The 142,181-nt window shown below is 47.8% G+C and overlaps 4 protein-coding genes across 8 annotated transcripts; 2 read left to right on the top strand and 2 right to left on the bottom strand.

The window, feature by feature from the left end:
• Positions 1-16,947: 16,947 nt before the first annotated feature.
• Positions 16,948-17,838, top strand: Bhlhe23 (basic helix-loop-helix family member e23). Its single transcript, XM_075963961.1, has one exon. The coding sequence runs from the start codon at positions 16,948-16,950 to the stop codon at positions 17,617-17,619; it is 672 nt and encodes a 223-aa protein (XP_075820076.1). The 3' UTR covers positions 17,620-17,838.
• A 27,621-nt stretch (positions 17,839-45,459) lies between these two features.
• Positions 45,460-60,001, bottom strand: Slc17a9 (solute carrier family 17 member 9). 2 transcript variants are annotated; one of them, XM_075963335.1, is made up of 13 exons: positions 59,843-60,001; positions 55,091-55,288; positions 54,601-54,740; positions 53,323-53,422; positions 51,224-51,354; positions 50,322-50,418; positions 50,059-50,155; positions 49,396-49,483; positions 48,714-48,748; positions 47,808-47,923; positions 47,180-47,235; positions 47,041-47,070; positions 45,460-46,476 (listed from the first exon to the last, which is right to left on the bottom strand). In XM_075963335.1, exons 1-13 carry the CDS (start codon positions 59,932-59,934, stop codon positions 46,313-46,315), a joined length of 1,344 nt encoding a protein of 447 aa, XP_075819450.1. In that variant the 5' UTR covers positions 59,935-60,001; the 3' UTR covers positions 45,460-46,312. The 2 variants fall into 2 exon arrangements, with proteins under 2 accessions (XP_075819450.1, XP_075819451.1); XM_075963336.1 differs by having other exon boundaries at positions 45,461-46,476; positions 55,161-55,288; positions 59,843-59,966.
• Positions 60,002-68,398: 8,397 nt separating this feature from the next.
• On the bottom strand, positions 68,399-75,698 carry Gid8 (GID complex subunit 8 homolog). Of its 2 annotated transcripts, none has more exons than XM_075963333.1 (5): positions 75,497-75,698; positions 72,148-72,277; positions 70,890-71,086; positions 70,119-70,316; positions 68,399-69,303 (listed from the first exon to the last, which is right to left on the bottom strand). In XM_075963333.1, the coding sequence occupies exons 2-5, from the start codon at positions 72,263-72,265 to the stop codon at positions 69,130-69,132; spliced, it is 687 nt and encodes a 228-aa protein (XP_075819448.1). In that variant the 5' UTR covers positions 72,266-72,277; positions 75,497-75,698; the 3' UTR covers positions 68,399-69,129. The 2 variants fall into 2 exon arrangements, with proteins under 2 accessions (XP_075819448.1, XP_075819449.1); XM_075963334.1 differs by having other exon boundaries at positions 75,206-75,503.
• A 126-nt stretch (positions 75,699-75,824) lies between these two features.
• Positions 75,825-128,461, top strand: Dido1 (death inducer-obliterator 1). Of its 3 annotated transcripts, none has more exons than XM_075963330.1 (17): positions 75,825-75,946; positions 95,183-95,368; positions 96,601-96,712; positions 97,430-98,261; positions 99,094-99,415; positions 102,056-102,268; positions 103,196-103,415; positions 111,257-111,686; positions 111,804-111,963; positions 113,048-113,164; positions 113,307-113,411; positions 114,247-114,382; positions 114,585-115,113; positions 115,490-115,643; positions 116,000-116,089; positions 116,790-116,985; positions 123,968-128,461. In XM_075963330.1, the coding sequence occupies exons 4-17, from the start codon at positions 97,432-97,434 to the stop codon at positions 127,231-127,233; spliced, it is 6,768 nt and encodes a 2,255-aa protein (XP_075819445.1). In that variant the 5' UTR covers positions 75,825-75,946; positions 95,183-95,368; positions 96,601-96,712; positions 97,430-97,431; the 3' UTR covers positions 127,234-128,461. The 3 variants fall into 3 exon arrangements, with proteins under 3 accessions (XP_075819445.1, XP_075819444.1, XP_075819446.1); XM_075963329.1 differs by lacking the exon at positions 75,825-75,946 and adding an exon at positions 84,930-85,045; XM_075963331.1 differs by lacking the exons at positions 75,825-75,946; positions 97,430-98,261 and having other exon boundaries at positions 95,255-95,368.
• The last annotated feature ends 13,720 nt before the right edge of the window (positions 128,462-142,181 follow it).

The raw sequence follows: 142,181 nt of genomic DNA, 5'->3' as shown, positions 1-142,181 counted from the left end.
AGACAGAGTCCCGCCCCCACTGACAGTCCTGAAGAGAGGGCTTTCCCCACCGTGGAACCCACGGCCTCCTCAAATCACTCCTCACTTCCCATACCAAACCACCTGGGTTTGGATGTCAAGGAAGGAAGTAGAGGTACTGGGAAGATGGTTCTGTGGGTAAACTGTTTTCTGGGCAAGCTTAAGGGCTTGAGATGAATCCCCAGCACCCACATCTACATGTGCCAGCCTAGCTGAGATGTCAGTTCAGTGGAAGAGCAATAGAGAAAGGACACCCAATCCTCTGTGCATGCATTACTCACACACCATAGACACACAACACATACATACACATACATGCACTTACTACACCATACACACATACACTACACACACCACATCACACACCACACATACACCACACTACACCACCACACACGCACACAACACACACAACACATACATGCACATACTACACCATACACACGCATTACACACACCACACATACACCACACACTCACCTCACACACATATGTACACATAAACACACCACACATACACCACACCACACCACCACACACGCACACAACACACACAACACATAACACATGCATGCACATACTACACCATACACACGCATTACACACACCACATCACACACCACACATACACCACACACTCACCTCACACACATATGTACACATAAACACACCACACACACACCACATCACACCACCACACACGCACCTCACACATATCATATGTACACATAAACACACCACACATACACCACATCACACCGCCACACTACACACACACACACACACACACACCACCACCACCACACACAAACATACTGTCTCAGGATGGTAGAGGAGTCAGAGACAAATCTACTAGGATGAAGGCCTCTACACTGTCCAGACCAAAATCTCCCAGCCTTTGAGAGCCTTGGACGTGTCCCCATCACCACAGGTCTGGAAGACTCCTTGCTCCCATGTGACTCGGGCTCAGGCTCCGTGTGCAGCAGTCGGGACCTCCCAGCCTAGTGCTGCTGCTCCTTATAGACCCTCCCAGCTAGGAAGGAAAGAGGGAGGACCACACCAGCAGCTCTCCTATCCAGGAGGGGCCAGCTCTACACACCCCTCAAGATACAAAGGAATATTCTAGAGTCCTAGCATGCGTGAAGGCCCCAGGGCTTGGCAGGGAGGGAGCAAGGCTGTGGGAACCAGGACAGCATGATTGCTTACTAGTGTGTGTCAGCACTAACACAGGCCCCTCCGTACCAGACTGCTACTATGGGAGTGAGGAGGCAACTTGCTTTGAGAGGGGTCTGAGCAGGGACAGTCCACATTCCCATCTTATACCTGCTGCACATCAGGCTGGGTACCCCCCAGATATGGATCACATCCCTGACAATATGGCTGATGATGTGGCAGGGCTGAGTGAGATGAAATGGCCGTCGCTAGCACGGAATGGAACTCAGCCAAGTGTCTAACACTGCATACTCCCTATCTCCCCTTCCTGCTAGGAATCCCTAAGGCCACAGCAGAATCTCAGGCCGGAGATTCATCCTGCTCTCAGTCCCCTGAGCTGCCCACTAGGCTCCAGAACATTCCTTCCAAAGGCCACAGAACTCAGAGAAGGTGTTTGAGCAGGAGGCTCTGTTTCCACACAGGGATGTAGAAGAACATCTCTACAGAAAGAAGAAACAGCCTCCAGGAAGCCTGAGGCCCCTGGTAGCATTTGTGGAGAGCCAGGAAGGAACGCTGCATTTGGACAGCCTGGGGGTGGGGTGCAGATTCTCCGTTGTGCACATTCACTTTAAAAATAGACACCTGCCCTATTTTTGATGGGCTTAACTTGTGCTATCTTCAAAGCCGTGAATGTAGAATCAGCACCTTCCAGCTGTCTGCGTGGGCAGAGCAGGCAATGGAATCAGCTCAGCCACTTCCCCTGAACCCAAAAATCAAAGCCCTCATGGTGATCTGCAAGCTCGGGGGTGGGGGGATTAAACTCACTAGCTGGCTGGATGACCAGCGGTGTGTTCTTCCCACAAGCCATGTGCTTTTGCCCTCAAATATTTCAGCTGGTTCCTGGAATAGGGATGCTTTTAACCTTAAAAACAGCAGAGATTTTCCTCAAGGTCATTTTGTGTTGTATTTCCATTCTCCGTGAGATGCAAAGGCTTGTTTGTGGAGTATGCAAAACAGAATAGAAAATGACACCCACTCGTCACAGGCCTGTCACACCCCCAGCTAAGAGTCCAAATTGAAAAACTGAGGCCCCACCCTGGCTCTGCAGAAGCTAGAACTACTCAGGTACATGAGGACCACGCTGGGGATCCCAGAGCATCAGAAAGAGTCACAGAACAAGCAGAACACAACCTTCACCATAGCTCTTGCTTGGCTTAAACATCCCCAGGGGCTCAACCCTGGCTCAGCCCTCTTCCCCAAAGACTGAGGGCACCAGGCCCATCCTTCTCAGAAACCCCTTCCTAGTGATGACGTCATCAAAGCCAGCCAATGAAAGGTTGCGAGGAACGGTGGGCAGCGACATCTTCCTGCCCACAGCTGGGTCCCAGCCAGAGTACAAGGTTGGCAGTGGATACAGAGTATCTAGAGATGCCTGTTTTGTGGGCATGAGTGGCTCCCTTTAGGATTCCTTTCAATGCATAGCCAGAAGCCTGAAGAACAATCCATGAAGATGTTCTAAAGGTAAGGATGTCAAGAAAATCTGAGCAGCCCCTCGAGAGGAAGGACCAGCAGAAATAGGATGAGAGGAGCCTCACAGTAGAGACCCTAGCCCAGTGGAGAAGCATGCTCACAACCAAGATCCCAGTGTTCAGCCCTTACAGGGTCACGAACAGGCAGGGGGCATTTGACTTTGCTGATGCTGCTGTGCTGCTTCTCACAGTCTTCAGAGTTTGACCTTAGATGAAACAAACAAAATAATTCTGCCTTTTAAAAGTCCCATTTACCTCCAGGGGTGGTGGTGCACGTCTTTAATCCTAGCACTCAGGAGGCAGAGGCAGGCGGATCTGTGAGTCTGAGGCCAGCCTGGTCTATAAAGAGAGTTCCAGAACAGCCGGGGCTGTTACACAGAAAAACCCTGTCTCAAAAAAAGAAAAAAAGAAAAGAAAAAAAACCAACCAAGTCCCATTTGCCAGCACAGTGAGGTTCAGTAAGGTGCTTGCAACCAAGCCTGAGAACCTGAGTTAGATCCTGGGACCCACATAGTGGAAGGAGAGAACAGGCAACTCCCCAAAGTTGTCCTCTGGCCTCCCCATGTGCACACACACAAAAAGGAAATGTAAAAGACAAAAATATTTGAAGCAGGGTCTCCTTATGTCGTTTTGACTGGTGTGGAGCTCTCTAGGTAGAGTAGGCTGGGCTCAAACCCACAGAGATCCACCTGTCTCTGCCTCCCAGGTGCTATGATTAAAAGCATGTGCTATCATACCTGCCTGGAAAATATATATCTAATCACTTTTGCCTAATTTCAAATCTAGGTGTCTGAGCAGACTAGCACTGCCCATGTATCACCACAAGGTGGCACCGCGGAGGATGAAGCCTGTCTGTCCTCACTGCCCTGTTCTCCCCTTTCCCCCAAATCTGCACAGAGGAGGCCAGGGTAGGGAGAGGGTACTAATGGGGATTCGTAGGGGGTCCCCACAAGACTCAGAGTCCTATTGGTAGTTCTAGAGGAAGTTAGGGTCCTGGAAGTGAGTCTCAGAGAAGTCTGTGTTCTTAGGAAAGGGCCAAACCAGGGGTTGGGGTCCTGGGGCTTTCCAGCAGGAATTGTGGTCCTAGTGGGGCCCAGAAGAGTTCAGAACCCTAGGAGAGGTCCTAGTCATGGTTAAGATCCTGGAAGGATGTCCTAATCAGAATTAATATCTGGTGCGGTCCCAAAGTGGACAGGGGTCCTGGGGGGGTCCCAGAAGGAATCCATGTCCTTGGAACTCCAGTAAGGGAGGCCTATAAGGGTTCTGGGTTTCAGGGGATGCTCCCAAGATAATGGGTTTCCTGGTGTTCAGAAGGCAATACATCACACACACATACACACACTATACATACACACTACATACACACTATATGCACTACACACTACACACACACACACACTACACACACTATACACACTACACACAAACACACACTCACCTCAAGTTCCCCCAGCCATGGTCTCAGATTCCACTTCTGATCAGGAGACTATAAATTGGCATTCAAAGCCTATACACTTGACTGGCAGCCCAGGAAGACCAATCGCTGAAAGAAACAGGGTTGACTGGGCATAGGATGAGGCAGCCTGGGCCCAGCCCCTCAGCGGGGTATGTGCAGATCCCATTGCAGAGGAGGCAGGAAATGGGAGGGAGGTTGGCAGGAGTTTAAGCTTCCCTGAGCCCAGAACTGTTCCTACCTCACCTCAGCCAGGTTGGATGGCAAAAAAAAAAAAAAACCAGAATGGAGAGCACTGTATGTCTTGTGCCAGCTTCTTCTAGTCCAGGGAAAAGAGCTTCCCCCAGACACCAACCCTCTGCCTAAGCAGCCAAGTGGCTGCCTCCTCTGTGAAGTCTTAGACTCACACAGTTCCATGGCTGCCCCTCACTCCAGCCACCTCCCTCCAGGCTAGCATAAGGCATTCGCAGGACATGGTCACTTGAGACTACATCAGCTTTTGTGGGCAGCTTTCTTTAGGCGGCCCTAAAGACTGGGATGAATGGGGTCTCCCCAGGAGGTAGGGAGAGCCTGGCTGCTGAGCCTGGAGTGGACAATGGTACCCAGATCGTAAGGACTAAGAAAGAATGAGACTCAGATTGGAAGTCCAGGACAAAAGAGAAAAGACATCAGGGAGGAAAAGCAGCTTCAGAGCAGACAGGACATCAGCCTGGATCTGCTGGTGGCTCTGTCACCCCGGGATGGGCAGCAGGAGGGTGAATACAGCAGGTGCAGGGGTGGAGTCAAGTGCTTACACTTCCATGTGGATTGTTAGACCCAGCTGTGCCTGGACCCTTGCTGGTTCGCAGGAGTGCAGACTCTAGCCAGGATTCCCGCAGGTGGATGCTCAGAAGAAAGGTGCCTTTTGTTCTGGCTGGTGATCAAAGTGCAGAGGAAGAAGCGTTCCTGAGAGACAGGATGGTGCCCACTCCACACATGAGCCCTGGTCTGACTCCTCCACTGCTGTGCCCTGCTTCCTTGAAGATGTGGGTTTGTGGTCAGACCTCTCCTTTGATCTGTGCGTCTGGAGGCGCTAACTCCACCCTACCCTGCGTGGCGGAGGGTCTGAGTTCCCTTGAAGAATCTCCCCTCCTGAGGAGCCCCTGACCACAGCTCAAGCTCAGTCCAGCAAACTTGCTCCCGATGAGAACCATTGATATTGATTTGTTTGAAATTGCAGCAAAAGAAAATTTTCAAAATCCTACACTATTTCTCCCTAATTTTTCTATGCATTTGCATTGAATCTCAGCCAAGTACAAAATCATCTGTGGAGCAATGTGGGAACCGCACGGGAGAATCATTAACAGATACATCTTTGCCCCAGGGCATCTCCAGGTATGTTCATCTTCCCAGACACTGCAGGAGGCTCCGACTCTGGGTGCTGCAGCCAGGGTGTGATGGCCAGGGATCGACACAGAAGCACTGGTGGGCGGGTCAATGCCGGCAGCTTCCTCTGCAGTCTCTCTCTGCGGAGCAGAGCAGTCAGTGAGCCCAGCTTGTCTCCTTCACAGATCTTGAGGGGATCTGGCTCTCTGCTGCCTGTCAGACTTATGGCTCCTGTCATACGCTTCCCTCCGCCTTCCTGCCCTCTCCTGCTCAGGCACTGGGGATGAAAATGAGGGAGGGTCAACAGAATACAGACAGGAATCAGATTTCCCTGAGCTCAGCTGCTGGAGATTTCCCCACAGATAAGAGGACACTGTGCCCACCATTCCACGCTCCACGTTCCTAGTGGACTGGCACCTGATCCCCCTCTGCTGCCAGTGAAGAACTGGCTCTGCCAGTGAGGATCTGGGTAGCTGCCTGGCAGCAGGCTGTCTTCCTCCACTGGAAAATACCCGGAAACTAAGTCACTGAGTGCCCAGCTTGGAGCTCTTTTCAGAGGTCACCCTGCCATTGTCCCAAATCCCACACCACTGGAGAGAAAAGTGAGGGAAGCCCAACCAGGCTGGCCGGTCACTTAACAAGGATGGTGAGTTTTGACAAGCACCACCCTCCTCGTCCCAGGCCAGAGCCCAGACAACAGCTTAGTTCTCACAGGGAGGTGCCCCTGCAGGGTGACGGTGATGAATCACAACATTCTGGGATGGCCCTGTCCGGGGTGAAGAGCAGACCTGGGAAGAAATGGCTCTACCCAAAGCCATGTCCAACACTTCAGAAAGGTTTCAACAAATCTGCTTCAGGTGAAGTGTTATCTAAGACAGCCTCCCCCAGAGCAGCCAGGGAGGGAAAATAACCAGAAAGGGGCTGGGGAGAGGCTTAGTAACACGCTTGATGTGCAATCTACAGACCCCGGAGGGAGGGGGCTTAGTGTCACGCCTGCAACCCTGTGTGGAAGGAGCAGAGATAGGTGGGGTCCCATGACTTGCTACATAGCCAGCCAGCCTTGCCAAATTGGTGAGTTCCAAACCAACCAGAGGTCCTATCTCAATAATAACAAAAACGTGGACTGGGCCTGAGGAATGCCACTCAAGATTGTCCTTTGGCCTCCACAGGCACACCACACACACACACACACACACACACACACACACACACACACATTGGCAGAGGCCACCTGTTTGTTCCCGGCTGCCCAGACTCAAAATAACAACTTAGAAACTATATTATTTAAATCACTGTTTGACCAGTCACTTAAGTGTATTGGTAGCTAGCTCTTATATTTAGAATTAGCCCATTTCTATTATTTTATATTTTGCCATGAGGCTCATGGCCCACACGGCTTCTCACTGACTCTGCCTTCTTTCTCCCAGCATTCAGCTTAGGTTTCCTGCCTGGCTTTACTCTGTTAAGCCACTGAAAGCAGCTTCTTTATTAACCAATAGCAATAAAACATATTCACAGCTTACATCACCTCACACATCTCACACACACACACACACACACACACACACACACACACACACACACTCAGAGCAAACCTGCCGGCCTAACACACCAACACAGTTCTGTATTCAAGGAATACATCCCCACATTTCAACAAATAAAGATGTTTTTAGGCAAACTAACTAACCAGCTAAAAGCTGAGGGAAGTCAGTTTGGGCTGAGGAAGCACTGACCCATTCAGGCAGAAGGGAAATGATTCCAGATGGAATCTACACAAAAGAATAAAGAATCAAATCCAGAAAACAGTGGGTAATACACAAGGCTGCCACATGCACTCTTGGTTTGAGACAGGGTCTCACTCTGTAGCTCTGACTAACCTGGAACTTGCTGTGTAAACCAGATCGACTTTGAACTTGAGAGATCCCCTGCCTCTGCCTCCCAAGTGCTGGGATTAAAGGCATGGGCCATCACACTCAGCCTGCCTGCATGAGTTCTGAAATTTTGAAAGAGAAGACAGGAGACACCACTCACGGTTTGCTCCTGTCTGCCTTCTGTTCTATAGGAAACGTCAACCCCACGAGGCTTCTGAGAGGACACCCAGGAGACGAGTTTAGGGGGGCCATGGCCAGACTGTTGTCACCCTACCGGCAGGCTGCCTGCCCCCACAGGTGTTGGCAAAGTCACTGCCTTCATCACAATAGCCTCGCTGGGATAGACTTTCTGGGTGTTGGTCCTGAGGGATGCCTTGACTACATCAGCTATCACGTGATCCATGTTCTGACCTTTTTTTTTCCTCTTCAATCTTAAGAGGCCCCTCTAAAGCTTCCTGAGATCTCATCCAGGGAGGGCTGCTATGCCCAAAGGATATCTGGGCAAGAGGGCCCCACTTTTCCCCTATTCTTCCCCGCGCCACCCCGTGCAACCCAGCACCAGCTGTCCTGCTGACTATGTCCCTGCCAATCCTAACAATCTGGTCCCAACAGCAAAATGACAAAGACACGTGACGACCAGGCTTTCCCTGCCCATAAACCTCACCTGTACCTGGACACAGCAGCACAAGATCAGGGACTTGCTGCCCCCTGGAGGCCAGAAAGAGAACTACTCAAGTCTGTACCACCAACCTCTCTTCAGGCTTCTAGAAGGATCAGAATCTGACTTTCTGCCTGGACAGCAGACTGTCCCCAGACAACAGATAGATGTGCAGAGCTTACCGTGACCTCAGAGATCTACAACCCCTCCCAGATAGATACCTTTTAGGGTGCTCAATGGGATTGAGTCCCCGGTGACCTCCTCAGGGCGCTCTCTACTCTTGCTTAGGCATCTAGAGGAAAGAACACAGGTGCCAAGGATGGAAACAGTTGGGTAGAGTCCTGGAATGGAGGGGGTGGAGTCTTAAGAAAGGGAAGCTTGCTTGGAGCAGGGTCATGTAGTGGGGCCAGGGCTGAGAAAGGGAGAGTCATACAGGAACTACCGCCCAGCCCACAAGACAGGAGTGGGCAAAGGCCTTGCCCAGAGACACACGAGGGACCAGTTATGTGGGATGAGACCTGGTCTGCTTTAACAGGTTGCCCTTGTCATTTGTGAAGAAAGCCACAGAAGAACCAGCTGGGCAAGTCCTGACCTCCTGCTGAGGACCTGCCTGCCTTCCCTGGATGGGAAGAAGCAGAGGGACTGCGGCTCACAGGCACAACAGGGGCTAAGACTGGAGCAAGGGCTGATGGTGTGAAAGGGAAAACCCAGAGTCCTGTGGTTCCAAAGCACCAGAGGCCAGTGAGCAGAGGAGGCTGGGGAGACAGGACAGGGTGGGCTGCTGGACACGCTAGAGACACATGTGGAAGGGATACACAAATGCTCCTAGGGCTCATAAACTGTGGCCTGGAAATGTCAGGTGAGAGGAGCCAACCTGGGCCCATCCATTCTCAAAGCACAAAGACCCCGTGGCACGCTCGTGTCAAGGGCTAGAGACCATCACCCATCACAGGCACAGAAAGAGCAACGGGAGCCCAGTTGCTTTTCTACTGGGTAGCCGTGCAGAGCTGAGAGGCGCCTCTGTCTAGGATAGCCAAGACACAGTGGAATGTCCACTGGGAACACATGGAGTCAGACACCTTGCCTGCTCCCCACCCCCCGACAAGGTAAGCAGTTGGGGCAGGCTCTGTTCTCCGTACCCTTAACCTGTACCCAGTGAGAGTTGGGTGTGTTCCGGATTAGCATCTGAGAGGCACATCTACCTGCCGAGGGGTGTCCTCTCTGAGCATGGGGCTTGTCCCTGAGGGACAGAGCTCAGGGAGGAGGTGGCACTCACCACAGGGATGGATTTTAGGCGAGGCCAGCGAACCCCTCACTTCGAGTTTGGACAATGAGCAAGTGTACTCTGGAGTAAGGTGAGCAGAAGGCATGGTTTGATAATGGTACATGTCAGAGGCTCGGGATTCCTGTGCAGCTGATCTGATTCTTCCCTGGAAGAACGCAGACATTTAGTGAGATCTGCAACATAGTTTTCAGAACTACAGCAGTCAGAGCACAGTAGAAACGCCCAGTGATCTGGGAGACAGAGCAGATGGTCGCAGCAACAGCTGCAGGCCAGAGTTCTGCAGAGCGGCCTGGATCTGTCTGCTCAGCATTGAGGGAGAAGATGAGATTGAGGCTTCAGCAGAGACCTACAAAACCAAATGAATGTTCTAGCACTAACTGCGATTTAGGAATTTCATAACACCTTGAAGGGCAAATGTGCCTGAGGACAGAATCAGCAAACTAAAGATAGGCGAGAAGAAAGCACTGTGAGTGAATTACAGATGAGACCAAGGGAAACAGGGAGGATGAGAGGAGGGGTTCGAGAAGGATCAAAGCACATACAGCCAGAACCCAGACAGACACAAGAGCATGGGGTTAGAGAAACGCATAAGAGCCAACAGTTAGGGGCTGGAGAGATAGCTCTCTCTGAATCTAGAAGATAAAAACATTAAAAAATGAACTAGCCTGGCATTGGTGGCACATGACTTTAATCTTAGCACTTGGGAGGCAGAGGCAGGCAGATTTCTGAGTTCGAGGACAGCCTGGTCTATAGAATGAGTTCCAGGACAGCCAAGAGTACACAGAAACCCTGTCTTGAAAAACAAAAACAAAACATAAAAAATGAACTAAGTTGGGCAAGGTAGCACATGTCTATAGTCCTAGCACTGAGGCAGGAATATCATGAGATCTCAGCCAGCCTAGACAACAAAGTAAAAAGGGGAAAGTGGATTTAGGAATTGGATGGAATGTCTTGATGGGATATGAATGGCTGATACACGCATTATTTGCAGCTTAAACACAAGGCACATTTCTCAAGATTGACCATGTACTGGAGGAAAGAAGTCTCAGTTCCATCCCAAAAGCCGTATCCACTAACCATGGGTTGATTGACTTAGAAATGATAGGGAGGAAGCCCACAAACACTCGTGCGCCTGTGTTTATCCAGGATTTACTCACATGCTTCAGAACTGTCTCCTCACGGTGAGGTCTGCTAAGACTTCGCTGGGGATGTGGAGACTGACTGATGGCCAAACCTGGACGCCGGCTGCGCTCAGAGAGAAGCAAGGGCTGTGGGGGGGGGGGTCTGTATCTGTCATTCTTCTCAGTTCCCTGCAAGCGAGGGTCTGGAGGGACCTCGTCCTTTGTGGCAGGGGGGTGTGTCCAAAAGGCTTCCAGGAGGTGGAGAAGTAACAGCTCTGCTCAGATCTGGAAGGCAAAAAAAGATGCTTTAAGTCAAGCCCCAGAAGCCATAATCAATGTCAACACAACCTATCCACTTCTGTCTGGTGGGTAGGGGCATGAGGGACCTTGTATGTTATTCCCATGGTGAAAGGGAGTGCTTAAACATTTTAAGTGGGGAAAAACCTGTGTAGAGGTGGTGATCAAGAAACTACATCAGGACTGGAGCAGAACCTTGGGCCTCCTCTCTCGTCACCCTAGGGAAATCACTTAGATCACATCCCTCAGCTAAACAGCGCAGAGCAGAATTCCCTAAGCCCAGCACAGAGGTAGCATCAGCAGGGTGGGCCTGGGCTGGAAGGATGAGAACATTGGGAAGGGATGGAGGGATGTGGTAGGAGAAAGAGGAGGGTGTCCTGAGGTGGGTTAGGGTGATGGCTGTGAATCACAGAATAAACCTGCTGCGAATGTCTGTGAACTGATGATGTTCTGGATACACGGCACAAATTATGTCTTCATAAACTGTTGTTTAAAACATATCTTAAATTTAATTTTATTTATGACATTGTGTGTGTGTGTGGTATGTGTGAGCGTGTGTGTGGTATGTGTGTGTGCATGTGTGGTATGTGTGAGCATGTGTGTTTGTGTGTTGTGGTATGGGTGTATGTGGTGTGTGTGTGTGGTATGTGTGAGCATGTGTGTGTGTGTGTTGTGGTATGGGTGTGTGTGGTGTGTGTGTGTGGTATGGGTGTATGTGGTGTGTGTGTGTGGTATGTGTAAGCACGGGTGTGGGGGGGTATGGGTGTGTGTGGTGTGTGTATTTGTAGTATGTGTAAGCACGGGTGTGTGTGTGTAGTGTGTGTGGTATTGTGTGTGGTGTGTGTGTGTGCGTGTGTGGTATGTGTGTGTGTGCGTGTGTGGTATGTGTGTGTGTGGTATGTGTGGTATTGTGTGTGTGGTATGTGTGGTATGTGTGTGTGTGGTGTGTGTGGTATTGTGTGGTGTATGTGTGTGTGTGTGCGCGTGTGTGGTATGTGTGGTATTGTGTGTGTGGTGTGTGTGTGTGTGTGTGCATGTGTGGTATGTGTGAGCATGGGTATGTGTTCCACAGCACCTGTACAGAGGTCAAATGACAAAATTCAGGAATCTGTTCTCTTTCATGTGGGTTCTGGGCATTGAACTCTGGTTATTAGGTTCATTAAGCCGTAACACCAATCCTAAAAACATATTTAAGCTGGTGCATGGATGGGAGGGTGTCCTTTGTGGACTAACAGGAACCTGGGCAAAAATCAGGACTTGAGGGCAAGACTTTTGCTATGATCCCTGTGGTGGTTTGAATAAGAATGGGCCCAGAGGCTTGTATGTGTATTTGAATGTGTATTTGTATTGTATGTGTATTTGAATACTTGTATGTGTATTTGAATGTGTATTTGTATTGTATGTGTATTTGAATACTTGTATGTGTATTTGAATACTTGTATGTGTATTTGAATGTGTATTTGTATTGTATGTGTATTTGAATACTTGTATGTGTATTTGAATGTGTATTTGTATTGTATGTGTATTTGAATACTTGTATGTGTATTTGAATACTTGTATGTGTATTTGAATGTGTATTTGTATTGTATGTGTATTTGAATACTTGTATGTGTATTTGAATGTGTATTTGTATTGTATGTGTATTTGAATACTTGTATGTGTATTTGAATGTGTATTTGTATTGTATGTGTATTTAAATGCTTAGTCATCAGGGAATGGCACTACTTGAGCAGGATTAGAGGTGTGGCCTTGTTGGAGGAAGTGGGTTGCTTTCTCTACCTGCTCCTTGCTGATCCAATTCTCGGCTCCTCCTCCAGCACCTCTTCTCGAGTGCCGCCATGCTGATCATGAACTAAACTTCTGAAACTGTAAGCCAGCCCAAATAAAATGGTTTGTTTTATAAGAGTTGTCGTGGTCATGGTGTCTCTTCACAGCAATAAACACTGGCTAAGACAGGCCCCCAGGGGGAGTGGGAAGTCCATGCCCAGGAAGACTTCGAGCACCTGGGAAAGCTGCATGAGTCAGAAGTTTCCCTCGTGTGAGCTGACTGAAGTGAGGGGCTACAGCCATCACCTGACATCCACACTCGTGGGTAGGGACAGCCTCACTCAAAATCCCAGGTCGATTTTAGCATCAAAGAGCAGCCAAACCACGCTGATTCTAAGCCAGGATGGGGCTGTCCTAGTTCCAGTCTCCCAGGTTATCCTAAGACCATACGTGTTGCAGAGACGAACCACATTTTACGGGAATGGAAACCTTAATTGGTTCAGACTCCCAAGTCCTCCCTGCCATGGTGAATAAAAGGTAGAAAGAGCTCTGCCTTCTCAGCCATGGTCCCACTCAGTCCCGGGATACCTACAGCACCCAGCTCCAGCAGGGGAACATTCCACTGGGGTGCTGGTAAAGTTGGTATTCCTCCCCTTCCCTCTCACAGGAGCCTGGGAAACAACCCATCTAATAAGGGCCTGAGAAGTTGCAATCTCCCTACCGTCCAGCAGGTGGCAGCGTGGCACTGCAAACCCCACCTCTCCTTGTAGCTTGCCTATTGCAAGTTGGTTCTTGTTTTATGTTTTTATTTTATTTTGTTTTGTTTGTTTTGTTTTTGAGACAGGGTCTCGTTATGTATCTCTAGTTGTCCTGGAACTCACTATGAAGACCAGGCTGGCCTCAAACTCAGCGACCCACCTGCCTCTGCCTCCGAGGTGCTGGGATTATAGTCCTGTGCCCCCACGCCCAGCAGTCTCGCCCATTACAAACAGGTGGCTGACTTCAGACCCGTTCCCTGGTTTCCTTCAGAGCTGGTGACAGGTGATATTGAATGTTCTTGACTAACTGATTGTCTCTATTCCTTTCCTGTTGCCATGACAAACACCCCAACGAAAGCAACCACACAGAAGACGGGTTTGTTTTCTCTCATAGTTTAAGTGGTGGGGAAACCAAGCTGGCAGGAGCTTGAAGCAGATGACATCATCATACCCACAGCCAGAATAAGAGAGCAACTGACTCATGCTGATGCCGCTGTCATTTTATACAGCCCAGTCTGTCTTCCCACCTCCGCTGTCACAATAAAGATCACACACATACACACACACACATACACACATACATACGCACACACATACACACATACATACACAAACATACACACATACATACGCACAAACATACATACACATACATACATACACACACATACACACATATACATGCACACATACACATGCACATACACACACACACACATACACACACACACACACACACACACACACACAGAAATCCCCAAAGTTCCACCTCCCAGGTGATCATAGATTCTGTCAAGCAGGTAATTAACATTAACTGTCTAACTGAATAACATGTCTGCCCTCCTGGCCGAGAAAGTTTAGAAATCGCAAGCCCATCCCATCACCGACCCAGGTCATAGCTTTAATGCACTCTCCCTGGCAATGCCAGTGGCAGCCATGGTTAAAGTCTCAGGCAACACTTGAAGATCCACCTTGTCCATGGCTGTGGCCCAGACTCTAGTGCACCCTGCTGACCCCCCATAACATCTCCGTGTCTTCACGACATCTGCTCAACATCACCCAAGGGCCTCACATCCACCATGTCCACAGAGACCCGTCCTCTATACACAGGTTGAGACTTGGAGCCCAGCCAAATAGTGCGCTCTCCCAGCCTCCCACAGCCCTCCTAGACTGGAGCAGACACAGGCACAGGCCCCCCTTCTCCTTCCCACCTACACAGCTATGGCCATGGGAGTGGTCTTTAAAATACTCTCCTGGACTTCTCCCTGTAGCCAACCTGTAGTTTCCTTTGTATTTTAGTAAATAAAGTTTGCCTGAAGTTCAGAGAGTTAAACAGCCGCACTGGTCAGCCTTACAGACCAGCCAGTGGTGACACACACCTTTAATCCCAGCCCTAGAGAGGGATATAAGATGGGAGGAGACAGCTCTCACTCACAGTCTTATTTTGAGGATTCTTGGAGGCAGGGTCACCATTTCATACTGAGGTACAGGTGAGAGTCAGTGGCTGCTGTTTTGCTTTTCTGACTCTCAGGTTAAATCCCAATGTCTATCTCTGGGTTTTTATTAATGGTGCCACACCAACCTCCCTGTCTTCCAAAAGGACTCCCCTGGACAGCATCAGCATCTGGTGCTGTTGCTATGTGCCTCTACTCTGGATCCCAGTGGCCCCTGCTACTCACCTTGTCGCCTTCGCCTCTTCTGATGACCTGATCATCCTATGTCCCAGTCTGTGGGCCTAACCAGATCTGGGCCCAATCACCCTGGTTCTCCACCAACTCCCACATCTCCCTGCCATCAGCGCAGGGGCGGGCTCTTAGAAAAGGTCTCACAGAGACACATCATCCTTTGGGTCTGTCCTCCACAACATAGCTGGCCACATGGCGAGCCAGCTCAGAGCAATCCAGAAGTGGTTGTCTGGCCTCTTTCTCTCTCAGACGCAGAGTAAACCCTGATGTGGCTGAAGCATAGATGCTCATCTTTCTATCTGTGTTCTTTTGGGGAGGAGCGTTAAGACGGTTTCTCTGTGTAACAGCCATGGCTGTCCTGGAACTCACAGAGATCCACCCACCTTTGCCTCCTGAATGCTGGGATTAAAGGCATGTGCCGCCATGCCTGGCTCTTCTGTGTTCTTGCAATGGCCTAGAGCCCCAGAACCTTCCGGCAAATGCATGGCTCTCGCCCATTCACTTCACAGATGTGCAGCATGTATCTGTGCATCCTTGGAGATGCTCAGCGACTGAATCATTCTCTCTTCCTGGTGAAACTCAGAACAAAGAGGATAATTGACTCTGCCAAAGTCACACAGCATGGCCTTCTGAGTGGTTCCGCCTTGTGCTGGAAGCCAGAGTGGCCCCATCTCTCACCTTAGTGAAGAGAATCCTGCTGAAACCACAGAGCCCTAGGGGGTTTCACACCTTGGGAGGCTCTGGTCAAAGCGCTAAGCCCCTCAGCCGCCTTCACATATGGGGCTTTAGTTGGCAAACATGGAGGAAGGCCAGCCAGCAGCTCCTCCTCATGTTCTGTAAGCAGAAAGGGAGCCTTGGGTACTAGCCTCCTACCTCCTGTGACATGAAAAAACGCCACCTGCTCTGCCCCTCCCAGTCTCAGGCAGTCTGAGCCTCCAGACCCAGGGCAGACTTTGGCTTCAAGGCTCACACCCCTAGAGGAAAGATGAACCAATGCCCCGCACAGCCCCTGCTTCTGAGTGGGGGCGACAATACTGGAAACCAGTTGGGGCACACGAAGCACTCAGATCTAGCCTACCTGTTGTGTGGAGAGGTGTCTGGGCTGAGATTGCGGCCTCGACAGGTGAAGGCAACCCCACTCGCTCACCAACAAGGAGTCTGGTTCCTTCTGCAGCGACCTCTGATCGGCCTTCAAATTCTAACTCCTCTTCCCAGTCAAAACTGAGAAAATCTGTCCTATTCTTCCCCCAGGACAAGACTGAGGATCCTTCACCCGAGAAGTCAAGTGAGGGAAATGAGAGGCTGTCTGTCTTGAGCAAAAGGTTTCATCTCCAATGCCGGTCCTCACCTCAAACCAGAACTTAAGGAGACTGCGGGAGCCGCATTGGGACGCACTTGGTGGTGGAGCGACAGACCTGGCTAAAGGACGGACGCCTTCAGGAAGGTGAGAACTAAACCCATAGGGCCAGACCTGTGATCACCTGCAGCAGGCTATGCCTTACCAAGTCTGTGTGTCGGCCGGCCCCGCCGGAGAGCCGGAGGAGAACCCGGCAGAGAGCTGAAACCGGTATCCCAGGACCAGAACTTTTGGGGAGGCGACCACTCTTCCCCCTCCCCGCCCCGAAGAAAACAAGAGAAGGCAATTGAGACACCAATAAGCGGGCTAGCCTCTCCCGGGTCCCAAGGCTTCCATCTTCCATCTCTGGGCTTGTAGCAGACGGAGCAGGGCTGGGAAGATGCGGACAGCAGGTCCCCTCTGATTGGACGACGCGAAGTCCCAGCCGGCACCTCAGCCGCTTAAAAACGAAGCCCGGACGAGCAGGAGCTAGAGCGGCCCCGGCCGGCCATGCGCCTTGGCGCGGAAGTGCAGAAGGGGTGGCTGGAGGCCGGAGAGGCCACGCGGAGACCCAGGGACCGACAGACAGCTGAGCAGCCAGACGTGCCCACAGGGCAGGAAGCCGCACTGAGGTAGCAGGCTCCAGAGGGTCATGGCCGAGCTCAAGTCGTTGTCCGGGGACGCGTACCTGGCACTAAGCCACGGCTACACCGCTGCCGGTCACGCCTACCCAGCGGCGCGCGGGCCAGAGACTACACGCGGCTTGGGTGCATCCGGTCCAGGTAGCGACCTCCCCGCGCCGCCTGCTTCCCGCGTCTCCACCGCGACGGTCGAGAGCAGCGGGGAGCAGAGCGGCGACGAGGACGACGCCTTCGAGAGGCGGCGGCGGCGGCGAGGGCCCGGGGTCTCTGTGGACGCACGGCGGCGGCCCCGGGAGCAGCGCTCACTACGGCTCAGCATCAACGCGCGCGAACGGCGGCGAATGCACGACCTGAACGACGCGCTGGACGGACTGCGCGCAGTCATCCCGTATGCGCACAGCCCGTCGGTGCGCAAGCTCTCCAAGATCGCTACGCTGCTGCTGGCCAAGAACTACATCCTCATGCAGGCTCAGGCCCTGGAGGAGATGCGGCGCCTGGTGGCCTACCTCAACCAAGGCCACGGGCTCGCTGCGCCTGTGGCCGCCACGCCTCTGACTCCCTTCGGCCAGGCAGCGGTCTACCCGTTCTCGGCGAGCTCGGCGCTCGGGCCCTGCCCAGACAAGTGCGCCGCCTTCTCCGGATCGCCCTCGGCGCTTTGCAAACACTGCGGCGAGAAGGCCTGACCGTGCCGAGCCCCTCCACAGCCTCCTTTCTATTTAGACTACCCCCTGTCCTCACTGGCGGGACCCTATGGGGAGAGGGCAGCCGGACCTCGGACCCTGTTTGCAGAACTGTTGGGTGTAGAACCCGAAGTCGGTCCTGGCAGAGCCAGAGGACTCTCCAGACACCGCCGCAGCTACAGAGCTCTCTCAGAGTCCGCTAGGCGTTGCCAGCGCGGTAGGGGTGAGGATGACAGGTTACCAGCTGTGCGCCAAAAGAAAGCCACGGTAGGAAACAGGTAGTGGCTGGTCCCACTTCTGACAGGTGACTCGGCCCAAGGCTCAGGAGCACAGACACTAAGCACTTCCTAGCACTAGGGATCGTCCTCTGCTCCAATCCCTTCTAGGCCGATCTGCAGGGCCTTGCTCCAACTAGGCGTGTTCCGCAGGACGGGTGTGGCTCCTCACTGGGGGACCTCTGATGGCCCCAAAACTCCGGACCGGGCTGCTGAGACAGGTTCCACCGCGGTCCTTTGCAACAGAAGTGAGGGCAGACGTAGGAACCCAGGAGATGAAATCTGCAGTATTTTCCAAGTATAAACGTGTTCTGTAACGTTCTTTCCTGCCCAGAGGCTCAGGAAACCCACTCTGGCCTCAAAGTCTGTGGACTCGTCCCTAAATATGCCCGAATCGCCAGCTCCTGCCTCCCGCGGGCTGGAAAGGGCGTCATTTCGTGCTATTTGTTCCAAGGTGGAATGCAGGTCCTCACAACTTGCACGGAGCTACTTGAGGGTCAGCCGAGGACTTCAGTCTAGGTTCAGGGTCAGTGAAGCCCCTCTGCTCCAGTTCGGGGACTTCGGCAGGAAGCCGGGCTATCGGTGAGTACCCGGCGGTGGACTGAATGGTAACTGGTCGCTCACAAAGTAGAACCGCAACCCAGAATCCTGACACTGTCTCTAGCCGGAGCCTTTAGCCGGGTGTCCGAGATGCTTGCTGGTTTTCGCTGCGTGGCCCTCGGCAGCTTCCGCCTCTGTTTACCCAATTATCTCTGCCTTTGTAAAGGTAAAGCAAATCAAGAGAGGGCTGCCGCCCTGCAAAGCGCCTGTCTATGGCGCTTAACTTCAGTTAATGCGCTTGAAAAGGCCCTTTTGTATTTGCAAAATGACCTGTGTGATTAAGTCTTATTCATAAAGACGTATGCTCAATACTGGTTTCTGCTCATTTCCATTTTTTATTTCTTAATTCTTTTCCCGTCCCCTAAACTAATCTGCTTTGCACATTTCAAAACAGACTGTTTTTCAAGTTCTCTTAAAATGAGCAGGGAAAACTGGAAACTCAAGTGTTGTTAGTTCTGGGGTCATTACCCATCATTAACTGAAAAAGTCCTCTATATCTGTTAAGACTGGGGATGGGGTGCAGAATAAAGTATTCGATTTCAGCTCACCTTACAAAAATAATATTATTAAATTTTAATATCAAATTAAGTGTCCATCTTTGACTTGATTTATAATATCTATTTTCAGGCAATTGTATCTATCAACTTGGGATCCTTCTTCTAGAGCCCCAAGAAATCTCTGAGGTTTTAAAACGAAATGCCATTAACAGATACATGGGTGCATCTGAGAAAAGTGAAGTGAGGTGGTCCACACACCAGTGATCCCTACCTGCAGGAGACTGAAGCAAGAGGGGGGAAATTTTGAGGACAGTCTTAGGGAGACCCTCTTAGAAAAAACAAAACAAAAAAGAAGCCCTTTAAAAAAAAGTAAAGGGAGAAAATCTTTCCCCTAGAATGAAGGCAACTTTTTAGGAGCTGGGAGGGGTAGTGGCTGATAAGAGTCCATAACCTCAACACTTGGGAGGTGAAAATGGGAGAGTTGTTTCAATTCAATTCAGTCTCAGCCTGAACTAGAATAAGACCTTGTCTAAACAAAGGAATAACAACCTCTCCCCCACAAAAAACCAAAACACAATTTCTAACCATTTTTATAATAAAAACATCTCCAATTACTAATCTTATATAAAAGTTCAAATTAAATCAGAACATTTTAACACTGCAGGCTGTTCTCCAAATATCAGCAAAACTTTCAGTGGGATAAATGAGTAAGGGTGGGGTGTTTCGAAGTGAGTCCGTAGCTTTCTTACAGTTGGGGCCATTCATAAAGCAATGTGGTATTAATAAAACAACTGTGGCCATTAATAAAGCATCCTGGACTTACATGGCAAGCTTCGATTCTGAGGTTACCCTGCACAGCCTCTGCACAGAACAGGAAAATTCAGCCAGCAGGGTGCCTGTTGTAAGTGTAGCTCTTTTGAAGCAGCTCATGGGGGCTCTGGTTGTTTCTTCCACGGGAGTAAAGGGTTAAGTCCATGTGGGTAGGAATCACTAAGTCCTTGGGGAAGCACTTCATTTACACCTGGGATTTGAACTAGTACTCTGCAGGGCTCGTGCCTTGTTTGTTTTATCTTGATGTGATTTGCTGTTTGCTTTGTTTTTTTGCTTGTTTGTAAGTAGGTGTGGTTCTGTTAAGGTGCAAAGCAGTGTCCCCGCCATGCCAAGTCAGCGTGCCCCACACAGGAAAGTGGGTGGTATGTGAAGCTTGCAGTTTTCCTAAGTGGCTGCATAAAACATGGGCAGAGACGGGGTAAATCGCTTTTACTGGTGATGCTTATGTCTCCACATGCAGTCATGACAGCCTTCAAGCTGCCATCTTGCTCACAGAGCTCATCTCTGTTCAACCGGAGATGTTTCCGGTACTCCATGCACATTCATGGCTCGTGGCCACAGTGGCCTTGGCACAGCTCCAGGCTGTGTAGAGAGCATTGAAATGCCCTGTGCTTCCCTTTGTCCAATAACTTCCAGGAAATGCCACCACTTTAGGAAACAGATTCTAGAGCCATGTGAACATACAAATGCTCTGTTCATTTTCTCTTTCAACACCTACTCATAAACTCTCCCTCAAGACACTGGGGTGGGACCAATGAGAAGAACCACCATCAACTGTCTGCCAAGAGAGGGGATGGGCAATGAGTCTCTGACCACGTGTCCTCCTGCTTCACTTTGACTGACCACACCCAAGCCAGAGGAGCCCACGATTAAACAAGGTTCCTAGGTCCCTACCACCTAGGGACAGGTAGTCTTGACTCAGTACCACTTTCCCCTGCTGACTCATGGGTGAAGTTAGCTTTGGTGGGTGCGGGTTGAGCACCTCAAAGACACTGACCTGGCCTATTCTGAGAAGGGTCTGGGGAAGTCCAGCTTACGGGAACTCAAAAGTATGATGTGTCCAATGGTTCCTTAGGAACCACATTGCCCAGTCAGATCCTACACCATCTTCAACCACAAACTGTCATATCCACTCCTGGACATCTGTTGATGGCCTGCTACTCTCCCCAGGGCATCCAGCTCGCCACATAGGTCAGGAGATTTAAGGGCCAGAATCTCAAGTTCAACATCACCTCTCTTCCCCTCCTTTCTTAAATCGCACACAGACAGGTCTCTCCTTAAGTTTCCATGCTTTGTGATTCCCGTAGCTGAAACACTGCAGGCACCAAGCCTGCTTGCTGAGGGTTCTCCCACCAACTCCTGGGGCTTGTGGGATATTCAGTCCCCACAGACCTCCAGGTTCCGTATACACAAAGGCCTTTGTTTCTCCTAAGTTAAGAAATACACTGGCCTGAACCACACACACACCACAGAGCCAGGCTGTGGGGGCATCCAGCCACTCTGGATACTACTGAAAGCCCAGCTCCAGCCGCAGAAAAGTGGAGGTGAGGTGACCCGAGGTGCCCCCTTTCCAGTATCCCCTCCAACTCTCTGCCACTCTCCTGGCTTCTCCTATACCCTCCTTCCAGGCAGGTGGGCCTCCAGATGCTTCATTTTGTTCATTTCATCTCCGGGCTGAATGTAACCACTCTCTCGTGCAGATTTACCCAAGTCACTAGAGAACCAAGTAAAGCATCTCCAGCCCAAATGAGAATATTAACAGGAGAGACTTTGTAACTGTGTGATCTGTGTGAAGGCATGTGCACACACGTGTAGATGCCCTCAGAGACCGGAGGGATTGGATCTTCCTGGAGTTGAAGTTACAGATGTTATGAACACCTGGTGTGGGCGCTAGGAAACAAACTTGGATCTTCTGGAGGAGCGGTCAGTGTTCTTAATCTTTAAGACATCTCTCCAGCCTTGAGAGGCACTTTTAGAAATTTTTTCACTTTTGCTTTTACACTTTTACTTACTTTGTGTGTGTTGGGGGGGGAACGGATGCACAGCACGAACATGCTCAGGAGTTGGTTGGTTCTTTCCTTCTACCACAGGGGTCCAAACCCAAGTCATCGCCTTGGTGACAGGTGCCTTTCCTGCCAGCACAGGAGGTACTTCTTCACAAAGGACAAATACTATTTTTGTAATTTTCCATAAGAAGTGAAAAGCCTCAGCCCCACCATCACTTGGGCCAGACCGTCTGCTGTGCCAACGGAAAGAACCTGTAGTGCATTGCTGAGCAGAGGCTCCTAAGCCTGGGTTAATCCGGCAGAGAATGATGACAGCAATTTTATAATGTAAATTTGTTTGTGATCTGTTTTTAGTCTTTATTCCCTTTTGAAGGGATGGAGATAGAGGGATTTGCAATGTATTAAACCATTTCTCTAACAATTGCCTCTTTGTAACCAGCCGTTCTGTTCCAACACCTCAACAACAGTCTGTTCTGAAAAACTGCCATGAATGCAAACTCACCCCCACAGGAACAGAACACACATTGCCACGAGCACAGAAAGGTTCAAACGGTTTGCTAACTGACCTTCAAAGCCAGTATTGTCCCTGCAGTAAAAGTGATCCAGGTTGGTGCTTTGCCAGCCTAAAGCTCCCCTGGGGGGTATTTACTTATGTCGTGTAGAAAAGCTGTTTTTGAGTGGCTACCGGAAAGGAGGGTGACAGTTGTGGGTTGCACACATGGAAGAGGGCCTCTGAGCAGGCCAGCATTGCTGTTTCACTATCTCTCTTCTCCACGAGTACACCTTTGTATACTTCCGGGGCTCAAGCAGCCAGAGTCTGCATTTTTGGGAGCCATGGCCATCACAATGTAATGTTGAGCTGGGTGTGACCCCAAGACTCTCAGGTTACTTGGCATGCCCACCTCACCCTGGGCTACTAGCTTAGGGGATTGGAATAGCAGCCAGCACATCAGAGAACTTCCATCTTTCTGTCGTGTTTCTATCTCCGATTCCCACTTTGTCCAAAGCAATGAACCCACAGTTCACCCTCCCAGGGCCTTTGATTTAGCCTGACAAGAGGCTGGTTTCCCTGGTTCCACGAGGACCACATTTACTGTCCTCAAGAGATCCCAGCCAGGATTTTTGGCCAAAATGCTAAGACACACATGAGATCTGTGATGCTTTTGGTAGCCACAAGGTCTCTGACATGGTATGTTTTTGATGCTCTTCTCTGCTGCCCCTGCAAGCTGACAGCATCCACGGCTGTGCCCAGCCCACTCAGCACTTCCCGCTTTCTGACTACGCACAGCACCAATGTTCTAAAACCCTGAAAACAAATGGTCTCCATGCACAGGGAAAATTCCATTTCATATAGCTCCAGCAGACCCTGAGGTATCACATGACTCTCAGTCTGCCTTGGTCTGTGCTGTGGTGCCGTGGTCTGGTGAGGGTCAGAGGCCACCCCAGAGGAGCACACCATGACCTGCCTTTCTGACTGGCATGGCGTGGATGGGAACCAGGACTCCAAAGTCTACAGACCTTCTGAGTGTGCCTTGTGTAGAGAGGAACGTGGCCCATGAACTGCATGCTAGATTCAGAGTTTAACATGTTCAAGCAGGAATGGCCCACAGTGTCAGAAATGCACCGTCAATCAGCCAGTTGGTACCAAGGGGCCTCAGCAACGGACTGCTGCAGGACTGTCGGGACAAGTACACTCCTCACACACCCCATAGAGGATGCCAGGAATTCGTAACTTCCAATATTTAGGACAAATGAGATGATGTTAATTCAGAACTTTCCAGTCTGTTCTGCCTTAGTGACTCGGGGCACCAGAAGGAGGAAAAACATCAACCAGAAGGGACAAAACCACTCCTGGTGGGCCTGCACCCAGAGCAGGGTCTGGTCCGTGTCCATTCCCAAAAAATGGCTCACCCCTCAAGTTTCCTCTCTGAACCATGCCACTGCCACCTGCAGCCAGTTTGGGAAGAAACGTGGGTCCTGTCCACATATGCCTCTCTGTGGGTAGCCCTTCCCCCAACCATCAAGTTCTCCTCGAAGTATCCCGTATGCATTTTTGGGTTCCGTGCCGTGTTTACTGCCCACAGATGAGGTGCTAATGGATCTGGTTATGGAAAGGCCTGGTTTCTCTAGAAGGCATGCACCACCACCGCCTGGCATGCCTGAGGATCAGTGTATGGATCAAGCCACTAGTCAGCCATAGAGTCAGGCAATGGTGTCACTTGTACACACCCTTAATCCCAGCACTCAGGGAGGCAGAGGTAGGTGGATCTCTGTGAGTTCAAGGCTACCCTGGATTACACTAGATTGATCCAGTCTCAAAGAGAAACCGAACCAGGTGGTGGTGCCTCCACACCTTTAACCCCAGTACTTGGGAGTCACAGGCCTTTAATCCCAACACTAGGGAGGTGGAGACAGGAAGGGATATGACTGGGCAGAGAGGAACATAAAGTGGGAGTAGAGAGGAGCTCAAGGCATTCAGTCTGAGGATTCGTGGAGACAGGATCTTGCCTTTGGGAGTCTGAGGATTCATGGAGACAGGATCTTACCTTTGTGAGTCTGAGGATTCGATAAAGGTAAAAAGTCTCTCCGGTGACTGGCTCCTTTATTTCTCTGATCTTTCAGCTTTCATCCCCTTATATCTGACTTCGGGTTTTTATTATTAAGACCAATTAGAATCTGAGCTACACCCAGGAAAGGACCATGTGGGGCCGGGTAGTTTGAAAAGATGTGGTACCTGCTCGTTAGAATTGAAGGACAGACTTCCAGCACTACAAGGAACAGGGACACCGTGTGTGATCTCATTGGAAAATGGCTACACTAACCGATGGCAGAACGGACGGACTCCAAAGACACTGCCTTTCTTAGGAATCTCGCTGCATCCTGTAGCCCTCTGAACACACCTGTAAGACGAACAGGCCCACAAAGAGGATGTTGGGCTTCAACTATTCCTACCACGCACTCTGCCCCATCACACGGGTGAATAAGTTCTGTCTGTCACTGTGAGTTCTTTCCTCAGACCCTGTCCTCAGAGACCATGCTTGAGATGGGCACTCAGGCCTCCCCCTGAATCCCACTTGGGCTCCCCCCCCCACTCTGTGGACTGACGGTGACGAGGCCTTATGCTCTGAGGGTTAAATGGGACAGTCACGTCCCCCAGGTCCCCATGCTCACTGTCTAGGCAGCTGAGAGTCACATGGCTTCTGCTTAAACATAAGTGACATAGCCTTGTGGCCCTTTGGTAAAACTCCCTGGTCAGGGACTTTTGGGTAAAACCAGGACCTGGGCTCCCACTGAAAAAATATTTGTGGCCAACAAAACAAAACATCATTGCTCTGAAAGGCCTGAAGGTGGGAGAATGCACGATTGCTCTTCAAGGGAGTAGATCAGTCTCCTGCGATAGGATTCTTTCCTTTTCTTTTCCTAAATTAATTTATTTTGTTCATATGGGTGTTTTTACAAATGATTTCAGAAGAGGGCGTTATATCCCCTGGAACCAGAGAAACAAACAATTGTGAGCCACCATGTGGGTGCTGGGAATCAAGCCTGGGTCCTCTGGAAGAGCAGTCAGTGCATTTAGTCACTAACATTTTCCAGCCCCTTCCCCTCCTCCTCTTCCTCCTCTTCCTCCTCCTGTTCCTTTCCTCCTCCTCTTCTTCCTCTCTTCCTTCTCCCCACCCCTCCTCCTCCTCCTCTTCTTCTTCTTTAGTCATGGTAAAATATGAATAACATATATCACCTAAACATTTTCTTGTGTGATAGTAGAGACAAACCTGAGTCTTGCACATGCTAAATAGGCAATTCTATCGCCGAGCTACACCCCAGCCCGATTTTAGCCAATTTTAGGTGTCTCATCCAACAACACTAAAGATGGTCACAACGTCAGGCAACCCCCAACTTTCTCCAAAACATTTTTACAGCTCACAATTTTATTTTTTTTAATATTTATTTATTTATTTATTTTTATGTATACAATAGTCTATCTGTATGTATAGATAGGCCAGAAGAGGGCACCAGACCTCATTACAGATGGTTGTGAGCCACCATGTGGTTGCTGGGAATTGAACTCAGAACCTTTGGACGAGCAGGCAATACTCTTAACCACTGAGCCATCTCTCCAGCCCCCTCACAATTTTATTTTTAAGGCACATTTATTGAGGTATTGTATCTGTACAGAAAATTGTCCCCTTCTGAGATCTACAGTTCTGTAGGTGCTGATACTACACAGTCAATACCTGTGACCATGACAAGCTATAAAATATTGCCTTTATCTACCTAACCCCCCAGCACTCTGACCCTGTGTCTCTGATCTTCCTTTGTGCAGGTGATGGCTCCAGAGTGTTGCTTCAGTTCAGCAATTAAAAGGGAGGGGCTTTGCTCAGCACAGACCAACCCAGGTTCCTTATTGAGCCTCAACCCATCACAAGGGTGAGAACCGATCTACATCTGGCATTGATAAAACAAGACAAGATTGGGAGTTTAGCCTTGACCTCAGACATGCATTGCCTGCCTGCAACTACCACGGCTGTCACCCTTAGAGGTCCACACCCCTGATTTCTATAGGTGTTTCCTCCAGGGAGCCTCTGGGTATGAGAGACGTTTGGGGATGAAGAGCCCAGTTTGAACTTAATCTTGCTGGAAAGATCCCACAGTCTATCCCAAGACATCTAAAGATGTTTCTGCTCATGGCTTCTAGCCACCAAATAGCATATACAGAGAAACCCCACCATGAAGGACCAATGCGGAAAGCCCCTTCTGAGTGAGCTTGCCTCCTGCATTCCTAGAGAGGTTTTTATGGCTCAAGCACAGCTAGGGCTGCAGATCCACTCAGCAGGTGGAGATAAAACTGGAGGGAGAGTCAGGGTCAGCCTGAGCATCTTGAGTGAGGGAAGTCTTCATGAGCTGACTAAGCAGAAATGGCAACCTAAGAGGGAGCATGTGGGCCAGGAGCTGCAGCTGAGCACTTGGCTGGAAACCTAAGCAATCACAGACCTTAACCCAGCCCTGAGGGATCTTAGGGAGAGAAAGCTCCTATGAATGGCAAGGAAGAAACCCCTGGATACATTGAAACCATCCTTAATGAGCTCCGGCGGAAGACACCACTGAACGCTGGCAGCCTCCCAGAGACAGAAGTGGGGGTGGGGGAGTTTCCAGCTCACACGTCATCTCCTGTTTTCCCTCTTGTACTCTTTTGATCAGGAGATATCTTTAATAAGTAAAATAAGTTGTCAGGGTTGAGCCACTCACTGCTCAGGTGACAGGACACGCAGGCACGCATGCCCTGGAGGGCTATTCAGGGCCACTTCCTGTATTGAGGCAGAGCACACGTGGGGATTTAAAATCCCCAGTGGTAACAGTTATGCATCCAGCCAATGGATGGCAGAGATGAAGCTGTGATTAAATTTCCTCCTGTAATGACCCTAAGTAAATCTTTGCAATTTTCATTTCGCTGAGAATTAATATAGATCGGTGCCCTTGTCGCGGACTCCCACTTTAATCCAAAATCGCTCGTTAAGAAGAGACCAGCAGACGTCGGTGGGCAAGACCTGTGGCTGAGCCCTGGATGGGAATACCAGGGCAAGCAGGCTCCAGATGGACAGAAGCAGCTGCCCTCGTTACGTGCTGGGCACTGACCTGCTTCTCTACACATTAGACATATTAAACGAGACCGAGAAATCAGGAGAAGTTGCACCGCTGGGGCCCCCAGGAAAAGCGCTCTGCTGTTTCTTCTGAAGGATGACGGACATTCCTGCTCCTTGGCTGATGAGAGTTTGCAGTCCAAGCCCAGAATGAAATAAGAACTCTTATTCCGAAACCATTAAGGATTTTAGAACGATGACAGCAGAGCCTTGAACCATGCTCAGATCCCTTACAGTTGCTAGGCCCTGGACAATGCCCAGGTCACAAAGTCATCACAGGTCCTTCAGTTGCTGCCTACAAGTACATAAACCAAGTACAGAAACATAAGGTCTCTGTGACTCAACCTCACCCACAGAAGACCCATGCCCTACCTAGTCCAATCAGGGTTGGGGTGCCACCTTGGAACATTTCTGGAAAAGGATTCCATGCAAATTTCCCTGAACTCTGCTTTTCTAGATACTTACTTTAAGACATTATAGCCATAGCCAGGCGGTGATGGCTCACACCTTTCTTCCCAGCACTTGGGAGGCAGAGGAAGGTGGATCTCTGTGAGTTCAAGGCCAGCCTGGTCTACGGAGAAACCCTGTCTCAAAAAAAATAAATAAATAAATAAATTAAAAAGACATCCTAGGCACACAGTATGGAGAGCTACCAGAAGATAGAGGCACGTTGTGAGCCACCCTAAGAATGCTAAGACTGCAGAGGGCCACCCTAAGGAACAGACTATAGTAGCCAGGCTTTCTGTAACAGGTTGAATCCCAGTAGCCAGGAGGGTGGCCTCAGCCCTCAGTGGCTTCAGGAAGCAGTGCCAGACCTGTCATAGAATGTCTTTCATGTCAGTCACCCTGCCTGTCCTGGATCCATGTCAGTGCTAGGGACCTCCATGTAATCACATGCATGCAGTGGTTTGAAAATCAGTCCCCTGGATGCTAAATCAGAGCTGGGGTCAGGAGCTTCGCTGATCCCCACGGGATGCGTTCTTAGCTCTTTCTTTGTACCATGTGGTAGTGTGGGTTGTCCCTGGCTCCTGGGAAACCTCAGTGGCCCTAGCCCCTCCCAGGGCCTTCTCTCTTTCCACTCCCTTATTGTCTGGGTAGACATCTGGTTTTGCTCAGGGTCTGGGCCCATGGCCGCTTCTGCACAGGAGAGAGAACTGTGGTCCCCATAGGTCCTTCCTGTTCTTTGGGGTCTCCTGGCTGCCAGAGATATTTCTCCCAGAAGCAAACATCTCCAGCAAGCCGAGTTGGGAGACAAAGCTGGGGAGAGGCTTCCACAGGCCGGCCTCTGCCCTCTTCATAAGCCAGGCTCAGCTCCGCCAGGCACAGCCCAGCTCATACATATTGATGATGCTCCCTCGGTGTGGAGCCAGCTCCTGGCTTCATGGACCTACTCGGACTGCTGCAAAGTGCCCTGCTCCAAGATCGATCAGGCTTTGTTGAGTATCAGGCCACACTGTGGCGACAGATGGATGCCCACTTCAAACCTCCGTGCACAGAGCCCTCACAAAGGATCCGGGGATGTTTTTAATATCACACACTTGCCTCAGGCGAGTTTTCAATCTCCGTCTAGCGGGGGCTCGGGCTTTTTATCAGGCAAACGCCTTAAGCACTTTGTCAACTTGGACATCTGGCCACTCCGTTAAAAAAATGTTCCTTTGCTGAAATATTTAGCGGTCTAGCAGGGGCCTAGCTGGAGACTCCGGCTGTCATACAGACACTCGGGCCTAGCAAAACACAGGTACTCACTAGCAACTGGGGACCCCGGACCGAATGGGGTCCACTATGATCCCCAAGCCCTGGCCTGGTAGGAGTCTGGTATTATCTACCTATCAGAATCTGTTGCATCTTGAGGCAAGGTGGATGGTCCTCTTGGACTTCTTTCTGTAGTGTTTATAGCCAAAGATCCTGGGAGACTCTGTGAGCTCAAGGGTCACAAACAGACATAGACTGAGACAAATGCTGAGCACACAACAGCAACCCTTCCTTGGTGCACTTAACTCTGCGCAGGCCTCCACAGGAACAGCACATGGGCCAATGCTTAGACAGGCAAGCCATGTCCCATTGTGGACGATCGCTCTGTCATGAAGAGCTCAGAGCTCAGACATGCTACAACACATATGAGACTTGAACTGTGGTCGGAGGAGAGCCACAAAGGCTACATATGTCTCCGGTTCTTTCTTTTCTATGTAGAGCAGACAATAGTGAACCCACAGGGACCAAGAATGGCCACCGGGGGCCACCAGGACCTACTGTGTTAAGGGGGGGATGAGGGTGACTGGTTCTGAGTAGTGAATATTCTGTGAAAAAGATGTGGAGACAAGTGTGCTAGTTGCACAATTACAACGTATTTGGTGCAGCTGAAATGAGCCTTAACAACACTCTTGTGATTTGGCTTGTTTTATTACTATATTACACACACACACACAAACACACATAATAAATAAAGTAAAAAAAAAAAACTCAAACAAAAAAAAAAAACAGCTGGATAAATGCCTTTAATCCCAGCAATCAGGTGTCAGAGGCAGGTGGATTTCTGTGAGTTCAAGACCAGCCTGGTTTTATATACATAGTGAGTTATGTGACAACCAGAGCTATGGAGAGAGACCCTGTTTCTAAAATCCAAACAGCAGGGGCTGGAAAGATGGCCTGGTGTCAAGAGCACTTGCTTTTCTTACAGAGGACCAGGGTTCAGTTGTCAGCATCCACAGCTCACAATGATCCATGGTTCCAGTTGAAGGTGATCTGACATCCTCTTCGTGGTGCACGTATACATATGTAAATAAACATGCATACATACAAAATGAAATCTTTTGTTAAAAAAAAAAGTAGGAGGCAGTAAAGACGAGGAAGAAAGAATGCAATTATAATGTCTTCTCAGAAAAAAAAAATCCAAAAAGTTTTGCAATTTTTTAAGTAATTTCAGAGTAAAGAGGGTGAGATATTGGCTATAGCAGCTGCAACCTGCTGGAGGGCAAAGGTCACACACTGGTTTGTGTCCCACAGTGACCAAACTCTGGTAGAATCAAGAGGCTCACCAGGCAAAGGAACAGGGTGTGAGAGGGGCTGAGGCACAGTGGCGCATGGGAGAGGAGAGGAAGACATTTTAGCGGGACACAGGAAGCTGAGGGAGGGCGGGGAAGGAGCCCTGGCCAGGGTGGAGGTCAGGAGAGAGGCAGTGAGGACATGGACTCAGGTCTGGTCTTTGCCCGGCAGAGAACTGCTATAGCAAAGAAAGGGCAACTGAGGCAGCTGGAATCACTGTGATTGGAAACCTAGCCTGTAAACATGTCCCAGAAGGCAGCTCTGCCAGCAGATGCCTGGTGTAGACTCACACGGCAGCATTTGCCTTCACATACTTCCTGGGACCCTACCCAGTTCCCAACGAGACACCTGTGTGCCTCCACCTACCCACCTCCTGAAGAGCATCTGCCTGTCAGAACCCAATTCCTGACGTGGAGGCTAAGAAGATTGGCCCCTGGCCAAGCCTGCAGCTTCTAAGATGCAAACAAGGACTTAGGTCCAAGTTTGAGTCCAGGACCCAGCAGGGCTGCAGTGCACCACCTCTGAGGGCAGGAAGAAGGGCGGTAGCTCTGCCGCCCCAGAGTGGGTCCCAGAGAGAGGAGACTGGGGTCAGCATGAGTCAGTCCTGAGAAACCAGCTCAGGAGCTGTTGGGTGCCAAGGCGGCCAAGGGCTTCAAGGCTGATTCCTCAGAGTTCCGAGCTACAGGTTGGAAGATGCCAGCTTTCACACTCTGCTCTCCTCAGCCACCTTTAGAGGTACCGCTGGCTTCACGGTGTATCCCAAGGCCTGATCACCTCAGCTATTCGTTTAGAGTGGGCCTAAGCTACCAGCCTCCCGTGCCCACTGGTCCTCTAAGTCAGCACAAAATGGCTAAAGCGTGGATTATCTCTCTCCATTATCAATTGTAAGCTAGGAAGCTGGGGAGGACAAAAACCATATGGTGGAGTGGGCAGGGCTGTGGAGCCTGATGCTGAATATATATAAGCATTTCCCAGGTTCCAGTCCCATTGCTCCAAGACCTGGGACAGACAGCAAGAACCTTCAGTTCCAGCACCAGAGAGTCTACCTCTCACCAGGAGCACAGACTCAGGGCAGACTGGACTCTAAGAAGATAGAATCCTTACGAGGTTTGGCGACGGTGGTATTGGACGTTTCTGAAAGGAAGCAGAGAGATAGGAAGGGGCCTAGGACATATGGGGGACATTTGGGGTAAGACTATGCCTGATACACACCAATATGTCCCATTCTCAGAGAGACTGGTTTGTGACAGAGCATATTATATCTTCTAGATAATACTCAACAACCAATATTGCTGTCTCCAAGTTCTCCCTGCCTCCAGGCCCTTGTGGGCCTGGACAGCTCCCACTGCCCCTGACATCTCTTTCAATTATTCATTTATTTACTTATTTATTTATTATGTATACAATGTTCTGTCTGTGTGTATGCCTGAAGGCCAGAAGAGGGCGCCAGATCTCATTACAGATGGTTGTCAGCCACCATGTGGTTGCTGGGAATTGAACTCAGGACTTTTGGAAGAGCAGGCAATGCTCTTAACCACTGAGCCATCTCTCCAGCCCCTGACATCTCTTTCAACCTGTCCCCTTCTCCTTGTACTCAACCCTCCAGGGCCTGTTCGCTGTGCCAAGTGAGTTCTCAGGTCAACTGCTGCCAAGTATGGCCTCAGTTAGCCAGTCCTCATCAGTCCTGCCTTCCCTGGCATCCCGCCTGCCTATACCCACTACCCACAACCCTGGGGGAGGAAGAACAGTAGCCCTCAACAACCTCATAGTAGGTGGACCCTGTTTTCCTATAATTCATCCTCAGTCCCCAAGCCAATCTGCGCAGAACCAAAAAAGACCAGGGGATTCCAGAACTTCCCCATAGCTAACACATTTGGAGCCTCCACACACAAGGGAGCAGCGGGGAGCTCTCATCTGCAAAAGGGACAAAAACAGAGAAGACTTAATCCAAGTGAAGTGCAGCAGACACAGTCAAAGCACCTGGATCCTGAAGCTGCAGGCCCTTGGCCTCCTTGGCACCCAACAGCTCCTGAGCTGGTTCCTCAGGACTGGCTCAGACTGACCCCATCTCCTCTCTCCTGCCCTCAGAGGTGGCGCACTGCAGCCCTGCAGAGTGTTTGGACCCAAACTTGGCCTTAAGTCTTTATTTGCATCTTGGAAGCTGTAAACTTGGCCAGGGGCCAACCTCCTCTGAGTCTTAGCCTCCGCATCAGGAATCGGGTTCCGAAGGGACAGGATCCATCACGCTGCAGGAGCTGGCCCTGCTCAGTGCAACTTCTTCAAAAGGAACATTTGTTCTTCTTTCAAGGAGACGGGGCTGCTCCCGCACCGCTCCTCAAATGAGCTTTCATGTTCCAGCAAAGGCTCAGCGACATGAAGCTCTCCTGCTTGGAGCCTGCCAATTATGTCCTGTCCTGAGACACAGTGTTACCCTCTCCTGTGGCTGCCGTGCTTCGAGACAGCAATGTACGACTGCCCATGGTGCTCCTTCCATCTGAGAGAGTCCTGGGCCTGTCACCCCTACTTTGGTGGCTTTTTGTGTCACCTGCCTGCATCTGTTCCCTGGGGACCCCAGTGGGTCTGGGCCCATAGCCTCTCCCCTGTGGCACTGGGACCAGAGCCACTGGCCCAATTCTGCTGTTCCCCTGCCTTTAGATGTTCAGCAACATGAATATTCTTATTTTTTATTTAAAACTAATTTGGAGCCCTCACTCTCCAAGGGGCTTCTAATCACCAAAAAGTGCCTACGGCAAAAACTGATTGACAGGCCAACGTGGGCACTTCTGAGGAACAAATTGGCCATTGGCAGCGCCACCTACAAAGAGAGATGCTAAGTGCTTGTTATTTATGAGCTATTAGGAAAACGCTTTCCACAGCTGCTTCCCACATGGGCAAAACACCTGTCAGACATCAGCAAGGCATGAAAAGGCTCTCAACCCGTAGTTACTTTGTTTAGAAAGTCATTAAAATTAAATGTCAGCTAAAACTTAGGAAAACATTTATTCTTCAAACCCCTTTGAATCCTGCCCGTGAGCCAACAGACACCGACCCTGTCTTTGTGATAGGAAGATGCGGGGATTTTGTGAATAGCAAGACAAGGCTATGAGAGGAAGCCAGAGCCCCCTGGGGCAAGACCTAGTGGGCCACACATGTGGTATGGGCGTGGGAGCAAGGCCATTGCTTCCTGGGGCCACTGCTCTAAACAGGAAATACTGTGGTTGTGGATACGCTCAGAGTCTTCTCCTTGCCATGGAGACGGATTTCAATGGCCAGCTCCAAAGAGCAGCTGATCTCACAGGGTTGGGCAAAGGCTGTCCCCAGTGCTTCTACATGGTCCTGTCCTCACCAGCGTGGGCAGGCTGGTTCTCCACACATCAGGAGGCAGCTGCGGCCTCTCTCTCTCTGTAAAAGCACAAGAAGCTGCCAATTAAGGCCAATTCCAAAGATGCCTCCTGACAGACCCAGGCCCGGGGTGAGGTCATGGAGACAAGCAGGGGAAGTAATTAAAGAGGCAGAGGGTCTCCTTTGCTGGAGGTTAATGCAAGTGCCCATCTGTCTCCCAAGAACACGTATAATGAAAACCCAGAGACAGATATAGGGGTTAAAACTGAAGATCAGAGAAGCAGAGCAGTAAGCCACTAACGAGACCTTTTACCTCTACCAGACTGCCTTGACTGCACTGTGCCTCCACCAAACCTCAGACTCCAAGGAGTCTTGTGTCTTTCCCCTTCTATTCCTCTCTTCACCAGCTGTATCACCCCTGTCTCCACCTCCCTCGTGCTGGGATTAAAGGCGTGGGATCCCAAGTGCTGGGATCACCTTTGTGTGAGTTCTATTTCTCTTTTAGACAGATTCAATCTCGTGTAGCCCGAGGAGGCCTTGAGTCCTGGAATTAAAGGTGTGTGCCACTATTTCTTGGCCTCAAGTGGCTTAGCTCTGATCTTCAGGCAAGCTTTATTTATTAAAATAGAAACAAAATATCACTATAAGACTTGCCCAAGGCACTTGCTTTCAGCAATCTACTCAATATGGACAGAACATTGGGTTTGAGGGGCAAGAACTTTCACCATGGGCAAAGGTCAGTGAGGAATGAGAGGCTACATCTGTGACTGATGCTGGCCAGAGGGACAGAATCTCACAAGCCACCAAGAGAGGTTCCTAAGAGACTCTGGTCAGTAGCAGATCTGGCTCCAAGAATGCTACCCTTAGCTAAGATTTTTTTGCCAGTTCTTGGCTGCCTGGTCCTTGGACTAGGCTGGAGGGTCACTTGCTGTCCACTAAAGGCAGATGGATGAACAAACAGCAAGATTACAATTAGACTCCAAATCAGCTAGGACATCTGTAGCGCCTGCCCTACGGGACGGTACTCGAGCCAGGAACTAGGCAGAGACTTAAAAACACACGCACACAGACAGACAGACACGGGGACACAGGTCTTCCTTGATACAAGAAGCCAACTTTATTGTGCTCCAGGGAAGTTTATCTAGGGATCCTTAACTGATTGCGATGCCCCAGCTCTTAGGATTGCCAGCTGTAAAACCCACCAGAATTATCTCCCCTGCCATCAGGAACTCATGAGGGTCTCATGCTCAGAGCAGCTGCAGGCACAGGTAAACAAGTTGTCTCACTCCAGCAGGCAAAGAAAGTCAAGGGGCCAGGGACTGCAGGCCCCAGCAGGTATCAAACCGGAGAATGTGGGGACTCTGAATGGGCGGAGGAGATGGAATATCAACTCTGACGCACTGGGAATGCCTGCAGGTACGTTCTCAGCTCTATTTACAGAATAGACACATGGCTCTTAGGTGGGGAGACCAGATGACCAGAAAATCCCAGAAAGCCCCTGCTGTGCACAGCCAGAGCTGAGGTGTAAGCTGGCTTGAGTGGACACCAATACCTCTGCAGTCAGATATGGGGTTTCCTGTGGCCCTAATCAAGGCAGGGGCCAGTCTTGCTCTTCTTGATGAAACCAGGGAAATATTAGGATATCTTTCCAGCCTGCATCCTGGCCCAAAAGAGGTGGGAGCATGGGTACCAATCATGCGTTTGGAGGATGGTAATGCATTAAATAATCCAATTGGACAGGCTATGTGTTATGTCACATACCTTGCAGGCTTAGTGGTGTCTCTACCAGCATGACCTTGACACAGATTCTCCCAACTAAAGGTTTCTTCCTGAAGCAGCTCTGAGGTCTGGCTACCCACTCTGATAAGATGGGGCACAGCTTTGAGGTAAGGCAGGCTATCAATGTTGATAAAATTCCCTCCAAGTCACAGCCGTGAGCAGACTAAGGCATGAAGCATTAGAGACTCTTGAGGGTGGCCACTGGACCAAACTGGATGCTCAGGCAACACCACCTAGCGTTCATACCAAGCTCTCGGCCACCAGGCTCCCCCAGGAAATGGTCACTTAGAAAGCAGTCCCCTGTCCCTCCTCCAGAGCTTGTCACTGTCCCAGCTCAGACACCCTCTTCCCAGTGCCTTACCTGGTTCTGCACACTCCTTACCTGGTTCTGCACACTCCTTACTGTCCGCAGCCTGTGATCTCGGTTCAGAACCCCAGCACCTGGTCTGACACCAGGTTGCTGGGCTTGGCCATTCCTTTCCTGTGGACTCCTTTCTCCTCCTAATCTATAGTGGAAGTGGCCACTACTTAAGAAACAACCCCCTTGCCGGGCGATGGTGGCTCACGCCTTTAATCCCAGCACTCGGGAGGCAGAGGCAGGCGGATTTCTGTGAGTTCGAGACCAGTCTGGTCTACAGAGTTAGTTCCAGGACAGGCTCCAAAGCCACAGAGAAACCTTGTCTCGAAAAACCAAAAAAAAAAAAAAAAAAAAAAAGAAACAACCCCCTTGGGCTGGAGAGATGGCTCAGAGGTTAAGAGCACTGACTGCTCTTCCAGAGGTCCTGAGTTCAATTCCCAGCAACCACATGGTGGCTCACAGCCATCTATAATGAGATCTGGTGCCCTCTTCTGGCATGCAAGCATAAATGTTGTATACATAATAAATAAATAAATCTTTAAAAAAAAGAAAGAAAGAAACAACCCCCTTGAAAGGCCAAGTGTGGTAGTGCATGCCTTTATTTCCAGCACCTGGGAGGCAGAGGCAGGTGTGAATTCAAGGACTGTCTGGTCTACAGAGTGAGTTCTAGGACAGCCAAGACTGTGCAGAGAGACCCTGTCTCAAAAGCCAAACAAACAAACAAAACCAAGCCACTAAACCCCTTGGGTTGAAGAGTTGGCTCAATGGTTAAGGGCACTGGCTGTCTCCCAGAGGACAAGGGTCCAAGTCTCAACACCTACATGACTGCTCACAACCGTCTGAACCCTCGTCACAGGGGATACGACATCCTCTTCTGGCCTCCGTGGGTTAGGGTTAACAGGAAAAACACTTATGCACATAAAAATAAGAAAAAAATTTAACCAAAAATTATGTTGAAGAAGAAGAAGAAGAGGAAGAGGAAGAGGAAGGGGAAGGGGAAGGGGAAGGGGAAGGGGAAGGAGAAGGAGAAGGAGAAGGAGAAGGAGAAGGAGAAGAAGAAGAAGAAGAAGAAGAAGAAGAAGAAGAAGAAGAAGAAGAAGAAGAAGAAGAAGAAGAAGAAGAAGGAGAAGAAGAAGAAGAAGAAAAGGAAAAAGAAGCCTCCTCCAAACCCTGTGATCTCTCAGTCAAGCACTCAGGCCTGAGCCAGCTTTCCAGGTGGCTCCTGCATGGGGTAATAAGAATCTTTGCACAGTCGGGTGGTGGTGGCGCACACCTTTAATCCCAGCACTTGGGAGGCAGAGGCAGGCAATCTCTGTGAGTTCAAGAACAGCCTGGTTTACAGAGTGAGTTCCAGGACAGTCAGGTTTTTTCGAAACCCTGTATCGAAAAAACAAACAGACAATTAAAAAAAAAAATCTTTGCATAGCACGGCAGCTGGAATCCAACACTAAATGTCCCAGACGTGTGCAGGACAGGGAAGCTGCAGAAGCCGTGGTCTAGCTTCTGAGGCCACCAGAATCAGGGGGATTGAGAGATATGCAGTCGTATGTTCAATGGCCTTGGCAGAGAGGGGTCCCAACCTGGAGCTCCTGCCCTCTCAGGGGAGACAAGGACTCCCAGGAATCTCCTGCAGCTTCTGCTTCCCAGGCCAGGGGAGGGGCTCTTGGGTTTTCCTCAGTCACTAATCCCTACCAGCTGGAGCAACTCTGTACCAATGAGCACTGATCAAGGACTCCAGGAAACAGGGACCCCAACACAGACCTCTTGGGGTGCCTTAGGATGGAAACTGCATGTGTGCCAAGCTGTTAAAAACCTGTGAATGCTTCCTTGCCTCTAAACCCGAGCCCATACATGTGTACACACAGTCACACATACATTGCATGTGCATGTATGCAGACATGTGGATGTGTGGTGATGTGTTGATATGCCCATGTATTCTGAATGTGTATATGCATGTGTCCGTCTGAGTGTATGAGTTGTGCCATGTTACATGAATGTAAGTGAATACTGACTGGTGTGTGTGTGCAATGTGTGACTGTGTCCTGTGTAAGACAGAAACAGAGAAGTGGAGAGACAAAGACAGGTAGAGACAGAAGGGTGGGCATGGCAGGGATGGAGTGGAACTGGAGCAGGGCAGGGCCAGCAGCTTTCTGCTCAAGTGTTTGTCCAGCAGGAGCTGGGGTAGTGAGAGGACCCTGTATGTAGCTTTGAAGCAGGCAGGAACTTTCTGCTGTTGTGCGTCAAGGGTTGAGCAGGAAGTCCCCCCTTACTGGCCACAGTCACTTTCTCCAGGCAGAGAGCAGCTTGGTTGCCTGCATCAGGGCTGTCTGGGGTGATCCAGCAGGGAGAGGAAAGCTGGGCACAGCACTAATCTCAACAGGTGACCTTGTTCATCAAAGCAGGTAGCGGGGCTTCTGTCTCCTGTTCCTTCTTCCTTCCGGGGCCCAGCACCACTGCCAGGGGCTAGGGTGCTGCCCGCTGGGCTCTAGATGTCCCTTTTACATCTGTGTCTTAAAGCCCTGGGAACCCCTGTGTCGAAGGCGAAGCCCTTCTGCGTGTTGCTGAGCTGGATGAATAACTGTAGCCTTCCTACCACCTGCTCATGATAATGGAGAATAAAGCTGGAACCAAGTGCTTTGTGTCCCTAAAGACAGGCCTCCCCTCCAGGACTCTGGGCCCTTGGGGCATCAGTGGGTACAAGGTGCAGCATTCAGGGGACTCTCATTATCCCTCCCTTCTGTAGCCTTCGGCCGAGGTCCTCTCCGGCACTGGCCTATGACCCTCATGGCCGTTAGCCTCTCCCTAACTTCGCTGAATCAAGAGGGTTTTTTGTATTCCAAAGGCCAAAGGGTCCGTCTTGCCTTAATTAAAATGCACATCCTTTAATTAAAGGCCCCGTAACACAGGAAGGGCATCACTGAAATACGACGTGTGACATGGTCATTACCCTGCTGCTAATCACTAATTAATGAAGCTATTTCAATTAATAGCTTCTCCACCACTACTCCCCCTTGGACAGACCCCATGCTGAGGTGAGTCCCTGAATCGCCAAAAACTGGCTTCTTTCCAGAGACTCCAACCTGAATATTCATGACTCAACTTCAGTGCTTTTCAATTAAACACAATAAAATAAATCCCGTCAAAAGTATATTTCTAGCTCACAAACCATCTCCCTTCACCACCTCACCTAGCAGGAGCTGGTGGCTGGGGGAAGGGCTGGCAGACAGGTGAACAGAGTACCCTGGGGTCTTGGGAGTCTCCTCAGCCCAGGGCACATCCCAGGTCTGGCGGCTTCACCCAGAAAACGGATGTCCAGGAGTTCCCAAGAGAGTGAGTGGGCACCTCAAGGCATTGTTATCCTACAGCTGAAGGACAATAACCCAGGCATGGGGAGAGCCCAGAGATGTGGAGGGGACATTAACATACTAATTATGAATATTAAACAGCCATTAAAGACTCTGCCTTGAAGAAATGACAGGAGAGTCTCACTTAAGGTAACTAGGAGGGGGCAGCCCTGTACCCGAGCTGGAGCTAGAGGGTGGGGGACCCGTAGGGAGGTCTGCACAGGGCTTCAGCAGCTTGGGTAGGCACAGTCTCAGCTGGAGGGACATTTAGGCAGAAAGAGGTAGGAGGACTCCAGGCAGGTGGTTCAGAGAGAGAGTAGCCCTGACCAGGACAGGCCTCCAAGGCCACAACAGGAGATGTGTCCACTCCTCCCCACTCCCTTATGAACACTCTAACAACTATCACATAGATTATGGTCAATCCCAGAATCATCACATGGGACAAACCACTTATAAAGTGGGGGGGGGGGGCTGCTGCCTCCCGCTCTAGCCCTAACCTGGCTCTCTTGCTCTAGGCTGGGTTCCCAGGAGAACCTGCCCAGGGTGGATCCACATGCATCCAGGTGTAGGACAGCCCTCACCATTGATACTGAGCCCACCATCTCACGCCCACTCTTGTCCTGAGAGGGGTTGAGGACAGGTTTCTGGGGCAGCAAAGTGCCTAGGATGTGGAGAGGAGGATGTGGGAGGACAGGTGGTGGAGTACCACACCGCAGCATCACTGGGGACCAGACCTGCAACCTCTCCACTCCAGCGTTCTGCATCTTCTCATCAAAGATGGAGTCGAGAACCCATGTCCAGCTCTGCTGGCCAGCAGGAGATACTCACTGCAGATGTCCCAGACTCAGGCTCCTCCCTGGCACCCAACATGCCTATCCCAGCCCTGGAGAAGGAAGGACTGAAGGCCTAGAGAAGGTTCTTCCTCGGTATCATCTCTATCTTTGCCTCCATATGGACTGGGTTTGACTTCTCCCCTGCCATCTTCACAGCAGAAGACCGGCCCCCCTTTCCCTTCTATCCTGAGAAGGACACTAGGTGGAACCAGTCCCCACAGAATCCCGAGGTGGATGCGGCTCTGTCCGGCAGTGCCCTCTTTTGGCCAGAAGTGGAATGTCAATGACTGTAAGCAAGGCTGTGGGCTGAGCAGACAAAAACACTCCCAGCCTGGTCAAAGGCACCCACACACATTCATGCCCACACTCTCTACCGACTGTTTCTGGGAAGCGAAAGCAAAGAAGATATGTCCTCCGTGTTCCAGGCCTACAGGAGAGAGAGCCCATAGACAGTAACAGGAATCCTGGACTGGTCTGGAAGCCCTAAAAACATGTTTCCAGACACTGAATCAGGAGGAAGGGTCTGTCATAGATCAGTCTAAGGATCTGAGAATCTGATGACTGTGGCTCGGCCTTCAAACAAAGCCAGACGAGCTGTGTGCATGGTGCAGGGCTGAGGAGGTGGACCCAGCTGGGCTACACGAGCTGATAAGGGAATCTGGCAAGTGAGGGAAGAGGGAAGGGAGTCAAGCTTTTCCTCACCGCTCACTCTGGTGTCTCCAGGGTCTGCCCCGAGCTCCTGAACCCACTGCCCTGTATGTGAAGACCCCTCTTCAAGACAAATGCAGCTTGCACACGATCGTGGTAAGGTCCTAATACCTCTACCAGCCCTCCCCAGGAAGGCTCCCTCTTACGCCCTCCTAGCTACCTCTGAAAGGCCCCCTGTCCATCGTGGCCAATATTTTCTACCCAAAACTCCTCAGGACAGCCAGAGGACCTCCACATCCCAGTGACTGCTTCTAGATCTTGGAACTGTGAGAAGCAGGTTATAGGATCTTGCTGAGAACTTACCAGCAAGCAAATTAGCCAGCTGACTCCATCGGCACTCGGCTAGCTACTGCATGCTCACCTTCTCATGGCCCACCTCATCCTAGGCTGTGGCAGAAGCGTGCCTACCCTACCCTGATTAGGGCTGCCTGAGGTTACAGACACTCAGCCCCACCTTGCTGTAGCCTCTACACTCTCCATCCACAAGACACAGCCTGAGGGTGTCAGAACCTGGGTCTGAGCTGATGGCCCAGATGAAGCGGCTGAGGAGAGGAGGTGGTACCCCTGACGCCCAGGCAGCAGCCTCTGCTTACCCTTTGAAGGTGACTGCATTACTTCAGGCAGCTTCAAGGTACTGAACCAGGGTCTCCAGGAGAAAGGAACTTTCCCCCACAGGGAAAGACTGCCCAGCTAGCTGCAGACAAAGTCCTACAGTGCCAATTTTACACCCACACGGGCTGCAACACGGTTCACACAAGGACAGAAGCAACCCATCACCTGTCAACAGGCAGATGAACAGATGAGTGAAGTAGAGACCCATCCCTGCAGTCCCAGCCAATGGGAGGCTGAGGTAGTCAAGAGACAACACAGCAAGACCCTTCTTCCCAACTGTTTTAGTTACAGTTTTATACTGCTGTGAAGAGACACCGTGACCACAGCAACTCTTTTTTTTATAAATATTTATTTATTTATTATGTATACAATATTCTGTCTGTGTGTATGCCTGAAAGACAGAAGAGGGCACCAGATCTCATTACAGATTGTTGTGAGCCACCATGTGGTTGCTGGGAATTGAACTCAGGACCTTTGGAAGAACAGGCAATGCTCTTAACCTCTGAGCCATCTCTCCAGCCCCCACAGCAACTCTTATAAAGGAAAGCATTTAATTGGGGCTGGCTTACAGTTCAGAGGTTCAGTCCATCATCAGCATGGCAGCAAAAAGGCAGACATGGTGCTGGAGAAGAGCTGAGAGTTCTACATCTGGATCTTCAGGCAGCAGGAAGAGACGGCAGCCACTGGGCCTGGCTTGAGCTTCTGAAACCTCAACTCCGTCCCCATAACACACTTCCTTCAATAAGGTCAACCCCCCATAACACACTTCCTTCAATAAGGTCAACCCCCCATAACACACTTCCTTCAATAAGGTCAACCCCCCATAACACACTTCCTTCAATAAGGTCAACCCCCCATTACACACTTCCTTCAATAAGGTCAACCCCCCATTACACACTTCCTTCAATAAGGTCAACTCCCCATAACACACTTCCTTCAGTAAGGTCAATGCCCCCCATAACACACTTCCTCCAAAAAGGTCAACCCATATAACACACTTCCTTCAATAAGGTCAACACCCCCATAACACACTTCCTCCAATAAGGTCACACCTCCAACAATGTTGCTTCCTGTGGGCCTATGGGAGCCATTTTCATCAAACCATCACACTCACCCAATGGCCAATGGAATATTTTAAGTTGGCTTTCCTTCTACCCCTGTGGTGCTGAAACTGACTGAACCCAGATACTCTCACATATGAAGCAAGAGCTGGAGTAGTGAACTCCGTCCTAGATCCAGACAATGGAGTATTATCCAGTTTTGGAAAGGTAGGAACCTTTTTTTTCTTTTCCAAAACAGGGTTTCTCTGTGTAGTCCTGGCTGTGCTAGAACTCACTCTGTAGACCGGGCTGGCCTCAAACGCAAACGCAGAGATCCACTTGCCCCTACCTCCGAAGTGCTGGAATCAAAGGAGTGTATCACCACCGCCTGGCTAAGGTAGGGAATGTTGATGCCTGATAATTTCTTCACAGAGGTACAAAAGGAGTCAAATTCATCCATAAAAAGTAGAGAGATGGGTACTAGGAGCTGAGGGTAGGGAGGGGAGTTAATATTTGACAGGGACAGTTTGTTTTGCAAGTTAACAAAGTTCTTAGATGTTGGTGTGATGATTGCACAATGCAATCGACTTAACATCGCCCCACTACGCTTTTTTAAATGCGAGATAATAAATGTTACATTACCTGTGAGCAGGTGGGGGAGGAGGAAGGAGAGGACACTGACTTGAGGCAGGCTCCACCCCTCGCACTGATAGGATGGGGGCTGTTTTAGGGTTTTCATTGCTGTGATAAAACATGATGATCAAAAGCAAATTCAGGGAAAAGGGTTCTTTCACCTTACAACCTCCAGGGCACAGGTCAGAGGGAGATTAGGGCAGGAATTCCTGGAGGCAGAAATTGAAGCAAAGTTACTAGCTTGCTCCTCATGACTTGCTCAATCTGTTTCTTTTCCTTTTTTGTTTTGTTTTGTGAGACAAAGTTTCTCAAAGTGTAGCTTTTGGAGCCTATCCTGGAACTTTTTTTTTTTTTGGTTTTTTGAGACAGGGTTTTTTTTGTAGCTTTGGAGCCTGTCTTGGAACTAGCTCTTGTAGACCAGGCTGGCCTAGAACTCACACCCGCCTCTGCCTCCTGAGTGCTGGGATTAAAGGCGTGCGCCACCACTGCCCGGCTCCTATCCTGGACTTGTGCTGTAGACCAGGCTGGCCTTGAACTCACAGAAATCCACCTACCTCTGCCCCAGAGTGCTGGGATTAAAGGCAGCGTGTGCCACCACCGCCTGGCTCAGTTCTCACACAGCTCAGGATCACTTGTCCAGTGGTGTTGCCATCCACAAAGGGCCCTCCCACACAGTGGCCCCACAGGGTCCATCCGAATTGCCTGTAGGCATTTTCTCAATTGAGGCTCCCTCCTCCCAAATGGCTCTCACTTGTGTTAAACTGAAAATCTTGAGTCAGCACAGAGGTCTTCTTGGGTATAGCTCCCCAGCCTCAGGAACTCAGCTATGGAGTCTTCTGGAAGCCCGGCCTGAGCTTCTTAGGAAGTTCCCTATCGTACAGGGCAAGCTAGAGAGACTATGCTCTTTCAGAAGACCCAAGTTTGGTTCTCCCACTCTGGACAGCTTACAACTAATTGTCCATAAGGCCAGCTCCAGAGAGTCTGATGTCCTCTTCTGGCCTCTGGAGGTACGCCACACATGTAGCATACACTCACACATGTGTGCACAAAAATAAACCTTAAAATATTGCTTTTATCAAAACTGGGAGACTATGGGGAAATTTTATGCTCGTATGTCACTTTACGGTACTTCTGGTGGTCTGGTTTTCTGGAAATCTGTGCACAGTGCTGACAGGGTTGTATAGCCAGGCAAGCGAGTATTGTGGCTACCGGTTAAGCAGTTGGGGCTTCACATCCACACCAGTGCTCCTGAATCATAGATGTCTCTGCTTTGAGAGCTCCTCTGACTGCCTGACACCTCGCTGCTTTCCTTCTGAGCAGATCATAAAACGTCTCCAAAATGTGTTCATTCTTTTTAAATTGTATGTGTGTATGTGTGCTTGCCCGTGTTGGTGTGTGTGGAGGGTGGAGGCTGGAGGCAGGCATGGATGTTTTCTTCAATAGTGCTCCTCCATCTTTTGACAAGGTCTCTCCTTATACCTGGAGTTCGCCAGTGAAGCTCGACTGGCTAGTCAGTGATCCCCAGGATTTGTTGGGGTCACATGTGCACACCACAGTACCTGGCTTTTGTATATGGGTTCTGGAAATCCAAACTCGGGTCCTCATACTTGTTCAACAAGCATTTTACCCACAGAGCCTTCTACCCTGACCCCATATGCTCATTCTTAGAAATACAAGGGAATTATGAAATGCTCTCTCCTCAAGGCCGGACATGGCCATTTTGAAGGGCATGAGAGGCAGTTGAGCCATGCAAGGCCCTCCCACAATGGTTCCTGGGTGAGGAAGACTTTTCTTGGTGGTGTAGCTGTCTTAAGTTGCTCTATGTTCCTACAAATAACTCCAACGAAACTCACTGGTAAATTGGGCATTGTGGCACAAACATTTAACCCCAGCACTTGAGAGGCAGAGGCAGGAGGATCTCTGTGAGTTCTAGGCTAGCCTGGTCTACATAGTGAGTTCCTGGGATAGCCAGAGCTATCTGTCTCAAAAAAACAAAAACAAAACAAAAGTCATTAGACTTGGGTAGAACCATTTTTTGTTTGTGTTTTGTTTTGAAACAAGGTCTCTCTACATAGCCCTGGATGTCCTGAAACTCACTATGTAGACCAGGCTGGCCTCCAACTCATAGAGATTCACCTGCCTCCCAAATGCTAGGATTAATGGTACGTGCCTCTGTGCCTGGCTATGTAGAACCAATTTTTTTGTGTGTGTGCCATTGGTGGTCTAATGAAGGGTGAATAGAAGTTTGTCTCCCCAGTAAAAGTTCATGCAACAAAAGGTGTTGAATAAAACAATGATCTTCTTTTAAATAGTTTAATAACTTTCACTTAAATAAGGCTTTGGTGAGATTTACCATATCTATAAAGATAATCTCTAACAGGCATCTTGGAGAGTTCATGATCAGTTCATGAAACCACTGGCTTCACAAGGTATAAAAGAGGAGGTAGAAAAACAAGGCCAGAAAGTAGGGGGAAGTTTCACAGAGTCCTGGGATCTGTGATAGCTGAAGTGTCCAGGTAGAGCCCAAGGAGTACCAGGCACCTACCCACCCAGGACACATCAGTAGTGCGAAGGAGGAATCCACAGGAAGGGAACCAGGGGCTGTGCAAGGACCTCTAGCTCCTGCACAGTGGTCCAGCTGGAGTGGCAGTCTGACTTCTGGGGGAAAATGGGAACCGTGTCCTCTCCAGCGCTGTGGTTCTTGTGGGCCTGTCTTACCACAGGGCCATGTTGGATTATCTCTACTGGAGAGATGGAGGTTGGAAGATGCCTGGAAGGGGGTGTCAGAGCTGCTTCTGAACATCTTCCAGCACACAAGAGAAACAACCCACATAGACCTGGGAAGAACCCTGTCAGCAGTGTAGATTCCATAAGAGCAGGCAGCAGTCCCTCTGAGTCTGAGGGGAGGGCAGGATGGTCCTGACTGGCAGATGGGTTCACTGATGTCCGGAGAGACCACAACCCTACTCCTGACACAGGCCTATGTGGGTTCAGGTGGCTGTCTCCACCTATCTCTCCAACTCATTGGGATCCTCCAGGAGACCGTGGTCTTTGTTGTTTGCTTCATACATGTGAGGTGCAGATTCAAGGTTTCACCAACAGAGCTGTTTTCCTTAGGCTGCCGACTAAGGGTCCTGGGTGGGACCAGATCGTCAGAGAGCTAGAGGTCCTCATGATCAGGGGTCAGGTCCACCCTCTGGGCCTTCCCAAACACCAAAAAGGTGCCCAGCCCCAGGTTGCTGATGATGGCCACCAGGTCGAAAATACACGTCCAGGAGCCAGTGGCCTCAATCAGGTAGCCACTCAGATACACGCCTATCACACCTGGACAAGAGAGACAGAGACTGACTGACGTTTCAGGGAAGCTGGTCCCACACATCCGTGAGCTCCAGGGGTAGAGCAGGGCAAGGCAAAGATGCCCTGAAAACTCTGGGATAAATTTCAAAATCTGAGCTATGGGCCACAGGAGTCTCAGAGGACAGAGTCACACACTGATGGTGTCCCCATCCCGTGTCCCACCCAAGGGAAACAAAGCAGAAGGCAGGTTCTCAGTGGAGGGACCAGGTAGTGCCCTAAACTATGGGACTTGGGGTGAGTCAGGGGAGAATGGCTTGCAAGTCCCCCAACATCAGCCAAGTCAAGTGGCACCTCAGCTGAAATATCTGTGATTCCCCTGGGCCATCTTGGGGCTTGTGCTCTACCTTGAGTCTGGGACCCCCGTTGACTTTGACTTTTGGATCACATTGGCTTTGGGATCCCACTGGGTAGCCCTTGGGTTGAGTGAGATGGGGGCAAACCCCATTTAAGTTCCACTCTGAGCTCATTTCCTGACTGCCCCAAACCTAAGAACAAGAGAACCTCTAGCCTGGACCTAGAACCATCCCTTACCTGCCAAGGCCCCGGCAGTGTTGGCCACACCTGGGAACAGACATTGAGAGAGACACCATGAGAAGACCCCCTGTTGCTCCTACAGCCCAACCACCTGGGACAGCCCACCCAGGTGGGTAGGGATAAGCAAGTGGCTCACCGAACAGAAAACCAGCACAGGATGGGGCCAGGTCCTGAATATTGACTGAAATACCACTGTAGGAAACAGGAAGGAAGGCGTGTGAATGGCCACAGGCTTGGCCACTGCCACTTTGCCTGAAGGGGCTATTAGAGCATAAGAGAGGGTTATAAGTCACCAAAGACACCCAGACCTGCCCCTGCCTCTACCTCCTGGGCACTGCTAGGCTTCTGACGCCATCTACCCCACACCCCAGAAGTTGCTCCTGAGAGTGTACGCAAGGCCAGAGAAGCAGGCTCGCAATAGGCTCGCTGTCTGTTCATTGGAAACAACTTTGAACTGGGCTCCTAATACATCCTGAGATGCTTAATTGGGATTGCTGTTGCTCAGAGTAACAGACAAGATACAAAAAGAAGGGACAGACTGCAGAGCGATATCAAGCTGGTATTTATGTTCACTCATCTTCCTGGGCTCTCCTCCTAGCATGGGAGGGGCCTTTCCTCTTTTCATGAATAACCCTGGCTTGGTACCCAGATCTGTTCACTGTGACAGATTATACTGAGCTGTCCCTAGCTCCACCTTCATAAGCCCCTAAACCAGAATGCACTAAAACCTGGCAGCCCTGTGGGATGGGACTGTGGACTCTTACCTTTGGTTGAAGGTCTGCAAGCCAATGGAAGCTGATGCAAAGATGACGGCCTTGGGGAAGCTTGTGGTATGACCCAGACACAGGGCGAAAACGCTTGACAGACCAAGCCCCATCACCTGCAGGACAGGGCTGGTCAATATGGCTCACTCTGTCTTGGCCCTGCCCAAAATACCCCTAGTGTTTTGAACAAGATCAGGATGGTTCTACCTAAAAATCCCCTCCCAGGCTTGTGCTTCCTGGCTCTCCATGCCCTGGCACAAAAGGGGACTGAGACCAAGTTCAGAGGATCTCAGGTCAGGATACTGACCCCAGAGCATCTTCCAGGGGACACCTAGAGCAGCCCCTTCCCAGGTCCTATTGATGTGGATCGACCTCCGATGGTTTGATATCCCACACTTTCGAATCTGAGCTGACCCTGCCAGAGGCAGGTACTGTATCTGGAGCCATGAAAACTTTTGGTGTAAGCCCATATCTTTGATCTCAGCCTGTGGAGTCACAGCTCTCAGGTCCTAGGAGTCCATAACACAGTAGGGATGAACATAGAAGGATGTGGCGGTTTGACTAAGAATGGCTCCCATAGATTCATATATTTAAATACTTGGCCTCTAGTTGGTGGAACCACTCAGGAAAGATTAGATGTGGCCTTGTTGGAGGAGGGGTGTCACTAGGAGTGGACTCCGAAGTTTCGAAGGACCACACCATTCCCTGCTTTGTGGCTGTGTCTCAAAATGTGAGCTCTCAGCTACTGCCTGACGGTTGCCATACTCCCTGCCATTATGGTCTCGGACCCCAACCCTGTGAAACTGGACGCTCTAAACAAACTCTTTCTTCTGTAAGTTGCTTTGGTCATGGTGCCTTATCACAACAATAGAAAAAGTGGACAAGGGATTCCAGGGATTTTCCTACCTGCATGAACTTACGCACTGTGATGACTCTGTAACCTAAGAGGGAGAGAGACCCAGAATGAGTTTCCATCCGCTTATCTGGGTGACCCTTGAAGATGTCCAAAGTCACAGAAGAGGAACTGGGGTGCCCAGGGCAACACTCAGGGCTCAAAACAGGAGATCTCCTATCATGGATTGAACCCTTCCTTGTTCAGTATGTGTGTCAGAGGGTTTCCTGTGGTGTGCTTTGGGTAGAAATATGGAAAGGCAGCCCCATGGGCCATCGCAAAAGTGACAGCTATCAGGTAAGCTTAGTCCAGTTCCTCAAATCATCTGATCTTACCACAGTGAATATGTGAGACTTTCACACGCGTGCACGTGTCCTCTATACCTGAGTCTGTAAGGACATTGCCCCACGGGGCTGCAGTGTGGCCCCTGGAACTCTGGAAGAGCAAATCTGGCTACCTGTGACATTTGATGCATCAGATGCCTTCCCTGTAGAGGGTTCACTAGGATCCCCTTGCTGACCCCAACCTCTACCCATTAAAGGGTAGCTGCATTCATTCCTGAGCTGACTCTGAAGGATGGTCTGTCTGTCCTAGGACGGTGGTACAGCCTTTCCCCAGTGATGCAGTGGCATTGCCAGAGTGGAGGGAGATCCCTGAGGCGGTGGTTTACCAGGGACAATTTCCCCCAACACTCACCCTGACGGATGAGACGATCGGAGAGGAAGCCACTGAATGGACTGGCGGGAATTGCCAGCAGCCAGGGCACTACATTGAAGACCCAGCCCTGCAGGGAGAGGTACAGCCTCAAAGGTGGCCAGAATGGCAGGCACCTAGCCTCTGGATGATAGCCAGGCAAGGGGACCACCCCAGTTCATCATGTCATTTGAGCTCTACCCACCAGGCTGGGCCTAAGAGCAGAGGGTCCTGGGAGGACAGCCTTAAGCAGCTCACTACCAGCCCCCTTGGCAAGTGTTGAGTCCACACTAATGGCTAACACCTGAAGCCACGTTCCCCATGTGTTCCCACATGTGACAGGGTGAGAGCCAAGTGGGTCTGCCTGGGAATGTACAGCCAAGAACTCCGGTGTTCACTGATCTCCCTTGGATGTGGCATCAGTAGATTAGCCGGCCAGCCCTGAGAGAGGGGGCCTCTTCTGGGCAACAAGTCAAAGTCTTGTGCTAAGGTAGCTACAGCTATTATAGTATGTAGCTCTCGTAGCCTTGAACTAACGTCTGCCTCCAGATGGACTGTCATAGGGTGATGGAGCTGCCCAGCAAAGGTGTTACCCCACCCACACCAGGACCTTCACAGCCCAGGCTTAGCCCTCTTTACCCTGAGGACCCAGGTAGCATTACCCACCTTGGAGTGGGGGAAGGTCTCCTTGAAGAAGGTGGGCAACCAGGAGAGTAGAATGAAGAAGGAGCAGGCTGAGGCCAGCTGGGAGCAGATTGCAGCCCTGTGTGGGGCACCGGTCTCAGGGTTCTACCCACTGCCAGTCCCTCCTGACACCAATTCCATGGGGGACCCAGTCCTTTCCCCAAGACACTAAGGCTCTACCCTCTGAAACCTGGGACATTTGCTGGAGTGTCAGGACTGCCAGCTCCATGCCAACCCTAGCTCACCAGACAGAGGGCTTCCGGAAGAGTTGTCTCCAGGGCACTTTGGAGGGCCTGACCATAGGCAGGTCTTGTGTCAGGACATCCAGGGCCAGGTCAAGGTCTGGGGGAACAAATGATTTCACAGCGATAGCTCTCAGGACCAGGCGCCCCACATCTGTCCCTGACACAGCAGCCAGTTAGGAGCTGCTAGGCAGGAGTCAGGGTGCTCTTATCATCCCTTCTGAGGAGTGGTTATCAGGTGCCAACACCCGTGAGCGTACAGTTCTGTGTCTGACCTGAACCCGTGCCTGGAGTCCCTCTGGGGCCTCTTCTTGCTACCCGAAGACTCAACCTAGTCCTACCACCTGCCTTAACCTGCTAGATTCCCCATGTCTGCCTGAGCCTCGATGGAGCAATATGACGAAAATCCAGGGCTGAGGCAGGCTAAGGGATCAGCACTTGGGTTTTCAGAACTATCTTCACCAGGCAGCTATGCCTACCCACAAAGATACCCTCAATACTGAGCCTATTGGCATCAGACCCTCACCTAAGATTCCAGCCACTTTTGCCTTTGCTTCCCTCCACCCTGAAGAGAGGGTTTCTCTGTGTAGCCCTGTGTCCTGTAGACCAGGCTGGCCTGGAACTCTGAGATATGCCTGCTTCTGCTTCCCAAGTGCTGGGATTGTAGGCAGGCACCCCCACCACCCATGCTTTTTATAATATTGCTCCAGCTATGGTGGTTATATGAGAAGGAGACTCCATCCACGCCGGGGTGAGACCAAGCTAGACTTGAGTGGAATTGTTTCTTTGATCTGCTGTTGGTGGCCTGTCTGGGGCGAGCACGTCTTCATTCGCACTTCCCAGGAAAGGTTCACGTGACAGACAGGGGAGGAGGCACAAGGACTGGCCCGCGCGGCAGTAGTTACCTTTCTCATTCAGCAGGTACCTGTACACGTAGTACACCCAGAGCAGGGTGAGACCGCCGGAGAAGTAGAAGACACTCTGCCAGCCACACCAGTCCAGGAGCACTGAGCCTATGCCCCCAGTCACCAGGGTCCTGGGAGATACAGAGGAGGGAGGGCCGCAGTGACCTTGGTGGCCATCCACAGATGCGTCAAACCCCAAGGGAAAGGAGCTACTCAGATGTCCTGCCTCACCTATTTTGCTCTTCAGGGAGACTGGGGGTGGGACGGTTGGGGCAAGGGGAATTGAGGAGCAGCTAAGGACTCAGCACAAGAACTGCTGCCCTTGCGGTTTTAATTTCTTTCTTCTAGATCTTCAAACTGACAATTTGTCATGTCGATGCTTGGAAGGAAAAATGGCAATAATGAAAGGGGAGTTTAGGAAACACTGAAATGAAAACACTCCTTCTTTCTTTCCTTTCTTCCCCCTCCATATATTATAGAGGATAATAGCCTAGAAAAACTTCTAAGTGCAAAAACATGGCAGTGAACACCAAGCACCACAGCCTTCCTCTTTCTTGGCTCCAGGGTACGATGGTCCCAGATGCAGTAAAGGGCACCTCTGCCTCACCTTTCAACCTTATCACCCTGTGCACTCAGCCAAGAAAGAGAGCGAGAACACTAGGCTCCGGAGTGAAGTTGAGCGGCCTTCCTTCTTCCTGGGCATTCATCTGTGTCCCAGGCACAGCACCCGGGGCAGTAACCTACCCTTGGTGGGGGCAGCACTTTCTCTCCCATCCCTCCTGGCCATGCATAGAACCCTGACTGCTGTGCAGGCCACCAGAACTGGAACTGACAATGTATCCTGGACCCCTCTGCAGAATTTGAGCCCTGGTGTGTCTTTGACAACCACACCTCCCAGTGTGAACTTCACCTTTAGTGTTAAATCAGGTCACCCTAATCAGCAGAGTTGGCCCCTCACACAGGTGGCCTCTGTGCTCCCACCCCCCACCCCAATCCAGAACTCAGCAACAGTAGACCCAGGCCTGGATGATCTGGGAAGTCCCCATTAACCTCCCAGGAGTCTACCCAGTGTAACAGTTAGTGGTCCTTCCTCCATGCATGCTCACATGTCTTGCAGAGGGTGGGGCAGCTTATGGCTCCCCTAGGGAAAGCAGGTGCTTAACTGGTCCACATGCCGGAGCCCCAGCTTACAGCATCCAGAAAGGCAAAGACGTGCTGTGATGGTTAACCTTTATTGTCAACTTGACAAGATTTAGAATCATCATAGAAACACACCTCTGGATCTACAAAGGTATTTCCAGAAAGGTTAAACTGCAGAGAGGAAGGTAGAACTATCCTGAGTGTTGGCAGCACCAAGCCACAGGCTGGGATCCTGGGCTGAATAAAAAGGAGAAAGTGGGCTAGTGTGGTGGCAGACACCTTTAATCCCAGCACTCAGGAGACAGAGGCAAGAGGTGTCTCTGTGAGTGCCAGGCCAGCCAGGGCACAAACTGAGACCTTGTCTCAAACAAACAAACAAACAAAAGCAAAACAAAGAAACACAACCCCCCCCCCAAAAAAAGGAGAAAGTGAGCCGAGTACCAACACGTATCTGTCAGCTTCTGACAGTGATGCAGTGTGTCCAGCTGCCTCATTTCCTGCTGTCATGACTACCCTTCACGATGGACTGTACCCTCAAACTGTGAGCTAAAGCAAATCCTGTCTTCTTAATCTGCTTCTTGTCAGTTGTTTTGTCGAAGCAACAAATGCAGCAATTGTCACAGACTTGAGGGACAGCAACCAGCCATCGGAACCTAGCAGTAGCCAACAGAGTCCTCAAGGGACAGTGACCAGCCATCGGAATCTAGCACTAGTCAACAGAGTCCTCAAGGGACAGCAACCAGACATCAGAACCTAGTATTAGTCTACAGAGTCCTCAAGGGACAGTGACCAGCCATCGGAACCTAGCAGTAGCCAACAGAGTCCTCAAGGGACAGTGACCAGCCATCGGAACCTAGCAGTAGCCAACAGAGTCCTCAAACACCTCTACTCTGACTTGAAGGATGCCCCTTAAGAGCTCAAGTGAAAGCTTCCTGAATTCCTGGTAGGTGAGGTCTTACCCGAACTGGGAGCCAGCACCCACAGTGCCGTAGGTAAAGGCTCTTTCACCCTCCGGTACTCTCTGGGACAGCAGACTGGCCAGGGCTGGGAAGTAAACACCTGAAATGAACAGAGAATGATGCTGCTGGGTGCCAAGAGACAGCCAGTGAGGGCTGTGAATCCAGAGGATGTTCATGTCTCCTTTCCATTACCTCACTGGGCTGTAGGGACCAGAAGGGCTGGGCTTTTGGCAACATTTAGGCAAGGAACCAAACTAATTCAGGGTGAGAGTTACAATGTAAAGCATCCCTTGAAGAACACTTTACTTCAAAGCAAAACACCTCTGCCCCCAGGCAAACTACCTTGCACCCAGGTGTTGTGCATGCACACATATGCTTACACGCTCTATGTCAGCTCCCCGGAGACACTCGATAGCCTTCCCACTAACACATTTACACACTTATGTGTGCACACAGAGTCTACACAGCAGATTCTCAGCTGTGCTCTGGCACTTTCAGACACATGTGAGCCATGTACACATGTTCCTTTCACAGGTACATACATCTCTACCTGTGCTTCTTACAGACAGTTCCCTCCTTTGGTTCGTAGGCAGCTTAAAAGCTTGGAAATAGTGGGCACACAACACTAAGCCCAGCACTCGGGGAGCAAATGCAGGCAAATCACTATGAGTTTGAGGCCAATCTGGTCTACACAGTGAGTTCCAGAACAGCCAGAGCTGCACATAGTAAGACCCTATCTCAAAATAAATGAAAAAGCGTGAGTATTTTCTCCATTCTAGAGTGTGCTAAACCCCAGTCTGGAAAGACTCCTCGAGAAGTCCCTTTGGGAGTATGAAAATAGGAACCCACAGCTTCCCTGTTGTTCTTATTCATAATGGGGAGGCAGGAACCATCAGCCTTTTCCCCCTTTGGAACTTTTTATCACCATGTCAATAAATGGGGCTCCTCAGAAGGCAGGCAGTTCTTAAAGAGTGTGGGACCTGGGACCTTTTCAGAGGCCAAAGACCCACCACCCTGTGAAGGAGAACCACATGGGTTTGGGGAACTCCATCACCTCTCTCTGCACACAGATAACAAAGATATGGCAAGACACACACACCCATCCCTACCCGGAGTCAACAGTCACAGGCTGTCATTCAAATGAAGATCTTAGTTATACAGAACAGATTTTTGAGCAAAGGGTAGCACACAGGCACATGGGTATGTATGGCGCTCTGTCCACCCTTTCCCAAGGTTGAATGGCAACATTAGAGAGAGGAAACTGGAGATGACCCTTACCTTGGAGCAGACCCGTGAGGATTCGAGAAAATGTCATGAAGGCCAGGTGACCATTGCCAAGATGGGCAAGCAGTGGGGTGACGGCCGTAATGAAGCCCCAGGTGGAGGCTGACAGCAAGATGACCTTCTCACCTCCGATGCTGGAGCAGACGTGGGGACAGGATGAAGTACTTTTCGAGAGGGCTGAGGGGCACCACCACTAACCACTGTACAGAGCCTTGAAGTGAGCAGTGCAGCGACCTGTCCTATCAAGGAGGAGCCTGGGGCTGAGTGCAGCCCACGGGGCTGTACCCAACCTGTCTATGTCGTGCTTCTGTACCCACTGCCTTAGAGCTGCCACACCCGACCTCCTCTTCCCAAAGGATAAGGCTCTTCCCAAATATCTGTTGATCTCCTCCTCCACCGGCCCCTCCTCTCCTGCGCACGAGGGCAGGGTTGACCATACTGCCTCTCTGAGGCACCCAGGTGATGGGGAGAAGGGGTTGGTTACCGATCCCCAAGGTGGCCGCCCACCACCTGAGTCAGGCAGTAGCCCCAGAAGAAGCTGCTGAGCACGATACCAGCCTCCTTCTTGTTCCAGCCGAAGTCCTGGCTCATGGCAACGGTACAGACAGGCATGGTGACGCGAGCACAGTACAGCAGGCAGGTGCCCAGGAGCAGCATCCCCGTCCACGCCTGACACTCGGGCCTGTGAGACAGACACACAGAGAGAGGGATCAGGACCTGGAGAGGGTCCCTAGACAGCATCCCCGTCCACGCCTGACACTCGGGCCTGTGAGACAGACACACAGAGAGAGGGATCAGGACCTGGAGAGGGTCCCTAGACAGCATCCCCGTCCACGCCTGACACTCGGGCCTGTGAGACAGACACACAGAGAGAGGGATCAGGACCTGGAGAGGGTCCCTAGACAGCATCCCCGTCCACGCCTGACACTCGGGCCTGTGAGACAGACACACAGAGAGAGGGATCAGGACCTGGAGAGGGTCCCTAGACAGCATCCCCGTCCACACCTGACACTCAGAGAGCTCAGGACCTGGAGAGAGCCCCTGGATAGGCTTGATTACTCAGATACTGTCCCAAGGGCTAGGAAATGGAGAAGTCGTGCCTAAGTAAGGGTGGGAATTAAGATAACCTCTTTGGTTGGGGGAGTTGGGCAGATTAATGAACTTTTAAAGGCACCTAGTCCACTGACTTCTAGAAGATAAGGCCAATACTAAACTCGGGGACTGAGAACAGCACAAGAGCCCTCGGGACGGGGGCAGGGCAAACACGTGACAGCACATTCACAAGGCTCAGAGCCTGGGTCCATGCTTCTGACTGCCAGGACAACACCTGGATTCTCTTTTGTAAGAGCTCATTGTTTGAGTGTCTGATATAGTTTATGGTAGGCAAACCTGGCCTGATTCTGCCACAACAGGGCAGTGGAGAGAGGCCCTTGGCCCATGAGACACTCCTCTTAAAGACACCCTGTACAACAAATATCAACATGGATGTTCTACACAGCACTGGCTGGTCAGTCATCGGCCATTAGAATGTCACACTGACTCATAAGAGCATACCATCCATCTAGGACAGCAATGGAGAAGTGGGTTGGGACGTTTGGGGAATCTGCACAACTATCCTCATGATGATTCTGGAAGAAATCCACAGCTAAAATTTTAAAATATGAAATGGGTTTGAGCTCTGGGGAAGTGGGTGCCCAATACAGGAGGAGGGAGGGTGTGAGGGAGGACCACCTTTCTGGGAGGGGGCAGGCAGGAGGGCATGACTGGACACAAATTCTTGGGAGGTTGGGTGGTGTCTTGAGGCAGGTGATAACACCCACCCCCTCAACACAGGCACAGACAGAGCAGGGAAGAGACAAACTAGCAGATACCAGCTAGAGTACCCAAGGCTGCAGCTGGACTGAGTCTAGTACCCCATAAGGGGTAAGTGCTGGATAGTCACAGGCAAACAGGAGCCGGGTCAAAGGTGAAGGCCAAAAGGCAGAATGGACAGCCCAAGGGAGCAGCAAAGTCAAAACAAAATGGCAGAGAGAAGACTTTGAGTCACAAGCCAGGAACCTAAATTGTGTGATCCCTGTCTAGTGGGAGAAGAAGGTGGTGTGGGTGTCAAAGAGCAGCAGGCAAGCCGGGCGGTGGTGGCGCACGCCTTTAATCCCAGCACTCGGGAGGCAGAGGCAGGCGGATCTCTGTGAGTTCGAGGCCAGCCTGGTCTACAAGAGCTAGTTCCAGGACAGGAACCAAAAGCTACGGAGAAACCCTGTCTCGAAAAATCAAAAGAAAAAAAAAGAGCAGCAGGCAGAACAGAGGAGAAGTCACAGCGAAGACAGGCAGCAGAAAGATGTGTGGGATCCTGGGGACCAGCCGCAGGCTCCTTCCAGAGAGCTCAGGGGAGGTGGAAACTTCTGAGGTATGCCCTGGCTATGGCCAACATGGTGTCTACTGTGTGGCAAGGAACCTCTGAACCCCAGAGGAATCTCTTGTGTAGGTCCAAGGACTGAGCCCTCTGCCACCTATCCGGGGACCCCAGGCACCGGAGAGGGCAGCAAGCTGTAAGCTTAGCAAATATGTCAACAAGTCTGTTGTTGGCTGAGGAGGAAGACTCAGACCTCAAGCTACTTTCAGGCTGGGATCCGGAGAAACTACTTTCTTCCATAGTCAGAGAAGACAAGGCATGGACAGCAGGCAGGAGGGGATCGTCGTCTGGCGAGACTCCATGTGATATCTGTGGGTCTGAAGCATATCAGCTGGGGAAACTGCCAACAGTTGGTCCAAGTCCCCATTAGCTGGTGCCACCTAGTCCAGACCTCTAGGAGCTGGGCTTCTGAGTCTGCCCCTCCTATCTCCTCAAGACTCTGTTCTTGGATTTGACAGAACTCTTCCTGTAAGAGCCCAGAACACAGCAACCCCTGCCCCCCAATTCTTACATTTCTTGTCAGGCAGTGTCCTGAGCAAACATCGCCACTGGATTATTGAAAATACAGGGCGACCAGTAAAGCATTAAAGCTGCCCTGGAGGGGCTGGAGAGAGATGGCTCAGTGGTTAAGAGCACTGCCTGCTCTTCCTGAGGTCCTGAGTTCAATTCCCAGCAACCACATGGAGTCTCACAACCATCTATGAGACGTGGTGCCCTCTTCTGGCCTGCAGGCATACATGCAGTCAGAAGACTGCTGCCCTGGAGGGTGTTCTGCTTGCCCTGAAGTGTTGTCCCACTTGCAGAAGCCCAGAGGACTCTACATGCAGAACAGCAGAACGGGTGCTTGTTTCAGCTGACTGGAGGGTCTCAGCAGGAGCACGGAGCGACACTCTCACCCACTAAATGTGACTAATATGGAAGAGTCTCCTGTGCTCAAGAGGGAGCCACAAGGCATGCCATTCTTCCCCAGGTGCATCTATGGTTGCCCAGCCCTGTTATTGCGGGAGACCAATTAGTCTCCAATTAGGAGACCAATCAGTTAGAAGCAGGAAGTCAACTAGACCCACACCCTCCAAATGAGAGGAGTCTCAGACTTCCTGGTGGCCGGTTAGAAAAGGCCTAGGCAACACTTAAGTTCTTCTGGAGGGGCCCTGCTGGGCCAGCTGCCTGAGGACTAGTTAGAACCCCAGGTCCAAGATCCCTTATCAGTGGGTGGTGGTGGTGCACACCTTTAATCCCAGTACTTGGGAGGCAGAGGCAGGCGGATCTTTGTGAGTTTGCGGCCAGCCTGGTCTAGCTGGCCTACAGAGTGAGTTCCGGGACAGCCAGGGCTACACAGAGAAACTCTGTTTCAAAAAAACTAAAAACAAAACAAGACAAAAAAACCAACAACAACATCAAAGCAAAAAACAAGATCCCTCATCTTGCTAAGAGCTTGAGTCAGGATTGCCTGAAAAGCCCCACCTGCCTGACTGGCGCCAGAGCTCAGGCTGGTACTCTAGCAGGCATGACACTTCCTCTCAGACTTCTGAAGCCTTGGCTTTCTGTAGGCCGCCTGTGCAGAGCATCCGGGGCTGAGCAAAAGGGTGGTCACATGGCCCTTGGTTCAGAAAGGGGAAATGTGCTGGCACCAGTAGCCAGGGCATCAGAGAGACCAGAGCATACCCTGGAACCATATCTCCCTAACTCAGCCTCCACCGACCTCCCCACACCCCAAAATTTGCACTGCCTCCCAAGTCACAAAGAGGACTGGAAGAGATGGTGGATAGACAGAGCACTTATTACTCCCCCCACCTAAAATTCTCAGCCACGGCCTCGGCCAGAGGTAATGGGAGCAAGTTTACAAGGAGAGCAGCAAAGGGCCAGGCAGAGCCATTAAATTATAACCTACAGCAAAACTGGCAGAACAGTTTAGAGTTCTCAAAAAGTCCAGGGTGGTGCCTCCAGGGGCCAGGTGATGCAGAGGCGTTGGGACAAGCGTGGGGTAGGGTGAGAGGTAGTAAACCAAAGAGGAGTGAGAGGAGGAACGTGATGCTCCTCTTCTGGCCCTCCCCTAATTGTCCCGGCGGTGGAGATCTGTGCCTCTCCACGACCTCCTGTTGTGCCTTTCAGCTGCTCTAGGAGGACCCAGAAATTCCTCCCTGTAGATCCAGCGCTCTTGCCCCAGGTGACTGGGAGGTGCCAAGGTTTGGCTCTGGGGGTCCAGCACCTCCACCAGAGCAGGGTGTGAGTTTCTTTTGGGCTTTTGGGCTCCCGTTTGAACCCTCTCTCGGGGGTCCCTTGGCCAGATGCCACCTTCTTGCACCTGGTTGCACCTTCTTGCACCTGGTTTCTGTGGGGCTACTTGCCTGGAGGGCAGTGGAAACAGTGGGAAAGTAACGTGACTGAGGATGGGTAACTGCTGTCTGTGTTCCTTCTTAGTTTAGAAGCCTTGTGAACTCAAGACCTGTCACTGTGACAGAAGTGCTGCTTGGATCGCCAGGCTGTGAGCATATGTCTAGCCCAGCGCTCCCACCGATAGTCCCAGACCTCGGAAAACTGGCAGGGAGGAGAGCGAAAGGGCCATTTGCCAGATTTTGGCACTTGACTAGAAAAGGAGGGTCCCTTTACTTGGTTGAGCATCTGTGTCCTCCCTCTTTTGGGGGGCTAAGGCCGCGCAGGGAGGAGCATGTCAGTCCCAGAAGTGAAGGTGGCAGGCTACATACAGAGAGGTTGGGAGGTACCCCTAAAGTCTGGTGCTCCCTGAACTCAGGTCCCATGAAGCAGCGTCTCCCTAAACGTAAACGTCTTCCTTGCCCGGGTGCCACCCACATCCCCATTCACCTGGACCATTGTGTATCCTCTGCAGCTGCAGGTGGGGTCTTGCGGGCTTCCTCTGGTGTTGACTGCATCAGGCTGGGGAGCTGAGACGGCATGGACACCGTTGTGTCCCTGTACCGCGCCCTCCCACCTCAGGCCTAGGCCAACCCACAGGGCAGCACCGCCCAAGTCCACGTGTCAGTCCCAGTGCTTCCGTCTAGCTCTCCTAGGACGTGTCGCCCCCGGAATTGAGTCCCGCCCCACTGATGTCTGGGGAGGCAGGGCCAAGGACCTCCCAGCTCCGAAGCCCCAGGCTTACCACTGGGACTTCCGGCTGGAGAAGAGAATTCCTTGGGGGACCGTGGCCCCAAACCCGCCAACAGTAACTTTCAGCGAAGCACGTACGGGGGATCTCTGGTCCTGTCTACAAGTCGTGGGGGAGTAGTGATGGAAAAGTTCATAGGGCTGTGTTGTGGTCTAGAAAAATTAGGAATCAATCCATAACCAAATGCAAAGATAGTAAAACTTTAGGGCAGTCAACTTTAAAAATGGATCTGTGGGGACAGAACTGAGCCGGTAAAATCACTAAGGACAGTGAAATCATTGACCTTGAAATCTTGGGCGAAGTTAGCGCTGACCTCCTGCTAGGCACTAGGGTGGGTACCAGCCACGCCCCACCCGCAGGCTTGAGACTCCTTCCTTGTGTCGGCTTGTCCAGCCTTCCTAAATAAATCCCTCCCCCACACAGCTGCAGACCACCTGGGACACCCTCACTATAAAGGCTTCCCACTGCGGTTGGAATCCCCACTTTCTCTCTACCCTCCACAGGACGCCTTCTTCAACAGCCCAGCCCCACCACAGGTCTTCACTATAGTATACATTTGCATTGAAAAAATATATTAGGACCTGAGGCTAGAATGTGCTCAGCGTAGTTGAAGCCCTGCATTCAGTTCCCAGTACTGGATTAAACAATCAGGACCTAAAAGCAAGGTTAATCTTCCGTCTGCATCTGATATCCCTTAGGACGCAGAGAAAGGTCTGCTTCCCTAGCAGCCCAGGGATGGCTTGTTAGCGTAGGGTACTAATCTGTTATCTTCTAGTTAGCCATCTTATTATGTGATATTCTTCAGAAACTGTATATGGACGATCCAAAATTACAGTGCGGGCGGCCGTTTAGCATTTCTTCTTGAGGGGTCACTGCTCTGGGGACAGATGGACAAGAGTAGAGAAGAGATGTTGCCCTAAAACAGGAGCAGCCACAGGGTGCTGGAGATGCCTCTCTAAGGCCAGAGCATCAGCTAGTGAACTACACTGCCAGACTTACAGGGCAGGTGAGGCCAAGGTGCAGGGGATTTAACAGCAGATTCTGAGCACAGAGTCCCCACCCCCTCAGTGCTGGGACACCCTTGCTGTCACGTGAATAGCTGAGTAATGCTATTCACCAAGGTAATGCCGGCGGTGGGGGGGGGGAGTGGAGGGTACAGACCCCAGCAACACCCAGGTCTGAGTTCTTGGGCTATGGGTAAGAATTGAGGGCATTCCTCCCCAGGCTCCCACAGTCATTAAAGGGGAAGGTATGGGTACAGCCAAAATTGCCCGAAAGATCACATCTGGCTGGGAGGTGAGCAACACCAGCAGTTGGCAGTAGCTGGGGTGGACATTCTCTAGTTGATACTGTGAGCTGCCCCACACCCAACTGACAAAACCATCTTTGCAGTTAAAGTTGGAAGACTGGAAGACTCCACGTGGAGACAGCAGATAGGTAATATCTGTCACAGTCTGCCATGGACAGGCTTCTTGCTCTGTAGGGGTGCTGGGCCTTTTGGGTGCATCTGCCTGCCCCAGGTTATCTGTTTTGTTATACAAATCTGGCACAGGGAGTCATGCTACGCTTCCTTGAGCTGAGTGACTCACACCTTGCTGCTTATACATCATCCTGGCTTTCTTTGGCTATTTCTACTGAGAAGCAAGGCAGTGTGGTTCAGATGACCGGGTTCATAAATAACAGCAACCCCCAGACCTTACCCTGGACCTAAGTGTCCTCCAATATTCCATTTATCCCCTGCTTCCTCTGTAACCCAATATACACAGTTCTGAAGATGAGAAGTCCAAATAAACCAGACTGAGTTAGACTTTACTCCACTGTTAACTGGCAGGGAATGGTAAGAAATAAGACTTCAGGAGCCAGATCAGTGTTTCAGGCCTGCGGCACAGTTGTAGGTAGATTGGGTTACAAAGTAAAATCTAAAAATAAAAAAGCTTTTTGTACTGAACATAATTTGCAGTCACCTTCTAAGCTGAATGTGCTTAGAGCAGAGTTCAAGCAATTAGGTCCGAGTCTATGGGAAGCTTCACAGTGGACATCATGACGACCAAAGATGCCTGTGTGTGGTCAATTCTCTTCACAAAATGATCTCTGGGGCTATGGAACAGCTCTTCTTTGGGTGATGCCTTCCATTGAACCTTATAAACACCCAAAGTGCTGAGAAGCATCACCACCTCCACTACTCCCTCCCTCCCTGTCCACACCACAGGGTGGCCTGTTTTACATCTGAGTACCAGTTGGGAGGGGTTGCCAGATATCTGGCTTACAAGAGAGATAATTCCTGCGTGTGTGCACGTGGGTGAAACCTGTAAAACAACCTACCAGGCACTGCAGGTCATGCCTTAGGAGCTGGGCAGTCATGCATGGCATGGTAGATTCAACAAGTGGACAGTCGCATGCAGAATTAACTACTACACTATTGTCCAAAAGCCCTCGATCCAGAATCTCCACCAAACTTCCAAAGAAGCCAGGCAAGAGAAATTTCATCAGGACCTGCATCAGCTGGAGCGATGGCTCAGTGACTAAGAGCCCTTGTTCTAACAGAGGACCTGAGTTTGAAGTCTAGAGCCCACACCGCAGCTCACAGCCGTCCATAATTCCAGTTTCAAGGGATTTGATGCCCTCTTCTGACTTCTGTGGGCACGAGGCACACATACGGTGCACAGATAATGCACCCAAACAGAACAATCATCTAGAGAAAAGTTTTAAAAATCTAAAGAAAAAAAGAAATCATATGCAGGCAGCATTCAGTGGTCACATCTCCTGGTTACAGTTGGGCAGTTACTGCAGTTACTGCAGTCTTTTTCTGTATTAGGGTCACACTGGGCCTTTAACCTGGTCTTCATCTAGACGCATGGATGAGCTGCAGATACAGTATACTTCCATAACCCTTTAAACACTCATGCCCGCCCTGAGGCCACACACTCAAGCCCTACCAGTCCACCAGATTCACATGACATCACTGATGGGCAGCTGCCCAGGACTTCATACCACCAGAGCTATTCTGCTTCCAAAACAGGCAGCCTATCTCAGGACATATTACCTACAGTGCACAGAACTATGTCAGCATCTACGATAGGTATGACATCAGAGGCCATTCAAATCCTGTGTTCTTTCATGTAAATATAAAGTCTCAAGTCAGGATGATATTCCAAAATTGAGGGAAAGTATTCATGATAGGTGGTCCCCCAAACCCCTCACACTCAGCATGCAAGAGTTCATGTTCAAGCATACCAGAGATCTCTGCCACTGGGAGTTTAGCAGTACCCTCTTGGAGCATGAGGAAGCTGTGAGCGATGGCTAAGAGTGTTACATGATGGCACTGCCATGAAGGCCCAGGGATGGCAAAGGCCTTTCCGGTACAGTCACCACCCACCACCCAATGCAGGATGCCTCTGTAGCGTGCTGACAGTGCCCTTGGAAGCTTCCTCTCTCTCCCTGCAGTTCTCTCAAGCCCAGCTGAGAAAACAGCAATGGAGAGGTCCATCCACACGGCCAGCAGCATGGGAGCCACTGCATGCTACACAGGGCACCCACAGCCACCTCATCCTGGGGCCCAGAAACGCTGCCCTTGTCAGTGGAGTGGACTGGCACCATGCTATGGCACAGTGGTGTTTGTATTTTTCATTTCTGGAAGCTTTCTTATATAACAAGGTAAATACTGCTGAAGTGGGGACACAGCAAACCAAGTGTAGCTACATCTTCCAACTCTTCCAAGTCTAATACACCGACTTGCACAGGTACCTCTCCAGGGAAGTGGGAGCGGGGGGAGAGCTTTCAGACAACCATTCTGTGAAAAACTTATAAACTTTTACTAGCAAATCCACAGCAGGCAGCCAGAAGCTACCCAACTTCTCAGATGATGTGTGGCTCGGGCACAAATGCCCCTGAATGAAGAATTACAATTAAGTATGCAGAAGTACTCTACCCAGCTAAGGATTTATACAGACTCTTTATGTTTATTGCTGCCAAATCAGCTTACTAAGCATCATAAAAAAGCAATACATTTGTACAACAAAAAAAATACACACACAGAGTGCCAGAATGAGATGTATGAACAAAACACAGTGAGTGAAGGTTGGAGGTCAGACTGTACCCACGCGTGGTGTCCACTGCACACGGTTCAGTGTCAGATGCAGGGGTGTAGACAGTGAAGGTTTGAGGTCAGACTGTACCCACGCATGGTGTCCACTGTAGAGTTCAGTGTGCAGATGCAGGGGTGTAGACAGTGAAGGTTTGAGGTCAGACTGTACCCATGCATGGTGTCCACTGCACATAGTTCAGTGTCAGATGCAGTGGTGTAGACAGTGAAGGTTGGAGGTCAGACTGTACCCATGCGTGGTGTACACTGCAGAGTTCAGTGTCAGATGCAGGGGTGTAGACAGTGAAGGTTTGAGGTCAGACTATACCCACGTGTGGTGTCCACTGTAGAGTTCAGTGTCAGATGCAGGGGTGTAGACAGTGAAGGTTGGAGGTCAGACTGTACCCACGCGTGGTGCCCACTGCACACGGTTCAGCGTGCAGATGCAGGGGTGTAGACAGTGAAGGTTGGAGGTCAGACTGTACCCACATGTGGTGTCCACTGCACATAGTTCAGTGTCAGATGCAGAGGTGTAGACAGTGAAGGTTGGAGGTCAGACTGTACCCACGTGTGGTGTCCACTGCATACAGTTCAGTGTCAGATGCAGGGATGTAGACAGTGAAGGTTGGAGGTCAGACTGTACCCACGCGTGCAGTGTCAGATGCAGGGGTGTAGACAGTGAAGGTTTGAGGTCAGACTGTACCCACGCATGGTGTCCACTGCACATAGTTCAGTGTGCAGATGCAGGGGTGTAGACAGTGAAGGTTTGAGGTCAGACTGTACCCATGCATGGTGTCCACTGCATACAGTTCAGTGTCAGATGCAGGGGTGTAGACAGTGAAGGTTGGAGGTTAAAGTGTACCCACACGTGGTGTCCACTGCACACAGTTCAGTGTGCAGATGCAGGGGTGTAGACAGACCATGCTGTTCACATGACACTTGGGATTTGGTCTTTGTTCATTCTGAGACCAGACAGCAACAACCTATAAAGAAATCCCATTTCATTCCCTTGATGACATCAGTGTCTTCATCATGGAACAAGTTAAGAGTCTTTTGGGAACCCTGGCTCTCTAAACTATGGCACAGAAGAAAATAAAGACATCACACTGCCCACCTTGTCCACAGGCTCGACCTCAAAGGCACTACTTTTCTGGTACATACACTACAGAGGTCTCAAATATCAACTTTGAGCTACAATTCAAGTAACAAAACAAATACACCCATCTTTAGTGTGCCATAATCACCATGCTTTAGGAATACACCCATCTTCGGTGTGCAATAATCACCATGCTTTAGGAATACACCCATCTTCGGTGTGCAATAATCACCATGCTTTAGGAATACACCCATCTTTGGTGTGCAATAATCACCATGCTTTAGGAATACACCCATCTTCAGTGTGCAATAATCAGTATGCTTTAGGAATACACCCATTTTCAGTGTGCAATAATCAGTATGCTTTAGGAATACACCCATCTTTGGTGTGCAATAATCACCATGCTTTAGGAATACACCCATCTTCAGTGTGCAATAATCAGTATGCTTTAGGAATACACCCATTTTCAGTGTGCAATAATCAGTATGCTTTAGGAATACACCCATCTTTGGTGTGCAATAATCACCATGCTTTAGGAATACACCCATCTTCGGTGTGCAATAATCAGTATGCTTTAGGAATACACCCATCTTTGGTGTGCAATAATCACCATGCGTTAGGAATACACCCATCTTTGGTGTGCAATAATCAGTATGCTTTAGGAATACACCCATCTTCGGTGTGCAATAATCACCATGCGTTAGGAATACACCCATCTTTGGTGTGCAATAATCAGTATGCTTTAGGAATACACCCATCTTCGGTGTGCAATAATCACCATGCGTTAGGAATACACCCATCTTTGGTGTGCAATAATCACCATGCTTTAGGAATACACCCATCTTCGGTGTGCAATAATCAGTATGCTTTAGGAATACACCCATCTTCGGTGTGCAATAATCAGTATGCTTTAGGAATACACCCATCTTTGGTGTGCAATTATCACCATGCGTTAGGAATACACCCCATTTTCAGTGTGCAATTATACCATGCTTTAGGAGATTTCAAACTGGGGTTACCCCTTGCACAATTCTATGATGCTGGAACAGAGTACCAAAATATTCTCAAGTTTCATTTATTTCAAGGCACTTTCCATCAAAAGGTGCAAAAAGAAATAAAACTACTTTGTAAAAAGCCAGAAACACTTTTTTTGAGTAAGACTCAAAGGAGACAAGTAGAAAAAAACCTAATCTATCCTGCATGCAAGTAGCTTAACTTCATTTATTGCTGCAACAGAGTCTACATGCACCCCCTTGCAAGAGGATTTCTGGACACTGGCAGACCATGGATAAATTAGCAGCTCTATCTGAAGTCCTCAGCTTCACTGACATCTGTGACAATGGCTGATTAAGCTATTGACTGAAGTGATTAAGATTTAGAGCTGTTTAACATTTCATGCTTGCAACAAGGCTCTTTTGTGTATATGTGGATAATCCCTACATAAGAAACTTGCCATTACTATACATTTTATGCACTGTAGTTTTTTTTTTGTTTTTATGTTTTTTTTGGTTTTTCGAGACAGGGTTTCTCTGTGGTTTTGGAGCCTGTCCTGGAACTAGCTCTTGTAGACCAGGCTGGTCTCGAACTCACAGAGATCCGCCTGCCTCTGCCTCCCAAGTGCTGGGATTAAAGGCGTGCGCCACCACTGCCCGGCTATGCACTGTAATTTTAAGAACATATCAAACCCAGGACAGGCTCCAAAACCACAGAGAAACCCTGTCTCGAAAAACCAAAAAAAAAAAAAAAAAAAATCAAACTCATTAGCTATAAGAAAAATCTTATACATATTAACAAAAGATACAAATATTCTGGTTATCTGGTGCTTTTTTTGTTTGTTTAAAAGAGGATCTCATACATAATACAGCTTAGGCTGAACTAGAAAAATTCTCCCTCAACTTCATGAATGCTGTAATTACAGGCAGGAGCAACCACATCTAGCTTTATGTGGTGTTTTAAAAACAAACACTGCATCTTTATTGATACCCCCTCCCCAGCCACTGCTTCATTTAACTTACTACCTGAAAATTAAAGCTTCCTTTCCCTCTACCTTAAAAAGAATATTTTGTGTTTGTGCAAGTACACACATGCACCTTCTGCATGTCTGTGTATGTGGAGGCCAAAGAGGGCACCAGGTCTCTCAGAGCTGGGGGACACCTGACTTGTTATGTGGATGCTAGACTCATGTCCTCTTAACTGAGGACCCATCTCCCCAGTGACGCTGAAGGACACCTGTCTAGGTCAAGGGAGCTTTGCTCGCTCCTCACTCACAAACCAGGAGAGCAGCAACAACTGCATCCTCGAGCCTATCACTAATGCGATCCTGAGAGGAATACTGCCAAAGTACCTGCCTTCTGTAGCCAAGGCAGGGAGCTGGAAGACACTTCTATCCCAACAAGGAAAGTCTCCTGTGGGAGGAAAATAGATGCCAATGAACAACACTCAAGTAGGGACATGAGACAGCTGGTTAATTGTGTCACCTTGCTGCCCAGGTGCCAGCAAGCTGAACAAACCCTGGCTGATCTAGCTGGTCAGTGTGCACTGGACTGCTCAAAAACCAGGCAAACAATCCCAACTCAGCAGTCAGTAGGGACACTGCTTGTGAGCACTGGGCACCGGAACTCAGACAGGCAACTCCCAGCAAGGGACGGCACCTGTACCATCTCTACCATCCACATCCACAGATAACTGTGAGGGCTCTGCAGATCTGTGCACCCCATCCCCACCCAGCCTTCAGCCTGGGATGGCACCCATACCATCTCCACCATCCACATCCACAGATAACTGTGAGGGCTCTGTAGATCTGTGCACCCCATCCCCACCCAGCCTTCAGCCTGGGATGGCACCCATACCATCTCCACCATCCACATCCACAGATAACTGTGAGGGCTCTGTAGATCTGTGCACCCCACCCGCACCAGCACCCAGTTGCCGTGCTGTCATGGAGGGCACCCCCTAGGCAGACGGACTCTTCAATTAGTCCTTCAGCTACGAGTACAGGTGCTGTCCTTGTGCCAACAGGGGAAGGACACCCAAACAAGGGCTGTGTGGATGAGAACTCTTTAGAGGCCATGGTGGTCATTCTGGAAGTAAAGAGAAATCTTTATTTTCAACAAAGTTGCCTACAAGAGATAGTTCATTGATTCACTATGAACGAGTCTCTCATCACATACAGCACCAAAAATATATTTAAAAAATTAAGAAACACAGCCTCATCCCTCACGCAAACACACACATATCCCCTCCCAAAAGCCACACAGCCCGAACCAAAAGGTAAAGAACCAAACCAAACTCAATACCCACACACAAGTTATCTTTGAATTAAGATTTACAAATTTATATATTCTTTCCTATGAAGGAACAAAAAGAGGAGGAAGAAGAAAGAAAAGAAGAAAACGGGTAAGGAAAGCCTGTGAAGACCTAGGAGAATAAACACTGCCTGCCTGCACAGTAGCAGAAGCAAACGGATGTCAGCGCTCTTCACAGACTGAGCCTGAGCCACCGGCTGGAGTGACACTCCCTAGCAGTGTAGCACACATCTGGCAAACCAGATCTTCTAGAGTCAGCAACACCGGAAGCACTGGGAGAATCAACTGCAGTGTGCAACCCTCGGGATGCAGGGCAAGGCAGAGGTGGTGTCTTCCATCATGGGTTTGCCAGTGTTTAAAAAGGCCATTTCCCCTTTTTAAACAATAAGGGCCAAAGAAAATTACAGGGGGAAAGGTTCTCTACTGCAGTGACAAATCTGCCAGTCACAGCCAGAAGGGAATGAGTCCTGTGCTGGTTGACAGTGCTGGGTCCGTGCACAGGCTCTACTTGGGCTCCTCAATCACACCTTTGCTGAGGTCTGTCATTTTGGGATATTTTACTTTCTTCTGGTCTAGCTCATTCTGAGCCCAAAGTAGCAGTTTTAGTAATTTTGCCAGCTTGGGTGTGGACTCTCGATTTTCATAATCCAGAACAGCCTGGTTGACTTCACTCCACACCTAGAAAAGAAACAAATCCAATAGAGATGGCCACATATGTGCACTACCAGCAAGTCTGATAATATACTTAAGACATCTTTTCTTCCACCATTGCCCGGCCCAAGACATCTTTCAGCGCTAGGGATAAAACCCTGGTCCTTATGCCCATCAGGCAAGCACTCTACTACTACACTGTAGTCCAGCCCATTTGGGTACTGTTCACACCCAAGAAGCTTGTCACTAATTTAAAAACACATTAAACATGTGAGTAGAAGCCACTCCAGGGACCCTAAAAGGTCCTCATCTGCAGGGGCTCTTGCACTTTCTGCAATGTCACAGTGAGGTCAGCCAAGTGTCCTGGCCCTTTAAAACAGAAGCCTTAACGAGACATCTTCAAGGAGGGGAGACATCTAATAGGATGTGGAGGACGGAGGCCTAGGAGAGAGGGATCCAGTACATGGGGAAAGGACATGGTTCTGGGGAGGCAATGTGCTGTAATGCTTACAGCACACAGAAGGAACAAGAAAAAGTTTCAGGAGAATAGACAGATCTTATTTGGAAATACTTAGGATACCCATTTCTAAATTGACGGAAAGAAGGCTAAGAGGATGAAGAGAATAAAAACTGGTAAAGGGTCTTGAATACTGACAGTTGTAACGCTGCCTCTCCTACTGTACAAGATAAAGGGGTACAGAGCAGAGGAGCTGCAGTACCCCACTGGAGTACCTCACCCAGGGCTCTGTTTCTCACCCCCTCACAAGGGCAGCACGTGTACCATCTTTACACAGGTCCCCTGAGTGTCCATGACCACAGCTCTTCCCTTACCAGCCTTTTACCTTTTGCCTCTGCATCATGTGGAGAAGGTCCCCAAAAGGTGACTCCTCAGGACTGTCGAAGGCCAACAAGGCCAGCGTGCGCTCCATTTCTGTGAGGCACTCTCTGCTCTCCTCACCCTGCTCTGCCAGCTGCGTCTGGGCGAACTCCAAAGCTGCTTCTGTCTCACGTTGACGGATGAGCTCAATCAAGTGCTGTTGCTGGTCAGTATCAAAGACAGACAAGCTGAACTAGCACCCACCCTGTAGGTGACACCCAGTATGGCCAACAGCAAAGACGGCCAAGTTTGGCAGACACACACCTAGATAAACACTTGGCCCCAGTCAAAAGTTTATCTTATGGGGTTGAGGGTGTAATTTAGTGTTAAAGCCCTTGGTTAGCACGTAGTCAAGGCCCTGGGTTCTACCCAACACCGCCACAAAAAGAAAAAAAGAAAGACTTTTCTAGCATCTCTAAGATAGTGCATTTCCTTTAAGAGCAAAACGGAGGTTGGTCAGATTGCTCCAGTGGAGCGTTTGATCCCCAGAACCTGGGTAAGGCCAGAGGGAACGGACTCTGTATTCGTTCTCTCTCTCTCTCTCTCTCTCTCTCTCTCTCTCTCTCTCTCTCTCTCTCTCTCTCTCTCTCACACACACACACACACACACACCTTTAAAAAGTATTGGTTTCTACAGTACATACTGTAATAGTTACCTCAAAGCCTGTTATTCCCTTCCCAACACTAAGCAATTTTCTACTAATATACACACCGCCAACGTCTTTCTGGAACTCACCTGAAGGTGGAAGTAAAGATATCGGTTTGTGTCCAGGAGCTCTGGGTGGAGGCTGTTGATCAGGGCAATGGCCTCCTGGATCTGACCCTTCAGAATCATCTCCCGAATCTTGATTCGCTCATCAAGTGTTTCTAGGTCCACACTTGGTTCGATCCCAGACTCCATTCGAAACTTCTCTGCTGCTTCCTTAAAGCCCTCTGAAAAGAAAACTACCTTCACTGCTGGGAAAGGATCAGGAATGAAGGCTCTGTAGCTCTAGAGAGCCAACCACTGCCAACTGACCCTACACAGAAAGCACACTTTCCCAGGGGCTTTATTTATTTCTGTGATTAGTAGTCAATGCTGTCATTCTTTTGCAGCTATCCAAAATGCCTAGCCTCAACCTGGAGGTTATAGACTGCTAGCCATTGTGTGCTGTGATTCAACACCTTCAGACGGGAACTCATTGTAGGTCAGGATGCCAGAGCGAAAGAGCCAAGCCCAGGTGAAGCAGACATCTTGCTGGATCCTCACAGGGCAGCTGCTTTAGTGGTGCTTAGCCTGGTGATACGGCAGGCTAAGATTTCTGTAGCCACTTTCTAAGAAATTTTAGCAGAAATTAACTGGAGAGGTGCGGGAGGAACTTCCATTCCTCACTTGTGAGAACTGGGCAGAAAGACAGCTGACTTTCACTCCCGTGACAGGAGCACCAGAGTGCTGCTTCTCTGCATCCCCTCCACCTACAAACAGGCCAGAATGGTTTTCCAAACTGGCCAGAGGCATCAATTATTTAGACTTTAAACCTACTCTAAAACTTTTTTTTTTTTAAAATTTTGTGATAAGGTCTTGCTGCGCAGTCCAGGCTAGCCTAGAATTCAGAATCCTCCTGCCTCAGCCTTCTGAGTCAGAAGACCCTGAATGATCATAAAGGCTTAACTATAAAACTGTCAAAAGCCTAGAAAGGATGTTGCATTAAGGGCTCAGAGATCTGGAGCAATTATTTTATTAACAGGAAAAATATTTTTTTTAGGGAGTAGGAAAGTGGAGAAAACGTATCACATTCACATTACAGTCCAGGCTCCCAAGTGTGGGGATTATGGGTGTGACCCATACCACCCAGGGCTAGAAAAAGATCATCTTTAACAAGTCTATTTGATTTACAAACATCAAGTTAATTTTGTGCTTTTATGATTTCTCAGCATAACCTAACATTATCATAATGCTTCCCGGGTAAAGGGCTACTTACTTACAGGAGAGCTATGGTCACAGCCAGCCTTACCTGTGACTAGGTAGTTCATGATGAGACGGTTCATGTCTGCTCGTTGAACATGTAAATTATTGAGCTTTTCCATCCATTCATCTTTGGTTATTTCATCGGGTTTTTCTGCATAACTCATTATGATTTACTTCTACAGGAAAAAGATACAATTGAGGGAGAATTATATGCCCATCGTAATCATTTCAGAAAATAAACATAGCAATATAGTAAGAAGTGGAAAAATAGGAGGATACTTTTAATCTTAAAACTGACAGGCAAAACAGGTCTGAGAAAAACATATGTCTAGGTAACACGGTCAAGGGTAGGATGCTGTGGGATAATGCTTTTGTACACTACAAAGATTTGTCACTTATACTCGTTTAATAAAATGTTGACCAGTAGCCAGGCAGGAAATATAGGTGGGACAACCAGACTAAGAATTCTGGGAAGAGAAAAGGCAGAGATGCAGTCACCAGCCAGATGCAGAGGAAGCAAGATGAGAATGCCTCACTGAGAAAAGGTACCAAGCCATGCAGTTAAACACAGACAAGAATTATGGGTTAATTTAAGTTAGAAGACTTAGTTGATAATAAGCCTGAACTAACAGGCCAAAGAGTTTATAATTAAGATAAGCCTCTGTGTGTTTCTTTGGGACTCAACGGGACTGGGCAGGACAGAAACTTCCATCTCCAGTAGGAAGTCTGGTTAATGAAGCAAAGAGTCTAAAGTCTTAGAATGAAGAGGCCAAGACATCAGACTGTGTCAGACAGAAAAGTCATCACACTTTGAAGAAGGTGGTTAGTTTTGAAGCTAAGTATAGAGGGCAGTCATTGGAGAATTCTATACTAAAAATTACATGTTATGATGTAAAAAAAACACACCAATATACAGGCAAAATGAAGACAAGTCTTAGTGAAGAATGGAGTCTTCTCCAACTGTTTTGTTGGAACACACATGGTGAAAACACTCCTTATAAGGACACACGATGTCTCCTGCAGTGCAGCAACTGTACTCCTGCATCCTAGAAAGTGTCTAACATGCACTGAAGATGTGCTGTTCTCCAATGCACACCTTGAGATAGCAAAAGGGTGGACACTACTCCCCAAAACATTCATTCTCCAGTCTGAATAAAGGAACTGAGATATAGATGACATGCCCAAACCCCTGGGTAGGTTGTGTTCTGTAGCTGGCAGATAAGATGGCATACACTCCGGTCTGCTCTATGCATCACAGCCTCTCCAGAGACTCGGGAGCATGGGACAAGCATACATCATTTGGTGAAGCATGCATATTCACATTCAGTGGAAAGGAAGCTGAAACATGTTATCAAGTTTTGCCAACAAATAGCTTTTAGAAAACTGTTTTGGCTGGGTGTGGCAGCACACAACTTTAATCCCAGCATTTGTGAGGCAGAGACAGAAAGATCTCTCTAAACTGAGTCTGGTCTACAGATCAAGTTCTGGGCCAGCCAGTTACATGGTCAGACCTTGTCTTAAAAATAAACAAAATTAAAAATTAAGGCCGGGCGGTGGTGGCACACGCCTTTAATCCCAGCACTCAGGAGGCAGAGGCAGGTGAATCTCTGTGAGTTCAGGGCCAGCCTGGTCTACAAGAGCTAGTTCCAGGACAGGCTCTAAAACTACAGCGAAACCCTGTCTCAAAAAAAAAAAAAATTAAAGTTAAAAAAAACTGCTTCTACATTCAGAGCATTTAGACCTTAGAAGGAAATATGGCTGTGTATCACTTTTTTTTTGTGTGTGTGTATCACTTTTAAATACCAACATGAAACAAACTACATGGCAAGTCTTTAGACTAAACATTGAGTACTTTAAAGTAATGACATGGAATCTGACAGGAATTGTTTCATGTGGGAGGAAGGCACGATGGCAGAGCCACAGTAAGGCAGCTGGGGTAGCTCTGGGAGCACCAGCTGGACCGTTTTTCACACTTTGTTACCAACATATACCTCATGGATATTACTTTGCACACTGCAAAGGGCAAGCTAACTTGCTTTAATAAATCATAAAACTGAAAGATAGCTCTGGTTTCTGGGCTGACCGGAATGCACACTGGGTGGAGAGAGCTAAGCAGTCCAACAAAGAGACATCCTAGGACTTTCACAGGGGACAGCAGAAGAGAACAGACACTCGGGATCACACTCTAGCCTCCATACCAATGGCAGCTGTCGCTGGACTGAATACGAAGGGAGAAAAGTCAGGCACGGGGCAACCAGAGACTGGAGATTTCAGGTGTCAAGCCTTAGAAATGGGACCACAACACCGTGGGAGGGATGAGTAGAACAGGTTGGAGGAGAAGGGCAAGTCTGGGTGCAGAGGACTCAGGCAGTGGGAGAGGTGTGGTAGGCCTCTGGATTACAGGTCCTGGGACCCACGCTGGAAACAGCAATTAGGGAAACACGCCGGAAGGAGGAAAGTTATTTAAGCAAGAGTGTCCAAGAATAAAAACCATAAGATATTAAAGTTTCAAAGCCCACTTTCGGAGAATGTGTGCAGGGAATGAGGAGGCGCTTCGAATTTGAGGCATAGGAGGACCTCCAGTTCTGGCAGACTTGGAGGCCCCAGCCGCCTGAAAAGTAGCAGCAGAGGAGGGAAGTGAAATTAAACAGGGTTGTCATAGGACTGTGCCTCTCCACAGCCACAGGGTAACAGCAGCAGAATTTACTCTTTTTTTTTTTTTGGTTTTTCGAGACAGGGTTTCTCTGTGGTTTTGGAGCCTGTCCTGGAACTTGCTCTTGTAGACCAGGGTGGTCTCGAACTCACAGAGATCCGCCTGTCTCTGCCTCCTGAGTGCTGGGATTAAAGGCGTGCGCCACCACCGCCCGGCTTAGAATTTACTCTTATTCAACTTTTATTCTGGATACATAAGCAAGTCTGGGAAGATGTTCCCTGATTGGGCCCCTTCCTCTCGATTTCCACTCTGCAACCTGAAGCGGACTGCGGACAGAGACCCGGCGACGTTTCTATAGGACTCAGGGATCCCAAATCCAGCGATTACACAGGCGGCAGGAGAGCATCCTAAGCCCTGAAGATGACTTTCAACGAAGCAACTGCATCTTCACCTTCCAGTCTCCGATTTACAGCGGCTTTCCTCACAGACACACGGGAACATTTGCAGTAACTATTCCGGTCCCGGCAGCACCCTAACTGAGCGCAGCCTCCGGACCTCTCGGTCCGGGGCAAGGCCGTGCAGGGCAGGACCGACTTCCCTGACCCCGGCTCTAGCTGCAGGCTCAGCATACCCGGGGCGGGTCAGCTAAGGTCCCCGACCTCTGACCTCCGCACCTCGGCCCACCCCGGAGCCCCATGGAGACGCTCGGCACGGCCGCCGGGGCCTGCTGCGGCCATCTTACCGTGCGGATCCCGCCTCCCGCGCGACACGGTCTGGGCGGCGGCTCCGCAGCCGCTCCCGAGGCCGGGGAGGAGCGGCGGCGATAGCGGGAGATAGGGAGGAGAAGCAGGGGGAGGCGGAGGAGGCGGCGGCGGCGGGGGCGGGGCGCGAAGCGGAGGTAGACACACCGGCGTCCGCCTCTCAGACACCTCTCGCGAGATCGCGAGATCTCGAGATGCGAACCGGCAACCAATGGAATCCTCTCGCGAAGGGGCCGGGCGGACGGTCACCGGACGCTTGGATCGCCACTTCCGTTCTTGCGCATAACTCTGCGGCGGTGCCCTAGCTCTACGGGTTGGCGCGAGAGTCAAAAGAGCTATGCCCCTCCTGCGCAAGATGGCTGCTGCGGGGGCGTCTGCGTCCTGAGTGCTAGCACCGGAATGAAGACCTGTAGACTGAGTTCGAGGCAAAGGTTCCGGGTCTTTTCTTGGTTTTGGTTTTGGCTTTTTTGCCCGTGTGTGTGGTGTGTGTGTGTGAAGCTGGGGGAGGGGAATAGGTGTGTGGGAACGCGGGAATGCGCGAGAAGGGAAGGACGTTCTCCGGCCTGTAGTCCGCCGGGCTCTGATCCCAAAGGCAAGGCCTCCGGATTTTACTCTGCGAACGTTATGACCGAGTCCCGACCAGCGTCAGGGACAGCACTGCCTGGAGCTCGGGAGCGGACCGCGAGGTTCCTGTCTTTTGGGCAGGGACGCCTCGTTTCTGGGCATCCTCGAAGGTGACTTCTTAGTGTTGGGACTCGCAGGGATGGGAGCATGTACGGAAGTGATTCCCGGCTTCTAAGGTACTCATGGAGCGGAGCGCATCCGTGCTTCAGAAACGCTCACGGTGGGGACTCCTTTCCCCCGGGCACAGAGAAACTTCCTACGTCTGGGGCGTTCACGGAGTGTAACTGCGTATGGTGGGGACCCTGCTCGAGACGCCGGCGGAGGGAAACCCTGCCGCCGGAGAAGGGACCCCCATGTCCTGGGAGTCGCGGTTACTCCTTCCTTGCCTTGGGGATGGGTCCTTAGTGCTCGCTGTAAGGGCTGGGGGTAGCTGGAGGCCCTAGAAAACTGCCTCGCCGTAGTTAGTAGATAGGTATTTGCATGTTTATGTGCTTATTGTGTACCCGAGGAGAATGCAAATTCGGTCATTGCAATGCAAATGTATTCTGGAATGCTTCTGGTTGGAATGTTGGACAGCCTGCTTCGAGATGGTTGAGTGTACTTGCTTAAAAATGAACTGAGTTAGCTAGGTGATGGTGGCGTGAACCTTTATTCCCAGCACTCGGGAGGCAGAGGTAGGCGTACTTCTGTGAGTTCGGGGACAGCCGCCAGGGCTATTACACTGAGAAACTGTTTCGGAAAACCAAAAAGACAGAGCAACAGCAAGTTGTGACTTTTAAAAGAAGGGGGGAAAACCCAAAAACTGAGTCTATAGAGAAAGCAACTTACTGAATCACCGAAAGTAAATCCAATTTAGCAGATTATGTTGAATAATGACTATGCGGGCTGTGAGCGTTTTATTACATGCGCTGAAGCTGCTGCCCCAAAGTTCTGACCAAAGCTGTTGAGGAAGTACTGCAGTAAACACTTTGTACTGCTTACCCCTGGTTAAAGTGCAAGGGAAAGAGGCCAGTATCCTAAAGAGAACGATTCACTCGGAAGTTAAGTGTCTTCCCAGCAGCCGGCCAGTGCCAAGGGCTCTCTTCTCTGCAGTCCTTCCTCCACACTGTTCCTCAGCCACAACGGCTTTCCTAATGTGACAGGCATGTTCACTTACATTATTTCTCTTACCTGGCCTCCTTTAGGTAAGGCATTCATTCTTAAGTTGATTGCCTATTGTAAGCCCAGCTAAAAATCTCTTACTCCTTTCATCCTAACTCCTGTGCTAAACGCTTCCCCTCAGCTGCTTGGACTTCCTGGGCCGTTTTCCTAAACACCAGTAGGTTCTGTCTATGTCTTTTGCTCGGGTGATTATTTTTTTTATTTTTGTATTTTGGATTTTCCAGATATGAGTTTCTCTGTGTATCCCTGGCTGTTCTGGAACTCGAGGCCTTATTCCGTAGACTAGGCTGGTCATGAACTTACAGAGATCTGCCTGCCTCTGCCTCCTGAGTACTGGATTAAATAAAGGTGTGTGCCACCATGCCTGATAAATCTTTTTTAAAAGGAAAGAAATTTGGCTGGATGAGGTGGCACAGACTCAGTATTTGAGTTGAAGGTCAACCTGATCTACATAGAGAGTTCTAGGCCTACATAGAGAGACCCTGTGTCAAAAAAGTCTGAGTTTTTCCCCATGATTTATTTTATTTTTGTGTGTGCATGCCTGAGCATGTGGGTCTGGAGGCCAGAAGAGACCGTCAGAACCCTGGTAGCAGAGGTTGTAAGAGCCAAACTCTGCTTCTGAAAGAACAAGTGATCTGAGCCCCTTAGTTCAGCCTGGGGTTTTATTTTTTGAAAGACAAGGTCTTGTGTAGTCTATGCTGGCTTTAAATGTATGTGTAGGCAAGAATGACAGAGAATTTATGATCTCCTGCCTCTACCTTAAGTGCTGGAATTAACTCACAGAGATCAGCCTGCCTCTGCTTCCCAAGTATTAGGATTAAAGACATGCACCACCACCGCCTACTTCTAGCTAGGTTTTTTTTTTTTTAAATTTAACCCATTTCTATTAATCTGTTTGCTGCCCTGAGGCTCGCTTACTTCATTTACATACTGTCTATCCTGCTTTTCTGTTTTCTCTATGTCTGACTGGCCTCCCTTTAGTTTCTGCCTGACAACCCCACCCCATCCCTCCCCTGCCTACCTATTGGCTGTTCAACTCTTTAATAAGCCAATCAGGTGCCTTAGACAGGCAAGGTAAAGCGGCAACACATCTTTAGATAGCTAAACAATTCTGCAACACATCTTTACGTAGTTAAACAAATATTCTATTCCATAACATAGATATGCCGCTACACCCAGTTTATATGGTGCTGGGGTGTGAGCTCAGAGCTTAGTGCTTACTAGGCAAGCAGTCTACCAGCTAACAACAGCCCAATTCTGATCTATTTATTGACAAAACTCAAGTAAATAAATTCAACAGCCACTTTTAAAATTAATATTCTAATACACAATCCAAAGTTCCTAATTTTACACTCAAACTAGAATGCTGAAGAATGACCATACGAGAGTGTTTTCAAAATTACTAACTTTTTTTTTTTTTTTTTGATTTTCGAGACAGGGTTTCTCCATAGCTTTTGGTTCCTGTTCTGGAACTAGCTGTAGCTAGACTAGGCTGGCCTTGAACTCACAGAGATCCGCTTTCCTCTGCATCTCAGTTAATAAAAGTATTCAGTACATTTTAGGTACTTTATATGAATCTGTTGAGTAGATGGGGAAATAAATGAGTGAATACTACTGAGATCCTTCCCCAGGATGAATACTAGCAAAGGGGAGAGGGTTTGAAGACAATAGCTCATTTTTTTTCTTTGTGTGGGGATAGGTACATTGAGGAATGCATAAGGGGCAGAGGAGATGGCCTGTGTTTTCTGTCACTTCACCTATTTCTTCAAGACAAGGTCTCTCACTAAACCTAAAGCTAGACTTGTAGCCAGCAATCCTGTCTGCCCCCTCACCACCACCCACACAGTGCTAAGGTTACAGGTACCTGCTTAACTCTGGCTTTTTATGTGGGTGCTAGGGGTTAGAACTCAGATTCCCTTACCCATTGAGCTATCTTCCAACCCCTGTGAGCCAGTTTTTGTGTGTTAGGCTTTGAAATGCTTTTGAGTTTGAGGTATACAAGAGAAGGTTCTGGGGAGCAGGTGAAAGAGTAGTCTAGATGAGTAGAGGTGGATTTCTGCAGTACGTGTGGAACAGATAGGAGAGTGGAGCAGAGTAATGAAGACCTATGTGCAGTGGTACTAAGGATGTCAGAGAGTAGGAAATAGGTGGGCATGTCCAGAGACAGCTGCCAAGTCCACAGGAATATCATCGGCCTGGTGGAATCATTAACTAGCCGAACTTCCTGTGTGTACTAGGTGGACCTAAGGGAGAAAAGCCATAAGATTTGGCCCTGAAGTAGGAGGGGCTACCCTGTGGTCAAAGGTGCCAATGTTCTGCAAGCCAAGACAGGAAGGGATTTGAAATGGTTTCATTGTTAAAGAGTAGCAGTTCTCAAGCCTGGTGTTGGTTATACATAGCTTTAACAACAGCACTTGGGAGGCAGAGACAGGTGAATCTCCCCAGTTTGAGCTCAGACTGATCTACATAGTGAGTTCCAGTACAACCAAGGCAACACAGAGAAACCCTGTCTTAGGAAAAGAAAAAGAAACAGCAGCTCTGGAGAGAACTAAAAGTATATGGGCTTGAAAGAATTGGCCGGTAAGGTAGCTCAACAGGTAAAAGGTGTTTGTGCTAGCTGCATGATGCTGTAAGCCTGATGGCCTGTGTTCTAGACCCTGGGGACACATGTAAAGGTGGAAGGAGAGAAGATTCCACCACACCTATGCTGGTGATGGTATGGCTATACACATAGCACAGTAATAAACAATTTTAAATAAAATTTGAAAAAACATCAAGGGTCTGAGATGGTGCTCAGTGGTAAAGCAAATGTCTAGCACAGATAATCCATAGTGGATTCAGTCCCCGCGCTGAATAATCAAATATCATAGAGCTTTTTTTTAAGAGGGAAAAGCATTCTGAGGATAAAATACAGAACACTTCCATTAGGTTAATGTTCAGATGCCAGGATGCTAGCCATGTTGTACAGAATGGCTTTTTTCCCACTTTGAGATAGGGTGTAACTGTAGACAGGCTAATCTTGAACGCAGAGACTATCCTGCCTCTCTGCTTTTCAAATTCTGGGATTAAATGTGTGTGCCACCAGGCATGGCCAGAACTACATTGTCTCTGTATATACTATATACTTTTACTTTCAACAAAAACATAAACCCTGACATTCTGGAGTCTTTGGCTTTTGTAGAATCTGCAAAACAGCTTCACATTTACTCTTCAATTTTTTTTTTTTTTTCTGTTGGAAGGAAGGAACTTTTCCTTCCAGTTCCAGGGAATCTGACTCCCTCTTCTGACTTATTTGGGGGCCCTAGGCACACACATGGTGCACATACATATATGCAAGCAGAACACTTCTATACATAAAATAAATCCCAAAAAGAGACTATGATTGACCTCTCATCCTTCAAAAAAATTATTTATTTATTTATTTAATGTATGTGAATACTCTGTGGACTTTATATCAGAATAGAGCATCAGATCCCATTATAAATGGTTGTGAACCACCATGTAGGTACTGGTAATTGAACTTAAGACCTCTGGAAGAGCAGCCAGTACTTTTAACTGCTGAGCCATCTCTCCAGCCCCGCCCGACCTTGGGTATTTTTGCATAGATTCTGTTTTCCTTTGGACACATTAGTTTGTAACACACACACAAGCTTTGGTGTGTGTTTGTTTTTGAGATAGGGTCTCACAGTGTTTCCCTGGCTGGTTTTTGTTGTTTGGTTGGTTTTTTTTTTATTATCTATCTATCATCTATCTAATCTATCTATCTATCATCCATCTATCTATCTATCTATCTATCTATCTATCTATCTATCTATCTATCTATCTATCTATCTATCTATCTATCTATCTATCTAATCTACAGGGTTTCTCTGGCCCTGTCTGCCCTGGAATTCACTCTGTAGAACAGGCTGGCTTAAAACTTAGTTACACTTGCTTCTGCCTCACCAATGCTGTGATTAAAGGTGTGTACTACCACTGCCTGTTGGGTTTTTTTGTTTTGTTTTTAAAGACAGTGTTTCAGTTTGTAGCCAAAGCTAGACTGAAACTCACTCCTTACTGCCTCAGTCTCTTCTATGCTGGCAATACAAATGTTACCACACATGTCTACAAAGTCTGTGAATTGTTTTCTTGGCTCTTCTGTTCTGCCATTACCCTATGCTCTTTACTGTGATGGCAGGTGATGCTGGTTCTCAGTTGTGTATGGGTGTAGCCTTACCAGAGAAAGATCTGCTGCAAATCTGAATCTCCTGTTGTCTTTAAAGAAGAACCAAAGGCTTCTGCTTTACTTTGCTCTGCTTTGTGCAAAGCAGCTGGTGATTTGTTAATGAATTGTTCGGTGCTGTGTAAATAAATGTATTGTATCTAAAGTTAACTGTTGGGGCTACCAGATCACTAATGCCTGGCATCTCTCTAGGTTGGCTCTGGGTTCAATCCCTAGTATTGAACGTAATAAAATGAACTAGAAGCTAACTGCTGATTTTCAGGGTTTTTTTATTTTATTTTATGTGTATGAGTGTTCTGCTTGTATGTATGTGCACATGCAGTGGGTGCCTGGTGCCCAAGGAGACCAGAAGAGGGTAGTGAATCCACTGGAACTGGAGTTAAGGGTAGTTATTTGCCTCTTTTGGAATGCTGAGAACTTAAGTCCTCTGTAAGAGCAACAAGTGCTCTTATAACCACTGAACCATCTCTCCAGTTGTTTTTATATAGGATTTATCAGTTTCTCAAAAAGCAAAATAAAAAAAAGAAACACTCAGTGATTTAAGCTTTTCTTAGAAATAAGAAAACTCATCATCTTTGCATGCCCTCCCCCTCCCCTCAGTGACCAGTGTATCTGCATGTTCTGGACATGTAGACTCAGCTGGCTTAGGGTCAGTAGTGCTCTGGAGCTAGGCTTGGTGGCACAAGCTTGTGATGTTAACAGATTGGAGGCTGAAGCAGAGGATCTTAAGTTTTAGGATGTTTGGCTACATAGACAGATTGTGTGTGGCACTGAGGGGGGGTGCAGCTGCACTGAACAAGTACCAACTTGTTTCTTGTCCTTAGTCCCTAGACAATACAGCATACCATTTATGTAGTATTTGCATCGTATCTGGTGTAAGTCATCCAGAGACTTGTGTGTGCAGGTTCTAAGGAAATAATTGATATAAAGGACTTGAGGGTCTATGTTATCACCCTGAGGAGGGAAGGCTGTGCCAGGTTTCTCTTCTGGGAGTCTGTGTTCTGTCTCTGTAGAACAGGAGTTGTGTCATAAATCAGTCTGTACACTTGTTAGTTGGGTTTCTGTGGATGAGAGTGTGCCACAGGTGTAGCTGGCCAAGTGCAGGTGCACAGCACCACCACCCTTGTGCATGACCTGTCAGCAGTGTAGGCAGGGACTCTCCAAAGGGAGCATAAACAAACCCTATCTGAGGGTAGGTCAGGGTGCAGGGGACAAGAAGAAGCAAGTCAAGCCAGCCTGGTTTGCCTTACCTCCCCTCCCCCCTTTCCCTCCTTTCAAACCCTGATTTGTCTCAGGGTCCACACATCCCTGGGATGGTTTATTCTTGCCTACCTGGAAGGCCAGCAGTGCTTTGGGCTCAGACCCCTTAAGTCTGGATCTCATATTGTTATGAGATAAGATCTTGCTGGGTGAGTAGTCTGGGCTGCCCTGAAACTGCCATCTTTCTGCCTCCTCCGTCCCAGGCATGGGCTGAGTTGGAAAGTGGTCCTACCTACCAAGTTTCCAATGTTTGCTGCAAATCTCCAGGGTCTTGAAATTTTGGATTGGGGGTTTCAGAGCAGAATTTTAAGTGGCACTGTCCATACTTTTTGTATTGCACTCTATTGTATGTGTTGCCATGGTGTCTGTGTGGATGTTATCAGAGGACAACTTAGAGTAGGATCTCTCTTTTTGCTACATGGATCCTGGGGATCAAACTTGGGTCTTGGTGACAAGTACCTTTATTTGTTGAGCTATCTTGCCAGGCGTGCTATTCCTTTCCTTTTTTCTTAAATTTGTCTGTGTATGCACATAAGCATGGTGGGTGATGTCCAGTGTCCTTTTAGGCTAGAAGCCAGAAAGCGGTAGGATCCTCCCGTCTTGGAGCCAGGGTTACAGACATTTGCCAGGATGCCATCTTGTTGTGTGGGTGCTCGTGATTGGAACAAGATCTTAACTGGTGACTGTTCTTCTGTCTTCTGGTTTTTACTTTTAAAGAATAGGAATGATTATTCTGTTAGTAGAATCCAACTTAAAAACAATCAAACTAGGGCTGGAGAGATGGCTCAGTGGTTAAGAGCATTGCCTGCTCTTCCAAAGGTCCTGAGTTCAATTCCCAGCAACCACATGGTGGCTCACAACCATCTGTAATGAGGTCTGGTGCCCTCTTCTGGCCTGCAGGCATACGCACAAACAGAATATTGCATACATAATAAATAAATATTTAAAAAAATACTCAAACTACAGATGTTTTTCACCAAGGATGGTGGTACCTATTGGAAATGACAGGAACAGTGAGCTGATAGTTGTTCCACTCAGGCACAGCTCCCCGAGCACACTGCAGGGTGGTCCACTGGGGCTGAGTTCCGGCTTCTGTCCTGTTTGTAATATCTGGGCCTTCGCTGTGGCCTGTGATGTGAGTGCCCCCATTCTGCCGCTTGCACAGGCTCACACGATTCAACCCTGTCTGGTTCTGTGTCTGAGGGTAGAAGCCTCCTTCAACTCAAGGGCAGAGTTGAGAAATCAGAGTAGACTCTTAAACAAGAGTCAGAAAAGTGGTCTTGAAGGATCGCAGCTTGAGACTGTTAGAGAGAAAACAACCCTACTTAAGTCCTGGGCTTCTGGATGGGGCATTAGAGCGCTCCACAGTGTGGGTGAGGCTTTACTAGACAAGGACACATCTTGGTTCTTCGAGAGGGCAGAAGACTCTAAACTTCCAAGCGACGTGCCTGTGTACAAACGTAAATTTAAAACTGGCTGTATGGACCCTGGTGTTCACTGCTCTCAGGACAAGCGGCTAGTGTTCATGGTCCTGCAAGGGAATAACGACCTACCTCCGCTTTCCTGAAGTATTTGGGGTACAGTGAAGGAATGTCACTCTACTTAGCACTAGGGGAAAATACGTAATGTTGGGCTGGGGGTCCGACCCTCGTATTCACGTACACCCAGGCATTGAGAACTAGTTCCAGGAAGGAATGGTCACGGGGCTGGGGTGTTTCTAGTACAGGAGTGAAGCGGGTCAAGTCCTAGGGAACTCCTGCTGGGCGGACGCCGCTCCCTGCCCCGCACACACCCTGCCAGAGGCCAAGGGAGCAGTGTCCCTGCGGAAGGACTTTGGGGTCTTTTCTTCCTGGCTCCGCCACAACGGAATCGGACGCAGGTTTACCCCAAGCATCCATCCCCGCTGGCGCAGTGAGCTTTTACAGCTTTTGAAATGCTTGGCAGAGTACTGCCTCAGGATAGCCCGAGGAATCTCTCGGTGGCTTTGGATCCCAGTTTAGCCCCTTGGTTCGAGACGCGGGAAAATGTCTAGCGTGTCTAGGACACAGGACCAGGCTGGCGCTCCCGGGAACCTGGGTAGCAGTAGTGGCGCATGCGTGCGGTCAGGACGGCATAGGCACTCTATCCTCGCGGCGTCTCGGTGGCCGGTTGATTTCTTCCGCTTGCTGTGCGGCTTGCCGCTCTAGGCTGGCAGTCTCGCTGGCCTCCTCCGCTCTAGTTCCGCGGCTGCTCTGGAAATGGCTGCGGGATCCCGGCGGCCGCGGTAAGTGGCTCTGTGCAACGAAGGAGGGTGGGAGCCGTGTGGACCCGGACGGCACTTGGAATTGGGACTAGTCGGAGCGGCGCCTTGCCCGCAGCCCAATTCCTGCGAGCGGCGTTACCGCGCCGAGAAAATGGCGTCGCGGGCCGCGGGGCCTTTTCCGGCCCCTGACAGAGGAGTCGCGGAGGAGCGCGCGAGGCCGGGCGGGCGGTCTGCGTCTGGTTGAATTGTGTGGTTCAGGCCGGTCCGGGCCTCGGAGGCTGTGGAGCCCATGAGTGCGAGTCGGAGTTGCGGGCCCGCCCGCCGCCGGCCGCAGGTCCTCGGCATTATGGTCGAGTACTGTGTGAGACGGGGACTGGGCCTGGGCGCGCGTCCGCGGGTGTGCGGGCCGGTATCTCGTGGCGGGGGAGGGGTGCTTTGAGGAAGATTTAGTCCCGGTCTCCTGTGTGACTTAGCGCCTGGGCGTTGCCCCCCCTCCCCCCCATTACCTCGTACCGATATTGGTGGCCAGGTGCGTGTTAATGTAGATGGATCTTAAGTGACTGAGTTAAAGACCCTGGTTTTGATTGGGAGTGTATGTTTAATTTTCCACAAAAAGAGGTTTCTTGTTATATCAACTGGAGATTCTGTCAGGCAAACTCAGTTGTGTACAAGAGAAAGAGCACACAAAAAAGGTTGTGCAACTGATTGCCCCTGCCAGCACCCATGACCAGCACTTTCCTCCTGGCATTCAGGGCATGAGTAGCATCACAATGGCTTGCTGAGACTATGTGCTAGGGGGCTGAGGGAGGCCCAGGTCTGTCTTGAAGGTGAGGTGGCATGTCTTCCTGTGAGGCAGTTCATTCCCTGGAGTTTTCTATTGCCATTAAAGCTCTCTGGACCTCTGGTAGGTACTGCCTTAATAGGCTAGAGTCTTAATTCCTCAGTCAGTGGTGAGCAGCTCAAGGAATGATTTCTCAGTATATGGGTGCTGTGCCAGGCTTTACACATCCTCAGCAGGACTTGTCTTACTGTGTAATACACCTGTACGACGATGTCGGATGTCCATATGTAAACCAGCCTGTTTCACCTTGCTCTTAGATCCCTGCAGTGTCCCATGTCTTAGGATCAGTTTCTCATGCTCAAGTCTCAATTAAGAAATTGTCCCGAAACAGAGTCTCTTTTGAATCTTAATTAGATGACTGGGTTCTATGTAGACAAAAGCCCATTAGTTTCTATGATTGTATCAAATGATGTGTGTTGGTTCAGTTACGAAGGTTATATGATTAACAGACAGTGATACAGTGCTCTTAAGAAAGAGGTCAAAGCCCAAAGTCTAAGTTGTGCTTTTTTGATCTGAGTGTGCAAGCTCACCTGAGACAGACCTTGTTGACCAGACTTTAGTTTATTTTCTGAGCAGTCATTTTGAGAAGTTGATAGGGGAGGTGAGTAGGCAGTTGAGGCTGGAGAGGTGGGTCAACTATTAGGAGAAACTCCTGTTTCTCTTCTAGGGGGCCAGAGCTGGGTTCCCAGGCATCTGTGTCATCTGGAGGGCTCACAACTACTTGTAACCCCAGTTCCAGGAAATCCTATGCCCTCTTAGAAGAATGATTCTGCCCTTGCTTCTATACAATTTATCCCTAGGAGTTGATAATTCTGCACTGTTTGTAGGGCGTATACTTCTTTCTGTGGGTCTGATGTGTGAGTGCTAGGGGTATGTTTTTCATGTGCTAATAAAACTGAAGTGGTATGTAATACACCATGAAAGGGTACGCCAGTTTTTTCCAAAATGAAGGTGGCTTTATTGTGCATGGGTCAGGAGGTGTAATACTTCAGAGTGGGCTAGAGAGATGGCTCAGGTGTTAGGAGCATGTGTGCTTTACAGAGTTCAGTTCCCAGTACCCATGCCAGCCAGCTCGCAGCAGCATATAACTCCAGCTTCAGGGATCTGACACCTCTGGCCTCCACGGGCACCTGCACTTGTGCCCATACAAATGCACATACACAAAATTTAAAACAATAAAAATAAGTAATTTTCAGAATAATTTGTTTTATGCATGGGTGTTTTGTCTGAATGTGTGTCTCTATGCCACCTGTCCCTGGTGCCCTCAGATGTCAAGAAGAGGGTAACTAATCCCTTATGTGGGTGCTGGTTATCAAACACCGATTCTCTGGAACAGCATTCAGCACTCATTCATCTCTCTGGCCTCATAAATTTTTTAAGGATAATATTTATATAGAAAAATTGTAAAACAGAACAGAAAAAGTGGAAACCCTGCGAGTAGCTTATGTTAAAGTTGTTTGTGTGTTCAGAAGCGCGGCTGTTTGCTGGTGCTCTTCCCCAGTGCTGTGGAGACCCGCCCAGTGGCACTTTCCATGTCTTGAAATTTCAAATTAGTTACCTCTTGTGACAACATGGCTGTGTGTACTCTTACATTAGTTTACCGAATTAAATGGAAGCAGACTCCTGGCATGAACACAGGCATTATAATACCTGCTTTGGTGCTCTTGGTTAAATACGTCCCTACATCCTTCAGGAAATGTGGACACTTGTCATTTTGGTAGGTGACGTTGACCATCTCTTGCACATTTGCCAAGTAGGGTGCTGACCTGGTAGGACTTCAGAAAGGATTTTAGGAAACTTGAGATCTGTGTTGACCCCACTTCAGGAAGGAGGTGGTTAATAGCCCAGTGCAAAGTCCACAATTTGCAGCCAAGTTCCTTTTCACACTTGGTTCTTCCTGAGCCTCTACCCCACCCCCACTTAGCTAACCCTAACCCCCAAATGTCTTACAAGGGAATCATTCTCTAACTGTTGAGGATAAAAGGTACTGCTTATTGGGATAGGAGCAGGAATTGGGAGCCTATATCTAGAGAGCTATCCCCTGAGAATCCTGATAGCCAGGAACCATCAGGATTTGTTAGATTGTAACTTAAGAAAGTCATGTATCTTTGAATTGATAGAGCCTTCTTTTTACCTGTTTTTACTTGTGCTAATGTTGAGTAAGTACTTGCTGTTGCTCTTAACTGGCTCGAATGGAGTTCAGCTGTGCATGGATCTGCACAAGATATTACAGGAAACTCTGTTTTTTCAGTGCCAGACTTCAATATCCTACCCCCCCCCCCATAAAACAAAAGGGAAGAAAACCCCATGCATTGTTCCCCCCTAGTCTCAGAAGGAAAGGAAGATTCCAGCTGGAGTTTCCCAAGCCTTACAGCCTCCTCAGCATAATAACGGAACCTCAGCGAGGAGGGAAAGAGGTGGAATCAGATTGGATGTAGTTACTGTCCTTGTGAATCCTGGCTAGATAGAAAGGGTGCTTTCTATGGGTAGCAGCCAGTGTCGGGGCTCTGTGCTCAGCCCAGACTCCAGGGTCTTTACACTAAAGAGCTTTTGATTTAGGCTTTGTTGATCCTGGTTGTTTGATTTTACAACTGATACATTTAAACATTTTAGTCATTTTAAAATACTTAGTTAAACTCACCTGCCTTTATGCTAATAAATATATCGTGGAACTGATTTCTGAGTCTAAGACCACTTCATGAGAAAAGTAAAGGTTATGCTTTTTGTAAATTGTTTATCTCACAGCGACTGGTTCTTCCATCTGTTTCTACTTCAAGTGGCACATCACTGAGCTTCTGGAAAAGTGTGAATTAGTTCTCAGTGACAATAAAGAGGGCATATGATACCTTACTGCTGTGCAGATAGCTTGGATCTGTGGGGTCCAACTAGCCATTGTGACCATTACTGTTCATAACAATTAAAAGTGTTCATTTTGGTTTTTTGTTTTGTTTCAATTTTCCAAGAGTCTCACTATGTGGCTCTGGCTGTTCTGTTAATCTCTGTGTAGACCAGGCTAGCCTGCCTATGCCTCCTTATTGCCAGATGAGGCGGCACAGCATTCTGGAGGCAAAGGCAGGCAGATCTCTGTGACTTCGAGGCCAGCCTGGATTATAGAGCAAGTTCTAGGTCAGCCAGGGCTACACAGAGAAGCTCTCTCAAAAAGGGTGCTCTTGTTATTGAAATGAGTTCAAAGAATAGTTGACTCTAAACACCTAGAAAAACAGATCACCTTTATACTGTTAGACAGTTTGAACTATTTTTATTGTCTCAACTAGTTTCTTCTCTTTGGGGGAAGGTGTGGAACAAATGATTTTCTTGTGCTTTCATTCAGTTCATGCTTCTCCAAGAGATGTGAGTTAGGAACTGCCATTGCTATGACACTTAGGACAACACCACATTCAGCTGAAGGTGTCAGCATGGGAGAGGAACCTGGGTTGTGTCTAACTAGCTCTTTGCATTTACCATAGACATAAGATGGTAAAACTAACCTTCATCTGGGGCTTTGGAAGGGAGTATTACTAGCTCCAGGTTGTAGGATTGTCCTGGAAACACTAAAAGAGGGCCTCCAAGTTACGTGTGTGTTTGTGTGTGTGTGTGTGTGCGCACACATCGTCGGGTAGTCAGCCTCAGATTGCAGTGTGGATGCTGCTAGGTTTCCTGATGAGCCCAAGAAACGACACGTGGTGGTGACCATAAGAGCAACAGTTACCTATAAAGAGTCCCACTGTCTCTGGGAATGGAAAGAGGTAGGAGGGGAGCCCACCCTCTATGTAGTTGTTTTAAGAAACATGGCATCCTGCTCCAAACAAGGCAGAACTGCCACAGAGTTTCTTGTTCCTAGCCACCACTAGAAGAGTTGAAATTTCCTCCCTGAGTTTCCACCAAACTTAAAAGTGTATGTGTAATTTTTTAAAAACTAGATATTGGAAGGAGTGAATGTAGGATACACTGGAGGATTAGTTTCAACAATTCTCAAAGTTGAATTTTCTCTTGACAAGTGTTGCTGTTTGTCTCCGCGTTTTTATAAAGCAGTAATAGCTATGAAGGATGTTTTTTTTTTGTTTGTTTGTTGTTTTGAGACATGGTTTCTGTGTGTAGCCTTGACTGTCCTGATCAACTCTGTAGACCAGGTTGGCTTCGAACTCAGAGATCCATCTGCCTCTGCCTCCCAAGTGCTGGGATTAAAGGTGTGCGCCACCACCGCTCAGCTTTTTCTAATGATTTCCTCATAGTTTTCTTTCACCTAACCAGAATAATTTAATAGCATGTAATTTGGTAAATATCATTTGTATTGTTGAGCAATAGATACTGAGAGAAATAAAACCTGGGCTTCTTAATTTTCCTTCATGGGCCCCAGCATCAACATGTGTGATGGAAAATTTTTTGCAGCTTGCGAACCTTGGAGCTCAATAACAAGAACCAGGCCTTGCAGCCTGCTGGGTAAGAATCATATGGACAGCAAGCTGCTCCCACTGAGGCCAAGAGGAGAGGAAGTTTTCCCATTTCTGAACAAGCTGAATTTTCTAGGCACATTCTAATTATTAATTTACTTTATGGGATTAAAACTGAGTTTAAAAAGAGCCTTTTCTTGGATAATCTTTAATTTTTTTTTCATAAACTGGGTTAGCACCTTCTAAAGCCCCATTTACTTAACAGAGATTGCCCAGATAAAAGATCATTAAAAATAGAATATATCAGTAATGATAAACTGTCCTGACCTGTTAGCATTAACAAATTCTTAGTTAGAGCCAAACCATCTAATTCCTAACAAGTTAGAATTGCTTCACAACTCGACTCTTGCTGGTGTTCTGCAGAGTGCTCAGCCCCAGCACCCCCCAGCATTGCCTGAGTCTTCTCAGCAATCCTAACCGTACTCAGGAGGTAGAGTCAGGGTCATCCTTAGCTGCATAGGGAGTTGGAGATCAGTGTAGACTACATAAGAGCCTGTCTAAAATAGTTTTGAATATTATTTCAAGAAAAACTGAAGTTTGCAAGCATTTTGTGTTTCAGTCGGGCAGAACGTGCATGTACACTTGGGTATTGTCATGACTGGTTTTATGGAATTGCGGTGGCATGCGTGTAGGAGCTTCATGTGACCGTCTTTCACACTTTAAAAAGTGCTTCCTGCTGAGAGCTGAGAATTAGGTTTTGTGTCTGTGACTGTAGATAGCTTTAAGTGCGCAGCTGTTAGAATAGTGATAATCGAATCTTCACTAAAGTTTTTTAAAGTGATATTTAACATTTTGGGAGAGTGGGTCTTGCTTAATTTCTCCTTTGCAGTGGTAATGATGTTTTGCTGAGTCAGGAAATGGGAAAGGATTTTGGAGGTTGTTGTGGGGCACATAGGATGGAAGGTAATGCATTGTAGATGCTGCTTCTCACTGTCTTGCACTATCCAGCATGATCTTAATTAGTAGAAATGGCACAGAGCTGAAGTTCTTTTTCTGCTCCGTGGGCTTCTGTGGGACGCCTGAAACCTGCCTTGGACTTGTGTGGTCAAAACTTTCTGAAATAATAGAGACACATGCTGTTTTCCTGACAGCTGATTTGTGCACTCATGCATAAAGGGCCCTGTGCTCCCCCTGTGGACTGGGTTTGTAAAATACACATTTCCCTTTAGAATATCTTTGAAGCCAAGGAAGATGGCTCTCTCAGTGGGTAAGAGTGTTTGCTGCCAAGCCTAATAGCCCGAGTTTGATCTTCAGACCTGTGTGGTGAAAGGAGATAATGACTCCTGCCAGTTGCCCTCTGACATGTGTATGTACACACAGAGAAAATAAGTGTAATTTAAGAATTTTTAATATCCTCAAACAAAATGTACATCTACATGCTGCTTATATCAGGCCTAGTCCTCAGGTGCACACTATATCACTTTCCTGTGAGGAGCTGATACTTGTAATTCCTGTAGAATGTCTCCTTGGATGATAAGGCACTGCAGCTGTCAGTTCTCCAATACAAATGATGTAAGTCTCAAGAAAAGCAACTGAGGATTTCTTGCAAAACATAAAATTTGCACTTCCAAGAGAAAATTAGAATTTTGGAAACTGGTATCTGTCAGCGTGATTTCCAGTAATTAAACATTGCCAAGGCAATCCAAGCCATTACAGATACCTGTCTTCAACTCTGCCTGTCTTCTGTGCTCCAGTGTTTTCTAATGGGTCAGAAGATGCAATTTGGGTAAAAGACTCACATAATGCCAGACAAGACCGTGGATTAATGCAAGAAAGAGACCTTGATTGGGTTACAGTCCACAGCGCTGCTGACTTTTGAAACTGCTGCTGTTGATTTGATGCAGTTTCAAAGAATATCCACAACTATGTGAAATGAATGACATGCCTCTGTAAGGCAGGGGCTTTCTTCATAGAGTTCACACAAAACAATACATGATAGAAGCATGTTTGGAAATCCTGTTATCTTTTGTTAAGCCAGAGAATTACCATTCTTAATACTTGTATGGTTTTGGAAATAACTAAGAGTGATATTAAGTATTGTGTTCCACATTAAAAAAAAATATATTGTAGTCTTCAGTGTATATTTCTCTGAGATCAAAAGCTTTGAAACCTACCACCTAAGAATGCTGGTCAGCCATATAACATGTTTCTCACTCTTCAGCATGTACTTGGCATTGAATCTCTGGAGACTCTCTGTCCTTTACAGCACTGCAGAGAAATGGTGGCTCTTTTTAAGGACACTAGGGTAGCCCATGTCTTGAATTTGCTACAGTCCTCCTGTCTGTTCCCAGAGTACTGAGATTACAAGTGTATGCCATCACACCTTACTGGCTTAGTTTTGTGTGTGTGTTGTATGTGTATGGTGTGTACATGTGAATGTGCATGTCTGTGTACTTGGCATTCTGTCTCTTAATCTATTGCTTTCTACATTACTTGTTTAGACAGGGTCTCACTGAACTGGAAGCTTGGCATTTTAGCTGGACGGATGGTGGCCTTCAAGTGTTCAGGATCTGCCTTTCTGAGCACTTTTCTAATGTAGTTACCAGTGTAGTGCATGGAGCCATATAAGCTTCATATGTGGGTGCTGGGGATTTGAACTTGAGTCCCATTGAGTCATCTCCCCAACCCCCTACATAATATTTTAATACTGTAATTTCACTGTATAATCTGTACTTCTGGCTAATAGGAAACAGTGGGTTTTAACTGAGGAGAGGGGATGCCCTTTAAAGTATCTGGTTTAGTGTTGCACACCTTTAGTTCTAGCATTCAGGAGGAGACTAAAGTCAGTAGGACTTCCACAGGCTCCAGAGCATTTTGGCCTAAAATCAGACCCTGTTCAGAAAGAGACTGACAGATCATGCACACACTTAGAAATGTGCAAAGTTAATTGTAACTTTAGCACACTCAGAAAATGGCCACTTTTTCTTCTTTGGGGAGGAATTGTTAATGTGATTACAATTTCATGACTACTTTTTATATGGACTGTGCTATATATGTGTGGAATTATATACTAATTTGGGATAGAAATGTAATATAATTTTTTACTTATTCTTTATTGAAGCTGGACTTCAAGAGTTCACTACTGTGCTACAGCCCAGCTCTTACCTAGTTTTATAAAATGGTCTTATATAACTGAGGTTGGCCGCAAACTAGCCATTCTTCTGCTCTCCCTATCGCCTCAGTACTGAGATTTACATGCCTGTTGTCATGTAATAACTTTTTTTTACTTATAGCTTATGAATATGTTTCGTTTTGTTTGTACTTTTATCTTGATTCATTTATGTGCATTTATTTCACAAACTAAATTTTCAGTAGTTTTCTGCATTGTCAGAGTTCTGAAAAATCTTGGAAATACAGATTTCCATAATTTATTACAAATGACCTCTATCTCTTAGCAGAAATCACTGCATGTTTACTTCTTAGTATTCAGGATTATTCTAAATCCTTAGAAACACGTTTCTTTTTTCATGTTAACCTGTACTTTTTACCCATATTGTGGATCCAGTCCGTGCTTTGCGGACACCCTACCAGTGAGCTACATTTTCTTTGATAAATTAACTCGTGTTTTTTCTGCAAGTATGTCAGTGCACCACACATGTGCCTGTTGCCTGTGTAGGTCAGATAAGAGTGTTGGATTTTCTGGGGATACTCTGGAACTGGAATTATGGATGCTGGGGACCAAACCCGGGTCTTCTGCAAAAGCAACAAATGATCGTAGCAGCCATCCCTCTAATCCCTATAAGTGTTTTGTTTGTTGGTTTGTTTTTTATGCTTTTCATTCCTAAGAAATAGTTTCTGCTTCTTGTTGTCTGTTTAATTTTGGGGGTGCTATAAATCCAATCCAGGTCCTGTGACCTGGTCCAGCCAGTAGTTTCTGAACTCTTGAAGTTGACTTTTTGTGGCTAGCTCTCTATGTGACAGAAACTATAATGACACCCCCTGTAGCTACATGGATTGAACATGAGGTCTAAAAGGTTATTGTCACTTTAAAGGTACATGGAATGTTTGCCCTTTGTCTTTAGTTACTAGGGAGACCACAGTTAACTGGAAAGCAGTTGGAGCCAGGCAGAGAGAGGAGGTAAGAGGTGGGTTCTGCTCAGAATTGCTGGCTTTGGCCCTTATGGTTTAAAAGACCTGTCTAGAAACAAAGACATCTGGAGAGAGTGTTTAGATTATGATTATATGAAAGAGGAAAGGAGGGGGCAGGTTTTTGTTAGGGGCTGAGGGTGGAAGGTATTTTGCTTTTCTGAGATAGAGCCTGAGAACAGTGTCATTAGGACCTTACCAGGAAGACTGGGCAAAATCAAAATGATTATTTATTTGTTTACTTACTTATTTTGGAATACACAGTCTCCTTGTATATTCCAGACTTCAGCCTCTGTGTGCTGGGATTATAGATAGGTACCACCTTGCCTGGCTCCCAAATATACATAGATGCCCACATCACATTGATTTTTATTTTTATTTTTTTAGCAAATATGAATTTAGTTCTCTAAATTGCTTAGATTTTAAATTAACTTCTACATTACTAAATTTTAAAGAAAAACAATTACATAATTTTTTTTTATTCAGGATCATAACTTTTTTGTGTTTCTTCTCTCGATGTTTCTCTGTGCTGGGTCTGCTTCATGATAGGTTCTTAATTGAATTCCGAAGCGGCTGATACCCTGAGCCTTCTTCTCCTTGCCTTTGACTCTTGCCTGCATGCCCGTCTTTCAGCGCATACCAGTATCGCTACTTCTCTGTTCTTCAGATATCTTTGTAGGTCACTCAGAATAGGTTAGGTAGAATTTGCTTTTTCTTGGTTGTTGGTGCGTGGTTTAGTCACTGTTGCTTAAGATCTATAATATGTTTTCCCTCCTGTAGGAGCTTGTCCGGGAAGCAGTCCACACTGTCCCTTTGGTTGTTGGAAGCTCCAGAATCTTCTCACTGATGGACTGAGGCTGACAGAGGTGTGGTGAGGCCTGGCTGTCTGCTGGACCTGGTTCCCAGGTTCATTGTTATATGTAGGATTTTCAGCCAAAGATTTCCAAGCTTTCAGTTTGGGGACGGGTAAGTGGCGTTATTTGTATAAATAAAGGAGTATAATGTAACATTTGTATGTGTTTTTAATAATCTAGTACCAGATTTTAGACCCTTAACAGCAGCACAACTGTGTTCGATGAATGGCCATTATTAAGAATTTTACTGATTCTTTGTTTTCATTTTGACTATGTTATCAGTTTGTAAGCCTTAATTATGTAGTTTCTGTTAAATGGAAAAAAATAAAACAGTTTTGTAGAGAAAAAGTGGTCTTGCCTTTCTGAGCAGGAAGACGACTTAGGAAGGCAGGCTGGCCCATAAACTGCACTCTGAGAAGAGATGCAGTGTTGCTTGAAATTAGGATGCAGCTGTCTTGCTTCAGCTTGTCTGGAGTGTGGCTCAGTGGTAAAATAGAAGAGCTTACTGTAAAAATGTTTTGTTGCCTAAATGGAAAGACCATACTTCTCTTCCCGAGATTTTCTAACTAGAATGAACAAGCCGTTGCAGTAGATAGTTTGATGTTTACTTGGCTGTGTATATTTAGGGTTTTTTCTACATTTAAAAATGTTTTACTTTTATGTGTATAGGCATTTTGTCTGTGTGCCTGACTATGCACCATGTGTATGCAGTACCCACAGAGGCCAGAGGGGCTGAGAGTAGAATAAGTTATTAGCTCTCTGTGGGTACTGGGACTTGAGTTTAGCTCCTGAAGAGTGGCCAGTGCTCTTAACTGCTGAGCATCTCTCCGGCCCTAGCTATGTGTATTTAAAAGGAATACACTAGGTGGGCTTGGTGGTGATGGGGAGGCAGAGGTGGATGGGTCTCTGAGTTCTAGGCCAGTCAATTACGTGGTGAGACCCAGTCTCCAAAAGGATAAAGAAGGGAGCACACCTCTGCCTTAGGAGGCCAGCCCCACCTCTGAGTGACATCAGTTTAATGCCATTGTTTCTAACCTTGGTATCCAGGTGAGGGGTTGGCACCTGACTTAGTTGACTTCTGGCTTTTACCATTTTTGGGAAGACACCTAAGGTGGCTAAAGAAGTGATTCTTCATTCAGCAGCTTCACGTGACCTGAAGGCCAAGGTTACAGGGTGATGAAGATTAGTGCTGGGCAGCCTGTGACAGTTATCTACTAAGCTGCTAGAAAGGAAAGCATTATTTAGGGTACTGACAGCGTGTGACAGTTATCTACTAAACTGCTAGGAGGGAAAACATTATTTAGGGTACTGATAACTTTAAATTTTCTGTGTTTGCATTTTTAGGGTTTTCATTTAATACCAATCCTTTCCCTGAGATGGAGCATGTGGTAAAATCATTCATCACTAGCATTTAAATGCTATTGAAGTTTGGACAGCTAGGAAAAGAATTCTCAAGGTATATACCTTTTCCAATTTTATCAATTTTAAACAAGAATAAATAAAAATTTCATCTGTTAGAAAGAAAGTGAAAGACCTGAGTGTGTGGTGGTGTATGCTATAATCCCAGCGCTTGGGATGCTAAGGCATGAGGGCTGCCACAAGTTTAAATACCTTAGGGAGGGATGCACACATGGCGATGCTTGGGCAGTCAGTAATATACCTTAAAGCTTGTTGCTTGTATCAGTAGGTCAAGGATCTGGGCAGTAGTTGTTCTTAACTTGGTGTCCACTAGAGTTACTCCATGCTCAGTTGGCTACAGTGTTCAAGACACTGTCCCTCCCAGTCTAGGCCCTGCATGAGAATAAAAAAGTCAGGGCCAAAGCCCCAGTCAGACTGGGCCCAGAAGTGGCACACAGCATGAGCAGCCTGACTCTACACAGAAGGCTTGAGAATAGTCTGGCTCTGTTGGCCTCACTGGTTGAATGTGTTTTCATGCTGCTTGGACTGCCCTCCCTTGTTAGTTTCCTACCCACTTTATGTTCACTCTTCGACATTTGCTGCGTAACTTAGAATCTCTTTATAAGTTACTTCACGCCGTCTCATACACACCATGGGAAACAGTGATCAGAGCAGTTCTGCTCCTCTAGAAAATGCCTTAGCTTGCCATCCATTACTACATGGTGTGGTGGCTTGGTAGTCTGCTGGTCACGGTGTAATTGCCTTTTATCATTAGGTATGGATGATAAAGGGCACCTGAGCAGTGAGGAAGCACCCAAGGCTATCAAACCCACCAGTAAAGAGTTCAGGAAAACCTGGGGTTTTCGAAGAACCACGATTGCCAAACGTGAGGGTGCAGGAGACACCGAGGTGGACCCCAGTGAGCAGCCACCACAACAGCATAGCCTCTCCCTGCGCCGCAGTGGACGGCAGCCAAAGCGCACCGAGAGAGTAGAAGAGTTCCTAACCACAGTTCGCCGCCGAGGGAGAAAGAATGTGCCAGTCTCCCTGGAGGATTCCAGTGAACCCACATCCTCCACAGTCACTGATGTGGAAACAGCCTCAGAGGGGAGTGTGGAGAGTAGTTCTGAGATCAGAAGTGGCCCTGCACCGGGCTCCTCAGTTAAAGAACATCCTGCCTCTTCTGAAAAGGCAAAAGGAGGTGATGAGGAAGAAGACACCTCTGACAGTGACAGCGATGGCCTAACTTTGAAGGAACTTCAGAACCGCCTTCGAAGGAAGCGAGAACAAGAACCTGTGGAGAGGCCCCTGAGAGGCGCTCAGAATCGCCTAAGGAAGAAACGCCGAGAGGAGGACCCTGCTGAGACTGGGAGTGCCCTAACGGGCAGTGCTGATGAGAATGCACCTCTCTGTAAGCAGGAGCCTGAGGCTAGTCAGGGACCAGTGTCCCAGTCAGAGAAAGATGACAGAGAAAATCAGTCAGAGGGGAAAGCAACTCAGGGAAGTAAAGAGGAAGGCCCCAGGGATGCGGGCAAACCAAAGCCTGAGTGTGAGGTTTACGACCCCAATGCCCTGTACTGCATCTGCCGCCAGCCTCACAATAACAGGTAGGTGGAGGGAGGGAGGCCTGCGCCCATTTTCAGAAAGAGCCAAGGGATGGAGACAGCGAGAGGACTCCCATTGCTTTGATGCCAAAGAGCTTAAAGCTGGGCTTGCCAGGCAGTGGTTTATTGAAAAAGGATGAATGAGTCCTGTGAAAAAAGAGACAAAAGGAGTGGATCCACGTGGACTACCTAGAGCCACCCTTTCCACTGTGGCAGACACAAAGTGTCCAGCATGAGACAAGCCATGTGCAGCCAGTGGACACTAGATAGGTGGGAGCCAGCTGTTGTTCCAAAGATCCTATGGGAGAGTGTTACTCAGGACATGACTGCATCCAGTGTGGTCCTTTGCTTGAGTTGGCTGCCAGGTGGTGATGGGCATCCTTGTGGGATTATTAGGGGATGAAGTTGTTGCTCCTGCTGCGTAGAGATGCTCTGAAGCCTCTAGTTCACTCTTAAAGTGGTCCGGCCAAAAGATGAAGAGCTAAGGAGTAGCGCAATGGGTAGAAGCTCTGGGTTTGATCCCCAGTGCCTCATAAAGTGGTGTGGTGGCGTATATCTGTAATCTCAGCTTTCAGTAGAGGCAGGAAGATCAAAAATTCAAGATCATCCTTGGCTACCTAGGGAGTTTGACACAAGAAACCTTGTCTCAAAAAATAAATAAGTAAATAGAAAAAATATGAATCAGATTTGGAACACTGGTAACAGAAGCAAGGGCACATGGGTGTTTTAGTTCTGATCTCATGGTTTTCTTTATTTGCATGTTTTTATAATAGAATATTAAAAAGTTTGACTTGGTAATATGTTAGACAGTGACCACATAATCTTCCAATTTCAGGTTTATGATCTGCTGTGATCGATGTGAGGAGTGGTTCCATGGTGACTGTGTGGGTATTTCTGAGGCCCGAGGGCGACTCCTGGAGAGGAATGGGGAAGACTACATCTGCCCAAATTGCACCATTTTGCAGGTGCAGGATGAGACAAGTGCCAGTGCCACTGATGAGCAGGACACTGGGTGCAGACCTCTAGGTGCTGACGGCACAGACTGTACAAGTATAGGGATAGTAGAACAGAAGTCTGGTGAAGACCAGGGGATAAAGGGTAGAATTGAAAAGGCGGCAAACCCCAGCGGCAAGAAAAAACTCAAGATATTCCAGCCTGTAAGTATCTATCTGTCTGTTATGACAAGCACAAATGTCAGACTCACTGCTGGTGAAAACACCAAGACTAGGAAGGTGTTCCTTTGCAGTGGTTAGGTTTTTGAGGGGGCATCTTGCCACTGTTTCCGTCTTAACTCAGCTCACGTGTGTCTGTGTCACTCTGGTTGGCCTCCAGTTTGTGACCCCTCTGCCTTAGCCTACTTAGTACTAGGAGTACAGATATGTACCACCAACACCATACTTGAATGGTCCTTAAAGGAAAAAAAAAATTTTCTCTGTGCTGCTGTTAACTAAGGTTGTTTGTGTGTGTGTGTGGGGGGGGATTAGCCTTTTCACATGTTGTTGGTGTTCCATGTTTTGAGTGCTGGCGGAATCATTGAGAGAAAGGTAACTTGTATTCTCCTCTTATCATCTTGACCTGAGTTGTTACAGGCCTTTACTCATTGGGTTGTTTCTCTACCTGCCCAGTGTTTGCTCGTTCTTCCTTCTTGATCCATATTAATTATCTTATGGGACCATGATGTGCACATTTCCCGTGAACTGAGACTGGCAGGCCATCCCTAGTCGGTGTAGAGTCTAGAATGTCACCGCCCTAGCATGCACTGTGGGCTGCAAGGCCAAAGAGGGATGGCTGCGTGAAATTGTGCTGTTGGCACCGTTTACTCGGAGTTATTGGTTTGATGTTTTTATTGCCAGTATATTAGACATGGCCTGAATTTTATTCTGTGTAAACTTAGATCTGGTAGAAGAAAAGCAACTATGTTAAATATTTAAACTGAAGACTGACATTTTGCCTGGCTCAGTGTAAGGGACATGTTACTGTGTTCTTAGCTTTTCCATCAACAGAATAGTAGAAAAGACATCACATGTGCTGTTGCTGTGTGTGATTTCCGCTGCTGAGTAACAGACTTTGCTTAAAATTCCACCCTGGTATCCATGAGTCAGGTCTTGGTACAGAGCCCTGGCCCCCAAGGGGAACAAGAGTGTCCTTTCCCAAGGCTTCATCTTGGCTGGAGGATGTGGTCTCATTAGAAGATAGCTAGAGATGACCCACTCTGAAGGTCTCTCAGCTGTCAGGCTTACGTCCCATCTGGTCTTTCTGATATACTTCAAACTAAATGGTCACTAATTATCCAAAATGAATGTTTGTGTATCCTGAGTGTTACCACCACTCAAAAAAAAGGCTGCCTTTCTTCAAAACCCACTGGATTTCTCTCTTTTAGGGAATGGCACATTTTCTCTTTAAGAATTTTTACCTCAGGGCTGGGTGTGGCAGTGTGAGTTCAAAGCTAACCTGGTCGAGTTAACAGTGAGTTCCAGGCCAGGCAAGAAAGACCACCTTAGGAGACCTTTTTCTTTCTCCTGGGGGCCTGGAGAGGTAACTCAGTGACTAAAAACATTAGTTGCTCTTCCAGAGGATCTGGGTTCAGTTCATAGCACCCACATGATGTCTCACTGCCATCTCAAGTAACTCAGGCATCAGGGAATTGAGTGCCCACTCTGACTTCGGTGGCAAAACACCCATGCTCATAAAGGAGTTTCTACCTGGGCCTCTGAGGTGGCTCATTGAGTAAAGGCGCCTGTCACAAAACTAATGACCTTAGTTTGATCTTCAGATCCCACGTGATAAAAGGAGGGAGCTGACTCTATCTGTACACGTGTGTGCACCTCTACACACACACAAACACACAAAATAAGCATTTTAAGGACATAATTTGTGCCTCATTAAATAGACATTTTGACCTTTTTTATGTTTTATTTTAAGGTATTTGTCGGGAGGGGGTAATGTATACAGTGCCCTCAGAGGTCAGAAGTCTAAGTTACAGGTGATGAGCTGCCTGACATGGTCTTCTGTAAAAGCATTCTAGGCCATATTTCCAGCCCCTTTCTAACTCTAGTTATCATTTGGGACCTGCACATGTTTTCTGTAGGAGGCATGTTGATCTGAAGCTCCCATGTATACAGAGTTTGTCAGGACAGTAGTTAAGGGGGAGATGGGTTTGTATAGTTCACATAAACAAAGACAGGGTCTTATTATGTAGCCTGCGCTGGCCTAGAATTTGAGAATCTGCAGCCTTCCTTTTCCAAGTACTAGAATTGTATTAAAGATGTCACCATGCATAGCTTACGAAGAAAAAAAATATGTTTTATTCATATCAAAAATATTGTTAGAGGGGCTGGGGAAATGGCTCAGCAGTTAAGAGCATTGCCTGCTCTTCCAAAGGTCCTGAGTTCAATTCCCAGCAACCACATGGTGGCTCGCAACCATCTGTAATGTGGTCTGGTGCCCTCTTCTGGCCTGCAGACATACACACAGAATATTGTATACATAATAAATAAATATTAAAAAAATATTGTTAGAGCCAGTCATAGTGGTATAGACTTTGTTGTGCCTTTAGTCTTAGCACTGGGAGGCATAAGCAGGTAGTTCCCTGAGTTCTGGGTCAGCCAGAGTTAGTGAGACATCCTCTCAAGAAAAGAAAAGAAAAGAAAAGAAAAGAAAAGAAAAGAAAAGAAAAGAAAAGAAAAGAAAAAAACACTGCTAGTGTCTTGACCACAGTAGCCATCAGTAGAGCTGTCACAGTGCTCCATATAGTGTTGGCGTGTAGATTGTCTGAAGTCACCTGTTTCATTCTGCAGGTCGTAGAGGCTCCTGGTGCTGCTAAGTGCATTGGCCCTGGGTGTTCCAGTGTAGCACAGCCTGAATCAGTGTACTGCAGTAATGATTGCATTCTCAAACACGCTGCAGCTACTATGAAATTTCTAAGTTCAGGTAAAGAACAAAAACAAAAACCCAAGGAGAAGGTCAAGATGAAGCCAGAAAAGTTCAATCTTCCAAAATGCAGTGTTCAGGTAAGCTGACGAAAGTTACCTTCAGGACAATTGAAACAGAAAGTGTTTGAAAGTACTCTTCATAGATTTGTTGGTGTTTGCATAAGGTGTGCAGGGAACAACAGATGTCAACAAAATCTCGATCACATTTTTCTTATCTATCTTCCCCATTTGCTGAGGACATGAATATAGTAAAACGAGCATGTGGCTGTTGTTTTTTTTTGTTTTGTTTTTCAAGCCAGGGTCTCACTGTGTAGACCAGGCTGGCCTCAAACTCACAGAGATCCTCCTGCTTCTGCCTACTGAGTGCTTGGGTCTAAAGGCGTGTACCACTGCTGCCTGGCCGGTCCTAGGATTTCTACATATCCAATGGGGAGAGTGTTTCTTTTGTTTTAAAGGCAGTTCTGTAGCCAGGCAGGCCTTGAACTTGGTTTTCTTTCCTTAGCCCCCCACTCAGCTGGGATTACAGTCCTGTGCCATCAAGCCTGACTAGGTTTTTTTGTTTTAGTTTGTTTTTCAAGGCTGTCAGCTTGCATCTTTGAACTCCCAGAAAAGTAGTTGCTTTATACAGTGTGGGGGGCAATAGTGCAGAGCACTGGAGTCTGGCCACAGGGAATGCCAATGCCATCTCTTCTCTACACGTCCTCATGCCCACGTGCAGGCCCTTTTCAATTTGTTTTTAGTTTATTTTGCTGTTTTGCCGAGAGGGGTTCATGCCTCCACTGGGTTACAGACCAGTCTGGGTCAGGAACCACGACGTTACCCAGATGTTAGGTGGGAGTGCTAAGGGTTATTGGGTGTGTAGACATGGCCACATGGAACCACAAGATTCTAAAGGGTCTTCAGGTGCCAAAATAAAAATAAAAAGCAGCATCATGTCTCTAATTGGTCACTGAAGCAGAGGTGTCACTTCAGACCTTAATAATTGGGATTTCACTGATTATCCAGGTGGGGATTAAAATCTCTTCTGTGCACAAGAGACTAGCTTCAGAAAAAAAAGAAAACCCAGTGAAGAAAGTGATGGTGGCTCCTAGGAGTGAAGCTTCAGGGAAGGAGATAACCTGCGAAAGCACCACCCCATCCTGGGCGAGTGACCACAACTACAATGCTGTGAAGCCCGAGAAGCCCGAGAAGCCCACTGCTCTCTCACCCACCCTATTGAGTAAATGTACGTATCACCTGAAGGCTGGCTTCACAGGCCCCTCCCATCGTCTGGATGGCTGCTTGGGGCTGTCTAGGAGTGGAATCATGGGTAAACTGGTAGCTAGCTGCTCATGGCCAGCCAGAAACAAATGCCAATTTGCCTCTGGACCCCAGGTATTCCTGTCTAGCCTGTGGAGCTTCTCTGGGTGTTTCCTAAAGAGCTGTGTAGGTCTCACATTGGAGGCAATTCCTCATTTCAGTTTCAGGTTTTGGTAAGTATTTTCACTGCTCTCAAGATGGGACTACATCAGTACACTTTTCAGATTCCAGGCTCAGTGCCGTGCAGACACCAGTGTCTCCCAGGACGGCTCTGCACAGTCTGCACATTACCTATTTTCTGCACACGTAGACATCATTGCTTGTCTATAGCAAAAACTTTTTTTTTCCCAGGAGCTAGGACATTTGAAAGGACAGGTAGATAATTTGCTTATGTCTGTTTCACACACTACATACCTACATGACAAACAGATTCACAGTTTGAAGGTCATTCATCATTGCTGCTCAGACCCTAATGTGAGCAATTATGTTGACTTTTATACTGAGGTAGTGTCCTCATCAAAGGGAGAATTGTGGGTAGTGGCTTCCAGGTTCCTTTTATAGATGTTTAGATTAGTAGTCTGCCCCAAGATTTCAAATAATTGTAATGGCAATAGTTTGAGTAAATTTTTGGAAACCCTGGATTATTAGATCACAGAATTTGAAGCCATTCTTGGTTCATAGCCCCCTGCTCTACAAGGTACACTGTGCATTGGTTTCAAGTGAATTCTCAGTTGTGTTCTTGATAGTGTTTGTTCCATCTTTGCCCACCCTCAGCCCAAGATAGGGGCTCTTATAGCCCAGGCTAGCTGTAAATTTGTTGTGAAGCTGAGGATGACTTTGAACTTGTGATCTTCCTGCCTCCACCTGTAAAGAGTGTTAGGATATACAGGCACGCACCTGATTTATGTTCTGGGGCGTGAACTTGGGGCATATTAGTGAAGCAGTCTACCAGCTGAGCCACATTCCTAGCCCATAATCTTCCTGTATTTACTTCCTGAGTGCTGGGATTACAGGCATGTGGTGCTGGGGGTCAAACCCAGGACTTCATGCATTACTAGGTAAGTGCTACTGACCAGTCTGTACCCTAACCCATTAGTGCATTTGTAACCTTTAAAAAGTACCACACTCTGAATTTCACATGTATAAACGTGCTACAGTTCTTTAGCCCTTTAGCAAGTTCACTAAGGGAGGGACCTCTTGCAGGTAGGTTCACAAAATGAGAATGCAGCTTTGCTTGGAGTTGTGGGTCCAGAGTTGAGATGAGAATGTTGAGTCTAGGTTGCAGAGTGAAAACCAGTCTCTAGGGCAAGGAGGAGGGAAAGGAATGTGAAAGAGCCAAGAACAGGAGTAAATTGGCGCACCCCGCTGTTTTATGGCAGCCCCTGTGCACTTCAGGCAATCCAGTAGTGAGTTTTTATATTTGCAGAGAACATGTCTGGTCTCAGGTGTTGAGTTACAGCATCTCTACAGCAGCAGCATGGTGAGCCAGTGAGTAGTAGACTTAGAGCCAAGCATCCCTCTCAGACAGGGAAAGGCCCGCCACCTGTAGGGCTCACGTGCTTCTTAAGTGTCTGTCAACCTAACAATAAAGGACAGAAACCTGGGGCCCTGAAGAGTGATAACAACTCGGTTCACCTTTATTGTGAGCCCGGAATGGGAAAGCTGCTCTTGACCTCTAGTTTCAGTTTCAGACCCTGGTAAGTATATTGCCTGTGTGACATCATAGAAGTTTCTGTGTCCTGGAGAGAGAGTATATTGGTGAGGGAGATAGAGAATAGTGGACCTAAGATCAGAGTGCTGTCTTCTGTCTCCCTTCCGCGACATTGGGAGAGATGGAAGGCTTCCCAGGGGTCGACAAGGTGACCCGTTTATTTTTGTTTTGAGACAGAGTTTCTTTATGTAGCCTTGGCTGTCCTGGAACTTAGTCTGTACACCAGGCTGGCCTCGAACTCAAGAGATACACCTGCCTCTCCCGAGTGCTGGGACTAAAGGTGTGTGCCACCACTGCCCGGCTGGTTACCAGTTTCTCTTCTCAGGTTCTTCTCTGTCCTGTCTCGCCTTGTCTTCCACATTGGCACTTTAGTAGAGCTGATAGGCTCCAGGTGCAGGAAGGTGGGACAAGTTAACAACTGATTACTCTTTCCAACAAACCAGCATCTCAAAGTTGACCGGCATTCAAAATACAGCATGCATTAGGGACATGTTTCTGAACCAGTTGCCTGTCCCCTGTGTCCCCCCCCCCCCCCCCCCCGTATTCCACAAATATTATCTTCCAAACATTAAGAAGAAGAGTGGTGTCATCAGTGGGGAGCAATGTCCCTTCTGCCTCTTGCTGTCAAACAGGGCCTGGCCCCTTTGACCCTTCTTGCCCTGCCTGCACAGTGGTAAGGCACCATCACACAGTCTGCAACTGTCTCAAGGACTCTGGCCCTGTCTCCCACTGCCTGTGTGCAGAACACATATGAGGGGATGGGGAGGGACTGGGGGGTGGGGTACAAAGTGAAACCAATGCTGGGAACACATCCTCCAATCTGCTGAATGGATGCTCACCATGTTCACTGACTGAGAAGACTGCATGGCAGAGCCGAGCCCTGCTGCCGCCGCCCTCTAGGTGGATGCAAGCAGGCAGCATGCTGCCCTGCACAGGAAGCCACTCCTCCACATGCAGGTGATTCCATTTCACGCACAGTTGTTCCTTTTTTTTCCCCCCTAGGATATCTGTATGATTATAGAAACAGTTGTCATTTTTAAAATACCTAAAGATCCTGATATTGCTGTTACCCTCCTTTGTTTCCTTCTGTTTCTTATTTTCACTGACACCTCCCATTGTCAGGGGAGGGAAGTGGGCTAAACACTTGCCTAAAATATTCTTGACTTATTAGTTTTGAAACAGAATTTGGCATTTATACTTATGCACAATTAATATTTTGGATTCATTAAATGGCTCATCAAGTGACTTAAAACACTGGGTGTTTGAATAGGTCTTGACATGACAACACTGCATCTGGCTGGGGGGATTAATAGGAAACCCCAGCTGCCTATAAACCCACATCTTGGGGATTGACTGCATTCTACCCATGTGGAAACATTTTTCTTGTTGACGCCTGCATCCTGCACAGGCGACTAGGTAAGGGAGTAGATGGAGCAGGGAGAAGTAGGTTTTTACCAGGTTGTCTCAAGGTGTGGGCTCCAGAAGCACATGTGATAAGATCATGAAGGACTAATTCTCTAGTATATGGAGGGAACTGGAAACCTAAGGGTGGACCTGTGTTTTATCAGCTGTATGAGCCGTTTATTTGTCTCCTCCAGAGTTGTTAGTGGCAATAAAAAGGGGATTAGGGAGGCAGCTTTCACATCTAAAAGCCCCTCCCAAAACAAAATTTGTATCAAGGGGGTTAAACTTGGGCAGCCATTTTATAATATACAGAGAGCAGAAACTTACTAGGTTGTCAGTTAAATTCTTTTGGTATTTTAAATCATTTTACTTTTTATAAATCTTTTAAAAACCTACTATTAAAAATTGGATCATAGCACTAACCTGAACCTGCCAAATGAACCCCTAAGAATACCATGTCTGTCCTGCAACTGTCCCTGTGTGTGTCCTTCGCCTTCCTGTGGATCCCAGGGGTAACACTCCAAGAAAATCCTTTTGATTGCATTGCTGCTATCAAGAGTACAAAGGTCACCTCTGAAGAAGCCTGCCACGACTCATCATTAGTATATTATTAGTCTGTATAGAGTGTTAAAATGATTTTGCTACACACCGACATGCACGTAGTTGCTATGTTAGGGTCCAAAAGTTAGAGAGTGAACGTGAAAGATCAGATTCTTTGCTGCTTTAATGAGGGTTTGGGCAACATTGATTTGCCACAAACCTGGACGAGTTCGGCAAGAACCTAAGGTAATGTTGCACTCTCTTCGCCTGTTCTCAGCTGCGCCTCCAGCTTTGGATCCTTATATGGTGTAGAGGGTCCAAGGAAGGCACATGGACTATTTTTAACATGTTCCTGTCTTACTGGATTCAGTAAACAATAGGTACAAAGATATAATGGTTAAAATGGACTTTATTGAAGTCATCTGTGCCAGTGTTTGGAGAAATCTGAGAAACAGCAGCTCAGTTTCCACATAGCTGGGCAAGGCAACACCTACACGGCCTTCACCAACTGCATTCCAGTGACTTAATATATAACATTACCATGCCAATGTGATTTAAGTTAAAAATTTTCAAGATACTAAGTGAAATGATTAAGATAATTTGCAAGTTTCTTAGACTTGGTCTCTGCACTAAGATGGAAGTTAAATACTGGACATCAGTAAGAAATAAAAATTTGGTTTTCATTCTCCCGAACATAGCAGCTGGATGTGGACCTCTACAGGGTCATTGTAGTCACAGTGGGCAACCAAGGAGCATCTCTGACATAGCCTGTGCTGCTTTTGTCCAGATCTTATATAAAAGTACCTGCTTTTAAAAAGATAATTTGTTTTTGGGATGGTTTCAATACCCCTGGTCACCTCTCCCTCAGTCCTGCCTCGGCCTCTATAAAGGGTGTTAATTTGAAGATACTTCAACATGTTTAGGGAGCAACAGCAGAAACATTTCCACTTGCTACTGCCTTCTTGCCGGGAAGAGGTGCAATGACACAATGGGAAATCCACAGCTAAGGAGCAGAATTCAACTTGGTGCTGCTTATGGTCACTCCACAAAGCAGTTCTCTTAAGGTGCTGGAGGTGAAATGCCTGCATGGGGACAAGCTTAGCTGCCTCCTGCAAGGACAGTCACCAGACAGGGTGTCGGGGGGGGGGGGGTTGGCACTCTGTAGATTTGACACACCTTCCCTGTGTGTGGACCCTACTCCCTGTTAGGCTTCAACATACAGTTCCAGGGTTCTGCCTGGGGAGGACATAAGCCCAGAGTTTGTCCCCCAATTCCTTTCTCCTTACCTCCACTGTGGGTCACTACTGCCATCTGGTGGCCAGCAGTGCTATAGCCTTGCTAATGAACCCATGGTGTGATGAGAGTACAGCTGTTGTGAGCCTGTGCAGAGCATCCACCGGTACTCCATCAAACTTGAAACAACTTAGTTTCCAATACAAAGAACTGGCCTTAGCAGCGGTTCCCCTAGGATAATGGTCAACAACAGCACTGGAAACAAACAACCTTCTTCCTGCTGCTCAGTGTTACTCAGTGCCTTCTTACCCCCACAAGAGGGCAGAGAAGGATGTTAGAATGTCTCGGCTAGCGGGATGGGCATGTGAATGGGAACTCAGCACCAGATATGGCTCTTTGCTGGCCAGCAGAGAAAACACACAGAAGTTGTAACAACCACTTTTTATACAGTATATAGCTAAAAGTGAGTCTGGGGCTGAGGAAGTGACTTGATTAAGGCACTGGTTTTAAACCCAGGAGTTGGGGAAGGGAATGGAACAAGGATTTACAAATTTATTGCTCTACTCAGAAATGAAAGTGAATCTCTGCTGCTGGCATTGTAGCAGTTGCTGCTCTAAATCAGCGTCACTGCTTTTTCTGTCTCTAGGGACTAGAGGAGCATGTCAGTTCCTTGAGCAGTGGCAGAGCATGGCTTTTGCCAGGTTTGGCCCCCTCCGAAAGTGTCAAGGTGCTGATTGGCAGATGACTAGTGACCCCCATCGTTTGTGCGACATATTTGCCAATCTGTATAACATGGCCTTTTACACACTGCTGGAAGTATCACTAAAGGGTCTTAGCTTTTTGACCTTAAATGGGCAAAAACAACTGGACCTGTAAGTCTGCAGTGATGGTTAGTGATGAGTGACATTTAGGTATCCCTGCTCTTAGGTCACCAAGTGTGTCCTGGAAGTATTAGAAATAGCTAGAATGCAGTCAGACCGAGAGAGATTGGATCTGTGGTTTTGAGGTTCACATTTGTAACCAGAAGCAAGAAAATGCTATCAGGTGTTTGCGACTATGGAGAGGCTTTGTTGAGCTGGCGGTGCCTTTTCCGTCCTGCTTTTGTTACCACTTCACTGTTGTGGTCTTAGATGGCTGGCAATCCAATACATGTTTATTATACCTCTGCCCAGTGTCAGTGCCTTATGTAGCACTTGGTCCTTACTGTTCTCAAAGGAATCTGTACTTTTTATATTTTTCTCCAGTAACACAGCAGCCAGACATGCAGGTGAATTGCTGAACCCCCTGGAGCTGAGAGTTAAAAATAAGACATCCACTGCAGAGTCCTTGGACTTTGACCTTGATCTATGGGAAACTTGGCTAAGAATGTGCTCTCTTCTAATAAACCAATTGTCTTACATACTGTATTATAAAAACAGGTTCTTGACCAAAAAAAAAATAGTATATTCCTTTGTTGAGAGTGTGCTCGTAATTTCTGTTTTGTACAGATCTGCCTCTGGATATTTTCTGTCCTCATCTAGAAAAATGCAGTTTTGGTAGATGTGACTTCACTCTGCAGAGCCCCTAAAGTGCTTTAAGGCTGGGGTTTGGTGTCATCCTGAGAACACTTGCAACAAAGGGCTATTGAGGTGAAATTGGAAGGGTTTCAGATGAAATGCAAGACTTGAGTCTTCTAGGTTTTTTAGTACCACTTTGTAATTGACCATATGGCAGTGGTACAGGCTACCAATAATAGGGTGGTAGCCAGGTCTGGCAGGGTTTGGTGGGGCCCCTAGAACCTAGAGTAGTTTGTTGAAATGAGCTTTCCTTGTATATGGGGTCACCACTCTTCCTGAGCTCTCTGGGCTTCCAGGGAACAGAAGGTGGAAGTAATCACCTATGATCTTGAAATCATGCTTCAGGGATAGCTGGAACTGCCTGTAGTGTGGGTTTTGCCAGCACACACTGTTTAGATTGCCTGTCTAAATGAGCCATCTCATAGTTCCTTGCCTGACAAGACGGCAGCCCTGAGCCACATGTTCACAGACGTTTCTTTGCCTTTTTGACCCCTTGTGCCACTGGTCTTCGTGTTGGACAAACACCAGGTTGTCATTTTACCATGCTGACTGGATTGAGGAGAGGGGGTTGGAGGTTTGGCATCTGATGTTCATTGCTTCCTTCTCTCAAAAAAAGGAGTCAGTTCTGATTTCATTTCATATGACCTCTATGCAGACATGCAGGTGAAATGCTAAATACCTTGGGAGCTGAGAGTTGTTAGGAATAGACAGCCACTGGAGTCTTCTGTTTTGGTATCTGACTTGTGGTGTGAAAATAGGTTGACTGATCTTCCCTGTATTGCAGACGTCACTGGTCTGTATTTTTATCAATTGTGTCTCCAGGGGACTCCTGCAGAGGGATGATGAAGTAATGTGTGTTCCCTGTGCTAAAGGAAGGTGTCAGTCTCCAGGGCACTAAGGGGTGACTGTTTGTGGGTGAGAGTTTGATACTCCCCTTGAGATTTTTTTTTAATTCAAGTTTATACAAAAATACCTTGACTTGTTAATAAAAATTATCCTGTAAATCTGCTCTATTTTGATGGGAAGCCTGTACTTTAGTTTTAGAGCTTAGCTAGTTTGATTAATTGGAGCCTTTGATAATTGACTTGTTTAAGTAAAAGGTTTAATGTAATGAGACACCAAAGCCTTTTCTTTGTAAATAATAATCACCACCATGAAATACTGTGGAAAATCTTTCTCAATTTCAAGATTTTAAAACCTTATCTGCAAATGTGTCTGACTAATGCCTAGGTTGCAGTGGCTCTTTCCAGGGTGGCCGTGATACAATGTCGACCTGGTTTGTATGTGTTGCCCGTGTCTTACTCTCTGCATTCTGCCTTCCAGCCATGAAGGACGACAGAAGGATGGAGGACAGAACAGTGGCAGCAGCTGCAGCCCCGAAAAAGACAGTTCCTCCAGGTTCCTTGATGGGCAGACAGACTTCACCTAGAAATCCAGTACCAAAGAAGCTTCCTCCTTATGCTAACATGGCAGGAGCCAAACCAGCCATTAAGAAGCTGCCCTCAGGCTTCAAGGGTACCATCCCCAAGAGGCCATGGCCCTCGGCCACCCCTTCAGGCACTTCTTCCAGGCAGGCAGGACCAACACCTGTGACAGCTGCTTCCAAAAAGTTGCCTGGTGCTGCTGCTGTGATGGGAGTGATGAGGAAGCCAGTGGCTGCCAATGTCTCTGCAGCCTCTCCAGCCCCAGCACAGCCCAATTCACAAATTCGGCAAAACATAAGGCGCTCCTTGAAAGAGATTTTGTGGAAAAGGTGGGCTATTGTACATGTCATACCTTTTGCAGAGAAAGCATTGGTGATAGTATTCTGGATTTCCCCACTAGGCAAGTGCCCCCCGATTTATATAATCCCTCTTTTCATTCTATTCAGAGTCAATGACAGCGATGACTTAATAATGACAGAAAATGAAGTAGGAAAAATTGCCCTCCACATTGAGAAGGAGATGTTTAACTTGTTCCAGGTTACTGATAATCGTTATAAGAGCAAATATCGCAGCATCATGTTCAACCTTAAGGATCCTAAGAATCAGGTCTGTGTGCCCCCAACTAGATGTTGGGACTTTTTGACCCAGAATAGAGCCCTGCCTTCTTTTCTCTTAGCTTCACGGTGACATACCAAATCACATTTGGAGCATCCTTTCCATCTTTGTGGGTCGTCATCTCTGCTAGAACAGATTTTATAACTTCTCACCTTCCATTTTACTAGGTTAGCCTAAATTGCTGCAAAAATCACATGCCCATTGCCCTAAGATTAAAAGTTTTTATCCCAATTTTCAGGGATATCTGGTGGACCTTGTTTGGTTTGGTTTGATTATTTTGGGACAAGGTCTCACTGTAGCTTTGGCTGCCCTGGGTCTTGCTTTGTAGACCACGCTAGCCTCAAACTCTTAAGAGATCCACTTGTTTCTGCCTAAGGTGCTGGGATTAAAGGTTCAAGCAACCTTTTTTGCCTTACCCTCTCTTCCTCAGCCACGTGATACGAGGCACCCTGCAGTTCTCAATGAGGCCTCTCCTTTCTACTGCTGGGATTGTTTATAGTGTTCTCTAGACTCTGAGAACACACAATTCTGAGTTCTAGGACCAGAATCAAGTGTCTTGGCTGCATCGCATGCTCCTCAATCCTATGGTAGAAGTGATACATATTCCTGCCTTTATTTCTAACTTTTTTTGTGGGGCAAACAGCCGCACTGTGTAGCTCTGGCTGGCCTCAAGCTCAGATCCCAGTGCTAGCATTAAAGGCATGTACTATCTGGCCTTCTAACTACTGTTTTTGAGGCAGTCTTGTGCTTCTGCTTCCCAGGTGTGTATCACCTCTACTGGCTTCCAACTTTTTAAACTGGATTTCAAGTTGTGTAGGTGATTTGTGATCCTGAGAAGGCATAGACTCTGCAGATGATCTTGAAGCCGGCTCTCAGTTATACTGTTGCCTATTTCATAGTGGGTGGAGGGTGCGCTTCTGCAGGGTGTGTGGTAAAAGTTGTTGGAGACTCAGGGTCCATCCCTCTGATCTCCACTGTGCTGCTTTGTTTCTTCATACTGACCCAGAGTAAAGATAACACTAAAGACTTAGGGGTGAGGAAATGAAAGGGGCTTTTTTTTCCCCCCCCCAATTAGGGGCTTTTCCATCGAGTTCTTAGAGAAGAAATCTCCTTGGCAAAACTTGTCAGAATGAAACCTGAAGAACTTGTATCTAAAGAACTTTCCATGTGGACAGAGAAGCCTACAAAATCTGTGAGTGCTGAGGAGGGTGACTGCCTGAGGCCCTGGAGGTCTCATTTTTCTAGAATCAATTGAGCTATTTATAGACTGGATGAATATTCTTTCTACCTAGAACCCAAAGCTGAAGCCTTCCTATCTGTCCTTCTCGTTGCAGGTAATGGAGTCCAGGACTAAGTTGCTTACTGAAAGCAAGAAGAACACTGCTAAGCCAGAAACTATTCCTGACATGGAAGATTCTCCACCAGTGTCAGATTCAGAAGTGAGCATTTGGGGTGTCCAGTGTTTACACAGAGACTAAGTCTAACATCTCTTAATTACCTGCTTTCAGGTGTCTTAAGTCACTGAGCAAGTCACTGACCTTTGAATAAGCATATACATATGCCTGGTGTAGTATTTCCCAAGTGCTTCTCTTCATTGGGACTATTTGGGTTCCTTTAGTTTTTTGAGATAATCTCTCTTCATCTGGCCTAAAATATGTCACCTCTGGAATCTGGGGATTATAGACCTGTCTTGGTGGGCTTTTCCTCCATTAATTTTTTTTGTTTTGTTTTTTGAGACAGGGTTTTGGAATTTGTTATGTAGATCTGGGTGGCCTTGAACTCAGAGATCCACCTGCCTCCATTTCCAAGTGCCTTGGCACCACACCTGACTCTCCATTGGTTTGTGCTATTAACTTAGAGATGGATTGAATTTGGGAAGGAAATTATCTACTTGAGCCAAGCATGTTCTCACTTACCTGTAATCCCAGCACTTACTAGATATGTTTTTCTCAACCTGTGGGTTGTGAGTCCTTTAAGGAGGGTAGAACACCCCTTTCATAGGGGTCATTAGATTAGATATCCTGCGTATCAGATATTTACGTTAGAATTCATAACGAGCAAAATTAGAGTTATAAAGTAACACCAAAAATAATTTTATGATTAAGGGTCACCACAACATGAGGAACCTTAATAAAGGATGGCGGCTTAGGAGGGTTGAGAACCTCTGTGCTAGATGGAGGCAGGAGGATCAGTTTTGGGGTCATCCTCTGCTACATTTCGAGACATTGTCTCAAGAAAACAACAAAGGTAAGACCTGCTTGCTTTCAATTGTAGGAACAGCAGGAGTCAGTGAGAGCTGCCCCTGAAAAGAACATGGCTCCTCTTCTGGATGTCTTCAGCAGCATGCTAAAGGACACCACAAGTCAGCATCGGGCTCATCTTTTTGATCTAAACTGTAAAATTTGTACAGGTGAGCATAATCTAGGGCCTGAAACTTTGGCAATGAGACAAGACTGGGCTTTGTCTAGAGTCACTCTTGTAAAGGTAGCAGTGTTCCAGCCCAGTTTAGACAAGGGTGGCTTTCTGGTGCATATGTAGCCTGGTCCCAATATCTTTTGATTAACAGAAGTCATTGCCTTGAATGTGTCTTCCTCGTACCTCATACTCTTCAGGTCAGGTTCCATCACTGGAGGATGAACCAGCTCCTAAAAAGCAAAAGCTTTCAGCGTCTGCTAAGAAAGAAGACTTGAAGCCCAGGCATGACAGTTCCCCATCCGATCCAGTTCCCACCCCTGCTGATGAAGGAATTGCAGAGACACTGCCTGAAAATGCCTCTGAGCCAGACCTGGAGAGTATATCTAGTCTGAACCAGGAGAGAAAATGTTTCCCTGGGCCTCCAGGTGACGGCCAGCCTGACCCCTCCCCACTGGATGGCCTCTCTCCCTGCTCTGCCTCTGGTGGCAATGGGGTGGTCACCACAGTCACTGTGTCTGGCCGAGACCCCAGGACCGCCCTGAGTGGGTCATGCACGGTCACAGCCTCCATGGCAGCCCACCTGGATAACTCTCATACTTCAGAAGCCAAACCGGACATGATAAAGCCTGCTTTGACTCCTGCAGTGGTGCCTAAGTCCATACTGGCAAAGCCGTCCTCCTCTCCTGACCCAAGATACCTGTCAGTACCACCATCACCAAATACGAGGTGTGTGTTTAGGATGGGGCCTGAGCAAACCTCAAACTCTTGCTTTAGACTGACAAGGAAGTCTGGTGATTAGATTTATCAGAAACCGGCTTTCAGTATCCTTAAGATGCTCCATCTCTTGGATGCCTAATTAATATTTTGGTCTCATTCAGATCTTGAGTACAAAGTTTTTAATTAACTTAATGGCCATTGATTTGTTGCCTGAACAACTTATTTTCTTGACCAAATATCTAAGTCATTATGTCTTAAATAGTTGCTTGGTAAAGGAAGCCACTAACCTTGGGCTTCTCTTTTGCTCCCAAGTATGAAGTCATCATGGTTTGAAATATCTGTTGTACAAAAAGAAATTAACACTTTTTATGGTTTGGTTTTACAGCATTTCAGAATCACGATCCCCGCCAGAAGGAGACACAACCCTCTTTTTGTCTCGGCTCAACACGATTTGGAAAGGATTTATTAATATGCAGAGTGTAGCAAAATTTGTCACTAAGGCATATCCTGTCTCTGGGTGTTTGGATTATCTCAGTGAGGTTAGAACCAAGAAATCAATCTCTCCCGCTCCCTTTCCCCTCTCCTCTCTTCCTCTGGGTGTGTGATTGTGTCTTAGAGGAGTCAGGTTCATGCTGTTCCTCTGTTGTATGGCCAGAGACAGAAATGTGTACCAGCAATTGGGCATCCCAGTTCCCCGCTTAGGTGTGCTATTTCCATGTATTTGGCCTGTTTCAGCTTCTTGAACATAATATCCTTGGGAGGACTTTTTTTTCTTTCCACTCGACTTTAGGGGACACTTGTAAAGTGGTGCTGTTTCTGTTGTGTGATCTGGTGTTTTGGGATTAAGTGTGTCAATCTGCAGCTCTGGTGTTGACTGCATGTTCTTCTTGTGTAGGATTTGCCAGACACCATCCACATCGGTGGAAGAATTGCTCCAAAGACAGTTTGGGATTATGTTGGCAAGCTCAAGTCATCCGTGTCTAAGGTACCTGCTCACAGTGTGGTCTCTTCAACAGTGGGCAATTGTGTTTGCTGAAAACTTTTTTAATTTCTCACTTTATTGGGCTAAGGTTTGAAACATCAGCTATAACTTCCTAGATGTTAAGAGTGTTGAGAAACACATCAAGGTGTGAAGCTATACCTGACTAATAGTGGTAGCCGTTTGCTTCTGACTTAGAATGGTGTGGATGTATTCAGATTTTAGTAAATACACAGGCTTTGCTTCCTAAAAATCCCTCAAGTTATCTGCAGGTGATGTGTGAGGTTTCTACTGAAAATGGTCCATAGTTTGTACCACTCACAAGAGGAGTAAACCATATAGACTTTGCTTCCTAAAAATCCCTCAAGTTATCTGCAGGTGATGTGTGAGGTTTCTACTGAAAATGGTCCATAGTTTGTACCACTCACAAGAGGAGTAAACCATATAGACTGGCCTTCTAGTGTGGAGACACCAGACGGCACCTGCTGCTGCTGTGTGCTGTGATCCCCATCATCTCAAAGTCCTGGGAATGGAAGTGGCAGAGCCCAGCAGTCTGACCAGAACCTGTGTCCTTTACACTTGATGTGAATTAGTGCAGGCAGTAGATGTCACAGAACTCCAGGCAGCATGTCTCGGGGTCTGCATCTGAAGCGGGGCCGTTAGGGCAGCCCAGATACAGCTTCCCTGTGCTCTGTTTGTCTTTCAGGAGCTCTGTCTGATTCGCTTCCACCCTGCCACAGAGGAGGAGGAGGTTGCCTACATCTCCCTCTACTCCTATTTTAGCAGCCGTGGCCGGTTTGGGGTTGTAGCGAATAACAACAGGCATGTCAAGGACCTGTACCTGATTCCACTGAGTGCTAAGGACCCTGTGCCGTCCAAACTCTTGCCCTTTGAGGGCCCAGGTAAGCAAGCACCCAGTTTCTGGGAGGTGTAGGCCCAGCCAATCTCACACGGTCCTCTACACTGACACAGTCCTCTCAGGTTGTCACAGGAACATCTGCCACCTGGCCCCGGATCTAGATTAGGACAGCCAATGGAACCAAGCATGGCAGGAGATCTAGGCTCATGGCTCTAAAAGAATCTCAGTTCATGTGAAAATTGACTCTCTCCTTACAAGCAGATTGTTTGCTGTCTCAGGTCAGGGCGTTGTTCAAATGCCAGGACCAAGAACAAGACCCAGAGAGGGAGGACAGGGTTTGCCTGGATCCAGGGGTGCCTTTCACTCCAGAGAGACGGTTGCTATTACTGTTTCTGCTCTGCTCAAGGTGAACTGGCCTTTTCCATTCTAAGGTGCTTCTCCATAGGAACTGATTCCTAAGGGGTCTTGTAACAGTGCCGTGGAGAAGCATCTCAAAATGACTACTTTTCAATCACTGCACACTGTAGTAAGTTCTTTTATCTTTTCAAACTATTTAGATTTGCTCTTTCCTTGGAAGTATTACTTAGCAGATTACATATACAGAAACACAAACTGGACTTCAGATGACATGGAGGGCTCTGGTCCAGTGATATCCTGCTCTGCTAAGCACCTTCAAGGAGTTTTCATGGCTTCAGTTAGGGAATTGGCACTAGTTGTCTAAATTGGTCTCTTTTCCCCAGTGGATTAATCTTACCTAAAATCCAATGGGTTTGACATTGCTAAACATTCTTTAAGATGCTGTCATAGCAGTAGCTGATGAATGCCCCAAACCCTGGACCCCACACCACTTGCACTGCATCTAAACTGGCTGGGATGCTGAAGGACAGCCCTCTGCCAACTACAGCCTGTTCCCAGTTCATGGCTTGAGTTCTTACCTGCACCCGCAGTTTCAAAATACATGCACATTAAGGTATTGGTTGGTGTCATAATACAGGGGTTAAATGTTAATGGGCGTGATGCGGTAGGTAATTGTAGTGCCCAGCACATTTCAAAAGCAAAGTGTATTAGTGTGTTCTGTGAAGCCATATTGGGAATAAGAAAAAGAAAATACCACTGTGGGTGGCAGAGAGTGCCCTGGAAGTGCTCGATGACAGCCATGTGAAGAGCTCTGGCCAGCATCTTCCATGACCAAGGGGAAAGAGGCTCCAGTTCTCCTGGAAGTGAAGATCCAGAAGCTGACCCTTGGCACCTGTGTGAAGAGCGCCCGGTCGCTTAGATTTGTCTCAGCTCGCGGGTAGGGATTAGTGTCCATGGGTGGTGCCTGAAGTGAGGGCAGGAATTGCCCCTGGGCGCCCTCCTCTCCGGCAGAAAAGCACACCATTTATTGCAGAAGTGTGAGTTAGATCCCTTGCCTCCAGTTTGCTTAGAAAAAGCAGTGCTTCATCCTTTATACTCTCTCTCCCCATCTTCATCAGCATTACCAAATGAGGCCAGTGTTGAGAAACCTGCAGAGTACATGGGCATTGGGGTACATGAAGCCCTTACCCAAATAGGACTTGGTGGAGGTTCCCAGTGGCCAGGGCCAGGAAGGAGACAACCAAAGGAATGGTACCATCCATTGTGGCTACACAATCATTTAGATGCAGGGTTTGGGGTAGCCAGCCAGGACAGGATAAGGCCACACTGGGCTTCCAAGCTGACAGGGATTGGGGGTTGACATATTGTATCCCACTAAGAGATAGGCACTGCCCACCCAGACTCATGTGCAGTGGCTGGCCAGGTGGCCACACTCGCTGAGGCCGTGGCACTGAAGGCTGCGCTCAAAAGACAGACAAATTTTCCTCCACAGAAGTCATAAGTGTGTCTTGTTAAAATAAGAATTTAGAAAAGTAATGAAGTATTACCTATAGATAGACTCCTAAAGATTTTTTTTTTAACTTAAGGACTGAAAAATACAGTTTTTAATGATATTGTTGCCACAATTACATGTGTGGTGTTTGCATACTATCAGTGCATACAGCCTTGGCCTAGGCCAGGCTTGTGGCTGGACCTGCCTTACATACTGATGGTTTGACTTGGCATTTTCTAGGTGTAGGTGTGTGAGTGTGTGTGTTTATGCTTATGTGTGCTTTATGTGTGTAAGATTGGGCTGGAGCCTTGTTCCTGTCTTATTTATTTTTCCCCCGGTACCCATAGCATGTAATCTTCCCAAAAGCCTTGGACACCTTGGGCCCCCTCAGTCAACCAATGGCCCCATCTGAGTTCCAGCTACCCAACAAGCTGGGGGTCTCTCCACATACCTAGGGCCTGCATTCCCAAAGCCTTTCTCTCAATACAAAGGCTTTGCCTGTAGTCTCTGTAAGAGTGGTACAGCATTCACCTTGAGATGCTGTCCTCATAGGCTCAGGTAAAGTCAGCCCCAGTGTGGTGCAGATCCTGATGGGAGTGGAGAGGACGTTACACAAGGAGCGAGCTCCTCTCCACCTGACTCAGAGCCCAGAACTTTCTGACATTGGCCTTTTGAACTCTAGTCTGACTTTAAGAATGACAAGATCTCAAAAGTACTTAGACCACAACTTGAGAACACCTACTGCCAGCATTTGATTCTTGGCTTAGCATGTGTAAAATTGACAGACACAGTCAGTACATCTTGAACTGCTGTGTTTTTTTAATGACTCTAGTGCCCTTGTCTTTTGTAATGATTTTACACAAAAATACTGTTGGTCTGTTAGACACTGTTTATACCTACTATGATTACTTCAAAGGACAGCTAAAAAGCCTAGACCCTTCTGACCCCACTGTCCATCCTCTCCACACTAGTTTAGATGCTATTTTAAAGCCACCAACAGGTTCTCGGGCAACTTGTGACCTTAATCAAGGGAGCGAGCCTAGTTTATTTACAGGAAATAAACTTCCCTTCTGCCTGGCCCTGACAACACTGAGTCTGAAACTACGTGCCTACCTCATACTCATCAGGGCTAACTGCCAGGTTGAAGAAAACCAAGGCACTTCATTTGGTTTTGGTGCCTGTTGCACTCACACCAGCATGCAGCCAGTCCAAACCGCCCTCAGGGAGTGTCACACTCCAGTGTCTTGTGTTTACACAAAAACAGTTCAATTAGCTGGCAAGTTCTATGCTTTGAAATATTAGCAGGTAAGCACTCCAGTTTTCTTGTGTATGTATGAAAGCTTTGCATAGAAACTGTAATCAAAGTCAAATACAGTATTGAATGGAATGTACTACTTTGTCTACCTTAAATCAATAAAAATATGTCATGGAAACTGGTCATTGTTTGTTTGACTTGGAACCATGCGATAGCTAGGGCCAACTTGCCCTAGGTCTACCTCTGCTTCTTGTAAGCCAGCATAACTCTTCTGGTAGTACAGGGGCTCCCAGTGTCCTGCCAAGTGGTGCACAGCAGAGGGCATGCAGACTGACATGCTCCATGGTGTTCTTTGTACTCGGGCACCTGGAAGAAGATGGACAGCGCCCTTGTCACCCCAAGCATGCACTGGGTGCAGTGGCTTTACCCTAATCTTACAGCTTCAGAGGCGAAGAGGGAGGACATGTGCGTGAGTGTGTGTGTGCTAAGTGGGTTGGGAAGTACTCAGTTCCCCTCATAGTTGCCAAGTGTGTCCAAGTCATACTTAAAAACACAGTTTCTGATCCAGCAGGTGTGTACATTTTGTTTTGACAGATTCAAACCATAAAAGAGTTTTCATCTTGAACATGTTGAACATACTGTTAGACTGGGGAATAGAGTTGTTGATTTGATAGGTGTGAGATCAGAGGAGTCTACTTTGGGGAGATTCTGTTAATAAATGGGAACACTAACATGCACACCGTTCACAGCACCACCTCCCATATCTGTAGAAGCAGGTGGTTGTCTTGAGCCACATCTGCAGACTCTGTTGCTAACATGCCTGGGTACCGGTCCCAAGAGATTAACTGGCACACCTTTTCAGTCTGGTTTATCTTCTTTCTGATACCCACTGAGTCCAAAGACTAAGTTTTTGCACCTTAAAAACGGGGACAGAGGTGGAGCTTAAAGAGCTTGCCTTCATACACACTAAAGTGTATCCCTTGTAGTTGAAGAGCACATTTTAGCTGCATCTGCTATGTCAGATTCCCACTGCTTGTTTTGTGTAGTTGTGTGGATTGACAGCCTCTTAAGAGCCCCAGAGAGGGTGGTATGTAAGTAACTGCCATTCTGTCTAGTGCTGGCTCTTGTGGAACCCCTATCAGCACTGCAGCTGGGGTGACCATTGCTTCTCAGACCATACATCCCACACTCTGGGGAGCTGAATTCTTAACCTGATGGCTGACAAAAATGCAGCAAGCCTGGAAAGTGGACCCCAAGAAACCTGGATCTCCACTGCCCCTCCTAGAGGCATCTGACCTTCGTTGACATTTCCTGTTACATGACATACTTTGCAAACACAATGGAGCAGCATCATTAACTTTGGGACATGCCCCTCACTCCTCAGCGAAGATACTTCCAAGACCTATGACGGATAATTGAATTTGATTGTTCACAAGATGCTGCTGCTTCCAGGGTACTAGCTATGGTTGGATTTGGGTGGGTGGTTTTTTTGTTTTTTGTTTTTTTTTTCTTCTTTGTCTTATTTTGTTTTGGCTTGGTTTTGGCTCAGGCTGTCCTGGAACTCACCAAATAGTCTTAAGTTGGCCTTGAACTCATGAAGATCTGACTGCCCTCATACATATGAGCCACCATTCCTCGTGGATATTTATGTAGTTGTAGGTATACTTGAGACAGGCAATAAGGGTTGTTTCAGAATAGGTCTGTGTATTCTGGGGAGGTTAGCCAGAAATTTAGAGAACACGGACCAGTCTTGGAGCCCTGCAGTATGCACATGGATAACCAGGTGATTAGAAACAGCTGCTAGTGAGATGCCGTTCTAGGCAGCCTACTGAGCGAACAGCCAGCATGAACTCAGCTTGAACAGCTACCAGCTTACTGTGGATGCTGGAGCACCCTGCTGTGCTGGGACACAGTGCAGTGGAAGCAGGAGTCTAATACAGTAGAGGACCCATCTGCAATTGGGTGGTCTGGAAGTCCTTTCGGAGTGAGGCAGAGAGTCCTCTGTCTAGCAGTAGTGACCCACGTTAAATTGCCAACCCTGCCTCCTCACACCAGGACCCCCAGCCTTTAGCACCGTGTTCCTCTACCCCACACCCCCAGCCAGTTTCCTAGTGTCAGATTCTGAAAAGAGCCTGGTTTACAGAGCTGTCCAGTAAAACTTCAGCTTGTGGCTCAAATGTTCCAACAAGTTTTTGTGACCCAAACTTGTAAGCTCTGGCCATTTTCTACAGGTTCTTCCAGAAAGCCTAAAACCCTGGTTTAGCAATTAATCCAAACTATAGATGGTAAGCTTTATAGTATCCAGGAAGCAGCTAGCAGCTGCCGTTTTAAGTTTAAAAGCCCCTTAATTTTTCCTTAGAACTTGATAGCCTTCCACACATTCTGAGTGCTCGGTGGAATCTGCCTGCGCCTTTTTTTTCTTCTTCCCCTACTGCCTAGCTCTTTTCTCTGAAACACTAGGCAGTTACAGCACTATTTAGTTTTTATGCGTCCCTCCAAGAAGCAGGGGACTGGCGCAGAGATTCCTGAAAAGAGGGAGGAGGTCTAGGTGTGGGGGCTGGGTAGTCAGCTCTCAGTGGCTGGCCCAGTCTGACCTCCATTCCCCATTGTGTGCTAAGCTTTACTGGAATTTAGGATTTGTAACACCCTTCAAACTAACTATATAACAGTGTCTAGAAGCAGTAGTTTACAGTAGCTTAGAACAAGTAAAGTCTGGTAGTGATTAAAAATTGCTTAAAAATCATACGATTGTATTTTTATAACAGTAAATTGAATAGTGTGGTCAGATTGATAGCTTGTTTCATTTTACCTTTTGTACTCTTCCCCCCATCCATGCCCAGCTCCCCTGCCCACGCTACTAGTTTGGGGACTAGACTTTTCATTGTTTGGTTCTACATACAGAGGATTGGGAAGCAGCACTGAAAACTGGCATTCCTGAGCTGACTTGGCCACACGGTCTTAGAGAGGTCCTTGCCTTTAAAAGCAGTGTGCCTTGAGTCTCCCTAGTGCTTCCTCCCTGGGGTGTGTTCCTTACCACCATTTGCAGATGCCCTGTGCTTCACTGATTCACGGGAATCTTTATGAAGACTTGAGCAGTAGGTGACCCTAAATTCACAATCCTGCTGCTGCTGGTGCCTCTCAAGTTCCAGGCCAGCAGTTGTGCCACCATCCACGGCCCAGTAGGAATGTGATATGTCAATGCCCAGTAAATTTTGTTTTAAATTGAGCTTTATTTTCTCATTACTATAATTCTGACACTAAATTCACTGTCATTGTTCATTTTAGTTTTAGTTGAATTGGTCCCTAACTATTTGCTAACTTAGTGTATTTAACTTAACCTGTGCAGCTTGTATGTTAACCCCCTGGTGTGCTGTGGGGGCAAATGAGAGAGCATAGCTGAAACTTTTAAACACTGTTTGCCCTCAGGAAGCCAAGACAGGTGGATCTCTGAGTTCAAGACCAGCCTGATCTATAGAGTGAGTTTCAGGACAGCCACAGTTACACAAAGAAACCCTGTCTCAAAAACACCATTGTGTGCCAACCCTGCCAGTCAAATGTTCCAACAACCAGTAGATGCCTGTCTCTTTACCTTCTGTAGCTTTGGCATTTTAGCAACTGGAAAGACAGCATGATTTCTGATGTGGGGTGGGTTTGCTCATGACTTAAGGTGTTGTTTTGTGGTTTCTGATGGGTTTTGGTCTGTCATGGGTCCTTTTCAGACCACTAGAGCTGGAACTAGGTAGATATGCCGGTACATTCAAAGACTACAGTCCCTTAGCTTTCTACAATAAGCTTCTTAAACGTGGGATTTTATTTTGCCACAGAATCTCTTCTATTGAAGTTCCCCATTAGTGAAAGTTCCTCTGAAGGGTGGAAGCTAGGCTTAGATAATAAAGTTTGTATAAATATTTTGTTTTCCAGGTCTTGAATCACCACGTCCAAATATAATACTTGGGTTAGTAATATGTCAGAAAGTCAAACGTCCTTCAAATGCTGGAGAGTTAGACAAAATAGATGAGAAACGGACTCGACTCCAACAAGAAGAGGTAGAAACTTCAGTGTATCCCAAAGTAACTGCAACTTTGCCATCTGAGAAGAAGCCTACCAAATACCACCTGCACTCTGCAGACACAGCTGCCAGCAGCACTACACCCCCTGGTTCTCCTCCACCTCCTCCTCCTCTTCCTGAACCCCCAGTACTGAAAATACTGTCATCCCTCAAGCCAGGGTCCACCAGCACTGTCACAGCGCCGACCACATCAGCAGTGATGACCACCACAGCTTCCCCTGTTGTTTCTGCCACTTCAAAAACAGCCTCGCCTCTGGAGCACATCCTGCAGACTCTGTTTGGGAAAAAGAAGTTTGAACCCTCCACGAAAGAATCTGTTGGGTCTGTGTCTCAGGATTCCACATCACACCAGGATTCCAAGGCCAAGGGGGAGGATGCCATGTCAGCAGCTCCTTTGTTGGATCCAATTGTTCAACAGTTTGGTCAGTTCTCAAAAGACAAGGCTCTGGAGGAGGAGGAGGAAGATGACAGGCCCTACGACCCAGAGGAAGAGTACAACCCCGAGCGAGCCTTTCACACCCTGATTGCTGAGCCAGGGAGGCACCATGACGTGGAAAATGTTCCTGAGACAGCTGAGAAGGAAGAGGTGGCCTATGATCCAGAAGATGAGACCATCTTAGAAGAAGCTAAGGTGACCATTGATGACCTGCCCAATCGGATGTGTGTGAAAGCCAGCTCCACGGAGAGGCCTGCTGACTTTACCACAGATGCCACGAATGCCTCTCTGGTAGAGCAACAGAAAATGTTAGAGGAGCTAAATAAGCAGATTGAGGAGCAAAAGAGGCAGCTGGAGGAACAAGAGGAAGCCCTTCGGCAGCAGAGGGCTGCTGTTGGTGTCTCCATGGCACACTTCTCTGTGTCAGATGCATTGATGTCACCACCTCCCAAGTCTTCGCTGGCCAAGACAGACCTGTTCTCCCAGGAACAACAGGCCCCAGACCCGAGTCATGGGGCCTTGGGTGCCAACCACAACTTAGACTCAAGACAGAGTAGGGATCCAAGGCAGGCCAGGAGACTGGCTGCTGAGAACATTGAGAATGAACCTCTTCCCAGGGCCCCCACAGGAAGCACACCTGGCCCACAAGGTACCCTGCCTGCCAGGGAGACTACTGTTGCTGGGACTGCAGCAGCCCAGGGGCCTGGGCTGGCTCCAGAAGCCAAGGAACCAGTGGCCGTTCCCTGGGCTCCAGGCGAAAACACTGTGTTGAGACCTGAACATGACATTCAGAAGTGTGAACACCCTGGTAACCCTGTCTCATTGCCCCTGGACAGCAGTCACCTTCCTACTGGTGATGGCACAGCCAGGCCAGCAGCACCCCGCAGAGTGCTGCTGCCCACACCCCCAAGCACCGCCTTTCCACCCAGCTTCCCTTTGCACCCTGAAGAAGCCCAGAATTTTAGTTCTGGAGGCAGGGAGCCTTTTTCAGGGCCCGTGTTTCTGTCTCAGGAAACATCTCTTGGCTCATCCCAATTCGAGGACCCTCGGGGTGCACAATCTGCTGGGAGGAGTGAGAGCCCAGTAGCTGATACTGAGGACAGCAGAGAGCCACAGCCCAGGCCTGGTGAGGGCACTACTCCATTCCCCCAATCTGGGCAGAGGGGAGGGGGCCCTCAGCCCCAGTTTCCTGGCCAGCGTGAACCTTTACCACGCACTTTTGGGATGTCAGGGCATCATGGCCCTGGTTTCCCAGGACCTAGGGGGCCAGTCCCTCCATTTTCAGAAGAGAATATTGTTCCTAACAATGATGGACCAAGAGGCCCTTCACCTGCCAAATTTGGGGCCCAGAAACCACCAATCCCTTCCTTATTCTCTGGGCAACATGGGCCACCTCCCTATGGTGACAACAGGGGACTCTCACCTTCCTATCTCGGTGGGCCCAGAGGAGGAGCACCGGCCCAATTTGAAGAACGCAAGGATCCACATGGGGAGAACAGGGAATTCCAGGACGCTTCATACAATGAGATGACAGGGGCCCCTGCTCAGTGTGAAGGACCAGATCAGGCTCCGTTCATGGGGAACAGGGCACCCTTCCAGTTTGGAGGCCAGAGACGGCCACTTCTGACTCAGATGAAAGGGCCCCGTGGAGGACCTCCACCATCTCAGTTTGGAGGTCAAAGGGGTCCACCTCCTGGCCATTTTGTGGGCCCACGTGGGCCCCATCCTAGTCAGTTCGAAACTTCCCGGGGCCCTCACCCTGGCCAATTTGAAGGGCCCAGGGGCCAAGCACCCGGTTTCATGCCTGGCCCCCGGGGTGTTCAGGCCCAACAGTTCGAAGAGCAGAGGGTGAATTCACCACCACGGTTTGCAGGTCAGAGGGCACTTGCACCCCTGCCATATGGAGGACCAAGGGGTCCTGCACCCTTTGCTGAGAAAAATGAACAGCCACCTCGATTTCACTTTCAAGGCCCATCTTCACAGCCTGTGAAGCCTCCCCCTCGGCCCCTGCTGGAGCTGCCAAGCCACCACCCTCAGCATAGGAAGGACCGATGGGATGAGGCAGGCCCAGCCACTGCCCTGCCTTCCAATGCTGGACCTGGGCAGGGCCCTGAGACTGATGGACAATGGGCCGCATCAGAGTTCCGAGAAGGCAAAGGCCACGAGTATAGGAACCCGGCTTTTGAAGGGAGACAGAGGGAGCGGTTTGAATCAGGACCTAAAGAAAAGCCTCTGGATGAGCCTGAAGCTCAAGGGTTAGAGAATCGGCAGGGCCGGGCATTTGAGGATCGGAGGCGAGAGCGAGAAAGAGGCAGAAACTGGAGTCGAGAAAGAGACTGGGAGAGGAGCCGGGAGTGGGACAGACATCGGGAGTGGGACAAAGGCAGGGATAGAAGCTCCAACAGGGACAGGGAGCGAGATACCGACCGGGCTAAGGAGTGGGATCGGAACCGGGAGAGAAGCAGGAATCGCGACCGTGACCGGGAAAGGCGGCGAGACCGAGACCGAGACCGAGACAGGTCCCGGAGCAGAGACCGGGACAGGGACCGTGAAAGAAACCGAGACAGAGATCGGGACCGAGGCCGGGACCGGAAAGACCGCAGCAAGAGCAGAGAGAGCCCACGGGACCTGAAGCCTGAGGCTAGGACCTCTGATGCGGGCCCTGCTGCTGCCCAGGCCTAGAGGCCATTGCACCCAGGGCTGGTGACAAGACAGACGCTGGTGAGGACAACGACCTCGTGTCCGCTATTGTTAATATAGGCTCAGCCTGGCAAAGACCCCTTTAAAAGCCAAGTGCATAAAATGTGTTGAGCAAAGAGTTTTTGAAATAGCTATGAAATTAGATACAGGATATAATATTCTGGACTTCAGGAATTACTGTAATTTTGTGTATAATGGTTTGTTACAAAATTTCCCAACTTTACAATTCTTATGTTTTTTAATAACTTAATATTTCCATTTAAAATTGCAGAAATGGGAAAATATCTACAAAAGCATATTGCTTTTTTCAGATTATAAAGTTATCTTTTCCAATAATTTGACTGGTGTAAGTTTTAAGGGGATTTCAGTGGACTGTAGAGCTAGCTTTCCCTGTGCTGCCATCTCTGCTTCCGCAGACCCAGACCTACCCAGGGACTCTCGGTGCTGTCCTGGGTGGAAAGCACTGTCGAGGGGTGACCTGGGGGTGTGTGCTTACAGCCGGGGGAGAACAGTTTTCCTAGGCCTGGCTCCCCACAATGTATCACTTTACAAGTTTTTTCAGAGCATAATTAGAAATAATTCGTCCTAGTGGAAATTGTTACATTTTAAATAACAGTTTATTTTTAAATGCTCAAATTTATCAGCCTAAAGAAAGAAGCAAAGCGGTTCAGAGTAGCTTAAGAGAAAGGAGGCAGGAGTCAATTGCCCAATGCTGTCTTCTGAGTGGCTCTCCGCAGAGTCACAGACTCCTGACAGGTGATGGGGTTGGGAATTTCAGTGGGGTGGGGCAGTGTTTACACCAAATCTGGAAGAGAGGAGGATGATGGTGAAATAGACTGCTTCGTGAAAGGCTACTCCCCTGCTGCCACATAGGCCCTCTGAAGATGCCGAGAAGGCCGGCTAACTTATTTGACTGTGCAAATATGTTTGATAGTTCCTTTTATATTTTCATAAACTTCCTTTTTCAGATAGAGAATTGGAGAGCTTCATTTGTTCTTTGGAGTCTTATTTCATTGTACATCACTACAGATTTTTTTTTTCACTTTATAGCACAAATTTTTTAAGTTGAGAAGACATGGAAAAATAGCAGTTTGGGATATTTGCTATTATAAACCAAATATCAGTAGATTAAATTACATGACTGTCAGTTTCAACATCTAATAAGATGTGAAGTTTTTTTAACATATAAAGTAAAATTTTCTAACTTAAATGCACAAGCATACAAATCAAGTGTGTTTCTTTTAAGTTTACTTGGTAGAAATTTCTGTACATTGTATTTTGTATTGCAGAGTGTTATATCACTGTCCATTTAAACACAGGACTTCATAGGTTTTGTTACTTGAAGTAGAATAAATATCTACAGAGTTCTTGTTTCTCTCTTCACTCAGCCTTGACACACACATCACACCACCCCATCCCCCCCATTCCCAGCTAGCAGCCCTAGTCCCTGTGTTGGATGCATGGTGTCAGGACCCAGAGAGTAATGTGCTGGCTGGTATCCTATGTAGAACCCAGACTGCAGTGTATGGCCTTGCAGGAAGCCTGCGGGTGTCCCTGAAGGCAGCCTGTGTTGGAGCAGGAAGTAGTGAATCAGGAATGCCCAGGTGTCGTGGATAGAGTCCAGCCCTTCATTGCTAGCTTTTTAAAAGGAGCGGAGTCTGTGGCCCAGGTTGCCTGCGTGTGGCCCTGCCCTTGACTGCCACCTGCTGGTCAGAATTGAACCTAAATCTGGGTGCTGTATCTCCATGTACGTACCCAGTGCAGCAAGAACTTGGCAGGGCCAGGTAATGGTGGGATGCTTTAATCCCAGCACTCAGGAGGCAAAAAAAAAAAAAAAAAAAAAAAAAAAAAAAAAAAAAAAAAAAAAAAGCCAACGTGACAGGAAGATTCTGACCCGGACCCAGCTGGTGAGGTGCTCGCTGGGGCTTGGAGGCTGACTGCAGCTCCCTCACCAAAAAAGCCTCTGACAGCCATAGCATCTTTTTGTTTTGAGATAGTCCTGCAATAAAGCCTCGCGTTCACAGCAATTCTCCTTCAGCCTCCTGAGTTATGTCACTTGTCTTCACAACTCTGAAGCCTACTGCAGGGTCATGTGACACCAGAAAGGGCAGATTACAGGGAAAGGAAAAGAGGTATCAGGGCCTCCCACCCATTTTAGAGCCCTGGCAACATCAACCAGGACATGCATTACCAAGTCCAGTAGCAAGCAAGCAATAGTATCTATGTCCCGTGGAAAACAGTAGACACTGGCTATGGCCCAGCCCAGGAAGGGTCTAACCTGTAGAGCATAGTGGGGAGCTGTCCACAGTCATACCAAGGGCCGCAGTGGGGAGCTGTCCACAGTCATACCAAGGGCCGCAGTGGGGAGCTGTCCACAGTCATACCAAGGGCCGCAGTGGGGAGCTGTCCACAGTCATACCAAGGGCCGCAGTGGGGAGCTGTCCACAGTCATACCAAGGGCCGCAGTGGGGAGCTGTCCACAGTCATACCAAGGGCCGCAGTCACTGGGAAGGTAACTTGATCTCATACCTGCTCCCTACAGCAGCAACATAGATCTGTATGGCTCTTAGCAAAAGTGCATGTGTGTGTGTGGGGGGGGGGGGTCCCAAGCCACAGTTTTACACCCAACAAACAGCTAGTAATGCTTCGCATACCCTTAGATGTTTGCTTCCTCGTTGCTGAGACAGGCTACTTAACAAAAACAAGGAAGGATTTATCCTAAGTAGCAGTTTTCAGGGGAGTCAGTCCATCATGGAACCTGGAGCAACTGTCACATGTCCTGTTCACATCTTAGTGAATCAAGAAGCTTTGCTCAGGACCTAAAGCTGTAACCCTCAAAGCCCCCCTCCCTCCACAGTCTTAAAGGTTTTATTAGCTCCCAGAACAGCACTGCCAACTGAGGACCAAGTATTCAAACACTTGGATCTGTGGGGGACATTTCAGACCCAAACATATTCAATCTTTTTTTCTTTGAAGATTTATTTATTATGTATACATTGTTCTGCCTGAATGTCTGCCTGCAGGCCAGAAGAGGGCAGCAGATCTCATTACATATGGTTGTGAGCTAACATGTGGTTGATGGGAATTGAACTCAGAACCTGAGTGCTGGGATTAAAGGTGTGCACCACCATTACCTGGCTTATCTTTTTTTTTTATTAATAAAATTTGGATCGTATAGTATCATGCATTTATTGGTGTGGGGTTTTTTTTTTGTTTTGTTTTTTGTCAGTAAACTGGATAAATCCGAACGGCATCACACATTCACCAGAACTCTCATTTACAGGAGGGCTTGGTGGCCTGTGCTTCACAGGCAGGCAGAGATCTGTGAGTTTAAGGCCAGGTTGCCTTAAAACCAGTATTGTTTGCATTTTTGCATTGTTTGAAAGGTTTGTGTCTACTTTTTTTTTTTAAAGGAGCTATATTAGGTCTTTTTCTTTTTGGCATAAGCATGAAGCCATCTGAGAGAACAGATTAACTTGGCCTGGTCGCCATGGCAAAATAAACTAAGCAGGACAATGCAAGAATAGCAGGTCTGTGGTAATGGTGCTGACACTCCCTGCTCTCCCCTGCTACAAGTGAGGCTTCCGTGGTAGCGTCTGTGAGGTCCCCATCCACCATGGGCGGGACTTTGCAGTGCTGCAGCCATTCAGGAGTCACTCCTGCGCCAAGCAGGCCTCATCACCTCATGGGCTGACCATGACTTTGGTGGAATTATTTCTTTGTTCTGTCGCCAGCACCCTATCTGGAGTGGACAGACATGGTCATGTCTTCCCAGGAAAAGTTAACAGGGTACAAGCTCACCAGGCGTGATGTGCTGGTTTACCTGTAATCTCAGCACTTGGGAGCTTGAGTGTGGTAGGAAGACAGGAATTCAAGACTAGCCTGGGCTACATAGTGAAACAGCTAAAAAATAAAATAAAATAAAATAGATGTTCCTTGTAGGTTCGTGAAGTCCCTGATGCTCCTGGCAGGGAAAATGGGAAATGAAGTGTGTGTGAAAGCCCAAAGCTACAGTGCACTGCCTGGGACAGCCACTGTAATGGTTTGCCCGCTGTTACTACTGGCTGGGGGGGGGGGGGAACGACATGACAGAAACATATATTTACCAGAAATGAAGCTCCAGGGAACAAAGGGCTTTGTGTGTGGCTCCATGTAAGCCTGGTACAGTAGAGGATCTGGCCCCTGTCAGTGTGTGGTGCTCAAGCTGGCTACTGCTATACCTTTGCCCTCACAACTGCCAGAAGACTGAGCTCCAGGCTTTGTACCATTGTTGGATAAAGCTTAGAGAGAAAGAGAAGAGAGAGAGAGAGAGAGAGAGAGAGAGAGAGAGAGAGAGAGAGAGAGAGAGAATAGGCCTCGTAGGCATTTTTGCTGCACCATGCCCCTCAGGAGACTTGTGGCCGTCTCTTAGCTCTGTGAAGCCTGACAACCTGGACACAAGAGAAGCAAGGCTGCCTGGGTTCTTTGTCCCTGAGCAAATCAGAGCCCTTAGGACAGGAAAACCTGAGTGTAGTGTGTTCTACAGTCCGTACCAGTGCTGTATGTCAGGTGATGACACAGGATGTAGAGCCCTGGGCCATGAAGATGCAACAGGGAGCAAGCAAAACACCTATTCCCTCCTCGGATGGCCCGCAGAGTCACTGCTCACCCTGCAACAACCAGAGCCAGCTTCCTCTGAGGGGGTAATGGGCTCCTGGGAGCAGAGATTGAGCTATGAAAAGATGGAGGATTGGGGAAAGCAAGAAGGTAGGTTCTGAGAAGCACTGCCCTGAGGGAATGATGTGGATTCATTCAGATCTGCCCGGCCCAGGAATGGCCTCAAGTCCCGAGGTCGCTACATCTGTTCATGATCACAGCTGGGTGACAGCCATGTTTGTGAGGCCAGGACCCACCTGAATCTGTCATGGAGTGGCTCTGTAAGGTGATACTTTGAGAACAGAAGGAAGATCAGGGTGGCCGGGCTGGGACAAGGATAAAGGGCAGCACAGGGAACAGCCTGGGGAACTGGGACTGCTCTGTATCACGTGACATAGAAAAGGCTCCAGACATGAACATCCCGCAGGCGAGGATGGAGTCTGCGAGGGGAAGGAGGAGATTGGCGCTGTTAGGTCCTGGGGATGCACAAATAATGGGAATCAGACCACCGGAGTGTTGTTGGATTTTCTTTTACTCTAGCCTCATGCTGGAAATGCCAAAATGTTGTTTTTTACTTTTTTGGCTCTTTAGGAGGGCCCACCACCCAGCTCCCAAACAAATCACACTTGGAGGTTTATTCTTAATTAGAAATGTCTGGCCTTAGCTTGGCTTGTTTCTAGCTAGCTTTTCTTAAATTATCCCATCTATCTTTTGCCTCTGGGTTTTGTCTTTCTCTATTTCTATATACCTTTCTTTACTTCTTTCTCCATGACTTTCTGTGTAGCTGGGTGACTGGCCCCTAATGGCCTCCTCTCCTCCCAGTTTCTCCTCCTATTTATTCTGTCTGCCTGACCCACCTATCCTCTCTTCTGCCTCGCTACTAGCTCTTTATTAGACCATCAGGTGTTTTAGGCAGGCAAAGGATCACAGCTTCACAGAGTTAAACAAATGCAACATAAAAGAACACAACACATCTTTGATCATTAAACAAATGTTCCACAGTGTAAACAAATGTAACACATCTTTGGATAATATTCTTTATCACCAAAGTCTATTAACCAGAAGCAACTTTATTTCATAATTGCAGGGTACAAAAACTTTTAACTAGTTAGGGTATCTGGCTCTGTGACCCCAAGAAGGGACCATAAGTGTCTTTTTATGACAAAAGACAGTAAGCAGCAGGGGAGTCCATCCCTGGAGATGGGATTTACAGTCTCTGGGGAATGCATTCCTGGGGTCCGGATTTATGACCACTGGGGAGTGCACCCCCAAGTTGAAGTAGAGATTTAAAACCTCTGATTACAGGGTATTAGTTCAAGATGTTTACATAGCTGAGGGTCTGTTTTAACTGCTTTTCCCATCTCTGGGGAGAATGTAGAGCAAAGGGTTGGGTAGCTTGTTTACAGCAGCGATCAGCCCCAAGATCCCTAGAATGTGCTTATAGGCTATAGGCATACAAGTTTTCATATTCCTGTGCTCTTCCGCACAGTCTGAGGGTGGATCGGGATGGCTGCTCTTTTATGGAAAAAAGGCTACATCTATTTCCACTCTGTAATTGCACAAAGGTTAAGTGGGAGAAAGGGGGCACGTGAGATGAGGTGTGGCTTGTGACCAGGAATTGAGGAGTTAGCATTGACCTTGACAAGTTAATAGGCACCAGTCCTTTGTGCTAAAGGAAGAAGGGCCACAAGTTCCTCTTGCTGGAGATAGGAACATCTCTTGTTTGTTTTAATCTAAATGCCTGGCCTGGGGAAAAGGGACTTTCTGGGGGGGGGGGGTCAGCCACTCCATTACAGAACATTGCAGTTTCTTACATGGCTTAGTTTATCCAAATAGCTGAAGCTTAAAAGTGAGCAAAGATGGCCGGGCGGTGGTGGCGCACGCCTTTAATCCCAGCACTCGGGAGGCAGAGGCAGGCGGATCTCTGTGAGTTCGAGACCAGCCTGGTCTACAAGAGCTAGTTCCAGGACAGGCTCCAAAACCACAGAGAAACCCTGTCTCGAAAAACCAAAAAAAAAAAAAAAAAAAAAAAAAAAAAAGTGAGCAAAGATGAAGCTAGAGAAATATTACTGTGAGCCTGGGTAGACCTTAGAATTCATAAGTCTTGATTATCATGTGCACCTTATTTATCAAGCTTATGTTGCTTATCTAGATTTTCTAGCAGCTCGGTGTTAACTTGTGCAGAAGCAGGCAGAGTTATCACGCTATATGGTTCCATGGTGACCGGAACTTTTTCCCAATAGACAGAAGAATTATTTTGTTTAAAACCATTGTATACATCCTCACCCTCCATTGAAGCCCACGGGAAAGGCAAAATTGTGAGGGTTCAGTTGGAACCTCCAGCTCCCTCCTGCATCATCTGGGAAGTCCCAGTCCTGTCTCTCCAAATAAACCCCGCCCACTCAGTGTAGCTTCAAACAAAGGCATCCTTAGCAGCTATGGCAGCTTTCTCCCCTGAAGTTGCCAGCCACCCAAGTCCCCACCTAAAGCAGTCAGCTGTTGACCCAGTTTGTGGAAACACATTGCCACACCTCGCCTCTAACCTATATAATCTCCTTTAGTCTAGGCACACAACTTCTCCAGCCTCTATCTCTGGGACTGGAGAGCACTCAGGAGGGATTTGCTTTGCTCAAATAAACCTGTTGTTATATGTTTTCAATTCCGCTTGATCTGGAGTACTGCTTTGGCAAAGAAATCTGTTATTGGAGAATTGGGATCCACAAGATCAAAATGTTAGAACTTGGTCAAGCAGCAGTGGCTGCCACGCGGTCCATCTCAGAGTGGAGTCCCAACTCCTATACACATGGATATGCAAACAAGTGCATACCCACCCACACATGTTCATACGTAGGCACATACACTAAGGCAGAGAAACTGAGCAGGTCCAGGGATGGCACAGCCAAACCTTCACAGGCAGCAACAAAATCAGGACTAAGACAACACGAACAGCCTAGACACAGCCCATCTGTCCTGTCAGGAGACAGATCTCCCCCTCTCTTCACGGCAGGCGATGGAAGGAGTTCTCAACTGGGATTGATGGCTTCAAGGCTAAAAAGGATTTCAGGACTTTTGTATATTTTTAAATTTCTTATTGTATTTATTTATTCACTCGTACACACATTGATGAACATCTGTGCTGCAGCTATGTATTGTCACAGTATGTCTGCCAAGGGTCAGGGGACAGCTTGTGGGAACTGGTTCTCCACTGGGAATTCTGTTTAAATCTGTACCCATATTTTATTTTTTAATGTTTTAAAAAGATTTATTTATTTATTATGTATACAACAGTCCTTCCATGTATGCTTGCATGCCAGAAGAAGGCACCAGATCTCATCATAGATGGCTGTGAGCCACCATATGGTTGCTGGGAATTGAACTCAGGACCAGTCAGTGCTCTTAACCTCTGAGCCATCTCTCCAGCCCCTGTACCCCCATTTTAAATTGGATCATTTGTTTTCTTGATATCTAGTTTCTTGAGTTCTTTATATATTCTGGATGTTACCTATCAGATGTGGTGTTGATGAAAATCTTTCCCCAATGTGCAGGCTCTTGCTTTGCCCTATTGACTATGCCCTTTATCTTACAGAAACTTTTCAGCTTTGTGAGGTTCGGTTTATCAACTGTTGGTCTTAGCGTCTGTGCTATCAGTGTTCTCTTCAGGAAGTTGTCTCCTGTACCAATGCATCCAAGGGTATTCCTCACTTTCTCTTCTGCAGATTCAACTTACAACCTGCAATCTATCCCACCTTCAACATGTGTTGGGGCAATAGAGGTGCAGAACTTGTAGGAGTGACCAACCAATGACTGGTCTAGTTTGAGGCCCACGCCAAAAGAAGGAGCCCATGCCCTACACTGTCTAGATAACCAGCAACAGGAGGCTGGGTAGCCCAGAGACCAATGGTAGAAAAAATAAACAATAAAATGTTTCCTAATGATTTTTTAAATTGATATTTATTGAGCTTTACATTTTTCTCTGCTCCTGTCCCTGCCTCTCCCATCCTCCCTTCAATCCTCCCCCAAGGTCCCCATGCTCTCAATTTACTCAGGAGGTCTTTTTCTTTTTTTTTTTTCTCTTTTCTTTAAAGATTTATTTATTATTGTTACAGTATTGTGCCTGCATGTGTGCCTACATGCCAGAAGAGGGCACCAGATCTCATTACAGATGGTTGTGAGCCACCATGTGGAAGCTGGGAATTGAACTGAGGACCTCTGGAAGAGTACTCAGTGCTCTTAACCTCTGAGCCATCTCTCCAGCCCCTAATTCTTATTCTACTGTCTACTTCCCATGTAGTTTAACTCTATGTAAGTCTCTCTTAGTGTCTGCATTGTTGTCTAAGTTCTCTGGGATTGTGGTTTGTAGGCTGGCTTTCTTTGCTTTATGTTTAAAAACCACCTATGAGTGAGTACATGTCATAATTGTCTTTCTGTGTCTGGGTTACCTCACTCAAAATAATGTTTTCTAGCTCCATTTTCCTGCAAAATTCAAGCTGTCATTATTTTTTTTGCTGTGTAGTACTTCATTGTGTAAATGTACCACATTTTTCTTATCCATTCTTCGGTCAAGGGGCATTTAGGTTGTTTTCAGGTTCTGGCTATGACAAACAAAGCTGCTATGAATATAGTTGAGCACATGTCCTTGTGGCACAATCGAGCATCCTTTGGATATATACCCAAAAGTGGTATGATTGAGTCTTGAGGAAGGTTGTTTCCTAATTTTCTGAGAAATCGCCACACTGACATCCAAAGGGGTTGTACCAGCTTGCATTCCCACCAGCAATGCAGAAGTGTTCCCTTTTCCCCACAACCTCTCCAGCATAAGTTGTCATCAGTGTTTTTGATCTTGGCCATTCTTACAGGTTTAAGATGGAGTCTCAGAGTTGTTTTGATTTGCATTTCTCTGATGACTAAGGATGTCGAACATTTCCTTAAGTGTCTTTCAGCCATTTTAGATTTGTCTGTTGAGAGTTCTCTGTTTATGTCTGTACTCCATTTTTTGTTGGATTATGTGATCTTTTCGTGTCCAATTTCTTGAGTTCTTTGTATATTTTGGAGATCAGACCTCTGTCTGATGTGGGGTTAGTGAAGATCTTTTCCCATTCTGTAGGCTGTCATTTTATCTTGTTGACTGTGTCCTTTGCTTTACCGAAGCTTTTCAGTTTCAGGAGATCTCATTTATTGTTTCTCTCAGTATCTGTGTTGCTGGGGTTCTATTTAGGAAGTGGTTCCCTGTGCCAATGCGTTCAAGTGTACTTCCCACTTTCTCTTCTATAAGGTTCAGTGTTGAGGCTTTATGTTGAGGTCTTTGATCCATTTGGACTTGAGTTTTGTGCATGGTGATAGATATGGGTCTATTTTCATTTTTCTACATGTTGATATCCAGTTATGCCAGCACCACTTGTTAAATATGCTTTCTTTTTCCATTTGATAATTTTGCTTCCTTGTCCAATATCAGGTGTTCGAAGATGTGTGGATTGATATCCAGGTCTTCTGTTTGGTTCCATTGGTTCTCCTGTCTGTTCTTATGCCGATACCAGGCTGTTTTCAGTACTGTAGCTCTGTAGTAGAGTTTGAAGCCAGGGATTGTGATGCTTCCAGGAATTCATTTATTGTACAGGATTGTTTTGGCTATCTTGGGTTTTTTGCTTTTCCATATGAAGTTGAGTACCGTTCTTTCGAGGTCTTTGAAGAATTTTTCTGGTATTTTGATGGGCATTGCGTTGAATCTGTAGATTGCTTTTGGTAAAATTGCCATTTTACTATGTTAATTCTGCCTACCCAAGAGCGTGGGAGATCTTTCCACATTCTGGTGTCTTCAATTTCTTTCTTCAAAGATTCAAAGTTCTTGTCATACATGTCTTCCACTTGCTTGGTTAGAGTTACTCTGAGGTATTTTATGCTATTTGTGGCTATTGTGAAGGGTGTTGATTCTCTGATTTCTTCCCCAGCCCTCTTATCACCTGTGTATAGGAGGGCTACTGATTTTTTTGAGTTAATCTTGTATCCTGCTACATTGCTAAAAGTGTTTATGAGCTGTAGAAGTTCCTTGGTAGAATTTTTGGGATTACTTATGTAAACTATCATATCATCAGCAAACAGTGAAAGTTTGACTTCTTTTCCAATTTGTATCCCCTTGATCTCCTTTTGGGGTCTTATTGCTCTACCTAGGACCTCAAGAACTATATTGAATAGATATGGAGAGAGTGGACAACCTTGTCTTGTTCCTGATTTCAGTAGGATAGCTGTGAGTTTTTTTTCCATTTAGTTTGATGTTGGCTGATGGCTTGCTGTATATTTCCTTTATTATGTTCCTTGTATCCCTGCTCTCTCCAAGACCTTTATCATGAAGGGATATTGTATTTTGTCAAAAGCATTTAGGCATCTAATGAGATGATCATGTGGCTCTTATTTTTCAGCTTGTTTATATGGTGGATTACGTTGACAGATTTACATATGTTGAACCATCCTTGCATCTCTGGGATGAAGCCATCTTGATCATGGTGGATGATGGTTCTGATGTGTTCTTGCCAGTATTTTATATAGTATTTTTGCATCAATGTTCGCGAGTGAGATTGGTCTGTAATTCTCTTTCTTAATAATGTCGCTTAGGTTTCTGAGGGGCATCTGTCTGGAGTACATTTGATGAGGTAAAAGTTAATGTAGGAAAGTTTTGTGTAAGATTCTCTAGAAAGAAACGAGGCACTGCCCAAGGTCATACACAGTCAAGCCTCAACCCTGGGTTATTACTTCTTTAACATACAACACTTATCTGAAAGGAGTGTTTACTCTATGTTGGCTGCTTTCATAGCAAATGTGATTTATGATGCTGGAATTCTTGATTCTCAGTCACCAGAGTTTCCTTATTTTGTTTTTTAGACAGGGTTTCACTATGTAGCTCTGGATAGCCTGGAACACCCTATGTAGTAGACCAGGCTAGCTTCAAACTCAGAGATCCACTTGCCTCCCAAGTGCTGGGGCTAAAGGAATGTGACGTATGCCCAGCAGTGAGAGAGAGGCTTTACTCACTCAGAGGTGAGAAGTCCTTTTTCCTTCTCACGTCAGATTATTTCTCCATCCTTCTATCCTGCTGCTCTGTGCGGTGCACCACGCCCGTCTGCCCTCTATGCGCTGCCATACAGTTCGTGAACCGGGCAAGGGGACTCACAGGTAGAGAATGCCCCCTTTACTGTGTACCAGAGCCGCTTATATCTGGATCCTTAACTGAGCCACGCCCCAGCCAAACCCACCAGAAACCACTCTCCCGCCATGAGGAACTCCTGAGGGTCTTGTGCTCAGAGCAGCTGCAGGCTGTCTCACAGCAGAGGAAAACAAGTTGTTTACAAGAAAATTCAGGATCTGGGGGTTCACAGCTCCCGACAGGTCTGGGTGCTGTTTGCCCTTCTCAACGTCATCTCACACTGAGAATAAAACCACCACACTTGGTGCATCTCATTTCAGTAGAAAACCAGACATGGTGGTACCTGTCTGCAGAGGCCAGAGGACATCAGACCCCCCCTAAAGCTGGAGTTAGGGGTGTTTGGGAGCCACCTGACATAGATACTGGGATCCAAACTCAGGTCCTGTGGAAATGCAATATGTGCTCTTAGCCATTGAGCCATATCTCTAAGTCCCCAGTTCACTATTTTTAAAAGTAGGTCTGGATATCAATATCATGCCTAAGAACCTAGCCCTAGGTTCTGAAGGGGTTTGCCTTCACTTTTATTATTTCTTCTTCTTCTTCCTCCTCCTCTCCTTCCTCCTCCTCCTTCCCCTTCTCCCCCCTTCTCTTCCTCCTCCTTGAAAAGGCAAGTGGCACCACCTCTGACTTACCTTCATTCTCCTATAAATGAAGCTTTCAGTCTTCCTTTTGAGGTAAGACTCAAGGTTGACGTAGCAATTCCCTTTCGCTGCCCACTCTTTCTCCACTGAGCTGGTTTTGCACCTTTTGTAGTCAACTGGTCCTGCCTGTGGAAGACGGGTCTTAGAGCTCTGCTGTTTCCTTGATCTCATACCTAGTTCTTCTCTAATGCTACACAGTCTTTTATCAAACATAAAATATATTTATTTGGTGTGAGTGTTTGTCAGTATTCATGTACCCTGGGCATGTATGGCGGTCAGAGGACCAGTGTGGCAATCAGTTTTCTCCTTCTGCCAGATGGAACCTAGAGATTGAATTTAGGTCATCAGACTTGCTGGCAGGCACCTTTCCTGCTGACAGCCTCTTACCGAACTCATAGCTATTCAAGTTTGTCTTTCCATTAAATGTAGAATAAAGTTTGTATCTACAACAAAATTTGCTGGGTTTTAATAAATTCATCAGATCTATTACTTCAGGAAGACTGTATGGATACTATTGGGTTTTTCTACAGTAACTGTCTAGATCTCCAGTTTCTAAGAGTAACTTCCAACATCCTTGTTCCTAATGCATATTTTTAGATTTATACTTAAGTGCATTTTTGAAAAGTTATACATGTTATGGAATTTAAATTCAGCGTCTACAAGTTTGTTGTTGGAATATAGAAATATACTAGTATTTCCATGTTCTTGGATTCTGCAACCTGGTTGGGTTTCCTGGTTTTTTTCTTTAACAGATTCCATGGAATTGTTTACATAGACCAGGTGCTGTTTCCACCCTGCATCTTAATGTGTAGTATAACTATTTTCCCTAAGCTTGACATGACCATTCCTGCACAGATGCAGAGCAGCTGTGATCACCATGTGAGAGTCTCCCAAAATTGGACACTCCCTTATGGAGAGAGGGCTGGTCTCACAGGTCTGTTGCTGATGCCCCTCTAATTGGAGTGAACAAACCTTTACTTTCTTTGTTTTGTTTTTGAGGGAAAAGTTAACTCTGTAGTCAAGCGTACCTGGAACTCTGTAACCCAGGCTGTCTTGAAGTTCCTAACAACCTCCCTGCAACCTTAAGTGCTGAGGTGTCAGATGTAAGGCACGTCTGTCCCTAGAGGGGTAGTTTTTGACACAGAGTCTATGGAACTCGTTATGGAGATCAGAGGGCCTCATACTCATAGATATCCATCTGCCTCTGCACCTAAATGCTAGAATTAAAGGCATGTGCCATCACACAACAGCCCAGAGGATTTTATACATAGGCACCCTAGGGCTTGGCTTTGTGTCCATCTTGGTAATCACTGCTTTAGTGGTTTTTGGATTTAGTCACATATGTGTTTTGCCTGCATGTGAAGTACATACACCATGTGCATACCTGGTGCCTGTGGGATTCTAAAGAGAGCACTGGATTTCCAAAACTCAAGTTATGGATGACATGAACTATCATGTAGGTACTAGGAACCAAACCCAGGTCCTCTGCAAGAGCAACAAGTGCTTTTAGCTGCTGAGCCATCTCTCCAGTCTGCTTTTCCACATTTAAGCCATTTCTGTTTTGTGTTGGAAAATAAACCTTCCATCTGTTTATTCCACATTTCTCTCCTGTGCCCATCTTTCTACTGTTTCCTCTTATGCCTCTTTACACTACATTCCCATGTTCTTTCTGTCATTTTCTTGTCAGTGGTTGCTTTAAGGCTTTTGTTGAACATTTTTAACCTATCCAGGTCTTTCTTGGGTTGTGTAGATCCAAATTTATACCTTCCCTGTATACAATATGGATTGCCTTAACTTCTTGTGTAGTACAAGTCTACTAGTAATAGATGGTTATTTAACATTTTTCTTCCAGTGCTAGAGATCAAACCTGGGCCCTTATACATCTATCACTGAACTCTATTCCACCCCTATTTACATTTACTTTTTTTGTTGTTTTGTTTTTTCAAGACAGAGTTTCTCTGTATAGCAGCTCTGGCTGTCCTGGAACTAGCTCTGTAGACCAGGATGGCCTTGAACTCACAGAGATCTGCCTGCTTTTGTCTCCCAAGTGCTGGAATCAAAGGTGTGCGCCACCACTGCCTGGCTTACATTTTTAAAAAATATATATATTAGAAAAAGTCATCATTGTGTTAAGTGTGGTAGCACATGCCTCTAATGCCAGTATCCAGAGTGTGAGGCAGGGGGATCACACTAAGTTTGAGGCCAGTCTAGGTACAGTGTCAATCTTGTTTTAAAAAATGAAACAAGAAATAGGAAAGGAAGGATTACTTTATCTTTGTTTCTCAGGAGATAGCTTTGCTAGGCATAGAACTAGAGGTGATGCTATAACTTTGTGGGCAAGCCTGTGATGCACTTCCTTGATTGACAATTGATGTGGGTGATCCCAGCTCCCTTAAGTTACTCTGATCTCCCTCATTGATGGTTATCTAGAAGCATGAAATTAAATCCTTTCCTCCATA

The sequence above is a fragment of the Microtus pennsylvanicus genome, chromosome 2 (assembly GCF_037038515.1).
Source record: "Microtus pennsylvanicus isolate mMicPen1 chromosome 2, mMicPen1.hap1, whole genome shotgun sequence".
Classification (NCBI taxonomy): Eukaryota; Metazoa; Chordata; class Mammalia; order Rodentia; family Cricetidae; genus Microtus; species Microtus pennsylvanicus.
Note: the sequence above shows the minus strand (reverse complement) of the source record. Positions and strands in the feature narration are given on the sequence as shown.

Excerpts from the sequence above, each read along its gene's own strand:
- Bhlhe23 (XM_075963961.1), top strand. The coding sequence starts at position 16,948 with ATGGCCGAGCTCAAGTCGTTGTCCGGGGACGCGTACCTGGCACTAAGC.
- Slc17a9 (XM_075963335.1), bottom strand. The coding sequence starts at position 59,934 with ATGCCGTCTCAGCTCCCCAGCCTGATGCAGTCAACACCAGAGGAAGCC. Across the intron at positions 50,156-50,321 it reads TTCCGGAAGCCCTCTGTCTG|GGCTGCAATCTGCTCCCAGC; the intron begins GTGAGCTAGGGT and ends TGCCCCACACAG. Across the intron at positions 47,236-47,807 it reads TTGCAGACCTTCAACCAAAG|TGGTATTTCAGTCAATATTC; the intron begins GTAAGAGTCCAC and ends TGTTTCCTACAG.
- Gid8 (XM_075963333.1), bottom strand. The coding sequence starts at position 72,265 with ATGAGTTATGCAGAAAAACCCGATGAAATAACCAAAGATGAATGGATG. Across the intron at positions 71,087-72,147 it reads CATGAACTACCTAGTCACAG|AGGGCTTTAAGGAAGCAGCA; the intron begins GTAAGGCTGGCT and ends TTTTCTTTTCAG. Across the intron at positions 69,304-70,118 it reads ACATGATGCAGAGGCAAAAG|GTGTGGAGTGAAGTCAACCA; the intron begins GTAAAAGGCTGG and ends TTTCTTTTCTAG.
- Dido1 (XM_075963330.1), top strand. The coding sequence starts at position 97,432 with ATGGATGATAAAGGGCACCTGAGCAGTGAGGAAGCACCCAAGGCTATC. Across the intron at positions 114,383-114,584 it reads AAACTGTAAAATTTGTACAG|GTCAGGTTCCATCACTGGAG; the intron begins GTGAGCATAATC and ends CATACTCTTCAG. Across the intron at positions 116,090-116,789 it reads TCAAGTCATCCGTGTCTAAG|GAGCTCTGTCTGATTCGCTT; the intron begins GTACCTGCTCAC and ends TTTGTCTTTCAG.